General features: G+C 42.7%; 6 protein-coding genes across 20 annotated transcripts in view; 3 read left to right on the plus strand and 3 right to left on the minus strand.

Annotated features, from left to right (window-relative positions):
* Window positions 1-27,155: 27,155 nt before the first annotated feature.
* On the plus strand, window positions 27,156-84,147 carry LOC118370709 (prickle-like protein 2). 5 transcript variants are annotated; one of them, XM_052481930.1, is made up of 10 exons: window positions 59,847-62,756; window positions 63,256-63,326; window positions 75,945-76,128; window positions 78,451-78,564; window positions 78,677-78,814; window positions 79,603-79,806; window positions 80,159-80,345; window positions 81,827-81,981; window positions 82,073-82,847; window positions 82,979-84,147. In XM_052481930.1, the coding sequence occupies exons 3-10, from the start codon at window positions 75,997-75,999 to the stop codon at window positions 83,983-83,985; spliced, it is 2,712 nt and encodes a 903-aa protein (XP_052337890.1). In that variant the 5' UTR covers window positions 59,847-62,756; window positions 63,256-63,326; window positions 75,945-75,996; the 3' UTR covers window positions 83,986-84,147. The 5 variants fall into 5 exon arrangements, with proteins under 5 accessions (XP_035611689.1, XP_035611690.1, XP_052337890.1 ...); XM_052481931.1 differs by having other exon boundaries at window positions 75,949-76,128; XM_035755796.2 differs by lacking the exons at window positions 59,847-62,756; window positions 63,256-63,326 and adding an exon at window positions 27,156-27,644.
* Window positions 84,148-90,342: 6,195 nt separating this feature from the next.
* LOC118370708 (periphilin-1-like) lies at window positions 90,343-107,882 on the minus strand. 2 transcript variants are annotated; one of them, XM_035755792.2, is made up of 7 exons: window positions 107,434-107,882; window positions 106,918-107,001; window positions 106,574-106,671; window positions 106,203-106,426; window positions 103,881-103,939; window positions 100,627-100,758; window positions 90,343-91,001 (listed from the first exon to the last, which is right to left on the minus strand). In XM_035755792.2, exons 1-7 carry the CDS (start codon window positions 107,467-107,469, stop codon window positions 90,792-90,794), a joined length of 843 nt encoding a protein of 280 aa, XP_035611685.1. In that variant the 5' UTR covers window positions 107,470-107,882; the 3' UTR covers window positions 90,343-90,791. The 2 variants fall into 2 exon arrangements, with proteins under 2 accessions (XP_035611685.1, XP_035611687.1); XM_035755794.1 differs by lacking the exon at window positions 107,434-107,882 and having other exon boundaries at window positions 106,874-107,001.
* Window positions 107,883-121,358: 13,476 nt separating this feature from the next.
* On the plus strand, window positions 121,359-125,787 carry LOC118370707 (receptor-type tyrosine-protein phosphatase V-like). Of its 8 annotated transcripts, none has more exons than XM_052481934.1 (11): window positions 121,359-121,522; window positions 122,090-122,259; window positions 122,541-122,640; window positions 122,976-123,066; window positions 123,250-123,326; window positions 123,382-123,543; window positions 123,867-123,989; window positions 124,184-124,344; window positions 124,740-124,875; window positions 125,304-125,371; window positions 125,515-125,787. In XM_052481934.1, exons 2-11 carry the CDS (start codon window positions 122,255-122,257, stop codon window positions 125,765-125,767), a joined length of 1,176 nt encoding a protein of 391 aa, XP_052337894.1. In that variant the 5' UTR covers window positions 121,359-121,522; window positions 122,090-122,254; the 3' UTR covers window positions 125,768-125,787. The 8 variants fall into 8 exon arrangements, with proteins under 8 accessions (XP_052337894.1, XP_052337897.1, XP_035611677.1 ...); XM_052481937.1 differs by having other exon boundaries at window positions 125,518-125,787; XM_035755784.2 differs by having other exon boundaries at window positions 123,409-123,543.
* Window positions 125,788-127,170: 1,383 nt separating this feature from the next.
* Window positions 127,171-135,367, minus strand: LOC118370705 (transcriptional regulator QRICH1-like). 3 transcript variants are annotated; one of them, XM_052481933.1, is made up of 13 exons: window positions 135,091-135,367; window positions 134,657-134,738; window positions 133,634-133,934; window positions 133,426-133,527; window positions 133,154-133,297; window positions 132,360-133,082; window positions 132,022-132,187; window positions 131,766-131,920; window positions 131,549-131,664; window positions 131,308-131,421; window positions 131,076-131,227; window positions 130,877-130,967; window positions 127,171-129,943 (listed from the first exon to the last, which is right to left on the minus strand). In XM_052481933.1, exons 3-13 carry the CDS (start codon window positions 133,889-133,891, stop codon window positions 129,766-129,768), a joined length of 2,199 nt encoding a protein of 732 aa, XP_052337893.1. In that variant the 5' UTR covers window positions 133,892-133,934; window positions 134,657-134,738; window positions 135,091-135,367; the 3' UTR covers window positions 127,171-129,765. The 3 variants fall into 3 exon arrangements, with proteins under 3 accessions (XP_052337893.1, XP_035611676.1, XP_052337892.1); XM_035755783.2 differs by lacking the exon at window positions 134,657-134,738 and having other exon boundaries at window positions 131,308-131,416; window positions 131,550-131,664; XM_052481932.1 differs by lacking the exon at window positions 134,657-134,738 and having other exon boundaries at window positions 135,091-135,366.
* Window positions 135,368-136,029: 662 nt separating this feature from the next.
* Window positions 136,030-142,387, minus strand: qars1 (glutaminyl-tRNA synthetase 1). The gene is made up of 23 exons (XM_035755780.2): window positions 142,219-142,387; window positions 141,497-141,647; window positions 141,232-141,341; window positions 140,964-141,039; window positions 140,780-140,844; window positions 140,617-140,670; window positions 140,408-140,462; window positions 140,259-140,330; window positions 140,093-140,178; window positions 139,869-139,955; window positions 139,583-139,682; window positions 139,365-139,443; window positions 139,037-139,276; window positions 138,833-138,925; window positions 138,594-138,731; window positions 138,142-138,229; window positions 137,923-138,069; window positions 137,743-137,844; window positions 137,534-137,626; window positions 137,203-137,333; window positions 137,018-137,084; window positions 136,759-136,884; window positions 136,030-136,581 (listed from the first exon to the last, which is right to left on the minus strand). The coding sequence occupies exons 1-23, from the start codon at window positions 142,327-142,329 to the stop codon at window positions 136,531-136,533; spliced, it is 2,322 nt and encodes a 773-aa protein (XP_035611673.1). The 5' UTR covers window positions 142,330-142,387; the 3' UTR covers window positions 136,030-136,530.
* A 165-nt stretch (window positions 142,388-142,552) lies between these two features.
* The window catches only part of ogg1 (8-oxoguanine DNA glycosylase), an 8,226-nt gene continuing 6,599 nt past the window's right edge, over window positions 142,553-144,179 (plus strand). Inside the window, exon 1 of the mRNA XM_035755778.1 lies at window positions 142,553-142,848. The gene's annotated coding sequence lies outside the window, so the exon portion shown is untranslated. The remainder of the gene's footprint in view (window positions 142,849-144,179) is intronic.

Here is a 144,179-nt window from a genome sequence, read left to right on the forward strand (position 1 = left end):
CCCAGGACCTCCACATCCGGATTCTTCAGCTGCAGGATTTTCAGAGTCCAGCCAACCAGACAGCTGATAAAACTGTGGTCGTTGTCCTCACCAGGGTCTTGACCTGACAGCAGTTCGGCATCGTAACCGACTTCAGTGGGAAAATGCTTACCTTCGATGGCTTCTGGCATGCTGGAGAAGTGTGCTCTTCATGGATGAAACCAGGTTTCAACTGTACCAGGTGTTGTGTGGGTGAGCGGTTTGCTGATGTCAACGTTGCGAACAGCGTGCCCCATGGTGACAGTGGGATTATGGTATGGGCAGGCATAAGCTACAGACAACGAACACAATTGCATATTATCGATGGCAGTTTGAATGCACAAAGATACCGTGACGAGATCCTGAGGCTCATTGCCATGCCATTCATCCGCCTCCATCATCTCATGTTTCAGCATGATAATGTACAGCCCCATGTCACAAGGATTTGTACACAATTCCTGGAAAATGAAAATATCCCAGTTCCCATACTCATCAGATATGTCACTCATTGAGCATGTTTGAAATGCTCTGGATCGATGTGTACGATAGCGTGTTCCAGACCCCGCCAAAATCCAGCAACTTCACACAGCCATTGAAGAGGAATGGGACAACATTCCACAGGCCACAATCAACAACCAGATCAACTCTACGTGAAGGAAATGTGTCACGCTTGCATGAGGCAAATGTTGGTCACACCAGATACAGACTGGTGTTCTTTTAAGGTATCTGTGACCAACGGATGCATATCTGTATTCCCAGTCATGTGAAATAAATAGATTAGTGCCTAATTCATTCATTTCAATTGACTGATTTCCTTATATGAACTGTTACTCAGTAAAATCTTTTAAATTGTTGCATGTATATTTTTTTGTTCAGTGTACCATTTTAGAGCAGTGAGAAGCATAGTACTGTATTCAATAAGTGGTGGCATGTTGTAAACAGTCACTGTTAGGAGGAGTAAAACAGTGTTTCATGCGATGATGGTGTTTTCCATGGAGCATAGGAGTTAGTTATTAAAAGAGGGCCTCTTCTGCTGTAAAGGACCATTTTTCAGCTTGCAACTCAGTCTACACCACTGAAACCAAAACATGTTTTTCATGTTTCACGTTGTTGTTTTTTAAAATTATGTTGTTCTGTAAAGATTGTATTTTTAGACTTGAGTACAAAAGTGTGAATTGTTTCTTGTCTCCAAGGAACAGAAGCTGCTTCAGGGTCCCCTTTCTTTAATGGCTTAAGGATTTAGTCTTCAATTATGCCAATTTTGACACATTTGGACTTAATATTGTACAAAACAAGTAACCAAAATATTGCTACTAACAACCTTGGTTTTCTGTGCAGGACTGGGCAGAGTAGAATAGAATAGAAAAATATATATATTGTCCACATAAAGTGGAAATTTGCCTCTGTCTGTGAGAAGATCTATATCATGGGGGATTTACAGTTTCTATTGTTGTTAATCAATTACTTACTATTAGAGTAGCGTTGAAATGAAGGAGTTCTGTTGTTTTGTCTGTTATCGTGATTTGCAATAGGGAAGTGACTTGAGATATTCTACCTGCCACACAGACGTGTTTCCTGTGACAGTGAGGGATGGGAGGGCTGGTTATCTCTCTGTAAAGTTGTGTGATTAAAGCAATGGTCAGACAAGCTGTCACTGACTCGAATAAACTCAACACATCACCAGCAGAAACTTTATCGCCTCTCCAGCTGCCAGATTGGTTCAATAACAAAATGCTGTCTTGGCTTCCATTGGCCCATCAGTGTTTAACAGTGTTTATTTCCGGCTTGAGTGGTTGGCTCATAGTTAGGGAAATGGCTTCTGTAATTCACATGCTACTGTGAACCTAAAGAGTATTTTTCCCAAGGCTATGTGTGTAGTCTTAGAGTGCTATGGTCACATACACAAACACACAATCAATCAATCAAATGTATTCATTAAGCCCTTCTTACACCAGCTGATGTCACAAAGTGCTGTACAGAAACCCAGCCTAAAACATCAAACACCAAGCAATGCAGGTATAGATGCACGGTGGCTAGGCAAAACTCCCTAGAAAGGCCAGAAGTTAGGAAGAAACCTAGAGGAACCAGGCTATGAGGGGTGGCCAGTCCTCTTCTGGCTGTGCCGGGTGGAGATTATAACAGAACATGGCCAAGATGTTCAAATGTTCATAGATGACCAGCAGGGTCAGCAGGATCACTATAGCAAATAATAATCACAGTGGTTGTTGAGGATGCAAAAGGTCACACACACTATGTTACTTAAAAAATTAAGGAGCACCACATCGATGGAAAAAGTTGTGTGTGTTAACTGTAGTGGTTGGTACCCATGGTGCTGGAGATCAGAAGTGTCCTGGGAGAGAAAGGCAAGGTTGACGTTGCCAGGATCAGAGTAGTACAGAAGGTGTTGTATGCTGAAGCAGTGAAGAGATTAGTAGAGGAAGATTGGTCCAGTGCGAGGGATCCTAAGAGGCTCCCTGTGAGTAGGGAGGGGCCAAATGAGAGTGATAGGAATAACATATGCTTCAGTTAAGAACAGATGTCCCTTGTGAGCAGGGCTAAAAATAAATACAAATATTTTGTAGAACTGGTGCTCCCAACTTGAAAAAGTTAGGAGCAACCACATGAAATTTAGGAGCACCAGAATTGTTTTATTGATTGAGATACAACCTATATTGGGCCTATACCAATTTTAGCAACTATAGCTAGATATTTCATTAGCATTTTCATGATTGAGTATGCATAATGTCAGCCATATGAAAAATAAATAACAAAGTGTGTTTGGTGTTTTATTTCCATGGTACTATCAAATACAACACTGACACATTTAAAAATCTAATGTAAATGCTTAAATGACAAATAATTTCTCATGTTTGCCATTTAATTTCCTTGTGATTGCATGAATTGTGTCGAAAAGATAAATAATGATCAATTCGCAATTGACAATTAGCTTCCATACCCTGTGGTTTAAGACTGTCAAAATTCTAATGATCAATCAAATACGATAAATCAATCGCAATACTTAATTTTGCTATTTAGTTTCTTCATTTGTCATTTTCGATTGTCATTCAAACACTGTAGGTGGTGTTTCGGTAACGCGAGGCGGAAGAGGTTGCCTGTGCTTGCTGGCAACAGTCATTTTCGGTCATAACTGTATCAATGTGGCGTGGGTAGGCAGAAGTTTGAGTCCCAGGGGTTTTGAATATGGACGACGAAGACGGGAGGTTGATAGGCATCAAGTGCAAAAATTGAAAAAAGTATTTCAGTTGCTCAGAAGAGAACATGAGGAAGAAAGCAGAAAAGTTGAAGAAACAAAAGGAAAAAACCCTGGGACAAGAGAGGATGTTGAGAGAAGTACAAAAATGGGAAATCATGTACAGCAGTTCAGAAAGTGAAAATGACAAGAGGGAAGATGGTGGCAGGGTCGAGTGAACAAGGAAAAACCCTGGGGAAAGAGAAGATGTTGGGTGTCAAGTACAAAACTAGAAAACAGTACTTTAATAGCTCAGAACGTGAAACTGAGGAGAGTGACATGAGTTGAAGAAAGAGAGGAAGACGTTTAAAAAAATGGAGGAGCGGATTCGGAGCTGCAAAGTGTGGAGGTTGATGTGTCTGTGAAGAGTGGGAAGAAAGAAAAGGATGACAAAGATGATTCTGGCCCTGTGGGAGTGAGATTTTAGGGGAGAATGGATCCCTGCCTTCTGGCTGATCCATATGTGGTGTCAGGTTGAGTCGGTGAAAGTAACTGGAAGTGAACTCGTGATGATTTGTTGTGTTTTTTTGGTCCAGAGGGAGCAGACACTCAGCACCACGTGCTTAATGACAAAAACTGACTTGTTTTCCTCTCAGAGCTATAGCCAGAACTATTGCCAGAAAAATTAATAGTAATTTCTCTACCATAAGCCTCCTCCAACGTCATTTTTCAGAATTTGGCAGTACGTCCAACCGGCCTCACAACCGCAGACCACGTGTAACCACACCAGCCCAGGACCTCCACATCCGGATTCTTCAGCTGCAGGATTTTCAGACTCCAGCCAACCAGACAGCTGATAAAACTGTGGTCGTTGTCCTCACCAGGGTCTTGACCTGACTGCAGTTCGGCATCGTAACCGACTTCAGTGGGAAAATGCTTACCTTCGATGGCTTCTGGCATGCTGGAGAAGTGTGCTCTTCATGGATGAAACCAGGTTTCAACTGTACCAGGTGTTGTGTGGGTGAGCGGTTTGCTGATGTCAACGTTGCGAACAGCGTGCCCCATGGTGACAGTGGGATTATGGTATGGGCAGGCATAAGCTACAGACAACGAACACAATTGCATATAATCGATGGCAGTTTGAATGCACAAAGATACCGTGACGAGATCCTGTTCTATTATGTTGTTTTCCTCTCAGAGCAGTTGAAAGGAGTGAAAACTTTGGTGGCATTAACTGTTGAAGAGGATCAACTGAAATGGAAGATTCCCAGTGTCTGAGACGACTGCCATTTGTGGTGAAACAGAAAAGACACTGTCTATCCTGCTGAGTTTTGATGTAAAGTCTTTACCCAACAAAGTCGAGTTAGGATGTGTACTGACACATATCCTGTATCCATTTGTCCCGAACCAATTAAGGTGTTTTAGGTGCCAAGGTTATGGTCATGTTGCAACAGTGTGTAGAAGGGAGATTCCTAGATGTCAGAAGTGTGCAGGAGTGCATGAGACAAAGGAATGTGTGGTATTCATGGAAAAAGTTGTGTGTATTAACTGTAGCATTACCCATGGTACTGGAAATCAGAAGTGTCTTGGGAGAGAAAGGCAAGGTTGAGGTTGCCAGGATCAGAGTAGTATAGAAGTTGTTGTATGCTGAAGCAGTGAGGAGTTTAGTAGAGGAAGATGGGTCCAGTGTGAGGGATCCTAAGAGGCCCCTTCTTTGAGTAGAAAGAGGCCAATAGAGAACGATAGATAAAATGTGCTTTGGTAAGGTTGATTTCTTAGCGTTCATACGCATGGTTTTCAACTGTAACACAGAAATGGAACATAAATCACAGAAAATATACAGTACCAGTCAAAAGTTTGTACACACCTACTCACTCAAGGGCTTTTCTTTATTTTTACTATTTTATATATTGTAGAATAATAAGGAAGGCATCAAATCTATAAAATAGCACATATGGAATGATATAGTAACCAAAAAGTGTTAACCTCCTAGGGAATATGCGGAATTTAGTTCCTTTGCAGGAACCTAAATCCATGCAATTAAAGAGCGCCACCTGTAGTACTCGATAAAACTCAAACTTTCATTAAAACACACATGCAAGGTACTGAATTAAAGCTACACTCGTTGTGAATCTAGCCACCAAGTCAGATTTGTAAAATGCTTTTCGGCGAAAGCATGAGAAGCTATTATCTGATAGCATGCACCCCCCAAAATAGCTGAACGACACCTAAACAAAAGATTTTGCGGTAGCCGGCACTACACAAAACGCAGAAATAAAATATAAAACATTAATTACCTTTGACGAGCTTCTTTGTTGGCACTCCTATATGTCCCATAAACATCACAATTTGGTCTTTTTCCCGATTAAATCCGTCATTGTATACCCAAAATGTAATTTGCTGAAAGCCGGTCTGATCCAGGAAAATGCCCCTTTACAAGACGCAACGTCACTTTTTAAAATTACAAAAGTTGCCTATAAACTTTTACAAATCACTTCAAACTACTTTTCTAAACCAACTTTAGGTATTAATAAACGTTAATAATCTATAAAATTGATCGCCCCGTTGGGCGATCTGTATTTGATAGCAGCAAGTCTTGAAATCATCGTCCATGTTTTCAAATTCACAACATCCTGTGGTGAGCCTAAAACAGGAAGGGCCTATACGTCATCTAACCAAGGATAAAGCAGACTTGAAATGCCAGTACTGGCGACATCGTGTGGAAGCTGTAGGCATTTACAGGGGATCCTCATTTATTTTCTTTCGCCTTAGACAATACATTGAATGGCGGATGAATATTTTTTTTGTGTTTTTGGTAAACAGTTTTACCAGGGATTTTTACTCCTAAACACGTTCTGTTATAGCCACAGACACAATTTAACCAGTTGTAGAGACTTCAGAGTGTTTTCTATACACACATACTTATCATATGCATATACTATATTCCTGGCATGAGTAGCAGGACTTTGAAATGTTGCGCGATTTTTAACAAAAAGCTGCGAAAATTCGCATCATCCCTAATTTGAGATTCTCAAGTAGCCACCCTTTGCCTTGATGACAGCTTTGCACACTCTTGGCATTCTCTCAACCAGCTTCATGAGGTAGTCACCTGGAATGCATTTCAATTAACAGGTGTGCCTTGTTAAAAGTTTGTTTGTGGCATTTCTTTCCTTTTTAATGAGTTTGAGCCAGTCAGTTGTGTTGTGACAAGGTATTTATTTGTTTAACCTTTTTTTGGTTACTACATGATTCCATATGTGTTATTTCATAGTTTGATGTCTTCACTATTATTCTACAATGTAGAAAATAGTCCACATTTTTTACTGGTACTGTATGTGGTGGTAGCTACAGAGAAGTACTTGGGTGTACAATATTTTACTGCAGTAGAGTTACAAGGTGTGTTGAACTACAGTTTTCCATCCTCCCAGGCTGTTGGCCTGGTGTAGTATCAGACAGGGCCATGTAGTGGAATAGTGGTGAGGATTGAATGGGTGTAGGGCTAGTTGGTAGGATAATTTTTCTTCCCTTTTCCCCGTACTTTTTCCCTTCCCTTTTGTGTCACAAAGTGTTATGAATTCACTCTCCAGAACAGTAGGCGTAACACAGGGCTAGATAAGATACATTGATTAATAGAGAGGCCATTACCTGCCTCACACTCCAGTACAGTACGTGGTAGTATATGCACCTCTTGGTTGCGATCCGCCGAATACAAATTTAAAGAAGAAGAATCAAATGTGGCGTGTTTTACACTGTTCCGGCAACAAGAGGCAATGTGAAACCCCACAGTAGAGTTGTGCTTGGGTGTCTCTCAAAGATTTATCACCAATCGGAAACGTCTAACTCACAATTGTGATCTCTACAGAACTGTCGGGTGAACATCACTAGCAACATTCTTATTTATAAGGCCATTTCAGGAAACTGACGTTTTATCTATCCTCTCTTCTAGCTCGAAATGAAAACATATACAAGTTCAATCAATCTTGTTCCATGCCAAAAGTCCCAACAATTTGAACCGAGCTTGGGAAAACTACTCAGCCCCCTGGTCATGGAATTCTCTCCAAGCCAACCTAAAACTGTAGGATCTGATATCCCTGGGGAAGTTCAAAGGACACATAGATTAACAGGTTGTTGAAACGTAGTTGATTCTAGTTGTCACCCGATGTCCATAGTTCGCGTTGCCTTATGTAAGGAAGTATGTTGTTTTACTTCACACACACTGCACACGTGCCTTTCACACACACACATCCACTGTTTGTTTGCTGTTGTATTTGCCAGTGTCTTCTGTCTGTGTTTTCCATTTTTGTCTTACATTGTGTGTTTTTTATTTTTTTTATCCCCCGTCCTGACAGGTGCACTTTTGCCTCTTGCCAGGTTGTCAGTATAAGAATAAGAATTTGTTCATAATTGACCTGCCTGGTTAAATAAAGGTTAAATTAAGAAAGAAAAAGAAGAACAGCCAGTGTGTGCAAGGAGTTTGCGGAAGGGGACTATAACGCTCAGTTGAAGACACAAGGGGAGCTACTAGCTAATATGGCTAATTGCTATTATATGTAGTTAGCTACCAGTAGGTTAGATAGCTAGCTAGTAGGTATTTTTATTTTTCCTTTATTTAACTAGGCAAGTCAGTTAAGACCAAATTCTTATTTACAATGACAGCATACAGTAGCAACAGTGGGTTAACTGCCTTGGTGTCACGCCCTGACCTGAATGTGTTTTTGTACTGTCTAGGGTTTTTTGTAGGTTTATGGGGTTATTTACCATCTAGGTGTTTATGTATGTCTATGGTTGCCTAGATTGGTTTTCAATTAGAGGCAGCTGTTTATCGTTGTCTCTGATTGGGAACCATATTTAGGCAGCCATCTACTTTGGGTATTTTGTGGGTTATTGTCTATGTTATGTTGCACGATAGCACTCAGTTTTGATAGTGGTCACGGTCGTCTTTTTGTTTTATTTGTTTGTTTAGTGTACTTAGTGTTTTTCGTCTTTCATTAAAAAGAAGTATTCACATCACGCTGCGCTTTGGTCTCCTCACTACGACGATCGTGACACTTGGTCAGGGGCAGAACTACAGATTTTTACCTTGTCAGGTCAGGGATTCGATCTTGCAACGTTACTGGCCCGAAGCTCTAACCACTAGGCTACCTGCCACCCCAGGTAGCTGGCTATGAAGAGGAACTACTGTCTAACTTAGCTACCTTAGCTACCTAGCCCACTAGATAGCCTACAATTTGCTGGATTACTAGCATGGTTATTTATTTATTACCACAAATAGTTACTCTAGAGGGGATCACTAATGGTATGTGGCTCCTCAAAAACAAGGGAATTTTGTGAATGCATGCCACCAGACTAGATAGTGGAATGTCACATACACGAAACAACATTTAGCCCCCCCCCCAGATGTGGCTGCAGGAGAGTAGTGGTGGACAACACTGGAGGGCATCTACACTGGGCACATGTGTGAGATGTAGAAGTAAGTATCCCATATTAGCTACTAATACTTAGATAGATAGGAGGCAGATGTTGCAAGCATACAGTAGAGGAGCATACTGTGTACTGTATGTTTGCAAGTCATTGCGTGGCTGTGATTGTGCAACCCAAAGACACGTTGTGTCACACTGTGAACAGACTGTATGGACCACCCGTTCTCCTCATAGGCAGTACCCAAATTAGTTGGACTTGTTGCAGAGTTGCTGTAATGATTCTACTCCCTTCCCCCGAAAGTGTGCAATTGCATACTTCCATGATGAGGAGTTTGCAAGTGCACACCAGAAGAGAAATCAAATCAAAAATCAAATCAAATGTATTTATATAGCCCTTTGTACATCAGCTGATATCTCAAAGTGCTGTACATAAACCCAGCCTAAAACCCCAAACAGCAAGCAATGCAGGTGTAGAAGCACGGTGGCTAGGAAAAACTCCCTAGAAAGGCCAAAACCTAGGAAGAAACCTAGAGAGGAACCAGGCTATGTGGGGTGGCCAATCCTCTTCTGGCTGTGCCGGGTGGAGATTATAACAGAACATGGCCAAGATGTTCAAATGTTCATAAATGACCAGCATGGTCGAATAATAATAAGGCAGAACAGTTGAAACTGAAGCAGCAGCACAGTCAGGTGGACTGGGGACAGCAAGGAGTCATCATGTCAGGTCGTCCTGGGGCACGGTCCTTGGGCGCAGGTCCTCCGAGAGAGAGAAAGAAAGAGAGAATTAGAGAGAGCATATGTGGAGTGGCCAGTCCTCTTCTGGCTGTGCCGGGTGGAGATTATAACAGAGCATGGCCAAGATGTTCAAATGTTCATAAATGACCAGCATGGTCAAATAATAGTAAGGCAGAACAGTTGAAACTGGAGCAGCAGCATGGCCAGGTGGACTGGGGACAGCAAGGAGTCATCATGTCAGGTAGTCCTGGGGCATGGTCCTAGGGCTCAGGTCAGTTGAAACTGGAGCAGCAGCATGGCCAGGTGGACTGGGGACAGCAAGGAGTCATAATGTCAGGTAGTCCTGGGGCATGGTCCTAGGGCTCAGGTCCTCCGAGAGAGAGAATTAGAGAACGCACACTTAGATTCACACAGGACACCGAATAGGACAGGAGAAGTACTCCAGATATAACAAACTGACCCTAGCCCCCCGACACAAACTACTGCAGCATAAATACTGGAGGCTGAGACAGGAGGGGTCAGGAGACACTGTGGCCCCATCCGAGGACACCCCCGGACAGGGCCAAACAAAAAGGATATAACCCCACCCACTTTGCCAAAGCACAGCCCCCACACCACTAGAGGGATATCTTCAACCACCAACTTACCATCCTGAGACAAGGCTGAGTATAGCCCACAAAGATCTCCGCCACGGCATAACCCAAGGGGGGCGCCAACCCAGACAGGATGACCACAACAGTGAATCAACCCACTCAGGTGACGCACCCCCTGCAGGGACGGCATGAGAGAGTCCCAGTAAGCCAGTGACTCAGCCCCTGTAATAGGGTTAGAGGCAGAGAATCCCAGTGGAAAGAGGGGAACTGGCCAGGCAGAGAAGGGTGGAGAATTGGGATGTAGCCCTAATGTGCTCTCTCAAAGACCCATATGGCTATTCCTGTAACTGAGGGCTATAGCGATATTACAATGAGGGGATTCGATTAAACTCCTGCCTTGTTGATAGTGCTATTAAGAAGGGCAGAGCAGCGCTCTATTATGGACAGACTTCTCCCCATCTTAGCTACTGTTGTATCAATATGTTTTGACCGTGACAGTTTAAATCCGGGGTTACTTCAAGCAGTTTAGTCACCTCAACATGCTCAATTTCCACATTATTGATTAGAAGATTTAGTTCAAGTTTAGGGTTTAGTGTTTTTTAAATGATTTGTCAAATACACTGCTTTTCATTTTTGAAATATTTAGGACTAACATTTCTTTCCACCCATTCTGAAACTAACTTCAGCTCGTTATTAAGTGTTGTTGTTATTTTAGTCGCAGTAGTAGCTGATATGTATAGTGTTGAGTCATCTGCATACATAGACACACTGGCTTTAAACAATGCCAGTTGCATGTTGTTAGTAAAGATTGAAAAAAGTAAGGGGCCTAGTCAGCTGCCCTGGGGAATTCCTGATTCTACCTGGATTATATTAGATAGGCTTCTATTAAATAACACTCTCTGTGTTCTGTTAGACAGGTAACTCTTTTTCCACGATATAGCAGGGGGTGTAAAGCAATAACACATGTTTTTTCAGCAGCAGACTATGATTGATAATGTCAAAAGCTACACTAAAGTCTAACAAAACAGCCACCACAATATTTTTATCATCAATTTCTCTCAGCCAATCATCAATCATTTGTGTAAGTGCTCACTTGTTGAATGTCCTTTCATATAAGCATGCTGAAAGTTTGTTGTCAGTTTGTTTACTCTAAAAGAGCATTGTATCTTGTCAAACACAATTTTTTTCAAAAGTTTACTAAGGGTTGATTGGTCAGCTATTTGAGCCAGTAAAGGGGGCTTTACTATTCTTAGATAGTGGAATGACTTTTGCTTCCCTCCAAGCCTGGGGGCACACACTTTCTAGTAGGCTTAAATTGAAAATATGGCAAATAGGAGGAGCAATATGGTCTGCTATTATCCTCAGTTATTTTCTATCCAAGTTGTCAGACACTTGTGGCTTGTCATTGTTGATATACAACAATAATATTTTCACCTCTTCCAGACTCACTTTACAGAATGCTTTTCTTTCATAATTTGGTCAGATCTGCTTGGATGTATAGTGTCAGCGTTTATTGCTGGCATGTCATGACTAAGTTTGCTAATCTTGACAAAAAAATGTTTTAAAGTAGTTGGCAATATCAGTTGGTTTTGTGATGAATGAGGTATCTGATCCAATGAATGATAGAGCATTGTTAGCCCAAAATGTAATTTAAGGTGGTCCAAAGCTTTTTACTATCATTCTTTATGTAATTGTTCTTTGTTTCGTAGTGTAGTTTTTTCTTAATTTTATTCAGTTTAGTCACGATTTCTCAATTTGCAGTATGTTTTCCAATCGACTTATTTGCCATTTATTTAGCCTAATCCCTCTCAATTTTACAAGTTTTCAATTCCTCATCAATCCATGGGTATTTAACAGTTTTTACAGTCCTTTTCTTAATGGGTACATGCTTATTAGTAACTGGGATAAGCAATTTCATAAATGTGTCAAGTGCAGTATCTGGTTCCTCATTACAAACCACGGACCAACAAATATTATTTATATTAACAACATAGGAATCACTACAAACTTATTGTATGACCTCATATACACTATAGTAGGTCCAGCCTTTGTAACTTTGGTTTTCCTAGATATGGCTACTATATAGTGATCATTACATCCAATGGATTTGGATACTGCTTTCAAGCTCATTTCTGCAGCATTAGTAAAGATCTGATCAATACATGTTGATTATTTCATTATTGTACTGTTTGTAACTACCCTGGTAGGTTGACTGATAACCTGAACCAGGTTGCAGGCACTATTTACAGTTTGATGCTTTTTCTTGAGTGGGCTGCCTGATGAAAGCCAGTCAATATTAAAATCACCCAGAAAATACACCTCTCTGTTGATATCACATACATTGTACACATACACATGTTATCCAGATACTGACTGTTAGCGCTTGGTGGTCTATAACAGCTTCCCACCAGAATGGGCTTTAGGTGAGGCAGATGAACCTGTAACCATATTACTTAAACAGTATTTAACATGAGATCCTGTCTAAGCTTTACAGGAATGGGGTTCTGAATACAAACCTCCACTTTTGGCATTTCTTTATCTTCTGTAGTTCATATAACCATGTACTGCTATCACTGTATCATCAAAGGTATTATCTAAGTGAGTTTTAGAGATGGTCTGTAACGTGACAGTACCCCCCTTTGGCCGCAAAACCTAAACCTAGGGGGGTCTGGGTGGGCGTCTGTCCGCGGTGGCAGCTCTGGCACGGGACGTGGTCCCCACTTCACCCTAGTTTTTGTCCGCTTCCTCAACTGCCCCCGTGGCCTTTTACGAGCGGTGACCCTCGCCGCCAACCTCAGACAGGGGACCCTAGCAATGGGTCCTGAATGGACGGGAGATTCCGGCAACGCCGGACAGGCGGGAGACTCCGGAGTGAAGGGGGATTCTGGCATCGCCGGCGTGACAGGCAGCTCTGGCAGCTCCTGGCTGACGGCTCTGGCAGCTCCTGGCTGGCTGACGGCTCTGGCAGCTCCTGGCTGGCTGACGGCTCTGGCAGCTCCTGGCTGGCTGACGGCTCTGGCAGCCCCTGGCTGACTGATGGCTCTGGCAGCTCCTGGCTGACTAACGGCTCTGGTAGCTCCTGGCTGACTGATGGCTCTGGCAGCTCCTGGCTGACTGATGGCTCTGGCAGCTCCTGGCTGACTAACGGCTCTGGTAGCTCCTGGCTGACTGACGGCTCTGGTAGCTCCTGGCTGACTGACTGCTCAGGACAGACTGGCGGCTCTGGCGGTTCAGGACAGACTGGCGGCTCTGGCGGCTCAGGACAGACTGGCGGCTCTGGCGGCTCAGGACAGACGGGAGACCCTGGCAGCACTGGACAGGCGGGAGCACCTGTCGGGAGAAGACTGAGAGACAGCCTGGTGTGGGGGGCTGCCACCGGACGGCTGGTATGTGGAGGTGGCACCGGATAGACCGGACCGTGAAGGCGCACAGGAGATCTTTTCATGGCACCTGGCTCGATGTCCACTCAAGCCCAGACGATACGAGGAGCTGGGATGTACCGCACCGGGCTATACACACGCACCGGGGACACCGTGTGCCTCACGGCATAACACGGTGCCTGCCCTGTCCCTCTCTCTCTCTCCGTTAAGCACAGGAAGTTGGCGCAGGTCTCCTTCCTGCCTTTGCCACACTCCCCGTATGCCCCCCTAATACATTTTTGGGGCTGCCTCCCAGGCTTCCAGCCGCGCTTCCATGCTGCTTCCTCATACCACCGCTTCTCGGCTTTCGCTGCCTCCAGCTCAGCCTTGGGGCGGCGATATTCTCCAGCCTGTACCCAGGGTCCCTTGCCGTCAAGAATCTCCTCCCATGTCCAGGAGTCTTGTAATTCCGGCCGCTGCTGCTGCTGCCCGTTTCCACGCTGCTTGGTCCTTTTGTGGTGGGTGTTTCTGTAACGGATCTCGTCCTCTTCTGAGGAGGAGTAGCGAGAAGGATCGGAGGACCAAAACGCGGTGTGGTAAGTGTCCATAATTTTTTATAAAAACAACAGAACACTGGAACAAAACAAAATAACGTACATCAACGAAACAGTCCCGTGTGGCAGCAAACACTGACACGGAAGACAAACACCCACGAAACACAGGTGGAAAAAAGGCTACCTAAGTATGATTCTCAATCAGAGACAACTAACGACACCTGCCTGTGATTGAGAACCATACTAGGCCGAACACAGAAAACAACATAGACTGCCCACCCCCAACTCATGCCCTGACCATACTAAACAAAGACAAAACAAAGGAACTAAGGTCAGAACATGACATGGTCAGAATATGAATGTCATCTGTTACTAGCAAATTATTGATTTCATTAACCTTGTTTCTTTAAGCTGCATATGTTAACGTGGGCTATTTTTTTAACACTTTTCTGTGATGCTTGATTGTTTTTATTGCTTTTTTTGAGAAATTTAGCAGAGGTAGACATTCTCAGGTTATTTATGTTAGTGGACAGTGGACTTCCTGCTAGAGCACACAGCCTCAGTCCTAACAGTATAACTATGGTTCATAGGCACCGCAGAGGCATTCAGGTCAGAAAGAAGGACATACATCAGGTAAGTTACATTGCCTCTTCTAGCACCCTTGGGATAATGTCCATTTGTTGAAGCATTATGAAAACTCAGTGACAAAATGGTAGGGTTTAAAAAAACTGGGCTTGGGTCATAGATAGGTCATTGTCTCAAAACAGCCTTATAATGCTGTGAAAGGATCCTGGAACCCAAATGAGTTGGGTAGATCCCATCCTCCTTATAATATGAACTTTGTTTCCAGAAGGTATCAAAATTGTCAATAAATTTTACTCACAGAGTAATGTTACTCACAGTTACCCACAGAGCTGCAATAGTCTCGATGCCAGTTATGGGGGGCTAAAAATCATCTGAACCGCTCAATGCCACGATTTACAGAGGGCAGAGGGCCAGATGAAATGCTTGAATTGTTCAGTCAAATGTACAGTGCCACATTGTTACCATTGGCCACATGTTCAATAACATGTTCTGCAAAAATAGTAACAATACAGAAAGGTTTTTGCTCTTCAATGTGGTTATTCCAATCAATCATATGTTGGAAACCATTATCATGGAATCCTACAGTAGTTGAAAACATTGTGTTGATAGTAACCTGTTTGTTGAATACCCGTGATTCTAAGAACAAGAATAACTGATACCTGTAGGACAATGTCTCTACCACAGGTCACCAAGGGTACAGTAAGGTATGTCCTTAATAAAATGATTTGTGATGGTTAATTGTGCATGCCTCTCATTTTTCAGTCAATATGGAATAACTTAATCTGCAATATACACTGAATAAAAATATAAATGCGACATGTAAAGTGTGCTGAAATAAAAGATCCCAGACATGTTCCATACGTGCAAATGTTCCGTTCTCTCAAATTGTGTGCACAAATCTGTTTACATTGCTGTTAGTGAACATTTCTCATTTGCCAATATAATCCATCCACTTGACAGGTGTGGCATATCAAGAAGCCTCACAACCGCAGACCACTTGTGACCACACCAGCCCAGGACCTCCACATCCGGATCCTTCAGCTGCCGGATTTTCAGAGTGCAGTCAACCAGACTGCTGATGAAACTGTGGGTTTGCACAAACAAAGAATTTCTGCACAAACTGTCAGACACCGCCTCAGAGAAGCGAATCTGCGTGCTCGTTGTCCTCACCAGATTCTTGAGGTGACTGCAGTTTGGCAGTCACGTCAACAGGTGTGGCATATCAAGGAGCTGATTAAAAGCATGATTATTACACAAGTGCTTACACAAATAAAAAGCCACTCTAAAATGTGCAGTTTTGTAACACAACACAATGCCATAGATGTCTCACATTTTGAGGGAGTGTGCAATTGGCATGCTGACTGCAGGACTGTCCACCAGAGCTATTGCCAGTTAATTGAATTACTCTACCATTCCTCTACCATAAGCCGCCTCCAACGTTGTTTTAGAGAATTATACAGTACGTCCAACCGCCCTCACAACCGCAGACCACATGTATGGCGTTGTGTGGGTGAGCGGTTTGCTGATGTCAACATTGTGAACAGATACATTCCATTGCATTTTATTGATGGAAATTTGAATGCACAAAAATACCGTTACGAGATCCTGAGACCCACTGTGAGACCCACTGTGAGACCCATTGTGAAGCCCTGTTGGTCACAGATAACAGATGCATATCTGTATTCCCACTTATGTGAAATTCATATGATCTGTTAGTCAGTAAAATCAATGAAATTGTTGTATGTTGTGTTTATAATTTTGTTCAGTATAGTTACACGTATGGCTTGCACAACCAACTCAGTGTGTTTGTTAGTTTCTTCCCTGAGATTTGGAGGTTGGACAGTTCGATCCCTGGATGAGTCATACCAAAGACTGTGAAAATGGGACCAGATGCATCTCTGCTCAAGATAGACTGAGATAGAGAGAGATTGGGGGTAAGGCCCTGCGATTGACTAGCGTCCTGTCCAGGTGGTGTACTTGTACCTCAAATGGCCTCACACTACAGAAACAGTAGCTCCTATGAGCCGTTGTGGCTACCCTCTTACTTACTTTGGCTTGCAGCTTAATATTATTGAGTCTAGGAACAGCTTTACTGCACAAGAAAATAAGTGTCCCAGTACAGGGGCAGAGGAGGCAGGTGTGATACCTATCTCTTGTGGGGATACCCTGATGGTGTCATCATATATATGACAACTAGCAGTTCAAATGTTATTTGATGATGATTTTAGTAGATTATGTCCATCTACTCATTTCTTATAATGTGTTGACTTACGTCTAATCATAGCCAGCTAGTTAACTAACATATCTAACATAGCTATCTAACTACATATACTAGCCATCATTGCTAGTAGCTTGCAGCCTGCACCATGCCCGATCTGTGTCCCAGTGTCTCCTCCTGCTAACTCCTTACTCACTGGCTGACAGATCTCTTGCACTTTGTCATCACAAACCTGATGTTTTTAAAGAGACTGTGTTCAATTGTCAAAGTAATGCATCTCATTAGAAAAATAATGCTTTTACATAATGTAGATACCTCAAATTACACAAATTACTTTTAAAGAGTATATAATAAACTAAGGTCTTTACAGTGTTACATATGATTTTCTAGGGCACAGCTTTTTCTTTTTACAGTACCAATGAAACATTTAAATTTAGAACCCTGCTTGATTGAAGCTAGATGTTTTCACTCTAGTAATGGTGCAAACATGACGCTAACAAATCTGCACTCACTTTTTCTCTAAGGCACTCGGCAACAACGGTACAGCAAAGCCTTTTTATTACTACAATTATGGGAATTCTGGGAATTTTTTATCCTGGGCGCACATCCCTCCCAAAATAAAATTGGTTTCACTTTAGAGCCCTGCTCGTGGGTAGAAGGCCTATATTTGGAAAGTGTGTTGAGGAACTCAGATGATCAACATCTAGGTGTCAGTATTTAACACCAATAACCCCTTCTGAAACTCTTTTGTTCAGATTAGTATTCATACGGACATTATCGCTGCAATGTATTGTATGAATTGCTCACGAGTCACGGCCATTAATAATCAGTAATCTATTGAGCAAGGCACTCTAAATACATATACTACTCTTGTTCCCACGTACTGGTAGGTCCTTTAAAAACAGCCTTGTGTCGTTGTCGTGCCATACATCAAGGTCAGTTGTCTCTAGCTATTTTTATGAAGTCCAGCCTTGCATGGGGGATGAGCAGCATTCTCCTCTCTGCTTCTCCTCAGAGCGTGAGGGGTAACATTTTCCACCATATTGGTACAGAAACTCACATATGTCTTATTTCCATTTCTGAAATGAAGAGAAAAGCAGATCTGAAACAGCTGTCAAATACACAAAATATACAACAGATTCAGAAGACTGGCTATAGCTGTACTTACAGTATTGCTGTTTATATTTAAAGGCAAAAGAGGACACATTGGACGTGCTTGGCTAACGTAGTTTGGATGCACTCAAGACAACCATTCAACAGCTTTACATAGATCTCACCCTCCACCCTGTCTGTGTTCTCAGCAAGTTGGACCTCCCAGCTCTGGAGATGTTAACCAGGGCTAATAGCCTCACAGGAGATGTAGCAATCAGACCACCACACACTGAGGATGCAAAAGAATCCATGCTGGATCTATGTCTATCTATGTGCATTTCCATCTGGAACAAGGCTGGAGTGTTTATGGTCTGCTTTTGGAGTGCTCTAACATTGTGCCACCTTGAAATAGTTACACAGGTAAGACACCATTTATGAGTCTATAGGTTAAGGGTGGCAAGTCAGACATACATTATGTTTATATATATATATATATATATATATATATATATGCTTAGCTGCACATTGGGTAGAGCAGTTCACTTTTTAAAGGTAGTCCTTACAGAAGTTTGTACAAAAGGACAATCTTGTCTTGATCACCTATAATTGAAAACAGACATTTTATTGGACGTGCTAGTGTTTATTGTCTGGGTTTTTCAGATTGGGTTATGGAGTCAACACCAATCTGACAAACAGACACCCAGTCAGTTACACGGAAGGTCAAGGCTATTCTGCCCTGACACACACAGACCCAGAATCCGTTTTATTCCTACACTCATCTCTCGCTCAGGGAAGTGCTAATCTGGTCCTGTGATGAGGATGTTAACTCAATATCTCTGTTGGCCTTCTAGGCAAAGTCCATTCTGTCAGGCATTTCATTCTATGAATATCATCCTAGCAACTGATAAGATGATAGATATGTTTCTCTTCTTGTCACTTTCAGTTCCCCTCCTCCCCGTCCACCAGTGGAATGCTCCTCAGTGAATTTCTTCAAAAAGAAATAGTGAAATATTTAAAAAAGCTATCATTTTAGATAAAATTATACAAATGTATTCACATCATCAAATAATTGATTAAAACACATTGTTTTGCAACAAAGGTCTACAGCAGCTTCAACAGCACTCTGTAGGGTAGCACCTTGTTGTAGCCGGAGGACAGCTAGTTTCTGTCCTCCTCTGGGTACATTGATTTCAATACAAAACCTAGGAGGCTCATGGTTCTCACCCCCTTCCATCGACATACACAATAATTATGACAATTCCTGGAGAACGTCTTCTAACCTATCAGAGCTCTTGCAGCATGAAGTGAAATGTTTTCCACCCAATCAAAGGACCAGAGAATGAATCAAATACTGAAAGCATAAGCTACATCTAGCTATAACTATAGTGCATAAAATGGTGAGTAGATGACTCAAAGAGAGAGAAAGACCATATTTGAACAGTTTTGATCAAATACATTTCTTCAAAAATGAAGGTGAAGCAGGAGAAAGTGGGAGCGAGAGAGAGCTAGCTATATTTCATAGTATTTTTTTAATCTTTCAATTTCTTTGCCAACTAGCTAGTTTGGCCTACACAAAAACTGACTCAAACAGAGAGGGATGATATGTTAGCTAGCTGGCTATGGCTATCCAACACTGGAACTCTTCCAAGTTTTTGGTAAGCTTTTGGTTTTATTAATTTATTGCAACCGGGGCCTGCCGGTGCTAAAGTGCTTGCTAACTGTACACTGTACTGCATTATTGTAGCAGGTTTACCAGCAAATGCGTTAGTTTAATTAGCTATGCTGACTATAACGTTAGATAATATGTTGACAACAATGTAGCCGGATAGCGGTTATGATATGAAGGTTTGGCTTGGAAAGGTTGGTCACAGACAGCTGACGTGTTGTGCACTAAAGTCCACAAGCGAAGGGAAAAGGTGAGAGAAGAAGAGAACGCATAGACACGAGAAAGAATTACAAGAGCGAAGATATCATGCTGTTGATATGTAGCTGCTATGAAAATGAACTGCGTTTGCTTGGGATCATTCATTCGGCCAATTCTGTGTTAAAATGTTTCTTAAACGGAAGCAAACGGAGCGAAACGGGGATAAACATGCCCAAATTTGTCCAATAGGAACTCTCGTTTGCAACTGTTGGACTAATGATTACACCCAAGATCAGCTAGATACAGGCAAGAGTGTGCAAGGCGGTATTGAATGTGTCACTGTCTGTCACCTTGATTACAAAAAATGATCTTGACTGGTGCACCTACGTTGTAAACGTTCATTCATAGGCTAGGTTGTAGCAACCTCAGGGTATAGGGAAATTTGAGCATCATGTAGTAGACAAAATCTATCAACGTTACATTGAACTGGGTGAATGGAATATGAATGACAGTCATCCAATATGCTATTATAGAAATAAGGCCATGCTCATTAATTTTTTTTCTTTTCCATCCTCCCTCATTTTAAATGCCACTGACCACCACTGCTATACATCCTTCTTTCTGAATAAATGGCCAAGATGGTTCCAGGTTCCCTTCCGTCAGAGTAATTGCTTTTGAGTTAATGGAAATTTTTGAACAAAAAGGGAGACTGTTAAGAAAGATGGCTGTCTGGCTTTATAATCATCAGGTTATTCTATTATGTGCATCAGATGTCAATGCCTATTTTCAGGCTGAAACAGAAATGTGTAGAGGGGAAATGGCTTTAACAGCTACACTACAGCATTCATTTTCAGTCATGTGGATTGCTCTGTCGCCCTCCTATCCATCTCTCCTTTCTTTCTTGCGTACCCCTTTTTCCTTTCTCTTGCTTTCTTTTGAAGCCTTTTCATTCTCTCTATTTCTCTGTTCATATTTCTCATCACTTAATATCTGGACTTTTCCTCTGACTCTCTCTGATTCTATTGCAGAACTCTAAGACACAGGAGGAGGAAATTGATTAGGATCGGAGCACTTGGCAACAGACCACTTCAGTATTGACTCCATGGCTAAATCACAGTTCCCATCTTTAACAGTGGCGTCTGTTGTTGAGTTACTGTTACAGTATTGTGTGTCTGTTGTTGAGTTACTGTTACTGCATTGTGTAATGCACGTTCTACTGACGTTGTCAGATTTTCCATACATCTGGAATCAAATTAAACTCTGGTTCAGTCACCGATACTGTACACGCTTGATTTGTAATACCCCTTTGCAATAACACATTGGTTTTATTAGCATGTGTGTACTCAGATTGTTGTGTTAAGGATGAACTAAAATTCAGGGGAAAGGACCAGATTTGAATGTAACACTTGCCTTGAAAGCAGCTTCCTAGCAACTCAACAAGCACCAGCTGCTATCCATTGCCTATCAACCTCAACTACTGTTTGCAACACTTAACTAGATGGTTTGAATGTAACTCCTCAAACAAGCTCAAGCTGCCACTAACTGCTAATCAGCCTCAACACCTGTTGTCACTCTCCTTAATCACCATTACCACCCTACTTAAACCTGACCAAACAATCATTTATTATCTCTGTTTTGTGTTGCATCCATCCTCCTCCCCACTCCAGTGATAGCTGTCTGAGACTCCAAACCAAACCATAACGAGTCAACCCCTCTGGATCCTTCATCTGCAGCACTTGGCTTCATCCAGTTTATTCTCATTTCCCCACTTCCATTCCATTTCCTCATTAAATATTCTAATCCCATTTCATGTCTGGTTCTTTAACTTGTGAAAGTGAAAAATAAAATATGTTGTGGTGCTGTGGCCATACCACATTGAACTAAGATATGGAGTGCGGGTCTAACATTGTAGGTACATTTTGAAAGATAAAAATTGAGTGGGAAATACAGGTTTAGTATTTATATGACCAGAAAGAGAGGGAATGATGGAATGACTGAGTGGATGAAGATTGGGCCTCTCCTTTTCTCTCTGCAAGTGTCCATAAGATTTAGCAGAGAGATAGATAGATAGATAGATAGATAGATAGATTTGGCCAGGTCGATGAAGACGGCTGCACAGTACTGTCTTTTATCGATGGCGGTTATGATATCGTTTAGTACCTTGAGCATGGCTGAGGTGCACCCGTGACCGGCTCGGAAACCAGATTGCACAGCGGAGAAGGTACGGTGGGATTCGAGATGGTCAGTGATCTGTTTGTTGACTTGGCTTTCGAAGACCTTAGATAGGCAGGGCAGGATGGATTTAGGTCTGTAACAGTTTGGGTCCAGGGTGTCTCCCCCTTTGAAGAGGGGTATGACCGCGGCAGCTTTCCAATCCTTGGGGATCTCAGACGATACGAAAGAGGGGTTGAACAGGTTGGCAATAGGGGCCGCGACAATGGCGGCGGATAGTTTCAGAAATAGAGGGTCCAGATTGTCAAGCCCAGCTGGGAGGAGGTGCTCTTGTTCTCCATGGACTTTACAGTGTCCCAGAACTTTTTGGAGTTAGAGCTACAGGATGCAAATTTCTGCTTGAAAAAGCTGTCCTTTGCTTTCCTGACTGACTGAGTATATTGGTTCCTGACTTCCCTGAACAGTTGCATATCGCAGGGACTATTCAATGCTATTGCAATCCGCCACAGGATGTTTTTGTGCTGGTCTAGGGAAGTCAGGTCTGGAGTGAACCAAGGGCTATATCTGTTCTTAGTTCTGCATTTTTTGAACGGAGCATGCTTATCTAAGATGATTTTAAAGAATGACCAGGCATCCTCAACTGACGGGATGAGGTCAATATCCTTCCAGGATACCCGGGCCAGGTCAATTAGGAAGGCCTGCTAGCAGAAGTGTTTTAGGGAGCGTTTGACAGTGATGAGGGGTGGTCGTTTGACCGCGGACCCGTAGCGGATACAGGCAATGAGGCAGTGATCGCTGAGATCCTGATTGAGGACAGTGGAGGTGTCTTTGGAGGGCCAGTTGGTCAGGATAATGTCTATAATGTCCATGTTTACAGATTTAGGGTTTTACCTGGTGTGTTCCTTGATGATTTGTGTGAGATTGAGGGCATCTAGCTTAGATTGTAGGATGCCGGGGTGTTAAGCATATCCCGGTTTAGGTCACCTAACAGAACAAACTGTGAAGCTAGATGGGGGGCGATCAATTCACAAATGGTGACCAGGGCACAGCTGGGAGCTGAGGGGGGTCGGTAGCAGGCGGCAACAGTGAGAGACTTATTTCTGGAGAGAGTCATTTTTTTAAATTAGTAGTTCGAACTGTTTGGGTATGGACCTGGAAAGTATGAAATTACTTTGCAGGCTATCTCTGCAGTAGACTGCAACTCCCTGGCAGTTCTATCTTGACGGAATATGTTATAGTTGGGTATGGAAATCTCAGAATCTTTGGTGGCCTTCCTAAGCCAGGATTCAGACACGGCAAGGACATCAGGGTTGGCAGAGTGTGCTAAAGTAGTGAGTAAAACAAACTTAGGGGGGAGGCTTCTGATGTTGACATGCATGAAACCAAGGCTTTTTCAATCACAGAAGTCAACAAATGAGGGTGCCTGGGGACATGCAGGGCCTGGGTTTAACTCCACATCACCCGCGGAACAGAGGAGGAGTATGATGAGGGTGCGGCTAAAGGCTATCAAAACTGGTCGCCTAGAGCGTTGGGGACAAAGAATAAAAGGAGCAGATTTCTGGGCGTGGTAGAATATATTCAGGGCATAATGCGCAGACAGGGGTATGGTGGGGTGCGGGTACATCGGAGGTAAGCCCAGACACTGGCTGATGATAAGGGAGGTTGTATCTCTGGACATGCTGGTTGTAATGGGTGAGATCACCGCATGTGTGGGAGGTGGGACAAAGGAGGTATCAGAGGTATGAAGAGTGGAACTAGGGGCTCCATTGTAAACTAAAACAATGATAACTAACCTGAACAACAGTCTACAAGGCATATTGACATTTGAGAGAGACATACAGCGAGGCATAAAGTAATTGCAGGTGTTGATTGGGAGAGCTAGCTAAAACAACAGGTGAGACAACAACAGCTAATCAGTTAACACAACAACAGCAGGTAAAATGGCGATAACTAGGCAGAGAGGGTCGGATTAACTACACACAGAGCCTGAGTCCGCGGCTGGGGCCGACAGATAAAAAATAAAGAAACAGAATGGAGTACCGTGATTAATGGACAGTCCAGCAGGCCTCAGCTATGTAGCCAAGTGATCATAGTGTCCAGGGGGTAGCAGTAGATGGAACAGGGAAGCCGCAACTATGCTAGCACGCGGGCTACACGTCGTTTAAAGTTAGTAGCCCGGGGCTAGTAGGAGCGTCTGCTCCGCCGGAGGCCGGTTGAAGACACAGCGAATGGAGTATTCATCGGCAGACCAGTCGTGATTGTGCAGCGGGACGCCGTGTCGACAGAGAATCCAAGCCAGATGGCGAAAGAGGTATTGTAGAATTTAGTTTGCTAGCCGGGAGATGCGCCTGGCTCACGGCTAACTGGTGCTAGCTTCCTTGGCAATGGCGTTAGCCACTATAGCCAATCGGTCCAGAGTTTACAGCAAGGATCCGGTGGTGTATTGGGCTCTAGCCGTGTATGAGTGGGGTTCAGGTGAACAGCTGAGTAGGCCGGGAGATTGGCCTCAGGGATAGCTTCGGTACTGGGTGCCACGGTGAGTGCAAGCTGTGAGCTAGCTAGCTGCAAGCTGTGAGCTAGCAAGGTGCAAGTTAGCTGTGAAGATCAGAAGTAGTGGTCCAGGGATTACGGCAGGAATCTGGCGTTGTTGTGGAGAGACAGTCCGATACTGGTAGACTGGCGAGTATTATCCAGGCTAAAAACAGGGCTGATATCTGTGCAGAAGGTAAAAGCCACTAGCAGTGGCTAACAATGACTAAATAGCTTGTAGCTAATTAGCTGGTTAGCTTCTGGAGGTTCTTGAATGTGTTCTAAAATTGAAAATAATAGCGATTCCGTATCACATTGGGTGAGGCAGGTTACCGGAAGGTATAATCAAATAAAAAATCGAAAAGTGATTGAAAATAAAATTGAAATATATATACAAAAAATACATGAGAGGACAAACAAACACGTCTTCACTGCTACGCCATCTTGGTTAATGGGTTAATTGGTTTTGTTTATTGTCAGCAAACATCACTCCTGTGTTCCAATGTCACATTGTGTTAGCTAATCCAAGTTTAGCATTTTAAAAGGCTAATTGATCATTAAAAAATCCTTTTGCAATTATGTTAGCACAGCTAGCACAGGCCTTCTTTAGACTAGTTGAGTATCTGGAGCATCAGCACTGGTGGGTTCAAATACAGGCTCAAAATGGCCAGAAGCAAAGATCATCTGAAACTCGTCAGACTATTCTTGTTCTGATAAATGAAGGCTATTCCATGTGAGAAATTGCCAAGAAATTGAAGATCTTGTACAATGCTGTGTACTACTCCCTTCATAGAACAGGGCAAGCTGGCTCTAACCAGAATAGAAAGAGGAGTGGAAGGCCCTGGTGCACAACTGAGCAAGAGGACAAGTATATTAGTGTCTAGTTTGAGAAACAGACGCCTCACAAGTCCTCAACTGGAAGTTTCATTAAATAGTGCTTAAAAACACCAGTCTCAACGTCAATAATGAAGAGGCAACTCCGGGATGCTGGCATTGTAGGCAGAGTTGCAAGGAAAAAGCCATATCTCAGACGGGCCAATGAAAATAAAATCTTAGGATGGGCAAAAGAACACTGACACTGGACAGAACGCCAGCATCCCGGAGTTGCCTCTTCACTGTGGATGTTGAGGCTGTGGAAATGGGTCCTTTGGTCTGGAGTCCAAATTGGAGATTTTTGGCTCCAACCACCGTGTCTTTGTGAGACACTGTGTGGGTGATCTCCGGATGTGTATTTCCCACCATACAGCATGGAGGAGGAGGTGTTATGGTGTGGGGGTTCTTTGCTGGTGACAATGTCTGTTTAGAATTCAAGGCACACTTAACCAGCATTGCTACCACAGCATTCTGCAGCAATATGCCATCCCATCTGGTTTGGGCTTAGTTGGACTATTATTTGTTTTTCAACAGCACAATGACTCAACACACCTCCAGGCTGTGTAAGGGCTATTGTACCAAGAAGGAGAGTGATGGAGTGCTGCATCAGATGACCTGGCCCCCACAATCTCCCGACCTCAACCTAATTGAGATGGTTTAGAATGGGTCGGACCGCAGAGTGAAGGAAAGCAGCCAACAAGTGCTTAGCATATGTGGGAAGTCCTTCAAGACTATTGGAAAAGCATTCCAGGTGAAGCTGGTTGAGATAATGCTAAGAGTGTGCAAAAGCTGTCAAGGTGAAGGGTGGCTACTTTGAAGAATCTCAAATATATTTAGACTTGTTTGGTTTCTACATGATTCCATATGAATTATTTAATAGTTTTGATGTCTTCACTATTACTCTATAATGTAGAAAATAGTCAAATTAAGAAAAACCCTTGAATGAGTAGGTGTTCTAAAACTTTTGACCGGTAGAGTATATATGTTATAATTTTCGATAATGGACGTGAGACTATAATATCACCAGGAAATTAGCTCAAAGTGATTTTAATTTAGTGAATCTGTTCCAAAGTATTCAATAATAAATAGAGAGGCATATGTGATAATATCCAAATGTAATCAAGGTTTGAAATAATTCTGTTTTTGTCAAATACTATATGTGTTCGGGATTCTTGCAGTCAATTTTCAGTGTACAAATGATTTATAACTATGCTCATACCCCCCCCCCGACCATCCGCTCAAGGAAAATCGGCCCACGGCTGAATGTAATTGGGGACCCCTGGTGTCGATGGTGGCAGGTTGGTTGAATGAATGTCATTATAATCCAACAGCAGTGGTCAGTTGTAAAGGGTTTGCAATCAGCAGCACTTCAGAATAAGAAGGAGAATCAGCCCTAGAATTCCCTGATTCTGCCCAGCAGGTTTATTTATCCCCCCTATTCAATCAGGCGTAACCCAACAGGACAAAATAGCTTATTATCAAGAAGATGTCAAATCCACCAGGGGACTCTGCATTCCCCTTCACTTTCTGTGCCTGATCTAATTATGCATCAGAGGAGAAACCCTTTCCCTGACAGACTACTGTGACACAGTTTCAAAGAGGAATGCAGCTGTCATTCACTGACTACCTCTCATATGACCAGAGTCCACTGAATCCCCGCCCATAAAATCGTCAAGTATGTAAACGTTCTCTCAGACTTTCCCCTTCCTTGTCTCTGCTTGTTTTATCCTCGTCTCCTTCCCTCCTTGTTTCATCCCCTTCTCCTCATGATAGCAGTGGTGGAGCCTCGGCCCTGGTTAGTACGCTTGTGATTTTAATCATAGGCAGTTCGCCGCGTTGTGATTGGCTCAGAGACGATGACTCACTCTCTAACAGGCTGGAGAGATGATGAGAAGAGGAGGGGGGGGTAGAGGTGGGAGTAGCTTTCTATCAGTCTATCTCTCAGTGAGAGCCTGCTTGCCTAACTCTCATTAGCGCTCACAGAAAGTTCATAACACACATGCCATGCATGTGAAGGAAGCCAACACAACCTGAATGTGCTGATCTGTTGTAGTATTCTTCTCCCTTTACCTCTGAGCAGCCTTGAGGAGAGACACCACGCCTGGAGGAGAAATAAAGAGAGAAAGAGAGAGAATAACAGAGTGAGGGAGGGAGACTTGAGCTGGTGACAGAGCTTGCAGGCTCCAGTCGTGCCTCTCATCTGTCTGCTACTGCTGCTGCGTTGCAGTCAGAGTCAGAGCCAGGGGCTGAGCTGAGCTGGTGTTTTTCTCAGTGATCGACAGACAGACAGAGCAGTGAGCTGTAAGCTGTGAACAGTACTGTACCTCTGCCACACCACTGCCATGACAACACTGTGAGTGAAAAGAGAGAGTTCCTCCTGTCCACCACCTCTCTAAAGCTACAGCTGCGGAACCCTGCAGCCACAGACAGATAATTACAGAGGTGAGTCTGTCTGCTGCTTTTCTGTAGTCTGTAGTCAGAGAGAGAGGGCGAGAGAGATTTCAATTTGCAGTAGTGAACTGTTTTGGCAATAAAACATATGTATCCACTGAATTGAGGGAGAGAACGAAAGAAAGAGAGGGAAATAATTGTATGGTGTGTTTTGGTTCACAGCTTAATGTGCTCGTAAAACTTCATGAATTGATCTTTGGTATTGTTTTCATTCGTCTTGGGTGAGAGAATGTGACGTCTTAGTTTCTTGGTGTGTTAGATGACTCAGAAAGATGTAACACTGAAGTGTTTATAATAAGACTGAACAGGTTTAATGCTGATGATATTACCAAAGGAAAGTGTGGAAAGTTTTATGAGTTTGATACCATTTTTAGGGTGTATCCATTATGAACTGCCACAGACAATGGGTGTGTGTGTGGATGCTATGTTTATGTGTGTGTGTGTGTGTGTGTGTGTGTGTGTGTGTGTCTCTCTGTTTGTGTATCCTGTTTACTTTTTGAATGGCAAGTTATGTATCGAGCTATATCCCTCTTACAACCTGTGTGTGTGTGTGTGTGTGTGTGTGTGTGTGTGTGTGTGTGTGTGTGTGTGTGTGTGTGTGTGTGTGTGTGTGTGTGTGTGTGTGTGTGTGTGTGTGTGTGTGTGTGTGTGTGTGTGTGTGTGTGTGTGTGTGTGTGTGTGTGTGTGTGTGTGTGTGTGTGTGTGTGTGCATGCGCACATGCCCTTGTGTGTGCCTGTGCCTGTGTTGGTGCGTTCCAGTGAGAGAGAAAGAAAGAAGCAGTGAGAAAGAGCGAGAGGGAGAGAGAGAGTGGGTGGATGAACACAGCAGCAGCAACATTACTGTTATCTGACTCAGGAGTAATGAAACATGAAGACACAAGTGTCTTTTCAGCTGCTCTGATTTAAACCACCGACCAGCTGACAGAATGCAAATATCCACATAGCTAGGCTACTGTACCTTACAGCTGTCCAGCCAGCCTGTCAACTGTATAAATCAATATCTGTATAGCTGTCCCTCTAGTTCTCAGGGTGACTGTGGGTCTAGATCATCTCCTCTGTACTGTGTGAAGGCTGATCCATCCCTATGGACTGAGCTGTGTGGGCAGGGGTGGAGCATGGAGAGCTGTACTGCAGTAATCTTGCCCGTGACACAGTTGATAACTGCCTCCTATTTCCGCCTTCTAAGCCATATGAATGGCTTTCTAAGCCAGCATGGGGAAAGGGTTCAGTGGTGATGTCTAATGTGTTAGTACTAACCACTTGTAGATGCTTCTGGGGGGTTTCTGCTGCAGATTTTTCTGTTAGGTACTGTCTATTGCTATTAGCAGGCTCTGACTGTTTTGGAGTTTGTTTTTAATAGACGATCGATTCAGTGTGAAATTCCTCCATTTTAGTGTGTGAAGACATCAATTGAGGCCATTTCTGTTTCTTACGTCAGTTACTGTAGAAGCATAGAGGAATAGACTGAGAGGAAATGGTGGAGAATGTTGTTTGCTTCATTCATGTAGAACAAGGACAACTGCAGATTTCAGAGAAAAGCAGCGTCTGGATAATACGCTGGGAATGCCACAACCTCTGCCACAACCTCTGCCACAGCCTCTGCCAAGCCTCTGCCAAGCCTCTGCCACTCCTGTCTGTCTATCTGAGAGATGTTGAGAGATGCAGAGAGATGCGTAAGCTCCCTACTGACCCTTTCACATCCCTTTATTCCCCCTCCTTCCACCCCTCCATCTCTCTCCCACTGTAATTGAAGTGTCGTCTCTCCACTTCCACAGAATCGACCCCCCCTCTTCCGACCCCCTCCGCTTCTCCCCCCAGCTCTGTCGCCACAGAAACGGCTGATTCTGGAAGGGTGGTGGGTGGAAAAAGACACAGAGATCCTGAATGCTCTGCCTCCTGCAGCATTGTACTGTAGTTATCTGCATCTGTAGTGCCTATTGGCCGTGGCTCGAATGGGTTAGTGAATGGTGCTGGCAACACCACAGTTGTGGGTTCAATTCCTGCTTGGGTCACTGTTGGTTATTGAATCTGTGTTCTCACTGTTCTGTGCTTTGAATGAAAGGGGCTGCTCAATGACCATGTTGTGGCTAATGTAACGCTGGAGGGTTACACACCTGACAGAGGATACTTTGTGTGTGTGTTCTCAGACGTATCACTGAGCTGATTAATAATGTAATGTAGCATGACAAGACAGTTATTAATGGCTGTGGCTCGACCTTGCACTCTTGCAGTCGATAGGATGCCTAGTGAATGATGGAGAGATATGGATCGCGTTATAGGAGAGACCACAAACCAGATGTTGAGAAGCCATGCCATGCTAATGTGTTCATGATGTGATGTAATGGAACATGCTTGCCCCCTCAGATTGTAAAGGACCACACACATGCCAATGAACACTGTAAGAGGCAGGTCTCTGGTGGGACCTACAGCACAGGCATGTCAATCAAACAGAATCATTTCTGTTTGTCCCCTCCTACACACACACAAGTTTGTTTTCTTCTTGTCAAGTTTTCCATTCCTACAGTACAATATACAAAACTATTATTAATTCTGTGCAACCTTCACTGTGTGTTTTTGCCATATACAGTTGAAGTCGGAAGTTAACATACACTTAGGTTGGAGTGATTAAAACTCGTTTTTCAACCACTCCACAAACAAACTATAGTTTGGCAAGTCGGTTAGGACATCTACTTGTGCATGACACAAGTCATTTTTCCAACAATTGTTTACAGACAGATTATTTCACTTATAATTCAGAAGTTTACATACACTAAGTTGACTGTGCCGTTAAACAGCATGGAAAATTAAAGAAAATTATGTCATGGCTTTAGAAGCATCTGATAGGCTAATTTACATCATTTGAGTCTATTGGAGGTGTACCTGTGGATGTATTTCAAGGCCTACCTTCAAACTCTTTGCTTGACATCATGGGAAAATCAAAAGAAATCAGCCAAGACCTCAGAAAAAAATTGTGTACTTCCACAAGTCTGGTTCATCATTGGGAGCAATTTCCAAATGCGTTCATCTGTACAAACAACAGTACGCAAGTATAAACACCATGGGACCACGCAGCCATCATACTGCTCAAGAAGGAGGCGCATTCTGTCTCCTAGAGATGAACATACTTTGGTGCGAAAAGTGCAAATTAATCCCAGAACAACAGCAAAGGACCTTGTCAAGATGCTGGAGGAAACAGGTACAAAGTATCTATATCCACAGTAAAAACTAGTCCTATATCGACATAACCTGAAAGGCCGCTCAGCAAGGAAGAAGCCACTGCTCCAAAACCGCCATAAAAAAGCCAGACTACGGTTTGCAACTGCACATGGGAACAAAGATCGTACTTTCTGGAGAAATGTCCTCTGGTCTGATGAAACAAAAATAGAACTGTTTCGCCATAATGACCATCATTATGTTTGGAGAAAAAAGGGGTAAGCTTGCAAGCCGAAGAACACCATCCCAACCTTGAAGCACGGGGGTGGCAGCATCATGTTTTGGTGCAGGAGGGACTGGTGCACTTCACAGAATAGATGGCATCATGAGGAGGAAAATTATGTGGATATATTCAAGCAACATCTCAAGACATCAGTCAGAAAGTTCAAGCTTGGTCGCAAGTGGGTCTTCCAAATAGACATTGATCCCAAGCATACTTCCAAAGTTGTGGAAAAATGGCTTAAGGACAACAAAGTCAAGACATTGGAGTGGCCAACACAAAGCCCTGACCTCAATCCTATAGAACATTTGTGGGCAGAACTGAAAAAGCGCGTGCGAGCAAAGAGGCTTACAAACCTGACTAAGTTACACCAGCTCTGTCAGGAGGAATGGGACAAAATTCACCCAACTTATTGTGGGAAGCTTGTGGAAGGCTACCCAAAAATGTTGACTCAAGTTAAACAATTTAAAGGCATTTCTACCAAATACTAATTGAGTGTATGTAAACTTCTGACCCACTGGGATTGTGATGAAAGAAATAAAAGCTGAAATAAGTAATTCTCTCTACTATTATTCTGACATTTTACATTCTTAAAATAAAGTGGTGATCCTAACTGACCTAAGAAATTGACTTTTTACTAGGATTAAATGTCAAGAATTGTGAAAAACTGAGTTTAAATGTGTTTGGCTAAAGTATATGTAAACTTCTGACTTCAACTGTAGGGGACTGGGGCTGGGATACATAAAAAAAAAAACATTGAATAAAAATATAGGACTAAATATATCACGGCAAGAGAGACAACACGGCAGCGTAGCCTAGTGGTTAGAGCGTTGGACTAGTAACCGGAAGGTTGCGAGTTCAAACCCTCGAGCTGACAAGGTATAAATCTGTCATTCTGCCCCTGAACAGGCAGTTAACCCACTGTTCCTAGGCCGTCATTGAAAATAAGAATATGTTCTTAACTGACTTGCCTGGTTAAATAAAGGTTAAAAAAACAAAAAACACAAGGAGAGACCTAAGATAACAACTCATCATGGTCGCAACACAACATGACAAAAACATGGTCGTAGCACAAAACATTATTGGGCACAGACAACAACACAAAGAGCAAGAAGGTAGAGACAACAATACATCACGCAAAGCATCCAACTGTCCAGTTTGAGTACACTCAGAAAAAAGGTGCTATCTCGAACCTAAAATGTTAATTTGGCTGTCCCCATAGGAGAACCAATTGAAGAACCATTTTTGGTTCCAGGTACAACCTTATTGGGTTCCATGTAGAACCCTTTCCCCATAGGGTTCTACATGGAACCCAAAAGAGTTCTACCTGGTTCTCCTATTGGGAAGCTGAAGAACCCTTTTGGAACCATTTTTTCTAAGAACGTTTGAAATATATTGTGATATTGATGAATCACAATTTAAAAATGAACATCCATCAAACTGCAGGTGCAGGGTCCATGGAATAACAAGGATGCCAGCACACTGTCTCATACATAACTAATATCTATGTGAGAGTGGGTATTCATCTTTTTATGAAGATGAATCACAGGGCATTAAAATCCACTCAGTTAATCAGGCCTATGGTCCATGTCACACTGCTGCTAGTGCTGACAGTGACTCATCCCTATGGCTATAGGTCAGTATAAACCCTTTTTAAACTAACGTCATGAAAAAGGTCTCTGGAACAAGTTTGGGGCCCCATGGAAACCTCTGCTCACTGAAAGCTGTCACTGTCACAGAACCACAACACAGTTAGTCCCACACAGGACCCCATGAGACCGCCCTTAGTGAATGCCTGATTAAATTAGGACGGGAATTATGCTTAGGCAGGAAGTACTGTGGGAGATCCAGGTTCATCTAGGTTGTTTTTCTCCCTGGAAATGATCTTTTGGATCTCTGCCTGCTGTGTGATGTATTACGTCATTGATCCCCCAATGTGTAATTTCCTTTTATATCCATCCAGAAATATTATTAGAAGTATACACTATGGGGACTGGAGTCTTTCTATTCAATAAGACTAACTTCAGTATGAAAGGTTCAAAGCTTCGAGTCCTGCTTTACATTACTTGGGTAAGAACATGTCTAATGGCTAAAGAAAACTAGTGCAATGCATGTGTATGCACTTACATATAGGCTGACACTCTTGCATTGGCATTTCCAGTTGCTATGGTGTAATGCCTACCCAAAGTTTAGTTGGGGCTATTCAATTCTATTTCTGTGATTCCGATAACAATAGGAATCGAAGAATAGAGAGGATGTGGGCTGCAGTGGTGCAGTCATTACCGTCAGCTGTGTGACGCAGAACCCACCCCAGACTCCAGACTCACACAGCATACTGCAGACACATCAAAAGTTACAGTCACAGCACTGAGCAGAGTCATCTGAGAGAATCGCTCAACACAGGTGGAGGAGGAAAACACAGGTGCCACTGCTTCATAATCCCTTAAAGGTGTTACGATAAGAAGAATATCCCATGATGACGATGAGGATAGAATAAGAGGATATTGCTCCTGCGTAATGTTTTCCTCACATTCCAATTACCTTAGGTTTCTCACTTTCTAAATTCTCTCTCTATTCATGTCATTAGAACAGCAGTGGAAGCAGATATCTCTTACGACTATGCTGTTACCCCCATTGGAAGCCTTAGAGTGCAGAGCTATGTCCTGATCAGTCATCCAGTCATGGTTTGAGGACACTTGCCCCTCCAGTGTAGCTGAGGGGATATGTGTGGAATTGTGGGCCTCAGGTGGAAATCAGCTGCTCTTTCCTTAAAGTACAACCCTTTGGAGCTCATTTGTTCAGTTACAGAAAGTGGGTGTGTGCAAGCATGTGTGTGTATGTGCCCTTCAGCTCATTCAGTGTGTCATGTGACTTCTGGTACACGTTCCTGCCGAGTAGTCAGCTGACTGTAGTGGCAGCTCCCTGTTGTGCACTAGCACGTCCTGTACCCATGGATACACAACATCCCCCAAGAGAGGAGAAGAGAGAGAGAGAGAGAGAGAGAGAGATGGGAGAGAGTAGGAGGATGTCACAGTAGCACCTTCCTGAACAATCCCAACAGTCTTGATGGTCAGGTAAGACGTGATAGGACCTCATCTCTCTCTGTCTGCCCAGTTGGCTAGGGTTAGGGTTAGGGTTAGGGTTAGGGTGACACTGTCATTGTGGGGGGAAGCAAGTCTGACCAACCCAAACTGTAGCAGGCAAAATTGAAGATTTTCAGGGATGAGAACAAGTACAAAGAGAGTGTTTATGAAGAGGAAATGAGAGCAAGAGAGAAAGAGAGAGGGAGAGATTGATAAAGAGAGAACGAGTGGGAGGGAGTCAGTGTTTCCAAGGTACCCCACTGGTGATTAATGAGGGTGTGATAGAGGTTATTCTCGTTCCTCACCCCCCCATCCTTCCATCCCTCTGCCTTTACTTTCTCCCTTAGTTTTCTCCTCCCTCTCTCTGCCAAAACAGCCCAGGCCTGGCAGAGGCGTTCCTCAAACAGGGTAATGCAGTGTGGAAGACTGATCCATCCTGACTGGGTAATTGATTGAAGTGAAACGAAGAGGGGGAGGACATTAGCTGTGACACTCTACACTCATGTAGAGGGATGCATCCCTCACTTAGCTGATCAGATTAATGATTATGGAGTGGGCTTCGGTTATTGACTTTGCATTCTCAACTATCCCCAGCTGGCATATAGATTGATTTGCTCAATAAGTTTGGACCTTTCATTTTAATTGAATTGTTCTAATGATAAATTGGGCAGTTTTAAAATATTTGGTCTGAAGAATATTAATATGGCTGAGTCGTGGGGTTTAAACTGTGTGATCTCTGGAAAGAACAACTGCTGTGAATCGTAACTTTACCGAATGGACTGGGGTCACTTTACCTTTAGTGTTTCAGTTAAGGTTTGGACCTGGGTAGTTCTTTATAGATGGCCCTTGTACTCTAGATCAGTGGTTCCCAACCTTTTCCAGTCTGGGGACCACCGAATCACTGTCAAAAGCTTTTGAGAACCACCAGTAGAGTATATATTTTTAAATCAAATATCTTGCCGGTCAAATTTGTAACGTATTAAATGCCTATTATTATTTTTAAACATTTGCATTGTGAAAAGTAATGTAAAATTCCTTAAAATAAGTCATTCAAAAAAATTGATTGATAAATTGCAGTACGCAGACCGTAGTTTATAAACCCCTGCTGTATGATGCCCTATAAATTGCACCTTGAGGAGATAAAAAAAGTTGTATTATAGTATATATGGATTACTAGTGGAGACCTGATCCAGACAGAGACATCATCTGAGCTCATTTTAAACCCATCTGCAGCCATGTGAGCCCGACTCTAACAGTGTATTCGGAAAGTATTCAGACCCCTTGACTTTTTTCACTTTCTGTTACGTTACAGCTTTATTCTAAAATTAATTAAATAGTTTATTTTTCCCCTTATCAATCTAAACACAATACCCTATAATGACAAAGCAAAAACAGGTTTGATTTTGTTTAATAAAAATGTAAAAAATATACATTTACACAAGTTTTCAGACCGTTTACTCAGTACTTTGTTGAAGCAACTTTGGCAGCGATTACAGCCTCAAGTCTTCTTGGGTATGACACCACAAGCTAGGCACATCGGTATTTGCGGAGTTTCTCCCATTTTTCTCTGAAGATCCACTCAAACTATGTCAGGTTGGATGGGGAGTGTTGTTGCACAGCTATTTTCAGGTCTCTCCAGAGGTGTTCGATCAGGTTCAAGTCTGGGCTCTGGTTGGGCCACTCAAGGACATTCAGAGACTTGTCTCAAAGCCACTCCTGTGTTTTGTTGGCTGTGTGCTTAGGGTCGTTGTCTTGTTGGTATGTGAACCTTTGCCCCAGTCTGAGGTCCTGAGCGCTCTAGAGCAGGTTTTCTTCAAGGATCTCTCTGTACTTTGCTCTGTTAATCTTTCCCTCAATCCTGACTGGTCTCCCAGTCCCTGCCAGTGGAAAAACATCCCAACAGCATGACACTACCATCACCATGCTTGACCGTAGGGATGGTGCCAGGTTTCCTCCAGATGAGACGCTTGGCATTCAGGACAAAGAGTTCAATCTTGGTTTCATCAGACTAGAGCATCTTGTTTCTCATGGTCTGAGAGTCCTTTAGGTGCCTTTTAGCAAACTCCAAGCGGGCTTTCATGTGCCTTTTACTGAGGAGTGGTTTCCATCTGGCCACTCTACCATAAAGGCCTGATTGGTGCTCCCATCTCAACAGAGGAACTCTGTAGCTCTGTCAGAGTGACCATTGGGATCTTGGTCACCTCCCTGACCAAGGCCCTTCTCAGTTTGGCTTGGTGGCCAGCTCTAGGAAGAGTCTTGGTGGTTCCAAACTTCTTCCATTTAAGAATGCTGGAGGCCACTGTGTTCTTGGGGACCTTCAATGGTGCAGACAATTTTTGGTAACCTTCCTGTGCCTCGACACAATCCTGTCTCGGAGCTGTATGGACAATTCATTTGACCTCATGGCTTGGTTTTTGCTCTGACATGCACTGTCAACTGTGACCTTATATAGACAGGTGTGTGCCTTTCCAAATCATGTCCAATCAATTGAATTGACCACAGGTGGACTCCAATCAAGTTGTAGAAACATCTCAAGGATGATCAATGGAAACAGGATTTGCCTGAGCTAAATTTTGAATCTCATAGCAAAGGGTCTGAATTCTTATTTAAATGAGGTATTTCTGTTTTTTGTGGAAAAAGGGAAGGGGTCTGAATACTTTCCGAATGCACTGTAATTTTGAAGCAGAGTGATGTTTGGGGGGGAAGACACATTTATTTTCTCTGGGGTGAAATGTTGAATGCTGTGTCTTCAACGAGTTGTCATGAAAATCCTGCAGGCTTTGGTGGAGTGTCTGAGATTGCTGCCTCTGCCTTCAGCTCCCTGCTGTCTGCTGATGACTAATTCCCTCTCCACACACACTCGATATTAAAACGCTTAAATTGGCTTCAGCAAGCCCATTATTAACACACTCATTAGTACTGATTGAATGCTCAAGAGCCATCGTACCATCGTTTTACCTCGACTGCTCCTCCATCCTCCTCGTCTATCTGTCTAGCAGATTCGTAATCTTCACACAGAGGTTCTGAGTCATTTTGGTCCTTCTGAGGTGCCATTGAGCTTAGTTTCAGGGTGTCTCGGTGCTAACCTCATAGCTCTGGCCAATTAGTCCCATCTGGACCTGCTCTTCCTGCCATCTGGTCCTCTTTTCGCTCTAAATGGCCAATCACCTCGTGAGTTCTGGTTTCAAAATGGCTCCGGTGTAACATTCCTGGCAAGAGGGAGGTGTGATGAAGGATGAATGAAAGGGCAACATAGAGCTTTACAGGGTAGATATAGTTATGGCTTTTCAATTGATGAAGTCCCTTTCACTTTATGCTACTACACACAATATGATTTTCCAATCTGTCACAGTATAAAGTGCTGACCAATTTAGGAGGGAGATTACTTAGAGAACGATACAGACTTCATGTTATCACTTGACATTTACATTTTAGTCCTTTAGCAGACGCTCTTATCCAGAGCATGCATACAAACCACAACATTTCATTTAATTTTTTTGGAACATTTCACGTGTAGTTTCATGTTATCACATGTTGCTTTACATGTTGTCACATATTATCACATTAACTTCAATTAAGATCACATGTGATTACATGAAAACATGTGTTTTTGGAACACTTCACATGTGAAATTCATGTGGTTTTTCCATAAGCCTGATTCCTCAAATCAAAAGTTGCCTACCGCCAAACTCAGTTTGGAAAGGGAGACAGAAGAAGGGGTAAACCAAGATAAGGTGGATATCATGTCGGTGTATGCCAGAGAGGATGGTGATAAAGGTGATTGATGATGATGTGTGTGTGTAGGCCTACCTAACCAGGTGTACTGAGAGGAAATGCAGGTTGTGATTCTGCTACTGGTGCTGTACTGGTGGTGACGATGGTGATGGTTGTGATGTTGGTTAGGCCTCTCCTGTCAATCAATCAATCACATGTATTTTATAAAGCCCTTTTTACATCAGCAGTTGTCACAAAGTGCTTACACAGATACCCAGCCTGACTGCTCTATGCAGATGAGTGTGAGGAGAGCAGCCTGTATGAGAACTATCTGTGTGGCTGCCATGGCCGAGGCCTGGGGGTCTCTCCACTGAGGGACAGAACTGAGACTACTAATGGCATTACTATTGTCTCTCTGAAATACCATAACCCTATTCAACACCCATAGATTCAAACAGACAGAGGCACACACATGGGCAATAAAACAGACAAGCATGTATGCATGCCAGTGGAGGCTGCTGAGGGAAAACGGTTCATAATAATGGCTGGAACAGAGCGATTGGAATGGAATCAAACACTGTGTTTGATGTATTTAATACCATTCCACCTATTCTACTCTAGCCATTACCATGAGCAAGTCCTCCCCAATTAAGGTGCCACCAACCTCCTGTGATGCTCACACACACACACACACACACACACACACACACACACACACACACACACACACACACACACACACACACACACACACACACACACACACACACACACACACACACACACACACACACACACACACACACACACACACACACACACACACACACACACACATACCCACTAGCCGAACTCATAAGGCTGGCCTCGGTGTCATAGTCTAACATTAATATTTACAACTGTGAATACTGAATGGAGTCAAGTGGATGGTGTACTGATTGTCAAAATGGAAGGGGATTTTTCTGCTCTGCAATGAATGACTGTGACATCCATGTAAATCACCACGGCTGTATGAAACTGACTACACTGTTAAGAGGCTGATTTACATAGAAAATTCTTACACACTCCCCAAATCCCAAATCTAAATTCTTCTTCTCCAGATGGCAGATCTGCATTTTAAATCCTTCGTTTTCTTGAGTTCTCTGTTTGGAATTCCTTTAGAGGCTAGATCCAGTCGACCAGAAAGATGTGGGTTTCTGCTAATGATTTCTCTTATCACCTAAATGGGTTTGATGAGATGAGGGAGCGCAGTGCAGCGAAGCTGCTAGCTATTACAACTCCTCTGTAAAAACCGCAAGCATGCACACACACACACACACAAACAAAAGCACATGCACACACATATGCGAGCGCACGCACACACACACACACACACACACACACACACACACACACACACACACACACACACACACACACACACACACACACACACACACACACACACACACACACACACACACACACACACACACACACACACACACACACACACACACACACACACACACACACACACACACACACACACACACACACACACACACACTCACAGACACTCACACTCCAAATCAACAGAGCTGCTATGGTGCTGTACCACCTGCCTCTTATTAACCCCCTCATCAAGCAGAATAATATCACTGCTAATCCAATTGTCTCAGCCCACAACCTTCCTACAGCATTCCTACAGCCTTACACAGCATTCGTACAGTGTTACCACAGCTTTCCTTCAGCCTTCCTACAGCATTCCTACAGTGTTCCTACAGGCTTCTTACAGGCTTCCTGCAGCCTTCGCACTGCATTCATACAGCATTCATACAGTGTTCCCACAGCAGGAATGGGCTGGATTGGGTTTTGCCCTCTTTCCCCGCATTCGGGAAGTCAAATGAAAAGTAAAGCACTCCTGGCTTACACATACATTTATTTATCTCTTGCTATTTTGCCATGTTTCTTGATTTTTCTTTCTCCCTATTGCATCTCTCTCCCTCTCTATCTTCTGTGAGTGCAGAAGAATTGGAGGTCAGAACGTGGTGAGCAGAACCCGGCTGGGTGTCTGGATCTGATTAGAAAAAGCACTTTCTGTGTGACTGTGGCTCCTGCTTACCTCATGGGAGGCTCTCTAACCGTTAATCAAACAGGGGGAACTACTGAAAGAGGCATCAAATCGCTCTCTCTTCCCTACTAGTTCTTGATTCGTATTTATTTTATTTTTCTCTCCCTCCCCACTAGCATCCCAAACCTCCCTTTCCTAAGTCTTCCTGGTTGTTTTGATCCACTGGCATAGGGCTGCTGTTTTGATTAGTTGATGAGGTGCGGTCAAGCCGGTCATAGAGGGAATTGTAATGTGAGGAGTGCTGGGAGTTATTTTACCCCTGTAGCTAATGATTTCCCCCCCAGCCGTGTGTGTGTGTGTGTGTGTGTGTGTGTGTGTGTGTGTGTGTGTGTGTGTGTGTGTGTGTGTGTGTGTGTGTGTGTGTGTGTGTGTGTGTGTGTGTGTGTGTGTGTGTGTGTGTGTGTGTGTGTGTGTGTGTGTGTTCACACAGTGTTAACTCATGCATAGTCAGAAAGCACCCAGACTCTGAAGAAATCACTGTAGAAATACGAAGCACCTCGTAGACTTTTTACAACCTCTGCTATAATGAAACTCCTTAATATGACATATACTGAGCTCATATGGTATATAGGCTTCTCCTAGTTGTTGTAAAACTACATTCATTGTTAAAAGACCAGAGACTCCTTATTAAGAGGCCAATCAGAGGTTATTGATCCTTAACCCTGAAAGAGTGTGACTGGAGCACTATTGGACACTTTTAAACAATGTCCTCAAACAGTTGGTTGACTTTGCCATGCCTTTAATTGCTAAGGAAACAGAATTAAGCATGTACAATCACCAATGGTCTGTCCTTAGAATTACCAGATCCTGCTAGTACCACATTTGTCCTAGGTTGTCTTGCAAGGGAATAAAAGGTTCAAGTATTCATCCCCCTTGGCGTTTTTCCTATTTTGTTGCATTACAACCTGTAATTTAAATGGATTTTTATCGGATTTCATATAATGGACATACACAAAATAGTCCAAATTGGTAAATGAAATGAAATTGATTTAAAAATATAAAATACAATAAAAATGAAAGTGGTGCGTGCATATGTATTCACCCCCTTTGTTATGAACCCCCTAAATAAGATCTTGTGCAACCAATTACATTCAGAAGTCACATAATTAGTTGAAAAAGTCCACCTGTGTTCAAACTAAGTGTCACATGATCTCAGTATATATTCACCTGTTCTGAAAGGCCCCAGAGTCTGCAACCTCTAAGCAAGGGGCACCACCAAGCAAGCGGCACCATGAAGACCAAGAAGCTCTCCAAACAGGTCAGTGACAAAGTTGTGGAGAAGTACAGATCAGGGTTGGGTCATAAACTTTGAACATCCCACGGAGCACCGTTAAATCACTTTAAGCCGTACACTCCACAGAGCTGGGCTTTACGGAAGAGTGGCCAGAAAAAAAGCCATTGCTCAATGAAAAAAATGAGCATTCACATTTGGTGTTTGCCAAAAGGCATGTGGGAGACTCCCCAAACATATGGAAGAAGGTACTCTGGTCAGTTGAAACTAAAATTGGCCATCAAGGACAACGCTATGTCTGGCGCAAACCAAACACCGCTCATCATCCCGAGGACACCATCCCACAGTGAAGCATGGTGGTGGCAGCATCATGCTTTGGGTATGTTTTTTCATCGTCAGGGACTGGGAAACTGGTCAGAATTGAAGGAATGATGGATGACGCTAAATACAGGGAAATTTTGGAGGGAAACCTGTTTCAGTCTTCCAGAGATTTGAGACTTGGACAGAGATTCACCTTCCAGCAGGACAATGACCCTAAGCATACTGCTAAAGCAACACTTGAGAGGTTTAAGGGGAAACATTTAAATGTCTTGGAATGGCCTAGTCAAATCCCAGACCTCAATCCAATTGAGAATCTGTAGTATGACTTAAAGATTGCTGTACACCAGCGAAACTCATCCAACTTGGAAAAATGCCAAGGGGGGTGAATACTTTCGCAAGCCACTGTAAATACTTTAGTCTGAGACTGACATCATTGAAGTAATTTGTGGTGACAAGGGGCACGAGGAGCATTGTAAAAAACAAGGTCATCAAAGATTGGATTGTCTCTAACCAATCAGAGTATCAAAGCCTCTGTTTTACTCATGTGTGTTCTGGCTCTGGACCAACCCATTGGTTTCTGGACCGATCAGATGGCCTCTAATGTGATCGCATTTGGTGAAGGGTTGGGGAGGTATTCAGATCCAGACTCATTGCGGAGAAGACACTAACGTCCGTGGGAGTGGCGTAGCGTTTGGCCCTAAACAAGTAGTCTGGGTCGTTCCATCAATTCGGTTTTCTGAGAGGTAAACATATTTTTTTCTTATGGATTTCACCAAATGTTATTATTTTATTAATTCTGTCATAAAGAGTTTATGTTCAACTTCATGAGAAAAAAACTTGAGGTTAAATTAAAAAGAATGTCTACAGTAAGTGCCTATTTAAGTACCAAATAAAGTTAAGTTAAAAATAAAGTAACAGGATTGACCATAACAGGGTTGATGATTTCATCTTAAATCAGCCATTAATCCCCTTGTGTGTTGTGTGCAACAGGGAGTGGAAAATGAATGCACGCTTAATTTTGGGGCTCCCGAGTGGCGCAGGGGTCTAAGGTACTGCATCTCAGTGCTAGAGGCATCACTGTAGACCCTGGTTCAATTCCAGGCTGAATAACGTCCTGCCATGATTGATAGTCCCATAGGGCGGCGCACAATTGGCCCAGCATCGTTAGGGTTTGGCCGAGGTAGGCCATCATTGTAAGTAAATCCTTTTGTAAAATTCACAATAATTATTTTTCTTCTACATTTATAGCCTGTCTATCTATGCGTAATAGGGTTGACGTGTTACGCTCGACCTGCCCACAAAAACACCGGAAAATGGCCCAAAAGCTGCTTTTACACTATGATTTGACTACTAGATGTTCAATGTTTCTTTGAAAGAGTGTGCATGGAGGGACATGTCAAAATGCTGCATTTTTGCACTTTATCAAATCTTTATTAATATACAAATCTGATTTATTGAATTCTCCATGTGGTCTATATTAAAGGGCACTTAATTGACTTTAACAAGCTTTACAATTCAATATTGGGGCACAATTTCTACTTTAAATATCAAAGGGATGCAAAAGGCACTCTTTTCATGGAACGACACTACTATGTTAGAAACAGGAGGTCCATTTGGACTCATAAAGAACAAAATTAAGACTAGTTATTTATTCCATTAGTTTGTTGAAATGCTAATTGTAACAGTATTTACAGTAGCAAATAATTTGTCCTTAGAATGACCACATGCCTACAAGAGACAATTTGTCCGAAGGCCCATTTGGAGTAAAAGAGCAACACCCACATTGTGGAAGAAATGGTGTTACAGTAATTCAGTTGTAGCTCAGTGTAGCCATGTCTTGAACCTTAACCTGTCGTTGCATACTAATATACTAGTTAAAACTAAAATGTTCTCCTGGTTCTCCTTTATGTCCTTCTCTCTGCTGGTTGTTAATGTGATGGCCCCCCTACCATAGTGGTGATGTCATCCAGGCTGAGTTTACTCCCCACATGGCTGTATGCCTCCCAGGCCCCACAAAAACAGAAACACGTTGCTAATAGCTACCAGATCCACCTCATTAGTTAATTGTGTGTTGTGTAAAGGTCTTAATCTGTATACTGTAACTAACAGCCCACTGACATTTACACTAATGCTAACAGATAACCTCTGAAAATACTCACACTGTTATATTGTTGTGTTGGACATTCATAGTTACCCTATTGTCGTATTCAAAGAGCGTCACTATGGTCTTTGATATGAAAGTCCCACAGTAGTATGATTACTACAGGGGATCAGAGAATAAAAGCTATATTAGATGCTAACAATGTCTATATGTAATCCCCCTCTGCTTCTATTCTATGGTCCTGCCATGCATCCCTGGTAAAATAAATATGTATTCTCACAATGAAATCAAATGTATAACATCAAGCACCACATAGTAGGCTGTTCGGTGAACAAAAAACTATGGCAACACCAGGAATGGTATTTTGATACGGTATGTTACATAAACACCTTCTTGTTCTACTTCAAGGGGCTTTGTGAGTTAGACTTGATCTATGGAGACTTGATCTCTTGATCTTGTTTCATTGTCTGCCTTCTTTTTAAATGGTTGACTGTCACTGTCAAATTGGAATTCTTTGTGAGTACTATAAAGAAATGGGCGTGAGTCATTACACAGCCATTGTTCATGACATGGCTACACAATGGAGCTAGTTTTCAATAAAAGATGCAACAATGGGACAGGGTGTTAAATGAATCATGCCTTGAATGAGTGTTCCTTCTATTGTTGGGATTGGTAGCCAAGCTCAAACTGCTCCAATGGAGTCCCTATCCATAAGACTTTCCCTACAAAAGACTTTCCCAGACAGATGGCGTATTTTAACCTCCTGCCTTTTACATGGTCATGCTTATCTGAAATATATCTTTCTCAAAGCAATTATTCCCAGGTGAAAGGCATTTTATACTCTACATAGACTTTCATTATTGTGTCAAACATGAGCTAATGGAAATATATCATCTTGATAAAGATAGTTGTGACACTGTAAATGCAGTTACAGTATATACGTATGTGGTACAGAAATGATTCAAACGGAACACACACACACACACACACACACACACACACACACACACACACACACACACACACACATGCTTAGTCCACATAATACTCATCTCCAGATTGAACACAACCAAAGACTCAATTGAATAACACTGCACATGCGTAGAGTGAAGTAAATGCTTCCCATATGGTTGAGTTCACACATTGGCCGGCCCCTCTGTGCTGGTAAAAAAAATATATATATATATATTTGGATTTATGACGTTATTTATTTATGGAAGGAGAATGCTGAGAGAGCTTGCAACTGTTCAATCCAAAGTGTCATCAATCAAACTGCTGCTCCAGTTTCAACTGACCTGAACCCTAGGACCGTGCCCCAGGACTACCTGACATGATGACTCCTTGCTGTCCCCAGTCCACCTGACTGTGCTGCTGCTCCAGTTTCAACTGACCTGAACCCTAGGACCGTGCCCCAGGACTACCTGACATGATGACTCCTTGCTGTCCCCAGTCCACCTGACTGTGCTGCTGCTCCAGTTTCAACTGACCTGAACCCTAGGACCGTGCCCCAGGACTACCTGACATGATGACTCCTTGCTGTCCCCAGTCCACCTGACTGTGCTGCTGCTCCAGTTTCAACTGACCTGAACCCTAGGACCGTGCCCCAGGACTACCTGACATGATGACTCCTTGCTGTCCCCAGTCCACCTGACTGTGCTGCTGCTCCAGTTTCAACTGACCTGAACCCTAGGACCGTGCCCCAGGACTACCTGACATGATGACTCCTTGCTGTCCCCAGTCCACCTGACTGTGCTGCTGCTCCAGTTTCAACTGACCTGAACCCTAGGACCGTGCCCCAGGACTACCTGACATGATGACTCCTTGCTGTCCCCAGTCCACCTGACTGTGCTGCTGCTCCAGTTTCAACTGACCTGAACCCTAGGACCGTGCCCCAGGACTACCTGACATGATGACTCCTTGCTGTCCCCAGTCCACCTGACTGTGCTGCTGCTCCAGTTTCAACTGACCTGAACCCTAGGTCCGTGCCCCAGGACTACCTGACATGATGACTCCTTGCTGTCCCCAGTCCACCTGACTGTGCTGCTGCTCCAGTTTCAACTGACCTGAACCCTAGGACCGTGCCCCAGGACTACCTGACATGATGACTCCTTGCTGTCCCCAGTCCACCTGACTGTGCTGCTGCTCCAGTTTCAACTGACCTGAACCCTAGGACCGTGCCCCAGGACTACCTGACATGATGACTCCTTGCTGTCCCCAGTCCACCTGACTGTGCTGCTGCTCCAGTTTCAACTGACCTGAACCCTAGGACCGTGCCCCAGGACTACCTGACATGATGACTCCTTGCTGTCCCCAGTCCACCTGACTGTGCTGCTGCTCCAGTTTCAACTGACCTGAACCCTAGGACCGTGCCCCAGGACTACCTGACATGATGACTCCTTGCTGTCCCCAGTCCACCTGACTGTGCTGCTGCTCCAGTTTCAACTGACCTGAACCCTAGGACCGTGCCCCAGGACTACCTGACATGATGACTCCTTGCTGTCCCCAGTCCACCTGACTGTGCTGCTGCTCCAGTTTCAACTGACCTGAACCCTAGGACCGTGCCCCAGGACTACCTGACATGATGACTCCTTGCTGTCCCCAGTCCACCTGACTGTGCTGCTGCTCCAGTTTCAACTGACCTGAACCCTAGGACCGTGCCCCAGGACTACCTGACATGATGACTCCTTGCTGTCCCCAGTCCACCTGACTGTGCTGCTGCTCCAGTTTCAACTGACCTGAACCCTAGGACCGTGCCCCAGGACTACCTGACATGATGACTCCTTGCTGTCCCCAGTCCACCTGACTGTGCTGCTGCTCCAGTTTCAACTGACCTGAACCCTAGGACCGTGCCCCAGGACTACCTGACATGATGACTCCTTGCTGTCCCCAGTCCACCTGACTGTGCTGCTGCTCCAGTTTCAACTGACCTGAACCCTAGGACCGTGCCCCAGGACTACCTGACATGATGACTCCTTGCTGTCCCCAGTCCACCTGACTGTGCTGCTGCTCCAGTTTCAACTGACCTGAACCCTAGGACCGTGCCCCAGGACTACCTGACATGATGACTCCTTGCTGTCCCCAGTCCACCTGACTGTGCTGCTGCTCCAGTTTCTACTGTTCTGCCTTATTATTATTCGACCATGCTGGTCATTTATGAACATTTGAACATCTTGGCCATGTTCTGTTATAATCTCCACCCGGCACAGCCAGAAGAGGACTGGCCACCCCACATAGCCTGGTTCCTCTCTAGGTTTCTTCCTAGGTTTTGGCCTTTCTAGGGAGTTTTTCCTAGCCACCGTGCTTCTACACCGGCATTGCTTGCTGTTTGGGGTTTTAGGCTGGGTTTCTGTATAGCACTTTGAGATATCAGCTGATGTACGAAGGGCTATATAAATACATTTGATTTGATTTGATATATGAGTTATCGCTGCTTCTGAGAACAATCAAAGACATTAATCAATGAGAAAAAAATCTGATTGTTGAAAGTCGAAGGTAAAGATGGGATGTTATTTTTTACAACTTAGTGAGGAGGTTCCTTTGGGTGTGAAACTGACTGACCAGGCACTTTCTCAACAATGTACTAGCAGGTTTTCCATATTATTTAGAACACTGGCATTTGGAGCTTTTGGAAAATTGCAACACTACTGATATTCCAGCAGGGCCTAAAGACTAGATGTAACATATTCAAATCAAATCAAATATTATTTGTCACATGCGCCGAATACAACCGGTGTAGACCTTGCATTGAAATGCTTACAGTACATACAAGCCCAATGAAGTTTTAAGAAAAATAAGTGTTCATTAAAAATAAATAAGGAAAACATCAAATAAAAATAACATAACAAATAATTTAAGAGCAGCAGTAAATAACAATAGCGAGGCTATATACAGGGGGTGCCGTAACAGAGTCAATGTGCGGGGGCACAGGTTAGTCAAGGTAATTGAGGTAATATTTACATGTAAGTAGAGTTAAAGTGCCTATGCATTGATAATAAACAGAGAGTAGCAGAAGTGTAAAAGAGGGGGTGGGGGGCCAATGCAAATAGTCTGGGTAGCCATTTGATTAGCTATTCAGGAGTCTTATGGCTTGGGGTAGAAGCTGTTAAGAAGCCTATTGGACCTAGACTTAGTGCTCAGGAACCGCTTGCCGTGCGGAGGCAGAGAGAACACTCTATGACTAGGGTGGCCGGAGTCTTTGACAATTTTTAAGGCCTTCCTCTGTCACTGCCAGGTATAGAGGTCCTGGATGGCAGGAAGCTTGGCCCCAGTGATGTACCCGCTGTAGTGCCTTGCGGTCGGAGTCCGAGCAATTACCATACCAGGCAGGGATGCTCTCGATGGTGCAGTTGTAGAACTTTTTGAGGATCTGAGGACTCATGCCAAATTATTTTCAGTCTCCTGAGGTGGAATAGTACGAGGTGAATAATGGCTGTCCTGACATCCAGAAGCTCTTTCAGTCATAAGAAAAGGTGTCAGGAACATTACACGTTACACATAACGCGAAATAACACACACAATGGCACAATTGGTTAGGAATCCGCAAAACGGACGCCATCTCCTCCGGTGCCATTCTCACGCCCTTCTCATTTCCATATTAACAGTAAATGTGTGACACTCATAGTAAACGTAAATGTATTTTATGTTTGGTATGGTTACATAAGACAGAAGGTTATTTAATCCAAAAAAGAAAGGAGGTAGATTGGTCCTTGAGGATGGGTAGGTGTATAACGTGAATGTCTAGCAACCCAAAAGTTGTGTGTTCATATCACATCACGGACTTTTGCATTTTAGCTAATCAGCAACTTTGTAAATACTTACTACTTTTTAGCTACTTTGCAACTAGCTTACCTTAATCCTAACCTTAACCCTTAATCCTAACACCTTTAGCTAACGTTAGCCACCTAGCTAATATTAGCCACAACAAAGTGGAATTCATAACATTTCATACTCATTTGTAACATAATGTAAGAACTGTAATTTGTAACATATACGAAATGGATGATGGACTTCCACAAATTAATGTATACCATACAAAACGAACTTCATAATAAATAGAAGATAACATCATAAAAATAACATCATAATAAATGGAAGGATATAGATTTACAGTTACTATGTTAGGTTTATCTCTGAGTCCAGGTTCATCATTCTAAAGCGGGTTTAATAACCTCTAGTGACTCCCCATCCCGCATGAGGGAGCATAATCATCGACTGACAATAATTAGCATAACGCAACGGACATAAATATTCCTAGAAAATATTCCTATTCATGAAAATCACAAGTGAAATATATTGAGACACAGCTTAGCCTTTTGTTAATCACCCTGTCATCTCAGATTTTCAAAATATGCTTTACAGCCAAAGCTTGACAAGCATTTGTGTAAGTTTATCGATAGACTAACATAGCATTTTGTCCAGCTAGCAGCAGGTAACTTGGACACGGAAATCAGAAAAGCAATCAAATTAAATCGTTTACCTTTGATGAGCTTCGGATGTTTTCACTCACGAGACTCCCAGTTAGATAGCCAATGTTCTTTTGTTCCAAAAATATTATTTTTGTAGGCGAAATAGCTCCGTTTGTTCTTCAAGTTTGGCTGAGAAATCGCCCGGAAATTGCAGTTACGAAAACACCAAAAAATATTCCAAATTAGCTCCATAATGTCGACAGAAACATGGCAAATGTCGTTTATAATCATTCCTCAAGGTGTTTTTCAAATATCTATTCGATAATATATCCACCGGGACAATTGTTTTTTCAGTAGGACCGATTAGAATAATGGCTACCTCTGTATTTTACGCGAGAATCACTCTGGGAGCCATCAGGTGACCAGTTGCGCAATGTAGCCGCTTACGGGTATTCTTCAACATAAATGCGTAAAACTACGTCACAATGCTGTAGACACCTTGGGGAATACGGAGAAAAAGTAATCTGGTTGATAGCCCATTCACTGCTCAATAGGGACGCATTGGAACGCAGCGCTTTCAAAACATGAGGCACTTCCGGATTGGATTTTTCTCAGGCTTTCGCCTGCAACATCAGCTCTGTTATACTCACAGACAATATTTTTACAGTTTTGGAACCTTTAGAGTGTTTTCTATCCTAAGCTGTTAATTAATTATATGCATATTCTAGCATCTTGTCCTGACAAAATATCCTGTTTACTACGGGAACGTTATTTTTCCAAAAATGAAAATACTGCCCCCTAGTCACAAAAGGTTTTAAGCCCCTTTCTCTATACAATATAGAGAGATAGTTATTTGAGAATTTCCATGACCACTAGAGCTGTATATATGCAGTGGCTTCAGAAAGTATACACACCCTTGACTTTTTCCACATTTTGTTGTGTTACAGGCTAAATTTCAAATTGATACATTTAGATTTTGTGTCACTGGCAATACCCCATAATACATACAATACCCCATAATGTCAACGTGGAATTATGTTTTTAGACATTTTTACAAATTAATAAAAATTGAAAAGCTGAAAGTCTTGAGTCAATATATATTCAACTCCTTTGTTAAGGTAAAATTGCAATGAACGTGAAGTCCTGAATACAAAGTGTTATGTTTGGGGCAAATCCAACACAACACATCACTGACGACCACTTCATATTTTCAAGCATGGTGGTGGCTTCATCTTGTTATGGGTATGCTTGTCATTGGCAAGGACTAGGGAGTTTTTTAGGATAGAAAGAAACGGAATAGAGATCTGCTTTCCAACAGACAGTGGGAGACAAATTCACCTTTCAGCAGGACAACAACTTAAAACACAAGGCAAAATATACACTGGAGTTGCTTACCAAGACAACATTGAACTTTCCTGAGTGGCCTAGATAGTTTTGACTTAAATCAGTATGACAATCTATAGCAAGACTTGAAAATGGGATACTGTATGTAGATGGTTGAGAACAAAATCCATTTAATCCATTTTGATTTCAGGCTGTAACACAACGAAATGTGGAATAAGTCAAGGGGTGTGAATACTTTCTGAAGGCACTGTAGGCTTGGAACTCTCAGAGCCCTTAGTGGTGAAGCATCACAGTATGATCACTCAGCTCAGCTCACTGATGGTTGGTGTGAAGAGGCTGGTGGTAGGCAGGGATGTGGAAAAATGCATAGCAACAGACTCTCTCCTTCTCTCCCCCTCTCTCGTTCACACACACATACGCACACACACACACTCAAATAATAATGGGCCCAGATGAAAGATTCCACCCTCAAGCGAAATGGTGTAAGTATAATTTTGAAGCAGAGCTCAACGTCATGGGTAGTGAATCACCAGCAACATCCAAAGGAGAAGATTTGCCTCTCTGCTCTCCCTGTTGGATCCATTCTCCTGTTCTTAACAGTGGAACTAGTGATGGTCTGCTTTGCACTGGCATTATGCTCACCATCACTCTCCTGTTGTTCCATCCCACTCCCCATCCCACAGTGCCTCTCCCCTTTTGTCATATTACCTTATCATGTCTCTCTCCCTGTAATACATGTGAATTTGGCACAAAGCCTATAGGGGGGATGGGGAAGGAAAGATGTGCAGAGGGAGTAGGGTATACATTTCTCTTCATTTCTTGCCAAGTCCTATTCTTCCAACATTGACTCCTGACTGTGCTGTGGCGTAGTAGCTATGTTAGTGTGATTTGCCTGCCTGGTTGGTGGAACCTAGGGATTCTATTTCGGGTCATCACACACACTGGGGGAGAGGAACCCACATTTGTCACTGTTAATTACAGCTTTCTACTTCCTGAGAAATCATTTGCCTCTGTAGACTTTAGATTTCAGGAACCAACAGGCCTCTGGCAATTAGCACATCAAGGAGATGTACTGTGTGTGTGTTTTGTGTATTTGTGTTGTGTGTGTGGAGTCTGCATGCATGTGTGCGTGCATGCGTGTGCGCATGTATTTGTGAGAGGTTTGCGACTGCAATTTTCATAAGGATTCTCAGAATTTTCTTAATTGTGGTCAATTTGACCATATAAGATTTGGTTCGAAGTGAATAGCTGCTGCCGTCTGTGAGCGCTATATTTGTTCAACAGATTTATTGAAAAAGCAACATACTGTATCAATTTATTTTTCTGTTGTTTTCTCCTCCCACTCTATCCCTTTTTGCCATGCTGATATCAGTCTGTCTAACCATGGAGGTTTGGTTTACTCCTATAGGGTCATGTGCTTGCAATGCATTTCTTGTTAGGTTGTATCCAGATAAACTGTATAAAGGATTTATTGCTCATGTTTGGATTATGATTTGATAGTAAGCTGTGCATCATTCTGATGAACAGTTGCATAAACGTTAACATTTTGGTAAATTTGCTTTTTTCTTCTAAAAGAGATTGGTGTGTTTTTTAAGCATCTAATCATGAATTGGGGATGTTCAATGACAGGCGTGTATATTTTTTTTATCTATCACTTGATGGTTTCATTTCAGAGACACACATAATCATGTTTTGTTGTAAAACATTACATACAGTGCATTCGGAAAGTATTCAGACCCCTTCCCTTTTTCCACATTTTTTTACGTTACAGCCTTACTCTAAAATTGATAAAAACAAACATCAATCTACACACATTACCCCATAAAGACCAAGTGAAAACAGATTTTTAGAAATGTTTGCAAAATAAAAAACTGAAATACCTTAGTTACATAAGTATTTAGACCCTTTGCTGTGAGATTTGATGAGAACAACTTTAGCAACTACTTACTACTTTTTAGCTACTTTGTGACTAATTAGCATGTTAGCTAACCCATCCCCTAAACCTAACCTTAATCCTTTAAACTAACTCTTAACCCCTAACCCCTAGCTTATCTAAAGTTAGCCACCTAGCTAACGTTAGCGTTATCCACCTAGCCACCTAGCTAACATTAGCTACACAAATTGGAAATTGGAAAGTAACATATGTTTAGCCATTTTTATGTTGTATGAATTGTAATTCGTAACATATCATACTGTCACGTCTGCTCCCACTCCCCTTCTTCGGTGCTCGAGGTCACCAGATCATTCATCATTACACACACCTGCATCATCGTTGCGCGCACCTGCGCTTAAGTATGGGACTCACCAGGGCTCCATCATGTCATTTACCTTCCTCAGTTTCATTCTCGAGTCAGCATTGATGTTATGTTTCTCCTGTCCAGACGCTGTTCTTGTTTTGTTCATGTCTTTTATTAAATCCACACACTGTACCTGCTTCTTGTCTCCCAGCGTCTGTCATTACGGGACCGTTACACATACAGTTGAAGTCACAGTTGAAGTCGGAAGCTTAAGTACACCTTAGCCAAATACATTTAAACTCCGTTTTTCACAATTACCACCATTTAATCCTAGTAAAAATTCACTGTTTTAGGTCAGTTAGAATCACCACTTTATTTTAACATTGTGAAATGTCAGAATAATAGCAGAGAGAATGATTTATTTCAGCTTTTATTCTGTCATCACATTCCCAGTGAGTCAGAAGTTTACATACACTCAATTAGTATTTGGTAGCATTGCCTTTAAATTGGTTAACTTGGGTCAAACGTTTCGGGTAGACTTCCACAAGCTTCCCACAAGAAGTTGGGTGAATTTTGGCCCATCCCTCCTGACAGAGCTGGTGAAACTGAGTCAGGTTTGTAGGCCTCTTTGCTCGCACACGCTTTTTCAGTTCTGCCCACAACTTTTCTATAGGATTGAGGTCAGGGCTTTGTGATGGCCACTCCAATACCTTGAATTTGTTGTCCTTAAGACATTTTGCCACAACTTTGGAAGTATGCTTGTGGTCATTGTCCATATGGAAGACCCATTTGTGACCAAGCTTTAACTTCCTGTCTGATGTCTTGAGATGTTGCTTCAATATATCCACATAATTTCCCTCCCTCACGATGCCATCCATTTAGTGAAGTGCACCAGTCCCTCCTGCAGCAAAGCACCACCACAACATGATGCTGCCACCCCTGTGCTTCAAGGTTGGGATGGTGTTCTTCAGCTTGAAAACGTCCCCTTTTGTCCTCCAAACATAACGATGGTCATTATGGTCAAACGGTTCTATTTTTGTTTCATCAGATCAGAGGACATTTCTCCAAAAGGTACGATCTTTGTCCCCATGTGCAGTTGCAAACCGTAGTCTGGCTTTTTTTTATGGCAGTTTTGGAGCAGTGGCTTCTTCCTTGCTGAGCGGCCTTTCAGCGGCCTGAGCGGCCTTTTTTATGTCGATATAGGACTCGTTTTACTGTGGATATAGATACTTTTGTACCTGTTTCCTCCAGCATCTTCATAAGGTATTTTGCTGTTGTTCTGGGATTGATTTGCACTTTTCGCACCAAAGTACTTCATCTCTAGGAGACAGAATGCGTCTCCTTCCTGAATAGTATGACGGCTACGTGGTCCCATGATGTACTATTGTTTGTACAGACGAACGTGGTACCTTCAGGCATTTGGAAATTGCTCCCAAGGATGAACCAGACTTGTGGAGGTCTACAATTTGTTTTCTGAGGTCTTGTCTGATTTTTTTTCTTCCGATGATGTCAAGCAAAGAGCCACTGAGTTTGGAGGTAGGCCTTGAAATACATCCACAGGTACACCTCCCATTGACTCAAATTATGTCAATTAGCCTATCCGAAGCTTCTAAAGTCATGACATCATTTTCTGGAATTTTCCAAGCTGTTTAAAGGCACAGTCAACTTAGTGTATGTAAGCTTCTGACCCACTGGAATTGTGATACAGTGAGTTATAAGTGAAAAATTCTGTCTGTAAACAATTGTTGGAAAAATTACTTGTGTCATGCACAAAGTAGATGTCCTAACCGACTAAATGGAGGGAGACATATTTCAATTGATCAATACAGTAATATGAGATCTGCATGTAAAATATTTACATTTGACATTTTAGTCATTTAGCAGATGCTTTTATCCAGAGTGGCTTACGGTTAGTGCATTCATGTTAAAATAGTTAGTTAGGTGAGACATCATATCACAGTCAAATATACAGAACAATATCAATTAATTCAATTAATAAAAAAATTAATAAAAAAATCTGAGAACAGTAATATTTTACATACACATGAAGTTACCCATGAGCAATACATTTTTTTAATGAAAAAACACAAATTTGAAAAATTTGATGTAGCATTTTGGAATCAAATCAAATCAAATGTATTTATATAGCCCTTCGTACATCAGCTGATATCTCAAAGTGCTGTACAGAAACCCAGCCTAAAACCCCAAACAGCAAGCAATGCAGGTGTAGAAGCACGGTGGCTAGGAAAAACTCCCTAGAAAGGCCAAAACCTAGGAAGAAACCTACAGAGGAATCAGGCTATGAGGGCTGGCCAGTCCTCTTCTGGCTGTGCCGGGTGGAGATTATAACAGAACATGGCCAAGATGTTCAAATGTTCATAAATTACCAGCATGGGGGGGGAGGCAACCCAGAAAGGAAGATCACATCAGTGACTCAACCCACTCAAGTGACGCACCCCTCCTAGGGACGGGATGAAAGAGCACCAGTAAGTAAGCCAGTGACTCAGCCCCTGTAATAGGGTTAGAAGCAGAAAATCACAGTGGAAAGAGGGGAACCGACCAGGCAGAGACAGCGAGGGCAGTTCCTTGCTCCAGAGCCTTTCCGTTCACCTTCACACTCCTGGGCCAGACTACACTCAATCATATGACCCACTGAAGAGATGAGTCTTCAGTAAAGACTTAAAGGTTGAGACCGAGTTTGCATCTCTCTCACATGGGTAGACAGACCATTCCATAAAAATGGAGCTCTATAGGAGAAAGCCCTGCCTCCAGCTGTTTGCTTAGAAATTCTAGGGACAATTAGGAGGCCTGCGTCTTGTGACCGTAGCGTACGTGTAGGTATGTACGGCAGGACCAAATCAGAGTGATAGGTAGGAGCAAGCCCATGAAATCATGTAATGCTTTGTAGGTTAGCAGTAAAACCTTGAAATCAGCCCTTGCCTTGACAGGAAGCCAGTAGGGAGGCTAGCACTGGAGTAATATGATTATTTTTTTGGTTCTAGTCTGGATTCTAGCAGCCATATTTAGCACTCACTGAAGTTTATTTAGTTTTTTATCCGGGTAGTCGGAAAGTAAAGCATTGCAGTAGTCTAACCTAGAAGTAAGAAAAGCATGGATACATTTTTCTACATAATTTTTGGACCGAAAGTTTCTGATTTTTGCAATGTTACGTAGTTGGAAAAAAGCTGTCCTTGAAATAGTCTTGATATGTTCGTCAAAAGAGAGATCAGGGTCCAGAGTAACGCCGAGGTCCTTCACAGTTTTATTTGAGATGACTGTACAACCATTAAGATTAATTGTCAGATTCAACAGAAGATCTCATTGTTTCTCGGGACCTAGAACAAGTATCTCTGTTTTGTCCGGGTTTCAAAGTAGAAGGTTTGCAGCCATACACTTCCTTATGTCTGAAACACAGGCTTCTAGCGAGGGCAATTTGGGGGCTTCACCATGTTTCATTGAAATGTACAGCTGTGTGTCATCCGCATAGCAGAAACTCTTCATGTCTGGTCTACCTTTAACTTCTTATGGTTTAGAGAACGGTTGCATCCCACTTGGACAAAAACAGGGAAAATGGAGTGTGGCAAATTTTTACAAATTATATAAAAATCTCACTTTCATTAAATCACACATTAAAGATACTCAATTACAGTTTTTCTCAGTTGCTTTGGTGCAAAATAATAAGTGCATTTCTCAGAAAAAATTGTACAAACTGTAATATACAATAGATATGTTTCTAAAGCTAGTCAGTCACTAAAAATCCTTAGTACATCTCTCAAAAGTAAATATTCATGCCAATGATCATGTCAGTGTCATCAGAATGATAAGTCATTGAGTCATTGTTCACAAACAAGGTCGTCAAAATGTTTAGGCATGTTGTTAATGTAACTGTGTACTTTGACAGTATTACCTGATGTAAACTTAGGCTACAGTTTGGATGACAGTTACTGTATTGAAAATGCACAAGGCTGCACTTCTATGGCATATATCAATTTCAACAGTACAATTGACATATTACTGTATGTGGGGTATTGATTGAAAGAGACTGGACAACCCAAGGGCACAAAGGGAAAAAAAGAAAATTAGAAAGAAACACAGGAAACCACCCCTAAGGCACAACTTTGCACTGTTGTGCTGTCTCTACACATCCAGACATTCCTGTCTGTCGGCCCACATATTCTCATCCACATCACACCGGATATTTTCCCTTCCAATACAACATGGAAATAATCTTTTGGAATGCCTTATCCATCCTCTGCAGGTGTCTACTGTGATGTCCTCACATGCTGCATCCATTGCAGTCAGCAGGGTCATCTGTGTGTGTGTGGCTGACAATCGTACACCTTCCACCTCCATGCTGAAAATAACTCCTCAATTGGGTTAAGGAATGGTGAATAAGGTGGGAGGAATTCTATGAGCATCCTCGGGTGGGTCACAAACCATTGCCTTATGATGTTTGATCGATGGAAACTCACATTATCACAAATGACCACATACTTTGGCAAATCCTCTCTAAACAGACCCCTCTCATCATCAGGGAGGAGAGCCCTGTAGAGAGTCTCTAAAAAGTTGAGTAGATGCTGGGTGTTGTATGGCCCTATAAGGGGGATATGGGTTAGGACACCATGCTCCGAAATAGCAGCACACATGGTGATATTTCCAGCCTCATCCAAGTATACAAAGTTGTGAGAGGGTTCACTTGATTCCAACTCCATTATACACTATATCCCAGAACACACAGTTGAATTTGTTTTGGTAAGGAATAGTGATGTAAAATGTACATATATTGCATGTTCCTTCCACAGCAATGGAGATGTGTGCAGTTTATGCTTACTGTACTATGTATCACTATAAAATGTTGCTGTAAAGTAGTTACATAGATATATGTTTTACCTATACATACTGGTACCGTAGCTCCTTAACTCTGTCCTCATTCCTTTGGAATGGTACACGGTACAGCTGTTTCATACTCATCTGGTTTCTATGCAGCAACCTGTCGATGGTTGAGATGCTAACCGTATGGATGTTCTCAAAGACATCGTTGCCTTCTATAATGGTCCTTTGTATTTCCTTGAGTCTCATGGCATTGTTTGCTAGGACCATGGTGCAAATAGTCTCTTCCTGTTGAGGTGTGAAAAGGCGTCCTCTGCCACTGGTTTGAGGTAATCTTGCAGTGGGGAAAAATATATATATATTTCAAACTACTTTTATAATACAACTTTAGGTATTTTTAAACGTTAATATAATAATTGATCAAATTGTAGATGGGTTTATCTGTGTTCAATACAGGAAGACAACAAACCATGCTACTTTTCACATCTTGCGCAACTCTCAACAGTGTTACCCAGTTCCTAGATGGCCTACTTCTTCATTGCACAAATGAATAACCTCAAACAAATTCCAAAGACTGGTGACATCCAGTGGAAGCGGTAGGAACTGAAAACAGGTTCCTAAGAAATATCATTTGCCAATGAGAACTTAGTGAACAGACAGAGACAAAAAAAGAAATCTGAACGGTTAGTCCTCGGGGTTTTGCCTGCTACATAAGTTCTGTTATACTCACAGACATGATTCAAACAGTTTTAGAAACTTCAGAGTGTTTTCTAACCAAATCTACTAATAATATGTATATCTTATATTCCTGGCATGAGTAGCAAGATGTTGAAATTGGGCACGCTATTTATCCAAAAGTGAAAATGCTGCCCCCTATACCTTAAGAAGTTTTAAGGGTCCCAGACAGTTTCTTATGTAGTTGTTCAACTTAAATCCATTGTTTCTTGAGGTATTTTAAGAATTTTGTTGTTCTGGTGATTATTGATATAGTCTTTGATTCTAGGCATTGTGCAGTAGTTATTCTTTGGTCTAAATATATTTTACAAGTCATAAGGTGCAGATTTGAGAAATAAGGGACAGTTTTGTTAGGCTTAATGTGATATAACGGCACTTATAGGCTACTCAGTGTTGATAGATTGGGGCTGAAGTTAGCAAGGACAGTGCAGTGCGGATATCCTCTGTGTCCTTGACTGTGATCTCCTTGTGACAGACAGACAGACAGACAGACAGACAGACATTATCAAGGACCTGCTGCTATGTATCCTGCATGTTAACACATGGAAAATGGGAAAGGGGTGGGTGGTGGGCTGGAAAACAGAGAGAGTGGTTGCTGGGTTGATTGAAACTCATTCAAATTGGACTCGACATGACCACAACACAAATTATTGCACTTAGGATATTCAATGTTTCAACCTCCATCAGTGTGTGAACTTCTGTCACCGCATAAGCTATTGCATTTCATCATATCAGTATGTAAAGTTTATCCCTCTCATTACTTTATCTCCAGTTGTATCTCCTTGTACCCACACTCAGACAAACAGAATGACAGACATCCTTTGTGGTTCCTCCATCTTTGCCATCGTGTAATTGCATTTTCTCTCTCATCCCTCACTCAGTGTGCCAGGGAGAGCTGGACTGGGGTTACTGTGGTGATTCGCCTGACCTTACTCCATGGAAACCAGCCCCATTGGCATATAGAGAGGGGGAGGGAAGTGGGGTGAGATAACTGTCTTCTGGAACACTGGTTTCTTGCTAAGTGAAAAGTGTGTTAAGGTGGAAGGAGGGAAGAGGGGGAGACCACTGTGTTCTGGAACGCTCTTTTTTACCCAGAGTGAAATAATCAGTTCCTTAGGAGTGTTAGGAAGGGTGGATTTGTGTATGCTCTCCCTCCCTCCCTCCCTCCCTCCATCACTTCATTATTAATCGGGGATGGCTGTGAGTTCAGCTTCAGAGAGAAAGGGGCCAGCTGATGACATTTGGGCTGTTGCTGTAAGTCCACAGGGAGGGGGACTTACAGCAACACCATGCGTGAATCAGTGGGTTAACACTCTGATCCACACTGTCACCACTGCTTTGGTGTGTGTTTCTCCAGAGTCACTGTGACTCTGTGAACATGTTCTAAACGTTCTACTTCTTATTGTAGCACAGTGTCACAGGGATGAGGTGACATTCCAGCAAGGCCCAACAGGAATACAACAGTTTGTTATCTAATGATCAGTCATTGTGCACATTGTCTATGCTGCCTTTGTGAGAGTTGTAGGCACTGTGCCTGCTTTAATAAGGTCACATTTGCACCTGTTTGTCAAGCTTACATTTTTTATTGCCATTTCATATTATTCAGAACGTGGAAAGTGATTCATATTGAATAACAGGTGTCACAAGAGAATACACTAAGTTGACTGTGCCTTTAAATGGCATGGGACATTCCAGAAAATTATGTCATGGCTTTAGAAGCTTCTGAAAGTCTAATTGACATAATTTGAGTCAATTTGAGGTGTACCTGTGGATGCATTTTAAGGCCTACCTTCCAACTCAGTGCCTCTTTACTTGACATCATGGGAAAATCAAAAGAAATCAGCCATGTCCTCAGAACAAAATGGTAGACCTCCACAAGTCTGGTTCATCATTGGGATTCATTTACAAACGCCTGAAGGTACCACATTCATCTGTACAAACAATAGTACGTACTTTGGTGCAAAAAGTGCAAATCAATCCCAGAACAACAGCAAAGGACCTTGTCAAGATGCTGGAGGAAACAGGTACAAAGTATCAATATCCACAGTAAATCGAGTCCTATATTGACATAACCTGAAAGGCCACTCAGCAAGGAAGAAGCCACCGCTCCAAAACCACCATAAAAAGCCAGACTACGGTTTGCAAATGCACATGGGGACAAAGATGGAACTTTTTGGAGAAATGTCCTCTGGTCTGATGAAACAAAAATAGAACTGTTTGGCCATAATGACCATTGTTATGTTTGGAGGAAAAAGGGGGATGCTTGCAACCCGAAGAACACCATCCCAACCGTGAAGCACGGGGGTGGCAGCATCATGTTGTGGGGGTGCTTTGCTGCAAGAGGGACTGGTGCACATCACAAAATAGATGGCATCATGAGATGGAAATTTATGTGGATATATTGAAGCAACATCAGACATCAGTCAGGAAGTAAACATTTGGTCACAAATGGGTCTTCCAAATGGAAAATGACCCCAAGCATACTTCCAAAGTTTTGGCAAAATGGCTTAAGGACAACAAAGTCAAGGTATTCGAGTCGACATCACAAAGCCCTGACCTCAATCCTATAGACAATTTGCAGGCGCAACTGAAAAAGCGTGTGCGAGCAAGGAGGCCTACAAACCTGACTCAATTACACCAGCTCCGTCAGAAAGAAGGGGCCAAAATTCACCCAACTTATTGTGGGAAGTCTACCCGAAATGTTTGACTCAAGTTAACCAATTTAAAGGCAATGGTACCAAATACTAATTGAGTGTATGTAAACTTCTGACCCACTGGGAATGTGATAAAATAAATAAAAGCTGAAATAAGTAATTCTCTCTACTATTATTCTGACAGTAGGTACAGTTGAAGTCAGAAGTTCACATGCACCTTAGCCAAATACATTTTAACTCAGTTTTTCTCAATTCCTGACATTTAATCCTAGTTAAAATTCCCTGTCTTAGGTCAGTTAGGATCACCACTTTATTTTAAGAATGTGAAATGTCAGAATACTAGAAGAGAGAATGACTTATTTCATCTTTTATTTCCTTCAGTACATTCCCAGTAATGCAAAGAGGCACTGAGTTTGAAGGTAGGCCTTGAAATTCATGGAGGTACACCTCCAATTGACTCAAATTATGTCAATTAGACTATCAGAAGCTTCTAAAGCCGGGATATAATTTTCTGGAATTTTCCAAGCTGTTTAAAGGCACAGTCAACTTAGTGTATGTAAACTTCTGACCCACTGGAATTGTGATACAGTGAATTATAAGTGAAATAATCTGTCTGTAAACAATTGTTGGAAAAATTACTTGTGTCATGCACAAAGTAGATTTCCTAACCGACTTGCCAAAACTATAGATTGTTATCGAGAAATTTGTGGAGTGGTTGAAAAATCAGTTTTAGTGACTCCAACCTAAGTGTATGTAAACTTCCCACTTCAACTGTATATTTGAAACCAAATACTTTCCGACTTTTACTCAAGTAGTATTTTACTGGATGTCTTTCACTTTTACTTTAGTCATTTTCTACTCAGGTATCTTTACTTGTACTCAAGCATGGGAATTGGGTACTTTTTCCTTTTTCCACAAGCAGTGCTAGCTCCCTTAACATTGCAGTGCTAATTTCAATATGATAATAATCAGAAGTCAATCAAAAATAAGAAGTAATTAGAAGAAGGTGGTAAACTGATATGTACACTATAGTACAGTATAGATAATGAACAACAGAATATACAGTATAGATAATGAACAATGGGATATACAGAATATATAATGAATGTGCTATGTCAAGTTTGACAGTATTTAAAAACATAAAGTGGGTAGTGTCTTGGTCATGCAGTTAAATACATAGTATATAATAGAACAGCAGTGTTAGCTGTGTGTGTGTGTGCGTGTGTGTAAGGGTTGGATGTGTGAAGAATGCTGCTAACATGCTGAGCCCAACGCCCGCTTCGAGTGCAAAATAAATGTACACATACATGTTATTCATTGCACCCACACTGCTCACACGTGTCAACGGGCGTATCCAGGCTCTAAAATAGAACTAAATAGAACGCGGACGCAAGCGCACGAGCGGTATGGTCAGCATGTTAGGAGCATGTTTTTTTTGTTGATGTGCAAGTAGTCTCTAAGGTGCAGGTTTGAGCAGGTAGACAGCTTCGGTTAGTTGTTCAACAGTCTAATGGCCTGGTGGTAGAAGCTTTCTTGGAGCCTGTTGGTCCGAGACCCAATGCTCCGATACCATTTGCCAGATGATAACATAATGAGCAGTCCGTGGTTTGGGTGACCGGCATACTTGAAGATCTTCCTTGCCTTCCTCAGACACGGCTTGGTGTAAATGCAGCCAGGTCACCTGTGATAAAAGTCAGTATTCGACATCCATCCATGTCCGAGGATGTCGCGAGATGAAGTGGAAACCGTCCACTAGGGGCATCTGCCTCTGGTGTCAAACATTGCATATTCTAATCCAGCGATGGAAAGTTGTTTTTGAAATGTTTGTTTTAAGCCTATCCCAAACCTTAACCCTTACCATAACCTTTTCACGTGTGAGTTCCAAATAACGGTCGCCCCAGCGTGAGTTGTTTTATGCACATGATGTCAAAATACACTCACTGTTCCAAAATGTGATTGTTACGCAACAGGACAGTTAACGTGCGCTGCCTGAAAATTATCTATCGGCTATGTTTCATCTTGTCAATTTTCCCAAAAATTCTAACAAGTTGTTTTTTCTAACAACAGTTTGAATTGAGGTGTGTTCCACCTCCTCATTAATTCACAAATAAGTAGCCCATTTAAGTGTTGCAAAAAAAATGTATGTTTGAGGCTTTACTGAGCTGGACAACCTTCCCTCTTCGAGGAGAGCCCTTCCCGAAGTATGCAGACATATAAACAGTCTTGCTGGAACTGGCCCATTTTCTGGCCGGTGCTCGCATTTTTGCATTGATATTATTCTTACAAATAATAACTTTGGACATGTTTACTTAACGACGCAAGTCAGTTAAGAACAAATTCTTATTTACATTGACAGCCTGCCCAGGCAAAATCCTAACCTTGCCATTTGTGATCGAACCAGGGTCTGTAGTGACGCCTCGAGCACTGAGATGCAGTGCCTTAGACCGCTGCGCCACTCAGGATCCCAAAAAAGTGAGTGCTTTATTTTCTGTATGCCGTGTTGTCGTTTCTACTGTAGCATACGGTATGTAAGTATGTATGTATGGAGCATAATGTATTTACCGTTTTATTCACGTTTTCAAGTACTGGTCACAAATAATGCATTCCGATTATTGCATAGATTGTAATAGACACCTATGACTTGTGTACAATACTTTTTTGAAGGTTTTACTGATTATAATGAGCTTATGCTAAGATATTTGCCAGCTATATGTGGCGCCATGTTTGTTGACATTATACAATGCATTCTGGGTGTCACGTAAACGTCTCAGACCAAATATATTATAATGAGATAAAGGAATGAAAAAATCAAATAAGGTGAAGGAATGGTTCACTCATCTTCCAAGTAAACTTCCGGAGGTGAATGAAGGGAAGTGAATGATCATAGATGACACACCCCCTTCAACATGCATACTGCAAACAGACCTTACTCCTCTTGTCTCCTCTTATTATCTTTGGTTGACGCGAAAAGAAAAAAAATATGCCGACGCGCACAAACTACCCATCCTATGATTACTTTCGATTTCTAGAAAGTGTTTTATTGAATTATTTCGATCAATGTTGAGCTCACCTGTAATGTGATGAATTATAAATAGTCATTGCTATTAGCTTATTCATATTGTGGTTTCTGTTTTCTAAATATGACTTCTTGTGTTATGTCAGTCTTTCCTCAGTTAGCACTTGGACTAATGTATAGCACTAGGACTAATGTAGCCTACATTTTCCAGTTTGGATGATTGTGTAATGCTGTCGTTACTTCTGTAAATGTCTGAATATTGCATCTCAAGTAAACTGGCCACATTCAGGACATAACTTTGTAAGGACTGTGTTTGCGCAAAATGTTTCTGTGAAAAACCAATGAGGCTAGCTCAAATGCTGACTGTTGCATCAATCTAAACTGGACGTTCTAAATAAGCGTTCTAATCACACCAGTTTGACCGTATGCTGCAGGAACCACTGTAGAATGATCACACCAGTTTGTTGATAAGTGTGAAAAGGTTAACCATTCAGAGTACATGCCTAAACTTAACCCTAACTCTTAAGAATTTGGAGTTAATGCCTGAACTTAACCCTAACCTTCAAAATTCAGAGTTAATGCCTGAACTTAACCCTAACCTTCAAAATTCAGAGTTAATGCCTGAACTTAACCCTAACCTTCAAAATTCAGAGTTAATACCTAAACCTAACCATTAACCCTTCGAAATGTCCCATTTGGAACAACTTCGAAACTTGACATTTTGATACATGGATGAATGTCTAATTCTGACGTGATACTGAAAGCTGGTTGGTAAATGTTCTGGAAGGCAAAGAGCATTCCCCCAGTGACGTATTAGGCCCTCTGCACCACCCTCTGTAGACCCTTGTGTTTGAGGGCGGTGCAGTTGCCATACCAGGCGGTGATACAGGAAGTAAGTGAGTGGGATGGTGTTAGGTAGCATCTGTCTGTTGTCCCACAGCAGATTGACATATTATTTTGTTCATGTATTTTTGTTGAGTAGTTTAGACAAATAAAGTGTCTAAATGGGATAGAACCAATAAACCAATCCACTCTACACACAATAGAAAATGGCCTTCTCAGTTACCATTGAAAGTGGGCCTTATCAGCCAAATTAATATTTATGGAGGTTTAATCCATACACTGCTGAGTTATGTCATTAGAGAAGAACACTTTTCAACATAAATTATACATTTACAGTATTTCCCCCAACTCTGATTATTCCTCTATTATACACTAGCAGACTTACTCAATGAATCCGGATTTTCAATTTTTCAATAATTGACCTTTAAGCACTTTGGTAATTTATACATTTGTCTGCCACAACTTTCCCAATGGCCCGAGGGCATATTATAAATGTGTTTGATGTTTTACAGTATTGCAAAGGAAGGACACACCAGTCCTAGAGGGGATTTAAATCACTCGTACATGAGGAACCAATTCAAGCGCACACACACACACACACACACACACACACACACACACACACACACACACACACACACACACACGCGCGCACATTTTTTATTTTATTTTTTTATTTTATTTCACCTTTATTTAACCAGGTAGGCAAGTTGAGAACAAGTTCTCATTTACAATTGCGACCTGGCCAAGATAAAGCAAAGCAGTTCGACAGATACAACGACACAGAGTTACACATGTACCCTCTCATCTAGTAAAGCTTAGTGGCTTCACATATATTCTTTCTTCAATAGTTCATTGGATGAGCAGAACCATTGAAGTTCCTCTACAGCTGTGAGTGATGAAGTGCTGTCAGTAGAGCTGGGGAGAGAGAAGTGTCTTTATATCTGTCACCCAGACATACCTAGAGGCTGTGTATTTAATCCAGCCAGACAGTACTGTACAGGTCACACAGCTCCCTGAAGAGCCCAGTCCATCCTGGCCTCAACAGTTAGGCTGCTAGGTCCAGCATTCTCGGTCTGTTATAGTCAGTATTCATGTGACACTGGCTTTAGGATGCTATATCCCGCATCCAGCTCTGTCCCTGCACGCTCAACAAGCCTCTCTGCCATAAATGAAATGTGAACTGTGAAGGTGTCAGGGAAATGATATACAGTACATACAGTACCAGTCAAAAGTTTGGACACACCTACTCATTCAAGGGTTTTTCTTTATATTACTATTTCCTACATTGTAGAATAGTAGTGAATACATCAAAACTATTAAATAACAAATAACACATATGGAATCATGTAGTAACCAAACAAATGTTAAACAAATCAAAATATATTTTATATTTTAGATTCTTCAAAGTAGCCACCTTTTGCCTTGATGACAGCATACTCTTGGCATTCTCTCAACCAGCATCATGAAGTAGTCACCTGGAATGCATTTCAATTAAGAGGTGTGCCTTGTTAAAAGTTCATTTGTGGAATTTATTTCCTTCTTAATGTGTTTGAGCCAATCAGTTGTGTTGTGACATTGTAGGGGTGGTATACAGAAGATGGTGCCAGGTTTTCTCCAGAGGTGATTCTTGGCATTCAGGCAAAAGAGTTCAATCTTGGTTTCATCAGACCAGATCAGACCAAACTCCAAGCGGACTGTCATGTGCCTTTTATTGAGAAGTGGCTTCCGTCTGGCTACTCAACCATAAAGGCCTGATTGGTGGAGTGCTGAAGAGATGGTTATCCTTCTGGAAAGTTCTCTCATCTCCACAGTGGAACTCTGGAGATCTATCAGGTTATTGGTCACCTCCCTGACCAAGGCACTTCTCTCCCGATTGCTCAGTTTGGCTGGGCAGCGAACTCTAGGAAGAGTCTTGGTGGTTCCAAACTTCTTCCAATTAAGAATGATGGAGGCCACTGTGTTTCTCGGGGACCATCAATGCTGCAGAAATGTTTTGGCACCCTTCCCCATATCTGTGCTTCGATAAAATCATGTCTCAGAGCTCTACGGACATTTCCTTCGACATCATTGCTTGGTTTTTGCTCTGACATGTACTGTCAACTGTGGGACCTTACAGTGCATTGCGAAAGTATTCGGCCCCCTTGAACTTTGCAACCTTTTGCCACATTTCAGGCTTCAAACATAAAGATATAAAACTGTAATTTTTTGTGAAGAATCAACAAAAAGTGGGACACAATCATGAAGTGGAACGACATTTATTGGATATTTCAAACTTTTTTAACAAATCAAAAACTGAAAAATTGGGCGTGCAAAATTATTCAGCCCCTTTACTTTCAGTGCAGCAAACTCTCTCCAGAAGTTCAGTGAGGATCTCTGAATGATCCAATGTTGACCTAAATGACTAATGATGATAAATACAATCCACCTGTGTGTAATCAAGTCTCCGTATAAATGCACCTGCACTGTGATAGTCTCAGAGGTCCGTTAAAAGCGCAGAGAGCATCATGAAGAACAAGGAACACACCAGGCAGGTCCGAGATACTGTTGTTAAGAAGTTTAAAGCCGGATTTGGATACAAAAAGATTTCCCAAGCTTTAAACATCCCAAGGAGCACTGTGCAAGCGATAATATTGAAATGGAAGGAGTATCAGACCACTGCAAATCTACCAAGACCTGGCCGTCCCTCTAAACTTTCAGCTCATACAAGGAGAAGACTGGTCAGAGATGCAGCCAAGAGGCCCATGATCACTCTGGATGAACTGCAGAGATCTACAGCTGAGGTGGGACACTCTGTCCATAGGACAACAATCAGTCGTATATTGCACAAATCTGGCCTTTATGGAAGAGTGGCAAGAAGAAAGCCATTTCTTAAAGATATCCATAAAAAGTGTCGTTTAAAGTTTGCCACAAGCCACCTGGGAGACACACCAAACATGTGGAAGAAGGTCCTCTGGTCAGATGAAACCAAATTTGAACTTTTTGGCAACAATGCAAAACGTTATGTTTGGCGTAAAAGCAACACAGCCCATCACCCTGAACACACCATCCCCACTGTCAAACATGGTGGTGGCAGCATCATGGTTTGGGACTGCTTTTCTTCAGCAGGGACAGGGAAGATGGTTAAAATTGATGGGAAGATGGATGGAGCCAAATACAGGACCATTCTGGAAGAAAACCTGATGGAGTCTGTAAAAGACCTGAGACTGGGATGGAGATTTGTCATCCAACAAGACAATGATCCAAAACATAAAGCAAAATCTACAATGGAATGGTTCAAAAATAAACATATCCAGGTGTTAGAATGGCCAAGTCAAAGTCCAGACCTGAATCCAATCGAGAATCTGTGGAAAGAACTGAAAACTGCTGTTTACAAATGCTCTCCATCCAACCTCACTGAGCTCGAGCTGTTTTGCAAGGAGGAATGGGGGAAAAAAATCCATCTCTCGATGTGCAAAACTGATAGAGACATACCCCAAGCGACTTACAGCTGTAATCGCAGCAGAAGGTGGCGCTACAAAGTATTAACTTAAGGGGGCTGAATAATTTTGCCCAATTTTTCAGTTTTTGATTTGTTAAAAAAGTTTGAAATATCCAATAAATGTTGTTCCACTTCATGATTGTGTCCCACTTGTTGTTGATTCTTCACAAAAAAATACAGTTTTATATCTTTATGTTTGAAGCCTGAAATGTGGCAAAAGGTCGCAAAGTTCAAGGGGGCCGAATACTTTCGCAAGGCACTGTATATAGATAGACAGGTGTGTGCATTTCCAAATCATGCCCAATAAATGTAATTTACCAGGTGGACTCCAATCAAGAACAGGTGGACTCCAATCAAGTTGTGGAAACATCTCAAGGATGATCATTGGAAACAGGATGCACCTGAGCTCAATTTTGAGTCTGAAAGCAAAGGGTCTGAATACTTATGTAAATAAGGTATTTCTGTTTTTTATAAATTTGCCCAAATTTATAAAAACCTGTTTTCGCTTTATCATTTGGGGTATTGTGTGTAGATTAGTTTTCTTTTCATAAAACAAAATGTGGAAAAAATGGAGGGGTCTGAATAATAGACGGCAGGAAGCTTGGTGATGTGATGTACTGGGACGTACACACTACCCTCAGTAGCTCCTTACAATTGGATGCCAAGCAGTTGCCATACCAGGTGGTGATGCAACTGATCAGGATGCTCTCAATGGTAAAGCTGTAGAACGTTTTGAGGATCTGAGTACCCATGCCAAATCTTTTTAGTCTCCTGAGGGGGAAAAGGTGTTGTCGTGCCCTTTTCACGATTGTCATGGTGTGTTTGGACCATGATAGTTTGTTGGTGATGTGGACACCAAGGAACTTGAAACTCTCGACATGCTCCACTACAGCCCTGTAGATGTGATTGGGGGCATGTTTGGCCCTCCTTTTCCTGTAGTCCACGTTCAGCTTTGTCTTGCTCACGTTGAGGGAGAGCTTTTTGTCCTGGGACCCCATAGACTGACTCATCGTTGTCGGTGATCAAGCCTACAACTGTTGTGGCGTCAGCAAACTTAATGATGGTATTGGAGTCATGCTTGGCTGTGCAGTCGTGGGTGAACAGGGATTACAGGAGGGGACCAAGCACCAACCCCGGAGGGGCCCCCGTGTTGAGTATCAGCGTGACAGATGTGATGTTGCCTACCCTTACCACCTGGGGGAGGCCCAACAGGAAGTCCAGAATCCAGTTGCAGAGGGGGTGTTTAGTCCCAGTGTCCTTGCTTAGGTTTGAGCTATTTGAGCACTATGGTGTTGAACGCTGAGCTGTGTCAATGAACACCATTCGTACATAGGTTTGAGCTATTTGAGCACTATGGTGTTGAACGTTGAGCTGTGTCAATGAACACCATTCTTACATAGGTGTTCCTTTTGTCCATGTGGGAAAGGGCAGAGTGGAGAGTGTGACTGAGATTGCGTCATCTGTGGATCTGTTGGGGCGGTATGCGAATTGGAGTGGATCTAGGGTTTCCGGGATGATGGTGTTGATGTGAGCCATGACCAGCCTTTCAAATCACTTCATGGCTAATGACGTGAGTGCTACAGGGCGGTAGTCATTTAGGCAGGTTACCTTTGCTTTCTTGGGCACAGGGACTATGGTGGTCTGCTTGAAACTTGTAGGTATTTCTCTCAGGGAGAGGTTGAAAATGTCTGTAAAGACACTTGCCAGTTGCTTTGTGCATGATCTGAGTACACGTCCTAGTAATCCGTCTGGCTTGTGGATTTTGACCTGTTTAAAGGTCTTGCTCACATCTGCTACTGACAGCGTGATCACACAGTCGTCCAGAACAGCTGGTGCTCTCATGCATGCTTCTGTGTTGCTTGCCTCGAAGCAAGTATAAAAGATATTTAGCTCGTCTGGTAGTCTCGCATCACTTGGAAGCTCGCGGCTGGGTTTCCCTTTGTTTCCCGATGTTGGGACAGCGAATAGCTAATGTCCCCCAGACTGTTTGTAATGTTTGTATACTCTTTGATAGTTTTTGCTATTATATATTTTGAGTTGCTTTTATTTAAAAAAATAACAAGAAAAAACAACAACATAATTTCTCCCATTCTAGGACATAATGGACTATGTGGGCAAGTTATGCAACTGCTGATATTTTTGTGGCTGCAAATAGAATCAATCACCATTTTGTTTCTCATTGTTGAACATGAGATGAGAAAAGAGATACTGATCAGTGTTTAGAGATTATCATTACAGAGTTTTTGCTCATAACTTTCACAGATGAAGGATGTGTATAGTATAGATACAGTGCATTAGGAAAGTATTCAGACTTTTTCTTATGTTACAGCCTTATTATAAAGTGGATTAAATTCATTTATACCCTATAATGATGAAGCAAAAACAGACCCATTGCTGTGAGACTCGAAATTGAGCTCAGGTGCTGTCATGCCTTGACCTTAGAGAGCCGTTCTATTTCTCTATTTGGTTAGGTCAGGGTGTGATTTGGGTGGGCATTCTATGTTTTCTATTTCTTCGTTTTTGGCCGAGTGGGTTTCCCAATAAGAGGCAGCTGTCTATCGTTGTATCTGATTGGGATTCATGCTTAGGCAGCCTTTTTCCCACCTAATATTGTGGGTAATTATTTATTTTCTGTGAATGTTTGTGTGCGCCATGGTTGCGCCACGTTCGGTTTCTGTTTACCTGTTTTTTTGTGAAGGTTTCACTTTCATTAAAGATGTGGAATTACATGCACGCTGTGCCTTGGCTCATTTATGACAGGGAGTTTGAAGACAGTGCACCATGTTTTCATTGCACCATGTTTTCATTGATCATCCTTGAGATGTTTCTACAACTTGATTGGAGTCTACTCCTCAGTAAAAGGCACATGACAACCCGCTTGGAGTTTGCCAAAAGGCACGTAAAGACTCTCAGGCCATGAGAAACAAAATTCTCTGGTCTGATGAAACCAAGATTGAACTTTTTGGCCTAAATGCCAAACATCACGCCTGAAGGAAACGAGGCACCATCCCTATGGTGAAGCATGGTGGTGGCAGTATCATGCTCTGGGGAGTACTCAGGACCTCAGACTGGGGCAAAGGTTCACCTTCCAACAAGACAACGACCCTAAGCACACAGCAAATACAGCACAGGAGTGGCTTCGGGAACAAGTCTCTGAATGTTTTGAGTGGCCCAGCCAGAGCCTGGGCCACTCTGGAGAGACCTGAAAATAGCTGTACAGCAACGCTTCTCATCCAACATGACAGAGCTTGAGAGGATCTGCAGAGAAGAATGGGAGAAACTCCCCAAATACAGATGTGCCGAGCTTGTAGCGTCATACCCATGAAGACTCGATGCGATAATCGCTGCCAAAGGTGCTTCATCAAAGTACTAAGTAAAGGATCTGAATATGTATGTAAATGTGATATTTAAGAGAAACATGTCATGTGTTTTATTATAACGGCAGTGTGACATGGGGAACGCACAACAGCGGCATATGATTGGTGGAGAATTGTCAGTGAAGAAGTAATGGACCCTTGGTTAGGTGTTCAATGCTTCAGACGAGCACTTCTTCTCATGTTCGTTTTTACATAAAGAAGAGGCTCTTTCTCTCTTACTCTCTCCTTCCTTCCTTCCTTCCTTCCTTCCTTCCTTCCTTCCTTCCTTCCTTCCTTCCTTCCTTCCTTCCTTCACGCTCCCCTTCTTTCTCTCATGCACACTCACACAGAGACTGTCAGATCCACATGAGGATGGAAGGACGAGGACGGAGGCTGGTGAAGCATGACACATGAAAATTATTACATTTATTTCAGCAATGATTTGACAGATCACTATAACTCTTTCTCTCTCTATCAATCTCAAATCAATTCAATTTCAATTTAAGGGGCTTTATTGGCATGGGAAACATACTTTTACATTGCTAAAGCAAGTGAACTAGATAAACAATAACAAATTTACAGTAAATATTACACTCACAAAAGAAACATTTCTTATAGTCTTATTACGTATATACAGTATACAGTGTTGTAATAATGTGCAAATAGTTAAAGTACAAAAGGGAAAATAAATAAATAGAAATATAGGTTGTATTTACAATGATGTTTGTTCTTCACTGGTTGCCATTTTCTTGTGGCAACAGGTCACACATATTGCTGCTGTGATTGCACACTGTGGTATTTCACCCAATAGATATGGGATTTCATCATTTTTTTTAATGCTTTGTAGGTCTGTGTAATCTGAGGGAAATATGTGTCTCTAATATGGTCATACATTTGGCAGGAGGTTAGTAAGTGCGGCTCAGTTTCCACCTCATTTTGTGGACAGTGTGCATATAGCCTGTCCTCTTGAGAGCTAGGTCTGCCTTCGTCTGCCTTTCTCAGTAGCAAGGCTATGCTCACTGAGTCTATACATAGTCAAATATTTCCTTCATTCTGAGTCAGTCACAGTGGTCAGGTATTTTGCCCATGTGTACTGTCTGTTCAGGGTCAAATAGCGTTCTAGTTTCTTTGTAAATTATTTCCAATGTGTCAGGTATTATTTCCAATATGTCTGCATGCATTATTTGGTGTTTTATGTTGTACACAGAGGATATTTTTGCAGAATTCTGCATGCAGACTCAATTTGGTGTTCGTCCCGTTTTGTAAATTCTTGGTTGGTGAGCGGATCCAAGACCTCACAACCATAAAGGGTAATGGAGTCTATAACTTATTCAATTATTTTTTGCCAGATCCTAATTGGTATGTCAAATTTTATGTTCCTTTTGATGGCATAGAAGGCCCTTCTTGCCATATCTCTCAGATCGTTCACAGCTTCGTGGAAGTTACCTGTAGCGCTGATGTTTAGGCCGAGGTATGTATCATTTTTATGGGCTCTAGGGCAATGTTGTCTAGATGGAATTTGTATTTGTGGTCCTGGTAACTAGACCTTTTTTGGAATACAATTTTTGTCTTACTGAGATTTACTGTCAGGGCCCAAGTCTGACAGAATCTGTGCAGAAGATAGAGATGCTGCTGTAGGCCATCCTAGGTTGGTGACAGAAGCACCAGATCATCAGCAAACAGAAACATTTGACTTCAGATTCTAGTAGGGTGAGGCCGGGTGCTGCAGACTGTTCTAGTGCCCTCACCAATTCGTTGATATATATGTTGAAGAGGGTGGGGCTTAAGCTGCATCCCTGTCTCACCCCCCGGCCCAGTAGAAAGAAATGTGTGTGTTTTTTTGCCAATTTTAACCGCACACTTGTTGTTTGTGTACATGGATTTTATAATGTCGTATGTTTTTCCCCCAACACCACTTTCCATCAATTTGTATATCAGACCCTCATGCCTAACTGAGTCGAAAGCTTTTTTGAAATCAACATAGCATGATATGCTTTTGTTTTGTTTTGTTTGCTTGTCAATTAGAGTGTGCAGGGTGAATACCTGGTCTATTGTATGGTAATTTGGTAAAAAGCCAATTTGACATTTGCTAAGTACATTGTTTTCGCTTAGGGAATGTACGGGAATGGGAATGTACGATGTTAATGATAATGCAGAGGATTTTCCCAGGGTTACTGTTGAACATATCCCACTCACGGTAGTTATTGCTGTCAAATTTGTGGGTGATCAGTCCTTGGTTCCAAATATTGGGGAAGATGCCAGAGCTGAGGATGATGTTAAAGAGTTTAAGTATAGCCAATTGGAATTTGTGGTCTGTATATTTTATAATTTCATTTAGGTTACCGTCAACCCCACAGACCTTCTTGGGTTGGAAGGTCTGTAATTTTGTCATGTAGTTCATTCAATGTAATTTGAGAATCCAGTGGGTTCTGGTAGTCTTTAATAGTTGATTCTAAGATTTGTATTTGATCATGTATATGTTTTTGCTGCTTGTTCTTTGCTATAGATTAAAGAGCCAAAATCTATACCTATCAATCTCTCTCCATTTACAGCATATCTATTTCTAATTCTTTCTCTCTCTGAAGATGAAGTCGTTTGTAGTTTTGGACACTGTAGAAAGCATACTACCACCCTTTCATTAAAATTGAGTGATTACCTTCTTCTACAGACAATGAGATGTGGCAGCATTCATCCCCTCTTGATATTTGTCTGATAAACTTTTTCTTTAAGCCATGGCAAAACTAAATGTCATGGTGATTATTGACTGAACCTCCTTGAACTTTACAGTATGTAACAAGAGTGGTAATAATGATGTTCCTGGCCAAAGCTGTCATTCATGCGATGCAGATGATGTGTCACTCATATTGGCTATGTGCTCATATTCATTATCAGTGAACTAATGGCACATAATGCATGTTATCTCTGATTGGCTGTGACTGATAGACAAGCCTCTGTTTTTTCTCTCTCTAGAACGCAGAACTGAACACAAACCAGTGAGGAAAAAAAGTGAAAGATCAAATTTGCCTGCCTGCCTCCCTCCCTCCAAATTCCTCCACCCCCTTAATGTGTTGCCGGGGCAGATTAGAGGAGTGCGTGATGACAAACCACTCGGCGTAGTGAGAGTGTGTTACATCGAACTCACACACACACTCTCCAGGTCTCCCATGAGTCCTTCTCTCCCCCACTCTCTCTACTCCATACAGTTGTGATGTAACTGATGCACTGTCTGCCTGCTTGGGCCAGGCCAAGAGCTAGCAGCTACATCAGCACCAGCTTTACCTAGAACCCTAGAGGAATCAGCAGCGTCCATCTTAGAGCGAGATAAACAACACACCACACTACCTCATGCAGTCTGACTCACTGGCTCACTCCTCAAAGCACAGCGAGGGAGATTAGTTATGTCCTTGTGCTTTCATGGCTTTAGTTATCTCATGTGGCTTTGTGTGTTGTGTAAGAAGCTCTGAAAAGTTGATGTAGCTATCTGTTAGATTCCAAGTAATGGACGTTCCACAGGGTGTCTGTGTTGTGGTGAGGGAATGTTGTTTTGGATTAATGGTGGACAGATCCTGTTTGAGCCTGATCCGTGACGAGTCATGTGGTGGGACTGATTTTATTGGAAGTGGATTAGCTACAGTAAACCCATCTTGTTTGTCATATAGACCAACTTACTGTAGGGGCACCTTGCCCTGGCCTTTACCCCTATCACCCACCATCCATTCATGCTATAAAATGTCCCATTTTCTCCCTAAATGAATTGCTTTCAGTGCCATGTTTCTGGTGACGGCAGGTAGCGATCTGCAGCAGATACCGTCTCCTCCTAATCAGTCATGTATTAGTAATGTGTCCAGCTGTTCCACTATCCAGCCATCCATCCTCTCCCTCTCCCTCTCACTCTCTCCCTCTCTCTATCTCTATCTCTATTGCCTCTGCATTGATCTCTGCTCATTCTAATTCATATTCTGAATTATGATCAACACTGTCTTAGGAGCTCAGCCATATCTGATAAATGGTCACATAACTTAGGTTTGTTGTGTTAGATTTCTGTGTTTGGACTGTATATTAGTTTTGAAAACTATAATGGCACAAACATTTTGTACATTTGACAGTTTTATTAAAGTCTGAGCCAGTGTGTGTGTTTGTGTGTATGACTCTGTACAATATTTATGCATAATTGGTTATAACAAATTGGTGAAAATGCTTTCATATATCTGCCATAGCCCTGATGTATGGCCCTGAGAAATCTGAAACCGCAGCCTGTAGTGTAGAATACTAATTACTTCCTCTATCTTTCTCTCTCTCTCCTCTCTATATCTCTCTTTGTTTTCCCTCCCTCCCTCCCTCGCGCTCTGTCTTTCTCTCCCCCTTTCTCCCTTTCTCTCTCTGCTTTGCTAAAGTAAGACCTGTGTCTACTCTAAGTGTCCCAGTGAGGAGCATGTGGTGAGGGCCATGTCTCTGGCGATGGAGAAGAGTGTCACTAAGTTGATGTATGACTTCCAGGGGAACTCTACCTCTGACGACGACTCAGGCTGCGCACTGGAGGAATACGCCTGGGTGCCCCCTGGTCTCAGCCCTGAGCAGGTACACCATCCACTTTGTACCCCTCTTTTCCCCTTCTTCTTTTCCCCCTTCTTAATTTTCCTAGTTATCTGAGAGGGGTGGATTCATTGATTGATAAACAAGCAGCAGAACTGATGGTAGAGAGAGAGAGAGAGAGAGAGAGAGAGAGAGAGAGAGAGAGAGAGAGAGAGAGAGAGAGAGAGAGAGAGAGAGAGAGAGAGAGAGAGAGAGAGAGAGAGAGAGAGAGAGAGAGAGAGAGAGAGAGAGAGAGAGAGAGAGAGAGAGAGAGAGAGAGAGAGAGAGAGAGAGAGAGAGAGAGAGAGAGAGAGAGAGAGAGAGAGAGAGAGAGAGAGAGAGAGAGAGAGAGAGAGAGACCTACCAAGCATAACAAATTAGCTGTCAAACATTTCATGGAAGTGCAAATGTGAAGAAATTACTCAACTGTCACTGTTGAGATGACATGAGCAGAGAGGTCAGAGCCCAACCTAATGACAACCGTGACCAAACCATGAAGATGACCTGAAGGATAATCTGTGGACTGCATCGTCTGAATGACATGAAAGTAATGAAATGATGGTGCCTCTTTTGGTTTCAGTGGTGTAATGATGGTGTGTATTATATATTCTAGAATTGTTTTCTGTTTGTTGGATTGCTATGTTTTATTCAGGATTGTCATTCCTAACCCCTCAAATTGGAACAAACTGAAACATAAACTTTCACCACAGAGAGAAAACAGCACAGACATAAAAATGATTAGTTCTTTCCATTGACGGGAGCTGTCCAGATGAGGGAGAAGTTAGTCCTTTGTTTGTTCTCAGGCTGAAGTAATAATTCCTGCTTGTCTCCACTGTAAAGTGCTGCACAGTGGGACCTGTGATGCGATGCTGCCATGCTCCCTCCCTCCCACCACCCCTTCCTCCATCGCTCCCTCCCTCTCTCCCATCCTTCCATCCTTACTTCCTTTCCCCTTCCGCCGACCCGCCCTCCCTCCAGCCCACCTGCCCTCCCTTCCTTCTTTCCTTTCCCCACCCTCCCTTCCTCCCTCCCTTCAGGAGCTCTGTTAATAGATGACAGGCAGGGCTGATGATAGTTATTTTCTCCAGTTAGCCATCTTGACAGGATTCTGAGGGAGGCTGTGGCCTTTCTCTGAACCTACAGGAGATGAAGGCAATCAAGCCTGCTGGATGATTGTGACCTACAACTAAGTTTAGCGTCTGCTGTTGACTAGATGGCTGTTTTCTAGTGGATTGGAAGGCCCTAATTTATTTTGTGCAATGTTAGGTGTGAGCCACACAATGATTTTAGTTTAAATCTGCTCTGTATGTGTCGAGGATTATGTTGCAAATCATTGAGGTGTGACAAAACTTTAATTGTACCATAAGATTCTTGAAGAATAATTACCTGAAGCATTTTCCCTCCTTTCTATCATGTGACTTCAGCTCAACAAGTTTTCCTGAATGCCTATAATTACTTTGATTGTAGCCTACAGGCATTCAGAAATCATAGATACTTTTCTATTTTCCCATCACTATGGGGGCTGCGGTAGCATTGAGGGGGGGCCAGCAACTGGAAGGTCGGCGGTTCAAATCCTACTGTAGACCAGGGCAAAAATCTAGTGGGAGTGAGCTGGCAGCTGGAGGTTTGCTGGCATTGATGTCTCAGGTTGAAGTAATAATTCCTGCTTGTCTCCACGGTAAAGTGCTGCACAAGTGGGACATGTGATGCAATGCTGCCATGCTCCCTCCCTCCCTTCCATGTTCCCTAGAGCAAGGAACGCATTTGTTGGATAAAAAGCAGAAGACAAATTTCCATCATATATGGACTAATAAAGCTAAGTGGAATAAGAGCCTACAATCGGGACTCTACAAAACACTGTCTGCAATGAAAGAGAACATTGCTCTCCAAGGCTGTGTCTGCTGCAGAGACACAAGAGCCTTTGTTCCAGACACTTCTAGTTCCAGCCGTTGTTCTCAAGGCCAAGGATGATGGAGGACAGAACAATAACCAACACAGCAGAATATAAAGCCATCATCTATTCATTAAAAATTGCTGCTTTCAGGTTCATCTGGGAGGGTTTTTTAACTTTTGTTTTTAATCGACAGACATTTTACCATTCAATTTACAGAGATAGTAACGTTTATAATGATAGGTAGGCACATGGCATACTTCAGGAAGGATCAGACCAGCCACTCTATCAATCCTGTCATTACAACAAACAAACAAAAATTGTTGAGTGCAAAAACAAACATGTACCAAGGCTGTAGAAGATTGTCACTATGCTGAACTAAGACCCTTAGCGTTTTGTGAGACTAAAGCCAGTGTTGTGGTTTGTGTCCCTGTCAGGTGCATCAGTACTACGGTTCTCTACCTGAGGACAGGGTGCCGTATGTGAACAGCCCAGGAGAGAAGCACCGCATCAAACAGCTAATTCACCAGCTGCCCCCGCACGACAACGAGGTGACACTAGTTTACCTGATTACCTGTGTCTAGTGACCTTCGACACATTTATGAAGGGATGCCTAATGTTTTTGATATGGGTGACGAAAGAGTGTTTTGGTTTGGTCGTCAGGTCCGATACTGCAACACACTGGACGACGAGGAGAAGAGGGAGCTCAAGCTCTTCAGTAACCAGAGAAAGAGGGACAACCTGGGAAGAGGCAATGTCCGCCCCTTCCCCTTGTCCATCAGTGGGGCCATCTGTGAACAGGTACTCACTGCTGACACAAAACAAACATGACAGAAAACCTACAGCACAAAGAGCAGAAACATAGAGGGCACCACTAGGGGATGGTGCAAATGGGATAAAATATGTGCTACAGCAAATCGAATTTATATTTGAAAATAAATTCAGCTTTCTACTCAGATCTGTTCATGTCTAAATGAGATGCTTTCTTTGCCATTGTTTTTGGTTTGATGTCTAATCAGCAGGATTAGCCATAAAAGCCCTTCGGTGATAAGATCATGCACTTCACATTTAGAAACATTGGATTATTCATATCGTAACTGGCATCTTTCTCCCTTCTCTCCCTCCTCCTTCAATCTCCCCTCCTTCTCTCTCCCCCTCCTTCTTCCTTCCCCTTTTTCCTCCTTCCTTCCCCTCCTTCTCTCTACCCCTCCTTCTTCTTCCCCCCTGTACATGTATTTTCTCTCTCTCTCTCTCTCTCTCTCTCTCTCTCTCTCTCTCTCTCTCTCTCTCTCTCTCTCTCTCTCTCTCTCTCTCTCTCTCTCTCTCTCTCTCTCTCTCTCTCTCTCTCTCTCTCTCTCTCTCTCTCTCTCTCTCTCTCTCTCTCTCTCTCTCTCTCTCTCTCTCTCTCTCTCTCTCTCTCTCTCTCTCTCTCTCTCTCTCTCTCTCTCTCTCTCTCTCTCCTCCTCCTCTCTCTCTCTCCCCTCCTTCTTCCTTCCCCTCTGTCTCATCTCTCTCTCTCTCTCTCTCTCTCTCTCTCTCTCTCTCTCTCTCTCTCTCTCTCTCTCTCTCTCTCTCTCTCTCTCTCTCAGTGTGGGGGCCAGATAAATGGACGGGACATTGTGGTGTTTGCATCGCGGGCAGGCCACGGCCTGGTGTGGCACCCTCACTGCTTCGTTTGCTGCATGTGTGAGGAGCTCCTGGTGGACCTCATCTACTTCCACCAAGAAGGGAAGATCTACTGCGGCCGGCACCATGCAGAGAGGCTCAAACCCCGCTGCTGTGCCTGTGATGAGGTAAGCACGCCTGGACTCAGAGTGTTGAGGGGTGTCACCTTCCACATCTCAGTTATCTGAGGAAGTCTTGCTGGGTTTGACTAAGTCTTATTTCAGCTAATTCTAAGATATGTGTGATATTCACTTGGTAAGAATCTGTCTCCGCTTGGTGTGTATCTCTCACCCTCGCTAGTGGTCTATGGTTTGACAGTCTGTTCTCTGTCTTTCCTGCATATTATCTTTAATTATTTTAGCTGATGATTTTGGATCTATTTGCTTTAGATTCCGGTTTGCTGATGATTGTGATGAATGGTCTCTCTCTATCTCTCTCTCTCTCTCTCTCTCTCTCTCTCTCTGCTTTGCTTTGCTTTAGATTATCTTTGCTGATGAGTGTACGGAGGCGGAGGGCAGGCATTGGCACATGAAACACTTCTGCTGCTATGAGTGTGAGGCTCCGCTGGGCGGCCAGCGTTACATCATGAAGGATGGACACCCACACTGTTGCAACTGCTTTGAGTCCCTCTACGCAGAGTACTGTGACGCCTGCGGTGAACACATAGGTACACGGTTCTAGACGTTTCCTGAACATGATGTATACATACATTGAGTGTACAAAACATTAGGAACACCTGCTCTTTCAAAGACATATACTGACCAGATGAATCCAGGTGACAGCTATGATCACTTATTGCTGTCACTTCAATCAGTGTATTTACAACTCTCTTTCTTTGTTATTGTCAGCTCGTATGTTCAATTAATAAATCATGCAATGATTCTATATTCTTCAAAACGCGCCTGCATCCTCTACTTGTACGTCCATCTTCACCTCTATGTAACTGCTTCTCTCTTCATTGCTGTCCATCTTCCTCCATCTCTCTTGTTGACATTATATCCATACCTGCTTTTCTTTTTACCATTTCTTGTTCCCTTGACCTATTTTTATCCCTTTCTCGCTCTCTGTAGCGTGGTTTCCATCCAATTGGCGACAGATTTTCATGCGAATATTGTAAAATCCTCATCGAAAATATGCACATTTTTCCACCAGTGTTGTTTCCAGTGTGGATAAAAATAATAGTGTGTCGACATAGTGCACACAAAATTAACTTTTTCGTGTGCCGAAAAGAAATCTAAAGTTCAATGTGTTTCCATCACATTTTCAACTCTACCAACTCTTTGTCAGATAGCAGTCAAGCATCGATAATCATGTCGCCAGAAAAACACCATCGAAATGTATTGAAAGGAGCATTAAGATCACTGTGCACTTTCACCACTCTGTGAAGTTCATTATAACTTATTTCATCTGTAGCCTAATAAACTGCATGGCTTTAAAATTTGGGATGGAAACATGGTTAGTGTCTCTTTTTACATGTATCCTCCCCCCTGTTTCAAGTCTCTGTGACTGTTTTGTTCCCACACGCCATCAGTCTCCCTTTGTCTCTTTCTGTGTCTCTACCTCCATTTCTCCATGTCTCAACTCATCTCATTATCGACATGTTTTACCGGTGACGACAACCTAATGGAGCCATTCAAAGAACCTGTGGTCGTTAAGTGCCAATAGTCATCAAATCTGAAATAAATGTATATTTATTGAGTTATTTATTTAGTTATTATACAGACCGCATATTCCCAGTTTTGGATAAAATCATAATATCAAGCTTCTGGGAAATAAAAAGCAGTGTTTGTGCTGTATTTCATTTCTTCTTCCAGTAAATATCATACAAATATTTTGTAGGCTCATGTTTTACAGATTAGCTGAGGCTCTGAGCAGGCTCTTCAGAGACTGTGTGCTTGGCTCAGCTCATTACTGAGGAAAGTTACTGTCTCTCACTGTAGATGATGGGTTTCAGCTAGTCAGTTAGACTGACGGTCATGCTGCTGATATACCATATGCCTATGCCAGTGTTCTTTCATCCAAAGACAAGATCAAGACTCCAATTGTCTGTGATCATTAAGAATCAGTTTGTGATATCCCGAAACTGACACCTTATTAGTAGTAAGCATCATTTCTAATGCTAATGCCAGGATGTGATCCTCTCCCCAGGCATTGACCAGGGCCAAATGACATATGACGGGCAGCACTGGCATGCCACAGAGGAGTGTTTCTGCTGTGCCCGCTGTAAGCGCTCCCTCCTGGGGCGCCCCTTTCTGCCCAAACAGGGACAGATCTACTGCTCACGCTCCTGCAGCGCCGGACAGGTGAACAACCAGCATTTAACTGAATGTTCTGGTGACACCTGTATGTGTGTTTTCTATGTATTTCAATTATGTAATCAATTCCATCAATCAGGACCCAGATGAATCTGACTCCTCGGACTCGGCCTTCCAGAGTGCCCGCTCCCGTGAGTCCCGCCACAGCACCAAGATCATAAAACAGGATCACCGAAATACCGAGAAGGAGCGTCGCCAGCCAGCGCCCATGCCTGACCGTCTGTCTGTCGAGGTGGACCCCCTGTCTATCCATATGGACCGTCTGAGCCTTGGCTCCATCCAGACACCCAGCCGAACCCCCAGTCGCACCCCAAGCCGCACCCCTAGTCTCAACCAGGTGTGGATGAGCCGGGACGAACCTTACCCCCCAGCATACGAGGCAGCCTATGAGGGCTCCCCGCGGGACCCCTCTCCAACCCCCACGCCCCTGCTCCTGGGCCCGTGTAACCCCAGGCAGGGCTACAGCCCCAGCCCCAAACTCCACCCCCCAACCCAGAGCTCTGGCAACCCAGGGAAGAGGCCTGAGTCCTGGGTTAAAGAGCAGGGCAACACCAAGCGGACGCCCATGGCGGCATTGAGGGGCCAATCCTTCCAGGATAACTGGATCCACCACAGCCAGGACGAGTTCCGGCCACCCAAGCTGAGGACCCAGATGAGTTTTAACGAGGTGTCCAGCCAAGGCCAGGGCTTCTCAGACAAGAGGAGCATCAGCATGCATGGCTTCCAGAGGGACAGCAGGCCCCCCCTGACCAGGAACGCCATGAGCAACGGCATTAGCTTCACAGAGCCCCTCACCCCTCTGGAACAAACCCCCCGAGGATCCATGGAGTCTCTGGCCCTGTCCAACGCTACAGGTGCTGTGCCCTCTCACCTGAGTTTAGAAGTTAGACAGTAGATATGATTGAATAAATGATAATATGGCTAATGATTTATGCTCCCAATCAGGTAATAAAGTATCAATAACCTGTCTGTGAATCTTTCCCAGGTAACTCTCTGGATGGAGTCAATAAGCGTCAGGAGCACCTGTCCAGGTTCTCCATGCCAGACCTTAGTAAGGATTCTGGGATGAATGTGTCTGAGAAGAGCAACATGGGGACACTGGGTTCCCCTGTCCAGTTCCGCAGCTCTGAGTCCCTGACCTCCTCTCGGCCGTACAGGAACCTGAATGCGCCCATGCAGGTGGGGTACCCCCTGGGGTACTGGGACGCCCCCCAGCCTCTGGCCTTTGAGGGTAAAGGTCGTGTGGCCCTGATGGGGAGTAGTGGCAACCTCCGCATGCCCCCCATGATTGAGAGGACACCTCGTCGTCGGCCCAATGAGCCAGAGCCCATACGGCAACAACAACTACCAACGCAACCACGGCGACGGAAACACCGCGGCAACGGTAATGATGGAAACGGCAACCACCGCAACAGCGGTCGCCACCACCGCCGCTCTCGACGCTCACGCTCTGACAACGCCCTCCACCTGGCTGCCGACCGGGCAAATCACATGATGGAACCACCACACCGTCGCATTCAGGAGGACTACGACCGTTTCCCCGCCGGCCGCACCGCCCGGGACCTGTTTGGGGTTGGGGGCATGGGTGGTTACAGACAACAGCCTTATAGACCCTGCCCTCGCACCACCTCAGATCTCACCCTGCACAATGCAGCGGGGGGCGGGGGGATTCAGCCGCTGGGCCTGGGGGGGCCATACTGTGGTGGAGAGGGGTACGGGGAGGGGGCAGACCCCTGGTGCTCCAGCTGCTCCTCGTCCTCTGAGTCTGAAGAAGATGAGGGTTACTTCCTGGGTGAGCCCATCCCCAGACCTATCCAGCTACGCTACCTCAACAATGAGGAGCTGCGCCACAGATACAGCCCTACAGGAGTGGGAGGGATGGGGGGCCATGGACCCATACATGGACCCCTACATGGAGGAAACCACGGGCAGCTGCACGGACAGCTACAAATGCGCCAGAGGAGGAAGAGCAAGAACTGCACCATCTCATAGAGAGTGAAAGGGAAAAAGAGAGAGAAAGGGAGTGGGAGGGAGACAGAGAAAAATTAAGTGAGAGAGAGAGTATGTGAAAGAGTGTATGTGTATGTGTCAGAGAGAGAGAGAGACATATATATTTGATGTGTGTAAGTTATACAACTGGCTCTGTGCGCAGGGGGGTGTTGTTTGTGTACACCTACACAGTATGATCTAATCAGAACAGGAAGCCTGCAATGGACCGGCTTCTTACACAACTGCAATGTTTACAATGGTGACTAACGATTGGCACGAGCATCACATTTGTATTGTTAACTGTCTATTATATACAACAAGAAAGGTTACGGCAAATTATAAACTGTGTGTGTGCGTGTGCGTGCGCGTGCGCATGTGAGAGAGATACTTCTACAGATACATCCAAGAAATACTAGACTTATTCATAAAATGTACTGCCATAGTAAAACTACTAGCTGTTTTTTCAAACCAGTTAAAACATTTATAGAAATTGGATTCCTGCATGCATAATATTCAGTATGTCAACAAGGCATAAAATAATACTGCAAATAGCTGCAATTCATGATGGAATTTAGCAACTACATTTACATTACATTTAAGTCATTTAGCAGACGCTCTTATCCAGAGCGTTGTTTTCCATCTTGAAACAGACAGGGGATAAATTCTCCATGTCTGTAAAGTTGAATGAATGCTCCAAAATGACTCAGTTAAAAGAAGTAATGGTACACAGCAACAAGAGCTCTACGGGCCGAAGTGCTCACGTATTTTATGTACCTTACTGGACCTTGGAAAACCACCTGAGTGAACCTCTCATACCAGTGATCCACCAATGACTTATAATCAGTCCGTCAATTACTAAGGAGAACCAAAAACTGCCTGGCACACACGGCAGCCCTCCAAACCAAGTCAACTGGCTGCGTGATTGTGGGAAATGTGTGCTAGATTCTGTACAGTGTTGTCTTTTACCTCAGTGGAAACCAAGAGCTGCTGAATGTACAGTATCGTTGGCTAGCCGGCCATGTTATCACCCTGTATAAGTAGCCTGTTGAACCTAACCCTGTGCTGTGTGTTTTACATAGCCTCCTGCCCTCCCTCCATCCATGCTTACCAAGGACAGCTCTAGCCTCTGCTCCTTGACCATTCAGGCACAGCAGCGTCCCATATGGTCCCGTTTTCTCCTGCAACATGCTTTGTTTTTCAGAGTTAGAATACCACTACTAGATTAATAATAATGAAATATAATAATAATAACAATAATAACAATAATAATACCTGTTAAATGTATATAACAGTAAAATAAACGTTATTTAAGTTATGGATGTAGTAATGTAAATGTTCTGTAAATAATGGCCCTACATATTTATATATATTTTGTAACTACAGAACCATTATTTGTATAACATGATGTAGAGATAGAAAAGTCTTGCATGTTTATTTGTTGATGTTGTGTCATATTGGAATTAAAGTGGATTTTAATGAACAGTGAAAATGTCACGTCTTCTTTTGGTAACACTGTAATAAAAACCCTGTTTAATAGGTCATTATAATTGCTTATACATTTTTATAATAATATAAATGCTGTGAAGCAGCTTTCTCCAGATTGATGTGGTTGGTTCTAGCTGTGGCTCTAGCTCAGTTGGTAGAGCATGGCACATGGTGCATGACTAAGTCGCTTTGGGTAGAAGCGTCTGCTAAAGGGAATATATTATTACGTATATTATGGAATCCCATGTTGGTTTGGTTGACTGACAGTCCCTGACCCTCCTGACGTCGCTCCAACCTTTGGTGTAGAAATTCCATCTATTCATTACCAGTCTGCTGCTAATAAGCCCATAATAAGTCTATACCTGGTTCTAACTTGCATCCTTTGTCCTGACCTTGTCCACATTCTGATTGTGCCCGCATTTTCAAACAGGTATAGACGATTAAAATCTGCAATGTGATGGGGCGGCAGCGTAGCCTAGTGGACTAGTAACCGGAAGGTTGCGAGTTCAAACCCCCGAGCTGACAAGGTACAGACAAAGCTGTCGTTTTGCCCCTGAACAGGCAGTTAACCCACTGTTCCCAGGCCGTCATTGAAAATAAGAATATGTTCTTAACTGACTTGCCTGGTTAAATAAAGGTAAAATAAAAATTATCATCCTGCCTTTTAAAAGCATTGACAGGTATGTGTCTTAAAATAAAATATTATTTTGAAAGAATAGCTGTCAAATAATTGTCACAATGCGGACACAGTGGACCGATATGAGAAACATTTTAATACCATGGATACATGTTTCTGAAAATATGGGCACAATCAGAATGTAGGGAAGACAGGACAAAGGACGCATGTTATCGACAAGTATAAAATAGGCTTTGACTGACTAACTGGTTGGCTACTTAGTGATCAAACATCCATCAACATCAGGGTTCCCAAACTGGTGGCCGCTGGCCGAATTTAATTTATTTGGTCCACCAAGTGAAAACATGTTTTTAGAGATTTTAGCAAATTTATTTAAAATTAAATAAGGAAATATCTCATAAATATTCACACCCGAGTCAATAATTTGTAAAAGCACCTTTGGTGGTAATTAAAGGTGTGAGTATTTTTGGATCTCTAAGAGCTTTGCACACCTGGATTGTACAATATGTGCCCATTATTATAAAAAATAAATAATTCAAGCCCTGTCAAGTTGATTGTTGATCATTGCTAGACAGCCATTTTCAAGTCTTGCTATAGATTTTCAAACTTCTTTCTGTCAAAAGTGTAAGTAGGCCACTCAGGAACATTCAATGTTGTCTGGGGAAGCAACTCCAGTGTAGATTTGGCCTTGTGTTTTAGGTTATTGTCCTGCTGAAAAGTGAATTCGTCTCCCCATGTCTGTTGGAAAGCAGACTGAACCAGGTTAAACTCTAGGATTTTGCCTGTGCTTCTAGCTCTATTCTGTTTATTTTTATCCTAAGAAACTCCCTATTCTTTGCCAATAATAAGCATACCCATAACATGATGCAGCCACCAACATGCTTTAAATATGAAGAGTGGTACTCAGTGATGTGTTCTGTTGAATTTGCACTAAACACGACGCTTCGTATTGAGGACAAAAATATCATTTATTTGCCTCAGTTTTTTTTGCCTTGTTTCAGAGAAGATGCATGTTTTGGAATATTTGTATTCTGTACAGGCTTCCTTCTTTTCAGTCTGTCATTTAGATTAGAGATGTAACAACAATGTTGTTGATCCATCCTCAGTTTTATCATATCACAACCAAGCTGTAACTGTTTTAAAATCACAATTGGCTTCATGGTGAAATCCCCGAGTGGTTTCCTTCCTCTCCGGTAACTGTTAGGAAGGACGCCAGTATCTTTGTAGTAACTGGGTGTACTGATACACCATCTAAAGTCTAATAATTTCACCATGCTCAAAGGGATATTCAGCGACTGCTTTTATTATTCTTATTTTTTCCCCCACATCTACCAATCGGTGCCCTTCTTTGCAACCTCCCTGGTCTTTGCGGTTCAATCTGTGCTTGAAATTCATTACTTAGTAGAGAGACCTTACAGATACAGTGGCTTGCGAAAGCCATTTGATTTACACAACATGCCTACAACTTTGAAGATGCAAAATATTTTTTATAGTGAAACAAACAAGAAATTATTTTTTTTTAAATGAAAACTTGAGCGTGCATAACTGTTCATCCCACATTTTGCAGCAATTACAGCTGCAAGTCTCTTGGGGAATGTCTCTATAAGCTTGGCAAATCTAGCCACTGGGAATTTTGCTCATTCCTCAAGGCAAAACTGCTCCAGCTCCTTCAAGTTGGATGGGTTCTGCTGGTGTACAGCAACCTTTAAGTCATAGCACAGATTATCAATTGGATTGAGGTCTGGGCTTTGACTAGGCCATTCCAAGACATTTAAATGTTTCCCCTTAAACCACTTGAGTGTTTCTTTAGCAGTATGCTTAGGGTCATTGTCCTGCTGGAAGGTGAATCTCCGTCCCATTCTGAAATCTCTGGAAGAATTTAAACAAGTTGAGGATCCCTGATCTACATTTTCAACTCTATCAGCCTGAGCTATCTTTACTGGGTAGTAAAGGGAATATTTGTAGACCAGGGTGATTTGATGTTTAAACAGTGCCTTCAGAAAGTATTCAGACCCCTCGAATTTTTCCACATTTTGTTGCATTACAGACTTATTCTAAATTTGATTAAATATGGTTTATTTTGCAGTAATCTACACACAATAGCCCATAAAGAAGATCATTTGTCTAGTTTTTATTTTAGCAAATGTATGTCAAAAACAAAAAACAGAAATTCTTTATTACATAAGTATTCAGACCCTTTGCTGCGAGACTTGAAATTGAGGTCAGGTGCATCCTGTGTCCATGAATCATCCTAGAGATGTTTTTACATCTTGATCCACCTGTGGTAAAATGTAATTGATTGGACATGATTTGGAAAGGCACACATCTGTATATATAAGGTCCCGACAGTTGGCATTGCATGTCAGAACAAAAACCAAGCCATGAGGTTGAAGGAATTGTCCGTAGAGCTCCGAGACAGGATTGTGTCGAGGCACAGATATAGGGAAGGGTGCCAAAACATTTCTGGGACTGGGAGACTAGTCAGGATTGAGGGAAAGATTAACAGAGCAAAGTACAGAGAGATCCTTGATGAAAACCTGATCCAGAGCGCTCAGGACCTCAGACTGCGGCAAAGGTTCACATACCAACAAGACAACGACCCTAAGCACACAGCCAATAAAACACAGGAGTGGCTTCGGGACAAGTCTCTGAATGTCCTTGAGTGGCCCAGCCAGAGCCCGGACTTAAACCCGATCAAACATCTCTGGAGAGACCTGAAAATAGCTGTGCAGCAACGCTCCCAATCCAACCTGACAGAGCTTGAGAGTATCTGCAGAGAAGAATGGGAGAAACTCCCCCAATACAGGTGTGCCTAGCTTGTAGAGTCATACCCAAGAAGACTCAAGGCTGTAATCGCTGCCAAAGTTGCTTCAACAAAGTACTGTGAAAGGGTCTGAATACTTATGTAAATGTCATATTTCCATTTTTATTTTTAAATAAATTAGCAAATATAAAAAAATAAAAAAAACTTTTGTTTTGTCATTATGGGGTATTGTGTGTAGATTGAGGAGGAAAATAAACTATTTGATACATTTTAGAATAAGCCTGTAACGTAACAAAATGTGGAAAAACTCAAGGGTTCTGAATACTTTCTAAATGCCCTGTACACTGAACAGAAATATAAACGCAACATGAAACAATTTCAAAGATTTTACTGAGTTACAGTTCATGTAAGGAAATCTGTAAATTTTCAGGCCCTAATCTATGGATTTCACATGACTGGGAACCCAGATATGCATCTGTTGGTCACAGATGCCTTACAAAAAAAGTAGGGACGTGGATCAGAAAACCAGTCGGTATCTGGTGTGACCAACATTTGCCTCATGCAAGGCGATACATATCGAGGTGAACAGGCGGAGCCTCGGTTGGTTGTTGTCCTTGATGATCTTTTTGGTCTTCCTGTGACATCGGGTGCTGTAGGTGTCCTGGAGGGAAGGTAGTTTGCCACCGGTGATGCATTGTGCAGACCGCACCACCCTCTAGAGAGCCCTGCGGTTGAGGGCGGTGCAGTTGCCGTACCAGATGGTGATACAGCCCAACAGGATGATCTCAATTGTGCATCTGTAAAAGTTTGTGAGGGTTTTAGGTGACAAATTTCTTCAGCTTTCTTAGACCCACTTCACCGTCTAGTACGGCAAATGCACTGCCCGCAAGCTTAGGGCTCTCCAGAGGGTGGTGCGGTCTGCCCAATGCATAACCGAGTCACACTGCTTGCCCTCCAGGACATCTACAGCACCCGATGTCACAGGAAGGCCAAAAAGATCATCAAGGACATCAATCACCCCAGCCACGGCCTGTTCACCCCGATATGTATCAGGTTGTAAATATAAATGTAAATATAAATAAAAACCCTTGAATGAGTAGGTGTGTCCAAACTTTTGACCGGTACTGCATATATGCACACATATTTTTATACTCCGGACTCCGACATTGTTCGTCCTAATATTTCTATATTTCTTAATTCCATTTTTTCTTTCAGATTTGTGTATTGTTGTGAATTGTTAGATATCACTGCACTGCTGGAGCTAGGAACACACACAAAATAACATCTGCAAAATATGTGTATGTGACTAATATTTGATTTGATCAGGGTGATTTGTAGATCAGGGTGATTTGTAGATCAGGGTGTTTTGTAGGTCAGGGGGATTTGTGTATTAGGATGTTTTGTAGATCAGGGAGTGTAGGGAGCAGCAGCATGAGACATTACAAGACTGAATCAAACACAGAGAGACCTAATATTCAAGAACAGATTTTTATGCTCTGAGAATATCCAAAGGTTGTGTAAATAGAAACTGTATTGAAAGAAATCCCCCTTGTATATCAACATAGTATAGAAAAAATATTATAGCTCATGTATTAATCATGTCATAAATACATTTTCAATAAAAAGACAACATTTCAATATAATACAGGGCTTGGAATTCATGAACTACACTTTGGTAGGAAGCACAAGTGCAATAGCTATATCTTACATCATCACGAGTAATATTGAAAGTTGACAAACATAAATTATTGAGTTTCAGCAGCAGACACAGAGCTTCCAGAAGGCTGAGCACCAGGAGTGACTTTGGCCTGACTGATCAAGGACAGACCAGCTCACAAGTTTACATACCCAATATCACATAACCAATCAGCATGAAAACTCCACAATCGGTGTTTTGGTAGAGAAGCCAGCCACTTACACAGGTTAAGACAAAGATGCATGTGTGCGTATCACTGTGGATGGTTCCCTGGTGTCATACTCCTCAATGAACTCTTGCATGGCCTCTACACAGCGCAGGCCAATCTCCCTGAGGTTATCCTGTAGAGACAACTGGATGGGCCGCTCCAGGGAGGGGTCTTTTGCTATCAGCATCTTCACCACCACACCAAACGTGTCACAGTCCTGACGGTACACCTGTATAGCACACAGACAGTCAGCTTTTTCACCATCACATTTAAACTGTGCATCACAGTCCTAAAACACAAACCTGTACACACATCTTCAAAACCACATTAAGCTGTGTCACAATCCTAATTGTACACCAGCACGACAAACACACATTTTCATTGCACATGAGTTTTCTTTGCATTGTGGCTCCTGCTCCAGTGAGGAGCATAGCACAGATTGGTCTAAAGACACCTCAGCTCACTCTAATACCAGAGGAATGCTGCAGATATGAGCCTTCAGACACAGGAGGAGCAAGGCAAACAAAATATGGAGAGAGAGAGAGAGAGACAGAGAGACAGAGAGAGAAAGACAGAGAGAGAGACAGAGAAGCTGGGCTGAAGAGAAAGGAAAATCACAAGAGATAGAGGATGGAGAGAGAGCGGGTGTGAAGAGAGGATGGAAAGACAGGGATTGAGAGAGTTCTGGGAGAGATGCTTGGGGCGAGAGGTCTCGTCATGTGTATGCCATTACCACTGAGTGGATTAGCAGTCCAGGGCAGCAGCACACACATACAGACAGCTGTTCACACGACAGTACACACCATAAAAGGGCACTGTGTGGATCTTTGAAGGATGGGTGTATGAGCTACCTGTTTTGAGACTAATCTCTCACTCCAGTAACCATGGAGATGTGAAGAGCGAGAGATACCTTCTCATCAGTCGAGTGGATGGAGACAACACAACACACCTCCCACTGGCAACGCTTCATGTGATGTTCTGTCACATTGACTGTGACGTATCTATTAAAGCATGTGTATCAAAAGCTATTCAAAGAAAACAGCACCGTGCGCATGTGATGACTCATTATGATTTATGATTAAAAAACCTGGACAAACAACCTGACAATAACAGAAGTTCCATCTGCGAGTGATTGCAGGTAAACTACCCAGGGATGTACAAACAGATTATAACCTCACCATGTATTGGCTCTAATCATGAATGATAACCTATTCAACTGATTCAGCTGCTACAATGAAGAAAAAATTATAATAAATTAGAGGTGTCTCTGGCGCAATGTTACTCAAATAGTTTTGGCACTGCAGTTATCAAATCTCCCTTTCCACAACCCCCCGCTCTCTTTCTCTCTATCTCTCTCCTTTCCCTCCCTCTCCATTTCCCCTCACTCTCATAATCCTACCTCCTCGTCTCTGTTCTTTCTTTCTTTCTCTCTCTCAAATTCAAATTGCTTTATTGGCATGAAATACAAATTTGTAGCTATTGCCAAAGCGGTATAGTGGTACAGCATTTCAGTAAATACAGTACAATGCAATGAAGATAGTGAAATACAGTTAATTTCAGTAGTAATAATAGTACATATATAATCATGTATACATGTACAACACTACTGCTGTTGTATTGTGTAATCTTCAGTCATAAATGTAATTAAATAAAAATATGATTATAAAAATAAACAACGGCTAATAAATAAACAAACATGAATGATGGTTACACTGTATTACTTGTAAGTTATATACAATGTAAATACTTCAGGGAATGGATTGTTGTGGGATGTCCCTCAGGCCATGGCAATCATATAGGGCAGTAATATTTGTGGTTTCACCCTCACCCAGAACAATTCACATCTTTGTCATTAATAAATGCAGAGAAGTTAGGATTTGATTGAGAATTTTCTTGAAAAAAATATTCTTATTTTGGAGTATTTCTTACAGAAGAGGAAAACGTTTTTCTGTCTCTACCTCCCCTGTTGTGCAGTGACCACATAGACACCCCACTTTGGGTAGCCATGTTTTTTGTGTCTCCCCTTCTCTATAGCCAATTGGTGGTATTTGGTCAGGATCTGTCTCGGTTTTGTATTTCTGACAGAATAGAGACATTCTGCCAATTTCTATTCTCTTTTGAGGGCCAAATAGTGATTTTGTTTTTTCTGTTTAAAATTATTTGACAAATTGGAAATATTTAACAATTTCTGTAACAATTTGATAGATTTCCCTGCGTGTTTGGATAATAGGGTTGTTTAGTGTTCTTTAATAGCTGACACAGGGGTCTCTGTTCAGGGTTCCGCTCTTGGATTTTCAGTGCTTTGAATTATAAGGATGTTTTGGGGCTTAATTTCAAACGGTGCAAAAATGTGTCATTTTCTTTATATTTACAATTAAAAAAGGTAATCTTCTGAGTTCCACTCTGCATTATTTGTTATTTTTGATAATTCTGCAGAATTCTGTATTAAGATTTTTCTTTAATCGTAATTACAGGTTAGACCCCAAACCTCACATCCATATAGTGCAATTGGTAAAATTACCCTGTTCAATATTTATTTTAAAAATTATATATACAGTTCAAGTCAGAAGTTTACATACAACTTAGCCAAATACATTTAAACTTAGTTTTTCACAATTACCACCATTTAATCCTAGTAAAAATGATCTGTCTTAGGATCACTACTTTATTTTAAGAATGTAAAATGTCAGAATAATAGTAGAGAGAATGATTTATTTCAGCTTTTATTTCTTTCATCACATTCCCAGTGGGTCAGAAGTTTACATACACTCAATTAGTATTTGGTAGCATTGCCTTTAAATTGGTTAACTTGAGTCAAACATTTCGGGTAGCCTTCCACAAGCATCCCACAATAAGTTGTGTGAATTTTGGCCCATTCTTCCTGACAGAGCTGGTGTAACTGAGTCAGGTTTGTAGGACTCCTTGCTCGCACACTCTTTTTCAGTTCTGCCCACAAATGTTCTATGGGATTGAGGTCAGGGCAATGTGATGTTCACTCCAATACCTTGACTTTGTTGTGCTTAAGCCATTTTACCATAACTTTGGAAGTATGCTTGGGGTCAATGTCCATTTGGAAGACCCGTTTGAGACCAAGCTTTAACTTCCTGACTGATGTCTTGAGATGTTGCTTCAATATAACCACATAAATTTCCTATATCATGATGCCATCTATTTTGTGAAGTGCACCAGTCCCTCCTGCAGCGAAGCACCCACACAACATGATGCTGCCACCCACGGTTGGGATGGTGTTCTTCGGCTTGCAAGCATCCCCCTTTTTCCTCACAACATAATGGTCATTATGGCCAAACAGTCCTATTTCTTTTTTCTTCATCAGACCAGAAGAGATTTCTCCAAAAAGTACAATCTTTGTCCCCATGTGTAGTTGAAAAAGGCCTTTCAGTTTATGTCGATATAGGACTCGTTTTACTGTGGATATAGATACTTTTGTACCTGTTTCCTCCAGCATCTTCACAAGGTCCTTTGCTGTTGTTCTGGGATTGATTTGCACTTTCCGCACCAAAGTACGTTCATCTCTAGGAGACAGAACACGTCTCCTTCCTGAGCGGTATGACAGCTGCGTGGTCCCATGATGTTTATACTCACGCACTATTGTTTGTACAGATGAACGTGGTACCTTCAGGCGTTTGAAAATTGCTCCCAAGGATGAACCAGACTTGTGGAGGTCTACAAAAAAAGAAATCTGAGGACTTCGCTGATTTCTTTTGATTTTCCCATGATGTCAAGCAAAGAGGCACTGAGTTTGAAGGTAGGCCTTGAAATACATCCACAGGTACACATCAAATTGACTCAAATGATGTCAATTAGCCTATCAGAATCTTCTTAAGCCATGACATAATTTTCTAGAATTTTCTAAGCTGTTTCAAGGCACAGTCAACTTAGTGTATGTAAACTTCTGACCCACTGGAATTGTGAAACAGTGAATTATAAGTGAAATAATCTGACTGTAAACAATGTTGGAAAAATTACGTGTCATGCACAAAGTAGATGTTCTAACCGACGTGCCAAAACTGTAGTTTGTTAGCAAGAAATTTGTGGAGTGGTTGAAAAACAAGTTTTAATGACTCCAACCTAAGTGTATGTAAACCTCCGACTGCAACTGTATCTATTAATATCAACTCTTGGGGTTGTCTTGTTTCCAGACATTTTAAGATGTTTGTTTGTCAAGTATTTGGATGTTCTGTGAAAAAAAGAAGCTCCACATTGATATCTTTGTATTTTTGTTGCATATAGTCTGCTCTCAGGGTGCTCTATTAAAACCTTTGCTTTATATTCTTTTCCTCCCTGCTTCACTGGCAATACCTTCTGCATATTTGATGCAAGGTTGCTGAGCTGGGTAAATGTGACTGACCGACTCAATTAGGTCTTATGGGGCAACATTTGAAATTGTGTTTTTCACATGGTATATCATACACTGCAGTTGAGTAACAAATGCGAAGTAATTCTGCTTTGAAAGTTGACAAACTTGTAACCCCACTTTTGAGAAAATGGCCCTTGAATGTTTTGGGACACCTACTGGTGATCTCTTCTTTATCTACACCCATTCAGCATCGTTCACACCCTCTTAAGCCCCAGCCCCACCCATCCCTTTAAGGATTCACGTGAGGCCATGTGCTAAACAATGAGTACGGTAGTGTACAACCAAAGATTTCAAGACTAAAGGCTGGTTTATATTACTTGTATCGACATGTCTGAATACAGTTGTCGCAGCAACATCATGAGCATTCTTTGTCGTCCGACATCAAAATTGTCATTGTGAAAAAGTATAAACCCAAAAATGACAGGCTGCTAGATGTTAGATTACCTTACTTCAAAGGCAATTATAGTCAATGAACTAATCACTGATCATAATCTTGATGTGATTGGCCTGACTGAAACATGGCTTAAGCCTGATGAATTTACTGTTTTAAATGAGGCCTCACCTCCTGGCTACTCTAGAGACCATATCCCCCGTGCATCCCGCAAATGCGGAGGTGTTGCTAACATTTACGATAGTAAATTTCAATTTACAAAAAAAAAAATGACGTTTTCGTCTTTTGAGCTTCTAGTCATGAAACCTATGCAGCCTACTCAATCACTTTTTATAGCTACTGTTTACAGGCCTCCTGGGCCATATACAGTGTTTCTCACTGAGTTCCCTGAATTCCTATCGGACCTTGTAGTCATAGCAGATAATATTATAATCTTTGGTTACATTAATATTCACATGGAAAAGTCCACAGACCCACTCCAAAAGGCTTTCGGAGCCATCATCGACTCAGTGGGTTTTGTCCAACATGTCTCTGGACCCACTCACTGTCACAGTCATACGCTGGACCTAGTTTTGTCCCATGGAATAAATGTTGTGGATCTTAACGTTTTTCCTCATAATCCTGGACTATTGGACCACCATTTTATTACGTTTGCAATTGCAACAAATAATCTGCTCAGACCCCAACCAAGGACCATCAAAAGTTGTGCTATAAATTCACAGACAATAAAGATTCCTTGATGCCCTTCCAGACTCCCTCTGCCTACCCAAGGACGCCAGAGGACAAAAATCATTGAACCACCTAACTGAGGATCTCGATTTAACCTTGCGCAATACCCTAGATGCAGTTGCACCCCTAAAAACTAAAAACATTTCTCATAAGAAACTAGCTCCCTGGTACACAGAAAATACCCAAACTCTGAAGCAAGCTTCCAGAAAATTGGAACGGAAATGGCGCCACACCAAACTGGAAGTCTTTCTGACTAGCTTGGAAAGACGGTACCGTGCAGTACCGAAGAGCCCTTACTGCTGCTCGATAATCCTATTTTTCTAACTTAATTGAGGAAAATAAGAACAATCCAAAATTCCTTTTTGATACTGTCGCAAAGCTAACTAAAAAGCAGCATTCCCCAAGAGAGGATGACTTTCACTTTAGCAGTGATAAATTCATGAACTTCTTTGAGGAAAAGATTATGATTATTAGAAAGCAAATTACGGACTCCTCTTTAAACCTGCGTATTCCTCCAAACCTCAGTTGTCCTGAGTCTGCACAACTCTGCCAGGACCTAGGATCAAGAGAGACGCTCAAGTGTTTTAGTACTATATCTCTTGACACAATGATGAAAATAATCATGGCCTCTAAACCTTCAAGCTGCATACTGGACCCTATTCCAACTAAACTACTGAAAGAGCTGCTTCCTGTGCTTGGCCCTCCTATGTTGAACATAATAAACGGCTCTCTATCCACTGGATGTGTACCAAACTCACTAAAAGTGGCAGTAATAAAGCCTCTCTTGAAAAAGCCAAACCTTGACCCAGAAAATATAAAAAAACTATCGGCCTATATCGAATCTTCCATACCTCTCAAAATTTTTAGAGAAGGCTGTTACGCAGCAACTCACTGCCTTCCTAAAGACAAACAATGTATACGAAATGCTTCAGTCTGGTTTTAGACCCCATCATAGCACTGAGACGGCACTTGTGAAGGTGGTAAATTACATTTTAATGGCATCGGACCGAGGCTCTGCATCTGTCCTCGTGCTCCTAGACCTTAGTGCTGCTTTTGATACCATCGATCACCACATTCTTTTGGAGAGATTGGAAACCCAAATTGGTCTACACGGACATGTTCTGGCCTGGTTTAGATCTTATCTGTCGGAAAGATATCAGTTTGTCTCTGTGAATGGTTTGTCCTCTGACAAATCAACTGTAAATTTCGGTGTTCCTCAAGGTTCTGTTTTAGGACCACTATTGTTTTCACTATACATTTTACCTCTTGGGGATGTTATTCGAAAACATAAATGTTAACTTTCACTGCTATGCAGATGACACACAGCTGTACATTTCAATGAAACATGGTGAAGCCACAAAATTGCCCTCGCTAGAAGCATGTGTTTCAGACATAAGGAAGTGGATGGCTGCAAATTTTCTACTATTAAACTCGGACAAAACAGAGATGCTTGTTCTAGGTCCCAAGAAACAAAGAGATCTTCTGTTGAATCTGACAATTAATCTTAATGGTTGTACAGTCATCTCAAATAAAACTGTGAAGGACCTCGGCGTTACTCTGGACCCTGATCTCTCTTTTGAAGAACATATCAAGACCATTTCGAGGACAGCTTTTTTCCATCTACGTAATATTGCAAAAATCAGAAACTTTCTGTCCAAAAATGATGCAGAAAAATTAATCCATGCTTTTGTCACTTCTAGGTTAGACTACTGCAATGCTCTACTTTCCGGCTACCCGGATAAAGAACTAAATAAACTTCAGTTAGTGCTAAATAAGGCTGCTAGAATCCTGACTAGAACCAAAAAAATTGATCATATTACTCCAGTGCTTGCCTCTCTACACTGGCTTCCTGGCAAAGCAAGGGCTGATTTCAAGGTTTTACTGCTAACCTACAAAGCATTACATGGGCTTGCTCCTACCTATCTCTCTGATTTGGTCCTGCCATACATACCTACACGTACGCTACGGTCACAAGACGCAGGCCTCCTAATTGTCCCTAGAATTTCTAAGCAAACAGCTGGAGGCAGGGCTTTCTCCTATAGAGCTCCATTTTTATGGAACGGTCTGCCTACCCATGTCAGAGACGCAAACTCGGTCTCAACCTTTAAGTCTTTACTGAAGACTCATCTCTTCAGTGGGTCATATGATTGAGTGTAGTCTGGCCCAGGAGTGGGAAGGTGAACGGAAAGGCTCTGGAGCAACGAACCGCCCTTGCCGTCTCTGCCTGGCCGGTTCCCCTCTTTCCACTGGGATTCTCTGCCTCTAACCCTATGACAGGGGCTGAGTCACTGGCTTACTGGGGCTCTCTCATGCCGTCCCTGCAGGGGGTGCGTCACCTGAGTGGGATGATTCACTGTTGTGGTCATCCTGTCTGGGTTGGCGCCCCCCCCCCCCCTTGGGTTGTGCCGTGGCGGAGATCTTTGTGGGCTATACTCAGCCTTGTCTCAGGATGGTAAGTTGTTGGTTGAAGATATCCCTCTAGTGGTGTGGGGGCTGTGCTTTGGAAAAGTGGGTGGGGTTATATCCTTCCTGTTTGGCCCTGTCCGGGGGTGTCCTCGGATGGGGCCACAGTGTCTCCTGACCCCTCCTGTCTCAGCCTCCAGTATTTATGCTGCAGTAGTTTATGTGTCGGGGGGCTAGGGTCAGTTTGTTATATCTGGAGTACTTCTCCTGTCCTATTCGGTGTCCTGTGTGAATCTAAGTGTGCGTTCTCTAATTCTCTCCTTTCTTTCTCTCTCTCGGAGGACCATGCCCCAGGACTACCTGACATGATGACTCCTTGCTGTCCCCAGTCCACCTGGCCATGCTGCTGCTCCAGTTTCAACTGTTCTGCCTTATTATTATTCGACCATGCTGGTCATTTATGAACATTTGAACATCTTGGCCATGTTCTGTTATAATCTCCACCCCGCACAGCCAGAAGAGGACTGGCCACCCCACATAGCCTGGTTCCTCTCTAGGTTTCTTCCTAGGTTTTGGCCTTTCTAGGGAGTTTTTCCTGCTTCTAGTTTTTTTCCTTCTACACCTGCATTGCTTGCTGTTTGGGGTTTTAGGCTGGGTTTCTATACAGCACTCTGAGATATCAGCTGATGTACGAAGGGCTATATAAATACATTTGATTTGATTTTGATTTGCATGACATCAGTTACTACCCTGCATGAATCTACAGGTAGCTAAAGCTAATAGCTAGGTTCAATGTTAGCTACCTAGCTAATACTATGCTATAACTAGCAATGCAAATGGCTCTGAGACATGAATAACATTACTACAAAGATCAGACGCATAACATTAGCTAGCGAGCCAATTAGAAACGTATAATATCTGAAAATGTAGCTAGCTAGACTCTCTTACATGGATGTTTGCTTCTGTCACTGATGCCATGGTTGCCCTTAGTTTGAAGATGTAATCCAGACAGGTGTTTTATACAACAGCCTCCTGTGTTCTCTCTTTAGTCAGACAGGAAAGCCTAAGTAAAGCCGAAACAAAAGATCTACATACTCTGCTTCTCCCGGAGATTCCACTGATTTCATAACTCGGTCCTCCAGAAAGTGGAGAGACGTAGCAACATTTGCGTGGTTCTCTATGATATCTTAAAAAAAAAGCCGCTTTAGAAAGGATCACCTACACATACTAAGCTCATGTTATAGACAGAAGCGTGCTACATGGCAAGCGCAATCCGAACTCATCTCTTGGCATATCCAGCCCATCCATTATCCCAGCTAGTGGGAAGGTTCCTGTTTTTATCCATGGCTAAACCAATTAGGCTCGTAATTTACCAATTTTATTTGTATTTACAGATGGCATACACTTATGTATTTAAGGCACATGAAAGTTCACGTTCCAGAAGGCATTTGTGCCAAAAGATGCATTCAAATGCCTCGCCTGTGGAGTAGTGACACAACATACATCTAGTTTCCTGAAACGAGTCACAAATGTATCCATCTCAGTTAATTACAGCTGGATACAGTAATGTTTTCACTTTGCTAGTTGTAGCTAGGCATTTCTCAATGTAAACAAAGCCCACCTTTCTTGTTTTCTGTCTGAATTGTTTTCTCATGCTTGTGTAAGTTTAGGTACTTGTTTTGCTGTCTTTTGTCCTGTCCTTTGCTGTTTTTTATTGTAATTTTTGTTAGCTAACATCAGGTAGCTAGTAGCTAGAAACTCTCTTAGCGTGTTAGTATCCAGTTGAGTTATCAGGATGAAAGTTGTTTTCTGATGTACTTTATTGTATTCTTCTGATGTTATATTCTTAGTCCTTCATATTTCACTCATTTGTTTTTCTCAAATGTACTCTTCCTCCAAATCATTTGAAACATGACATACAATACTAGATATTAAGAGCTCACTGTACTATACCTTTTCTATTTCTTTCCTCTTCTGTTGGATGGTTCTGTTTCGTGCTGCGGCCCTGCTCACGGTGGAGGGGAGCTCTCTATCCCTCTCTCTTTCTCCCTCTCTGCTGTGGGATCTCTCCTTCTTTTGAGCCACCTACAGACACAGGGGAGAGAGAGTTACAAGCAGTTATAAGCAAAGCACTACTTATGAACAGTAAAATTGTTTCAAATCTAAAAATTCTGCAATTGAGGTAATATTTACATGTAGGTAGAGTTAAAGTGACTATGCATAGATAATATTTACAGTTTAAAAGGGGGGGGTAATGCAAATAGTTTGGGTAGCCATTTTATTAGCAGTTTGGGAGTCTTATGGCTTGGGGGTAGAAGCTGTTGAGAAGCCTTTTGGACCTAGACTTTGAGCTCTGGTACCACTTGCCATATGGTAGCAGAGAGCAAAGTCTATGACTAGGGTGGCGGGAGTCGTTGACAATTTTTAGGGCCTTCCTCTGACACCACCTGGTATAGAAGTCCTGGATGGTAGGAAGGTTGGTCCCAGTGATGTACTGGGTCATACGCAATATCATCTGTAGTGCCATGCGGTCAGAGGCCGAGCAGTTGCCATACCAAGCAGTCATGCAACCAGTCAGGATGCTCTCGATGGTGCAGCTGTAGAACTTTGAGGATCTGAGGACCCATGCCAAAAAAACAGCCATGTCTCTGACCTCCTCCCTATAGGCATTCTTATTGTTGTCAGTGATCAGGCCTACCTACCACTGTTGTGTCATCAGCAAACTTAATGATGGTGTTGGAGTCATGCCTGGCCATATAGTCATGGGTGTACAGGAGGGGACTGAGCACACACCCGAGGGGCACCCGTGTCGAGTATCAGCATGGCGGATGTGTTGTCACCTACCCTTACCACCTGGGGACGGCCCATCAGGAAGTCCATGTTCCCTTTGTATTCCTTAAGACCTTAGCCATTCAGAGCCCACCTGATTGTTGAGTTCATTACGAGCCTCTCTCCCCCTCTACTGTATCTTCTCAAGGTTAGCAGGCAGCAAGCCTCCGTTTGAATCATCAGCATGGTAAAACAGAAGGAGACAACCTTGTGCTTTGCTCTGCTCCTTTCTCTCTAAGTCAGACCATACAACTTTCAATTCCATTCTTTATGCTGCACCTGTGCTCTCTGTCCTTCCAATTCCCATCATAGCCAAGAACGCAGAGGACACACAAACATATAAATAATCTTACCGAGCAGACTAGCCAAGATTACTCAAATTTTTGAGGTTCTTTTTTTATATCTTTGATTTGAAGGACCTTGAGACGCGTGTGTGTGTGTGTGTGTGTGTGTGTGTGTGTAATAAACATTTTGACAGTGAGCATCATGGGCAAAGAGATGCACTCAGACTTAAATTTAATATAAGTACATTTGTTGCAGTGCATACCTCCCAGTGTGGTACATGTGACTTCTGAGAAATTGAAGCAGGAGTCAAGCAGGGGGGATCATATGTAATCAGTTACATATAAGGGACTACTCAGTTTGCGTACGTTTATTTTTCAACTCGAAGAAATGAGCCCAATCAGTCCTCCATGACAAAATAAATTAAGCTAATTAGTCCTTAGTTTTTGGGATATGTGGTCTGTGGAATGTTGTTCCACTCCTCTTCAATGGCTGTAAGAAGTTACTGGATATTGGAACACGCTGTTGTAAACGTCGATCTAGACCATCCCAAACATGCTCAATGGATGACATGTCTGTGAGAATGCAGGCCATGGAAGAACAAGGACATTTTCAGCTTCCAGGAATTGTGTATAGATCCTTGTGTCATGGGGCGGTGCATTATCATGCTGAAACGTAAGGTGACGACGGCGGGTAAATGGTACATCAATGGGCCTCAGGATCTCATCATGGTATCTCTGTGCATTCAAATTGCCATCAATAAAATACAATTGTGTTTGTTGTCCGTAGCTTATGTCTGACCATACCATAACCCAACCACCACAATAGGGCACTCTGTTCACAACATCAGCAAACCACTCACCTGCACGGTGCCATACACATGGTCTGCGGTTTTGAGGCTGGTTGGAGGTATTGCCAAATTCTCTAAAACTATGTTGAGGCAGTGTATGGTAGAGAAATGAACATTCAATTCTCTGGTAAGAGCTCTGGTGGGCATTCCTGCAGTCAGCATGCCAATTGCATGGAATTGTGTTGTGTAACAAAGCTGCACATTTTAGAGTGGCCTTTTATTGTCCCCAGCACAAGGTGCACCTGTGTAATGATCGTGCTGTTCAATCAGCTTCTTGATCTGCCACACCTGATTATCTTGGCAGAGAAGAAATGGGGATGTAAACACATCTCCGCACATAAGCTTTATGTGCACATGAAAGATCCCAGAAAAGTTATATTTCAGTGGATGAAACATGGGACCAACACTTTGCGTTTATATTTTTGATCAGTATACATTTCCAAGTCCTATTCTTGAGGATCAAGGAGTATTTAATTAATTGGAATGACTGGAAATGTACACTGTTTTTTTAATGTGAAGATATAGCCTAATCGTATTATTATCTGTAGTTAAAAGCAATGGGTTAGAAGAACCCTACATAACCAACTCATAAAGTAAAATGCAACATCCATTTATGGCGAACTATGTAAACTATAAGATTGAATTAACCTGCTATTGATGTCGTTCAAATGGTAATTTTGTCTTCAAGATTGTAACGCCCAGGTTAGTGGCTGGCACAGCCACAAAGTCATGAAATTAGTTTTTAAACATAGCAGTGTAGTTAAGGCTAACACGAATGCCTAACCATAACCTCAAAATTGACTATATTGTAAAAACGTATGAAAACAAAAAGTTAAGGTTAGGCATTAGGGTTAGCACTGTGCTTAAGGTTAGGTTTAAAATCAGATGTTATGACTTTGTGGCTGTGACAGCCACGAACCCACACCTCTTAAGGGGAAAGTAATCAGATAACATTACTGAGTTTTGGTAATCCCAAAGTTACATTGTTGATTACAATTTGACAGGTAACTGTAATGGATTACATTTAGAAAGGAACCTACTCAAACACTGCTGGCTAAACTTTTTTATGAAGGAGGCCTACCTACATGTAGTTTTGATAGAAAGAGGGGATGATTTACAAGTTCAGTCACCGCAATACACTTGCGGAGCATGACAACAAATACAGGATGTGTGCCCTCCCTACTTTAAACAGCACAGACTCCCCAGATCCCAAACGAGGCTGAGGAGTGGTGGAATGTGGACTTACTGTGAACGATACAGGCTGCTTCTCCTCTCTGCTGGCACCTGCAGAAGACCTGAGAGCACCTGCAACATCACACAGACAAATCACATCTTCAAACAACAATACAACACAAGCCCCCACTCAACATAACACACACCTACAACTCAAAACAGATGGGGGATAACTTAGAGCTAAACTACAGCAGCTGACATCTGTGATGAACTCTAATATCCTTGATTGGCCCAGTTGATATCTCAATTAACTATAATATCTGTGATTGATGCTGGGACTACTCAATCTACCCAGTGTCCTCAGGGCCAAACTAACATCCCATTTTCGCCTCCAGCTGAAGGTATAATTCAGGACTAAGCTTCCCCATCTCCATCTCTCTGGCTGCAATCTGCCATCAGCGGGAGAGTTATTGTTTATAGGCAGCACGCAGGGGCTAAAATTAATGTTTCGTTAAGCATTCTTTCAGCATTGGGTGTGATTTGCGAAGTCTGCCTCGCAACGTTTGACTGCAGTGTGGGTATGTGAGGCGATAGCTTTGTTATGGTTCATTACCTGTATACAGAGCTGGCTGTCTGCCTGGTACCTCACTCCCTCTTTCTCCTTGTTTTCTTTAGCTATATCTCTCTCCTTTTCCATCTCTAACACACACACTATAGAAATGAGTCACCATCATAGCAGATCTCTCAGGCACATAGAGCAACCTGTTCCTCACACACTCACTCACACCCACACACCTCCACAGTACTGCAGTCTGCGCAGAGACATAGCAGCTGATTAAAATAGGAGAAAAAGCAAGCACCACCACTACCACAGTTGAGAATAGCGATACAGCTCATTTAAACAAAAGCAAGGAGATGAAAGATGAAATTATGGTTTCTATTGCAGATATGACCTGGGTCGTCTTCAGGCAATGCAAAGTTATTCAAGAAAACACTTTCAAACATGATAGAGAATGAGGCTTAAGCATAAGAACTAATTGATTACTTATAGGCACACCGATTGCGGTCTTACTAAAGCACTTTTATTCTTCATGATACTAATGCTAACGTGATGAGGCGAACTTTGATGATCAGAAATATTTACAGTACGGGATACTTTGGGGTTTTGGCAATGAGGAAGTTAGATGTAGTTTCACGAGTCAATGCTAACTCACATTAGAGCAATGACTGGAAGTCTATGTGTATCTACTACCATACTTGCAGATACCCATAGACTTCCAGTCAATGTGCTAACGCTAGTTGGCATTAGCTCTCAAAACTACCTCTAACTTCCTTCATACTGGACAGAGAGATAAAAATGGTATCCACGAGTTTATCTGGCTCCTGGGAAGTAGATAAAGGGCCTCTTTTCCAAAACCCCAAAGTATTCCTTTAAATATATGCCCAATAGAGTACTGTATTTAATAAATGATATTATAATTTGATGCTCAGCAGCTGTTATCTTATGTATTCTACTTAAGAGGTGACATAAATACACTGGTGTTTAATGAATGTTGGAATGATTGGCACTTTTTCAGTAGGATACTATTCTTTGCCATTTCATTGTATACATAATACTGTCATTATAATATCTACCAATGCTGTGTGCAGACAGTATTATGCAACATTGTCAGGTTGTTGCTTGGTGACTATCAACCACCAGGAATACTGATGAGCAAAACACATTCCAAATGTAGCTAATATATTCACTGTCTGAGTTGCCATGAACACTGTTTGCTCATACTGCACTCTAGTGTTCACACGAGTAAAGTGATATAGGTATTTTAGGAATATTTTAATTTTTTTGCCTGTACCAGGGCTGCCCGATAAGGGTAAGATCTGATTTTTTAAAAACCAAATGTTAGATTTTTCGTGCGATATAGATCAAAACACTTGGGTGAACTGTTGGAATCCTAGAAATAGGATGACATATTGAGAAGCTAAGTAGAAAGCAGCATCGTTCTTGTTTTGAACAATCGGTTGACTGCATTTGATCTAAGAGAACAGCACACAAACTTTTAATGATCTAACAGCGAGGAAGACGAACTGCCCTGCTTGATTGACGGGGGCGGTCTTGGTGCGGGACACAGCCACGAGAACAAAAAAAATGGGAAAAAAAGGGGCCATTACGCAGCTGAGATGCGTTTCAAAATATTAATTGCGATATGAATATTTCACATGTCAATATTGACATTTCGATGTGAATCTGATTAATTGTGAAGCCCTAGCCCCTACTATGAACTCTGCCAAGAGATCTGGTTCATGTTGGCATAGACGGTAATACGCTTACCCTGTAGCCACAGGTTAATTAATTTGGTCAAAACTCCCCTCAAACACAACATGAGTGTAAACCTACTGGTGTGTCCTTTAGGTGAGGACTTGGCGGGGGAGTTCCTGTCCATGTTCCTCTGGTCACTGTACTGGCTGTTGGAGCCTGATGGGTCTTGTGGAGGGCCTAGGGGCCCAGGGGGGTCGGACTGGTCTCTCCAGTGAAAACGTGGGCGGGGGGTAAAGGAGTGGTATCTCTGGAACCCAAAACTGAAGCGGGGCTTCCGGAATGAATGATCATCCCTTATGAATCTGTACAGTAAGGAAAACAGCAGAAAATAAAAAGTGTGAATGAGTGAGTGAGAGTATTGTGAGTCGGTGAATGTGTGGAAATGTTGAAATGACCAAGAACAAACTTTAGGCTACACAAGGTTGCTCTGAAATGTCCTTAAGTCTTACCGTGGTCTGTTGAATCTCCCTCCAAACCTCTGCCTAAACGAACCAGTTATTCTGTGTCTAGGCGGACTTCTCATTCTTCCCAAAGGTCGTTTCTCCTCCTGAAAATGTTACAGAGTAAGTAAGCTAATTAGTGTTCATGATGAGAAATTGTATCCACTGTGAGCTCGCTGTAGACTGGTATCCAGATCTGTATGCAGCAAATGCCATAAAATGAATATGGCAGAAGAGTTGGCTAAAGCAAACAACTACAAATCTGGGACTGGGACCATGCTGAACCTGGCATTACACAAAATGACTCACATGTAACTTCAGTTAAATTGATTGAGTGATTATATATCTGATACCGCAGTGACATGTTTGATAGGTCCCTCGCGCGGTCTCTTGTCACGTGACTCTTCATTGCATTCTCTGTGTGGCATGGTGGAGCTCTGGAAAGTGAAAGTTGAATCATACTTCAGACTTTAGTGTTTTAGTGGAGATGTAACTCATGCATTTGTGTCTGGATTGGGACTGCTGGTACAAAGAGAATGTGCAATGTTTGATTGTGCTATGATGTCCAATTATTTAGTAATATGTCTTATAACAATAGTTTTAGCCGAGATACAACTATGCCTTTTTGTTTCAGTTGTAAACAACACAGTGCATTGGTTGGAAACTTCCTTCAAAATGAAACAATCAGGAAGTGGATTTGAGTAGGGGATTACATAATTACATGATCATGGTGCACTTCTTTGGTAAAACACTTAGTTGACAAAATAAGCTAGCTGCCAGCTTGACGGATGTTTTTCCTTCAATGAGACAAACCAGAGTAGGAATGATCACACAGGTCAGTCGGTCTTAAGAATAGCGGGTATATTTACCTTGCCCTGCGTTGTCTCGTATGGCCGTGTATCCATTTATTTTATTTAGAAGTTCCAGTGAAATTGTTGTTTTCATTCCGTCGTTACCAGCAACACACGTCTGACCAGGTGTGGGCTAGTTGTGTTGCTCTGTCAGGTTCGTTTCAGGTTCGAATACCTTATGTATTTCGTGACAGCGTCATTTAACTTTCGATTCCTATGCGAACAATGCGGAAAGCCGTCCGTCCGGGGCATTCAACTTCTTGTTGTAAAAGTCTATGGAGGAAAACTTTCAAGAGAGACAGCACACAAAGGCCTATGTACAAATGAGCCTGTCCTATCACCAGGTTCCCTTAAAAACTCATTTGAAAAAAACAATAAACAAATGAATGCCCATAAAGGTCTGTCCCAGCCATATTGTGCTATCTGGCGTTGTCACCTGTGATTTGCGTTGCCGTCAAACCTGCCTTCGACTTGTGAGGTTTCCGGTGTTGTGGCGAAAATCTCCCCCTTCCCTTCGCGTGAACGCGCACGCACTCAATACTTCATTGCTGAGACTTACTTGCTGGTTGAGATTTCTGATCACGTTAGACTGCATTTCATTTTTTTTTATGTCGGTTTGGTGCAGGGGAGGCACTAGTAATGTCTGCAGTTTTCGGTTTGGCTATTTGTGTATTAGTCTATAAATAAATATATTTGCCAAAATTCGTCATCTCTCCCATGTCTTATTCTGAAATGTTTATATTGCTTACCTAAATGTTACTCCCTTCTCTATGTTTAATGTAACGCACAGATTAATTGTTAATGTTGAAGTTTGTTCTATAGAAAGTATTTCACTCTGATGTGTGCCACAGAAAGTATTTGACTTTAGCCACAAAATCAAGGAAATTAGAAGGGGGGTGGGGGATTTCGGCAAGGCCCCCCCTTCTAATTTCTTTAATACCTTAATAATTTCTATAGAACAAACTTCACTTCAGGATAGGCAACCGAAATTAATCATTAATCTATGTGTGTTATATTAAACATAGAGGAGGGAGTAAAATGTAGGCAAGCAATAAACATTTCAGAACAACTACCAGATGAATAGGACATGGGAAAACTGCAGATATTAGTGTCTCCCCCACGATCAAACCGAAAAAAGAAAAAAAATTAAACGCAGCCTAACGTGATCAGAAATCTCAACTAGCAAGCAAATCGCAGCAATGAAGATTTGAGTGCGTGCGCGCTCAAGCGAAGGGGGAATTCTGTCGGGGGGAGATTTTTGGCACAACGCCTGTAAACGCGGTCATCACTAGTTACAACAGTCAAAGTCATAAACCCTGTCTATTTCAAATTATCTTATTAAAGTCTGATTTTAAACCTAACATTAACCACACTGCTATACTTATGCCTAACCCTAAAACTTAAATTAAGACCTCCAAAAAATAAATCATACACCTAGACGTTGTGGCTGTGGTAACTAGTGGAAACCAGCAAACACTGACACAAGATGGCGATATTTGATTTCACACTCGTCTTCTGGGCAAGACACGCCTCCGCTGAAGTGTTGCAATTGGTCGTTAGATTCGAGTCTTGTGAGCGGTTTTGACTAAGGTGCGGAGACATATTTTACCTCGAGTGCTTTGTTTTGACTAAGGTGAAGCGAAATAAAAGAGCAAAACTGCGACAGTTACGCCAGATTGTATCCCGGGCAGCTGTTGAAGATGGCGAACTCAGATAGGATCAAGAAAAGGTCATAATTGATGATGTATCCTCAGATATATAGTGCCAGTCAAACGTTTCCACACACCTACTCATTCAATAGTTTTAATTTATTTTTAATATTTCCTACATTGTAGAAAAATTGTGAATACATCAAAACAATGAAATAACACATATGGAATCGTGTAGTAGCCAAAAAAGTGTTATTTGAGATTCTTCAAAGTAGCCACCCTTTGCATTGATGACAGCTTTGCACACTTGGCATTCTCTCAACCAGCTTTGAGGTAGTCACCTGGAATGGATTTCAATTAACAGGTGTGCGTGCCTTGGTTAAAAGTTAATTTGTGGAATTTATTTCCTTCTTAATGTGTTTGAGCCAATCAGTTGTGTTGTGACAAGGTAGGAGTGGTATACAGAAGATAGCCCTATTTGGTAAAAGACCAAGTCCATATTATGGCAAGAACAGCTCAAATAAGCAAAGAGAAACGACAGTCCATCATTACTTTAAGGCATGAAGCACAGTCAATCTAGAACATTTCAAGAACTTTGAAAGTTTCTTCATGTGCAGTCGAAAAAACCATCAAGCGCTATGATGAAACTGGCTCTCATGAGGACTGCCACAGGAAAGGTTGTACTACTGTTTTTTACTCATTGGACCACACATGCACAGTACTTCAGTTTAGCATATGCCTTATGGGTTACAAAGGATGTTTGAATGCATGTACAATTCATTTAATTTTGATTCATTTCCTGACAGGGGTTTGGGCATTATCTTGGTGTGTGTATATAATAATAATAATAATTCATTATGTTTAATGTACATTAATTTTATACATCAAATTATCCTTTAATTTAATCTTGTGTTCAACTTTGCAGGTATCAGCACTTCAAGAACGACCTGGAAAAGCTCTATTGTGCCCTGTGCTACTGAAAAACCATACCAGTGAGAGGAAATGGCACTAACAACTTTGCAGAATCAGCCAAGAGGATCTTAAAGGATAAAATTCTGCCTGGAACAAATGCTTATAACGTCCCCCAGCTCTTTGATTTCTTGACCACTCGTCTGTCAGCTTACTATGAAGCCAAAGCGGCTTATTTATTTATTTTTTATTTCACCTTTATTTAACCAGGTAGGCTAGTTGAGAACAAGTTCTCATTTACAACTGCGACCTGGCCAAGATAAAGCATAGCAGTGTGAACAGACAACACAGAGTTACACATGGAGTAAACAATTAACGAGTCAATAACACAGTAGAAAAAAAGAGAGTCTATATACATTGTGTGCAAAAGGCATGAGGAGGTAGGCAAATAATTACAATTTTGTAGATTAACACTGGAGTGATAAATTATCAGATGGTCATGTACAGGTAGAGATATTGGTGTGCAAAAGAGCAGAAAAGTAAATAAATAAAAACAGTATGGGGATGAGGTAGGTAAAAATGGGTGGGCTATTTACCGGTAGACTATGTAGCGCTGCAGCAATCGGTTAGCTGCTCAGATAGCAATGTTTGAAGTTGGTGAGGGAGATAAAAGTCTCCAACTTCAGCGATTTTTGCAATTCGTTCCAGTCACAGGCAGCAGAGAACTGGAACGAAAGGCGGCCAAATGAGGTGTTGGCTTTAGGGATGATCAGTGAGATACACCTGCTGGAGCGCGTGCTATGGGTGGGTGTTGCCATCGTGACCAGTGAACTGGGATAAAGCGGAGCTTTACCTAGCACGGACTTGTAGATGACCTGGAGCCAGTGGGTCTCTTAGACATGCGTGCATAAATTTTATGTATGGGTGGTCTATTCACAGATCAATGATATGCACTTTGAAGTGAAGCGCTCGTGCTCTCCTGGCCAGATCTACATAGTGGACATGTATATGGATATGTGCAATTGTCCAGTGGGATAAAAAGGTGATCCATGCAAGCACCAGACTGCCATTATCATCCATCACAAGTGCCAGAGCAGCAGCTTCTTGCCACTAACATCTGAAATGAGAGCAAAAATGTTGCATATAGGCACAAATTAAAATGTTGTAAATCAAAAATTATTTTTTAAATCAGTTGAGATTTATTGTGTAAGACATCCCTTCAAAAATGTGATGCATGTTTGGCCGATGTGGCAGGGTGAACTGCGCTAAGAGATCCAGTGCCATCCAGTGAGCCTCCAGGCACACAGTGCCTCATATCTCAGCGCAACCAAACATTGGTCGCACACAGGAAGGACAGGTTGGGTGGACGACAAATCCGGCTGCAGGACGAACCACAAACACATCAGGGCCTGTTGAGATTACATACACTTTTTTAATGTAATCGTTGTTCAGGAGTTGTCTGTATCAAGGTGAAAGACAAACCCGACTCCACAGAAAAGACCCGTTGCAACTGACCAATGCTACACATCTACCAGAAGCTCACAGAATGGTTTATTTATGGACAGAACTGAGCCAGGGATTCCAGTTTTGGTGTAAATATTTCACTTCACAGCCTTGAGTATTTATTTAATTATTAATGTAACATTGTACAGTTGATTGATCCAAATAATGAATGTACAGTATGTATTTAATTATTAATTGTGTGATTACAGTAGATTGATCCAATTACTATTTTGAATGTCAATGTTTTGTCAGAGTTTGCCTAAAATGTGAGAAATGTAAGCAAGATGCTATAGTATGTGTGTGTGTGTGTATGGATGGAGTTCCAAGTAAAGACTTGAGAAGATGGCAAAGGAGACAGTAATGAGAATGAGAGCATACAGTATGAAAATAAAGACTCATTGGGATCTAAAATGAGTGTGTGGTGCCTCATGTCTCCTTTTTGACCGTTTGAGGATACTACAGGATACTACCCTGGTGGAGGTTCTTGGAGCACTGTGATTTAAGTGTGAGCAGAGGTTGACAAAAAACTTCACCTTCAAAGGTGGTGGTGCTATGTTGCATGTTATCTTGAATACCAGGCAGATGTTTGAGTACAGAATCAAATGGTGTGAACTTAACAGGCTAAACTTGTTGAGTATACTCTTTGAGAAAAGGATTCCAACAGGGTTCTTTGGCTGTCACCAAAGGAGAAAACTTTCTGGTTCAGGTCGAACCTTCTGTGGAATGGAGCCCAAAAGGGTTCTACTTAGAGACAGAAGGGGTTCTACCAGGAACCAAAAAGGGTTCTCCCATGGGGACAGTGGAAGAATCCTGTTAGTTCGTAGATAGCACCTATTTATCTGGATATCTGTGAAAAATAAAATTAATTGATGGTGGTGAGTTAAGATAATCAGAAATACTATGAAGCATCCCCACTTTTAGCACACATTTGCAAGCAGGCAAAGTAACCTATGTGTGCTGAGGCATGTGTGATCACTCAACATTGACAGGACCAACAAAAAATACATTTTACCCAACCTCTCTTAATTGAAATCCAATATTCAGCGCCTGGGGAATAGTTGGTTAACTGCATTGCTCGGGGCAAAATGAAAAAAAAAAAACTTGACCTTGTCAGCTTTGATCTTGCAACCTTTCAGTTACTGGCCTAACACTCGAACCACAGGCTACCAAGAAGCCCTTGGGGTTTGTATTGATGCAAGAAATAGGCATATCTACACAGTAATGGTGGCTGCCATATCAACTAGCCTAATCATTTTAGCTTTGCGGTGATAGGCCTATTTTAGCTAAATCGACAAATGAAATGTATGAACTAAACAGACACTTAAACTAACACGTAACACATGTAGACATAACATCATAATAAACTTACACGCAAACACAGATTAGCAATGTGAACACCACATGAACACTACGTTTACATGACGTGTACGTGTCACGTGACGTGAACGAGTCGGCAGTTTGACTCCTTTGAAACAAACTTGTCTCCTTTGACAATCCATGTTAATTCATGGCGTTTTTTTATGGAGCTAGGAAGACGTTAGGTGACTAGGTGAGGTATCAGTAGCTTCACGTGGCTTAATTCTGGCATGAATCACCCCCCATAGAGCCCTGAGATACTAGCCCATGCTGAAGCCATTGCCACCCTCAGATGTGTCAAGTTGGCTGGATGTCCTTTGTGTGGTGGACTATTCTTGATACACATGGGCATGGCTGCGGGGAAATGTTCTAGGTTGTGCGTGCTGACGAGTATTTTTGTTTGCTCATACAGCTCCAAGGAGGGAAAAGAGAATATAGTGAAAAGAATATTGATTACTTGGCTAAGTTCATTTTTTGTTATGAGTCGCTAATGCCGCAGAGGATCATCGGAGTAAAAGTGAATGAACGGTTGTCTTAGGGACAAAATTTCACCTACTCATTTGAGCAGCCACAAAGCAATTTCCTAAGCCTACTGTATGATTGCGGTAGAACTTCATTGCCCCTAGCAGTCATACCACGCAATATGATTTTCACATGGATTTTTATGATAAAAATGTTATACCGATAAATGGCAGTTTAAACACTAAAACATTTTTTTCAATTTGTCACATAATTACTAACCTCTCTCAGTCCACTGAGTGCTAAAGTTCGTAATGACGCCTTCTACCTGAACCCGTGGTGGCCCCCAACAGCTCCATTGTACTCCACCCAGCCAATCAACAGAGAGTAGATCCTCGCTCGCTGCCTCATAGTGAGAGAGAGATCCAGGAAGTTGTTGCCAACCGCCAACGTACACTAGTAGGACTGGAAGAGGTGGGGAAAGAGCATTAACTTAGACATCGTATCATTACGGCGTCGGTGAGAGCATGGGCAGGGCTATTGAGGCCATCTCTATATTGAGGTAGTACATTCTCTACTTCTATGAGTTGGTAAAAAACAGAAAGGGTTCACACTGGTGTTTGAACAGTATTACAGCCAAGGTTGGCGATGTACTGCCACCTGCTGTTATGGAATGTTTATTCATGAGTAGGCCTATAATTCATTGGCCCATCTCTCCTGACAGCTAAACATTTTTTGAAACTTGACAAATTATCCAATGGATTATGATAATTTGCTAGTAAAAACATTTGTTTGCTCCCCCTATTTTAATTTGCTCCATGGCCAGGTGTAGGGTTGTCACTAGTTAACACAGCCACAAAGTCAACCCTTTCTATTTCAACATGATCTTAAAATCTGTTGCACATAATTTCATAGAAAAGGCACGTAAAGCCTCACGGAAACATCCAAAGTCATACAGTGCATTCGGAAAGTATTGAGACCACTTAACTTTTTCCACATTTCGTTACAGCCTTATTCTAAAATTGAGAAATAAATACAAATCTCAGCAATCTACACACAATAACCCATAATGACAAAGCAAATACAGTTTTTTTTAAATGTTTGCAAATGTATTCAAAAATTATTTACATAATTATTCAGGTCCTTTGCTATGAGACTTGAAATTGAGCTCAGGTGCATCCTGTTTCCATTGATCATCCATGAGATGTTTCTACAACTTGAATCCACTTGTGGTAAATTCAATTGATTGGACATGATTTGGAAAGGCACACACCTTTGTATATAAGGTCTCGCAGCTGACAGTGCAAGTCAGAGCAAAAACCAAGCTATGAGGTTGAAGAAATTGTCCGTAGAGCTCTGAGACAGGATTGTGTCAAGGCACAGATCTGGGGAAGGGTACCAAAAAATGTCTGTAGCATTGAAGGTCCCCAAGAACACAGTGGCCTCCATCATTCTTAAATGGAAGAAGTTTGGAACCACCAAGACTCAACCTAGAGCTGGCTGCCCGTCCAAACTGAGCAATTGGGGAAGAAGGGCCTTGGTCAGGGAGGTGACCCGATGGTCACTCTGACAGAGCTCCAGAGTTCCTCAGTGGAGATGGGAGAACCTTCCAGAAGGACAACCATCTCTGCAGCTCTCCACCATTCAGGACTTTATGGTAGACTGGCCAGACGGAAGCCACTCCTCAGAAAAATGCACATGACAGTCCACTTGAAATTTGCCAAAAGGCACCTAAAGGACTCTCAGACCATCAGAAACAAGATTCTATGGTCTGATAAAACCAAGTTGAACTCTTTGGTCTGAATGCCAAGCGTCACGTCTCAAGGAAACGTGGCACCATCCCTACGGTGAAGCATGGTGGTGGCAGCATCATGCACAGTCAGGATCTGAGGAAAGATAAATGGAGCAAAGTACAGAGAGATCCTTGATGAAAACCTGCTCCAGAGCGCTCAGGACCTCAGACTGGGGTGAAGGTTCACCTTCCAAAAGGACAACCACCCTAAGCACACAGCCAAGACAACCCATGAGTGGCTTCCGGACAAGTCTCAATGTCCTTGAACGGCCCAGACAGATGTCGGACTTGAACCCGATTGAACATCTCTGGAAAGAACTGAAAACAGCTGTGAAGCGACGCTAACCATTCAACCTCACAGAGCTTTAGATGATCTGCAGGAAGAATGGGAGAAACTCCCAAAATACAGGTGTGCCAAGCTTGTAGCGTCATACCCAAGAATACTCAAGGCTGTAATCACTGCTATTTTTCAGATTCATCAGGGGGTCCTGCAGCACCCCTACGTCCCGTGGCTATGCACATGGGAAACTGTTGAGCATGAAAACCCCAGCAGCCTAGCAGATTAGCTGTTCAGGAGTCTTATGGATTGGGGGTAGAAGCTGTTAAGAAGCCGTTTGGACCTAGAGTTGGTGCTCCGGTATCGCTTGCTGTGCGGTAGCAGAGAATCTATGACTAGGGTGGCTGGAATCTTTGACCATTTTTAGGGCCTTCCTCTGACACCTCCTAGCATATAAGACCTGGATGGCAGGAAGCTTGGCCCCAGTGATGTACTGGGCTGTGTGCACTACCCTCTGTAGTGCCTTGTGGTCGGAGGCTGAGCAGTTGCCATACCAGGCGGTGATTCAGCTCGATGGTGCAGCTGTAGAACTTGAGGATCTGAGGAACAATGCCAAATCTCTTCAGTCTCCTGAGGGGGAATAGGTTTTGTCGTGCCATTTTCACAACTGTCTTGGTGTGTTTGGATCATGATAGTTCATTGGTGATGTGGACACCAAGGAACTTGAAGCTCTAAACCTGCTCCACTACAGCCCAGACGATGTGAATGAGGGCGTGCTCGGCCCTCCTTTTCCTGTAGTCCACAATCACCTCCTTTTTCTTGATCACGTTGAGGGTGAGGTTGTTATCCTGGCACCACAGCTACAGAAGGAGGTGAAGATGCAGATGTGCTTGATGATGGCTGATATTGAGCGAGATATGAAGAACGACTTTGAGCAGAACAGGAATAGGGAAGCCCAGTTGGTCTATCAGAGACATATTGAGGAGATACTGGACAAGATAGGGATTCTGTGGGACATCATGATCAACAACATTCTCCAGGACCTCCATGGAAGGAGAACAGTCCAGATGTCACTGTCTGCCCGGACCGGCCTTTCTCCGCTGGTTAGTACAGCGTCACAGCCAGAGTACCTCCATTTCCGCCACAGCTCCCGTCTGGCCCCCATCACCCACCTGACAGCAGCCGACAGGAAGCTCCTCCAGGGAGAGGCAGGAGAGGCCCAACAGGTGGGTGATGATGCGGACTTGATGATAAATAGAGTTGAGTTATGTAAAGGGAATATGTTTGTGAAACTATAACTGAAACGTAGTTAGGAAACAAGATTATGTTTATGAGGCGGAAGTATAATAGACCGTATGTACACCTTTAACAACCTGGACATCTAGATATCAGACACTACAATAATCAAGCGAAGGAGGAGAAAGACAGTCAGGTGCAGCAGAAGGAGGAAATGGTGGAAAGTAAGCCAGAAAACAATAAAAAGTCAGGGTAAGTGCGCAGTAATAAAAGAGTTTGTGTGTGTTCACAGATTGAGAGAACGATGACTATTTACAGTTGAAGTCGGAAGTTTACATACACCTTAGCCAAATACATTTAAACTCAGTTTTTCACAATTCCTGACATTTAATCCTAGTAAAAATTCCCTGTTTTAGGTCAGTTAGGATCACCGCTTTATTTTAAGAATGTGACATGTCAGAATAATAGTAGAGAGAATGATTGTTTTATTTCAGCTTTAATTTATTTCATCACATTCCCAGTGGGTCAGAAGTTTACATACACTCAATTAGTATTTGGTAGCATTGCCTTTAAATTGTTTAACTTGGGTCAAACATTTCGGGTAGCCTTCCACAAGCTTCCTACAATAAATTGTGTGAATTTTGGCACATTCCTCCTGACAGAGCTGGTGTAACTGAGTCAGGTTTGTAGGCCTCCTTGCTCGAACATGCTTTTTCAGTTCTGCCCACAAATTTTCTATGGGATTGAGGTCAGGGCGTTGTGATGGTCACTCCAATACCTTGACTTTGTTGTCCTTAAGCCATTTTGCCACAACTTTGGCAGTGTGCTTGGGGTCATTGTCCATATGGAAGAACCATTTGCGACCAAGCTTTAACTTCCTGACTGATGTCTTGAGATGTTGCTTCAATATATACACATAATATTCCTATCTCATGATGCCATCTATTTTGTGAAGTGCACCAGTCCCTCTTGCAGCGAAGCACCCCCACAACATGATGCTGCCACCCCCGTGCATCACGGTTGAGATGGTGTTCTTCGGCCTGCAAGCCTCCCTCTTTTTCCTCCAAACATAACGATGGTCATTATGGCCAAACAGTTCTATATTTGTTTCATCAGGCCAAAGAATATTTCTCCTAGAAGTACGATATTCGTCCTCATGTGCAGTTGCAAACCATAGTCTGGCTTTTTTATGGCGGTTTTGGAGTAGTGGCTTCTTGTTTGCTGAGCGGCCTATCAGGTTATGTCGATATAGGACTCGTTTTACTGTGGATATAGATACTTTGTACTTGTTTCCTCCAGCATCTTCACAAGGTCCTTTGTTGTTGTTCTGGGATTGATTTGCACTTTTCGCACCAAAGTACGTTCATCTCTAGTAGACAGAACGCGTCTCCTTCCTGAGCGGTATGATGGCTGCGTGGTCCCATGGTGTTTATACTTGCATACAATTGTTTGTACAGATGAATGTGATACCTTCAGGCGTTTGGAAATTGCTCCCAAGGATGACTTGTGGAGGTCTACACAATTTTTTCCGAAGTCTTGGCTGATTTCTTTTCATTTTCCCATGATGTCAAGCAAAGTGGCAGTTTGAAGGTAGGCCTTCAAATACATCCACAGGTACACCTCCAATTGACAGAAATTATGTCAATTAGCCTATCAGAAGCTTCTAAAGCAATGACATAATTTTCTGTTTAAATGCACAGTCAACTTTGTGTATGTACATTTCTGACCCACTGGAATTGTGAGACAGTGAAGTAATCTGTCTGTAAACAGTTGTTGGATTAATTACTAGTGTCATGCACAAAGTAGATGTCCTAACCGACTTGCCAAAACTATAGTTTGATATCTAGAAATGTGTGGAGTGGTTGAAAAACGTGTTGTAATGACTCCAACCTAAGTGTATGTAAACTTCCGACTTCAACTGTATATGCATGTATGACTGTAAATCGCTTTGGATAAAAATGTCTGCTAAATGACATATATTATTTTCTGGGCAGGTTGGGAGGATGGCCCCTTCCCCAGAGGACCTCTACTTTTCCTCACTGCCCTTAATGCTCTCTAGGCAGTGGAACACAAGTCTTGTTATGAGTCAACCTGTTGCAACATGTAACAACACACTGTGAGCTCTTACTGTAGATCATTTGTCTGATGATGCAATGTTGAGTGTAATAAATGGTTATTAATCTGATTATTAATCAGTGTGTTTCTTTGACATTGTTGGCACTGTTGAATCTACCTATTTGACTTAATTTGTAACTGAGGCTGGAAGAACATAGGCATTCACAGGTCACAGTTGTAAATGAGAACTTGTTCACAACTGGTCTACCTGGTTAAATAAAGGTGAAGAAAAAAAAACACCTCACACAGTCTAGATTTTTGTGCACAGCACTTACTATACTATGATGCAATAGGGGAGATACTTTTGTATATATAGTGTATGTGGACACCCCTTCAAATTAGTGGATTTGGCTATTTTAGCCACACCCAATGCTGATAAATCGAGCACACGGTCATGCAATCTCCATAGACAAACATTGGCAATGGAATGGCCTTACTGAAGAGCTCAGTGACTTTCAATGTGGCACCATCCTAGGATGCCACCTTTCCAACAAGTCAGTTTGTCACATTTATGCACTGCTAGAGCTGCCCCGGTCAACTGTAAGTGCTGTTATTGTGAAGTGGAAAGTCTAGGAGCAACAACAGCTCAGCTGCGAAGTGATAGGCCAAGCTCTCAGAACGGGACCGCCGAGTACTGAAGCATGTAACGCATAAAACTTGTCTGTCCTCGGTTGTAACACTCACTACCGAGTTCCAGACTGCCTCTGGAGGCAACATCAGCGCAATAACTGTTCGCCAGGAGCTTCATAAAATGTGTTTCCATGTCCGAGCAGCTGCACACAAGCCTAAGATCACAATGCACAATGCCAAGTGTCGACTGGAGTGGTGTAAAGCTCGCTGCTATTGGACCCTAGAGCAGTGGAAACACGTTCTCTGGTGTGATGAACCACTCTTCACCATCTGTCAATCTGACAGACAAATCTCGGTTTGGTGGATGCCAGGAGAACACTACCTGCCCCAATGCATAGTGCCAACTGTAAAGTTTGGTGGAGGAGGAATAATGGTATGGGGCTGTGTTTCATGGTTCGGGCTAGACCACTTAGTTCCAGTGTAAGGAAATCTTAACGGTACACCATACATTTTAGATGATTCTGTGTTTCCAACTTTGTGGCAATAGTTTGGGAAAGGCCCTTTCCTGTTTAAGCATGATAATGCCCATGTGAACAAAGCGAGGTCCAAACAGAAAAGGATTGTCAAAATCGGTGTGGAAGAACTTGACTGGCCTGCACAGAGCCCTGACCTCAACCCCATCGAACACCTTTGGGATCAATTGGAATGCCGACTGCGAGCCAGGCCTAATTGTCCAACATCAGTTCCCGACCTCACTAATGCTCTTGTGGTTGAATGGAAGCAAGTCCCCGCAGCAATGTTCCAACATCTAGTGGAAAGCCTTCCCAGAAGAGTGGAGACTGTTAAAGCAGCAAAGGGGGGACCAACTTCATATTAATGCCCATGATTTTGGAATGAGATGTTCGACAAGCAGTTGTTCCATATACTTTTGGTAATGCAGTGTACCTGCTGACATTCACCACTGACATTTTACCATCTTCAGTTTGTTCAATTTGGGACATTCAAGATTCCTGTTAACACTGGTAACTACTGACATATCAAACACAAATAAATAACATTTATCTTCAATGCTTTTGATTGTATTAGACATCCTTGTCAAACCATGAGGAAATAGGTCATTGCAATAATCCTAGGTACAGTGCCTTGCGAAAGTATTCGGCCCCCTTGAACTTTGCGACCTTTTGCCACATTTCAGGCTTCAAACATAAAGATATAAAACTGTATTTTTTTTGAAGAATCACAACAAGTGGGACACAATCATGAAGTGGAACAACATTTATTGGATATTTCAAACTTTTTTAACAAATCAAAAACTGAAAAATTGGGCGTGCAAAATTATTCAGCCCCCTGAAGTTAATACTTTGTAGCGCCACCTTTTGCTCGAATCGAAAGGTTGCACGATCGAATCCCCGAGCTGACAAGGTACAAATATGTCCTTCTACCCCCTGTTCCTAGGCCATCATTGTAAATAAGAATTTGTTCTTAACTGACTTGCCTAGTTAAATAAAGATACAATTATAAATGTCTTAATTGTATCTAGTCATGCCATGGTCACTTTCTCTGCTAGAATGAGATGCACAATTGAAAATCATTGGGATTCTGTAACCTTGACTACCTAGAATTTGGATTTCTAGAATGAATGCTAATTCTATGGACTAATGACCCTCTCCTTCTATTCATGGTCTCAATAAACAATGTTCCCCATATGAAACTAAAATTAACTGCATTTCACAGGAGCAATACATAATGTCTTTCTTGTAAGAATTCTTAGAAGTTGTTTTAGTATTTGTATAAGTGATATAAGTATTTAATTAATAAGAATATTGCTAAGACCAGTGGTATCTGTTTTTCAAGTCTACTGTGTAGGAGTGGTAAAGGCAGGTTACCTAGCAGGATTTGAAGTATTATTACATTTTATAGGTACCATTCATGAGCAACGAGTGGGATTAAACGTGGCAGTATTAGCAGTATTACAATACATTGTCTTAAAGAATATCAAATAAAACATTATCCACAGCCACATACCTTCCTTAAGTATTTGTTTCTTTCTCTCCGCCCCTTTAGTCTCTGTCTCAACCCACCCCTCTCCCTGCCACTTTCAGAGAGAGAGCGAGAGAGAAAGAAAATGTGGTGGTTTGGATAACTGGGGCAAGGTAACTTGACAAGATAGGACACATCGAAGGGAAGGGAGCCACCGGTTGCTCTCTAAACTCTTTCTCACTTAAAGGAACACTTACAAAGGTAATAGTAAAATAAGAAATAATACGTTGGTGTTGCTCACCCCTTCTGGGCTGTACACTTGTGTTGTACACCTGTTGGTGTAGGTTTTTCTAGTGTTCTCAGGTTGGTGATGAATGCGTCTTTTGTTTGTGTCAGACAGTGTTCAACAGAAAATGTTTTGGGTGCTAGCAGTTGATTCTGCAACCTTATTCTGTAGGCTATATTTGACTTTGTTCTATAGTGTTAATTATATATTTTTAAATGGTGTAATATGAGACATTCTTACTGCCTTTTGAGCTCCTTGAACAAATTCAAACCATCTTGTGTAAGAATGTTAGGCTTCCGGTGCCGCCCAACATTTAAAAAAAATATTAATGCACATCTGTATATTTGTATGTTTTTATGAAAGTATTTATTGTGTGTTTGTGTTTGGTGTGACATGGTCTTTTTGGTGAGCCAAATTCCTCTAACTAGCGAGGGAAGGGTCAGTAACTTCAGTTTAGTTCTACATTCAAGTTCCACTTTTTTGACCATTTTGACCAAGGCATAGTAATCACAGAGGCTTTGCTATTTCTTCCACATGATCAGTGATGCAGAAGCCTCTCATCCAGGATTGGGCACTGCAATCATCTGGTCTGTTGTTCTACAACTACCAAACGAAACCCCACAAGTCTGAACCCCTCTACGCTACATACTCCTGTTATTGGTTACCACAGGAAGCTTAAAGCCTAATCTCTGCACCTGTAACAAAACATGAGGTGAGGAACTTTGAATGTCATTGAGCGACTGGATTGAATAACTTGAGTCTTTGTTGAAATGGTGTTGAAGAGAAAAGTAACTATTGATTGGCTGATTGAATGCTGTTAGAACTGTTTTAGCCTATTGTTGCTTCCTCAAGTCTAATGGAATGATGGCATTAAGAACATTCTGGGTGTAGTCACTTGGAAAAATGCCACTGAGTAAAATTGGAGCTCAATTTAAAGAGTTGTTTAAAGAGTGTTGTTGATTGACTGAGTATTGTTGCCATATTTCCATATAGGGTACGGGTGTTCTCACGGGAACATATACTACAGGAATTCCATCTGCGCTGTCAATCACTCGCTGCCAAGGACAACAGTGGTTTCTGGCAGAAGTTTGAGGTAAACCAATCTCAACCAGTCTTCTATTGAGTAATACCCTGGCTCTGTAATCCAGAAGTGTTTCCAAACTCCAGTATCCCCAACACACATTTTTGTTGTAGCCCCAGACAAGCAAACCTGATTCAACTTGTTAACTAATCATCAAGCCCTCAATGAGTTGAATCAGGTGAGTTTTTCCAAGGTTACAACAAAAATGTGTACTGTTGGGGGTCCTGGAGGACTGGAGTTGAGAAACACCAGGCTGTTGAGCCTTGGAGACTTTGTGCAGTGTCTGCTGTGGCAGTAAAGTTCCACTTTCATAGTGTCCCTTTAGTTGCTGTTTTTTCATTGTTCAGGAGCTGAATGATGTTGGTAAAGAGTTCACTACCAGGGCTGGAAACCTGGAGGCCAACAGAGAGAAGAACAGATACCCCTACATACTGCCTTGTGAGTATTATGGTACATACCATATCAGGGCACCACCACATGCTACCTCTGAGTAATAGTTTATTACCATGATAATATGACCTGCTGTATCTAAGCACATAAACATTATCTTCACATCTATCCCATGTGTGGTAATGCTTCCCATTTTCTGATCACTTTGATTAATGGTCCCTGTGGTTTCAGATGACCACAGTCGAGTGAGGCTGTCCCTGCTAGACTCCAAGCTACACTCAGATTATATCAACGCTAGTTATGTCCCTGTGAGTACTCTGTCTGTCTGTCGCTGTATGTCTGTCTGTCTATTCATTCATCAAGTCTGCGGTCTGTCTATCTGCTCCTCAGGGTGGATGTACGGAGCGAGACTTCATTTGTACCCAGGGTCCTTTGCACAGCACTATCGCTGACTTCTGGAGGATGGTATGGGAGCAGAACGTTAGGATCATCATCATGGTGACCGCCCTGAAACAGAAGGACATGGTGAGTGAGGGATTTGATGGCGATGGGACACTGAACAATTCTCAAATGCATTAAACGTTCATGAGTAACATGTTGACTACATTCACAGCATCAAGTTTGACCCGTAAACTTGCATAGTTCTTCTGGTTTTATATTGCCCTCGTTGCCACCCATGAAGTTATGGAAAAGTCTCCGTAAGCATATTCTTGCCCCTGTTGATGTGGGTGCTGCACAGAGTTGGTGTATCTACCATGAATTTGTCATAGTGTCACATTTCCTGCTGTGCACACAGTAGTGTCTATACTTTTTATTAGTTAGACAACGTGTTGACCGTGTTTCTCCAGGTGCTGTGTGATGAGTACTGGCCAATGGAGCAAGGGACGGTGTCGTACGGAGCGGTCCAGGTTACCACAGTGTCTCGTAAACGGCGTCCAGATTATTTCATCACCACCATTCACTTACGACAGGTGAGGCCCAGGTCCTGTCATTTCCTAGTTGTCCTATTTTATTGTAACAAAGACTATTAGTTTCAGCCACTGGTCAACAGATGTAGGCTATTTCCAAGATGAATTGTGTGTCTGAGTGGTACAGATAGTGAGTTTGTCTGGTGTGTGTGGTTGTTCTGGTAGTGTGGTTGTGCTGATAGTGTGTGTCGTTTCAGCACGGTTTCCCCATAGAGAGGACAGTAACACACTACTACTACGCTGCCTGGCCAGACCAGGGTGTACCCAACAACCTCTCCTCTCTCTGTGCTTTCACTGAGTATGTGAGGCAGCATCTGGACACTCTACCCCTTCTGGGGCCTGCAGTGGTGCACTGCAGGTATGACCTCTGACCCAAACTCACCTAGCTTGCAAACTGTCTCACACTTTTTGTTTTCTGTGTCATTATTTATTAACCTATACTTTTTGGCCTTGATATTTCTGTGACAGAAACATTAATAAAATGTTACATTTGCAAGTATACAGTGTGCAGCACTGTCTTTTTTTGTTTATTAACTGAAAATAGCTGAATGCCAGTCACATTTCCATCACTGTAAAACATTTAAATCATAGTCATTGTGTTGGTTTCTTAATATTTGCAGATATCTATGTGTATGAATCTCAGTTGAGACAATATCTCTATATAAAGTATGTGTGCCGATTACACCTCTTTTAAATGCTGTTTGTATCTCTCTGTGCCAATTACATCTCTTAAATGCTGCTGGCATCTCTCAGTGCAGGTGTGGGGCGGTCTGGGACATTTGTCGCTCTGCTATGGCTGATGCAGCTGTGTGTGCGTGGCATCATGCCTGATGTTAGAGCCGCCGTGGAGGACCTGAGACGGCACAGAGTCATGATGGTCCAGAACCTGGTCAGTCCACAACTACTGAGAATATTGATGATTAGCTGAATAAGTTGTGTTGGGATATAAACACAAATGTGCACCCCCATAGATAGAAACCCTGCCCCAGGACAGTGATTCATTAGGATCCTTGTTACACATCATCAATAGATAACTGAAGGCTTGGAGACAAAACTTCTTTTGATGCTGCATTGAAAGTAGTTTGTCTCTAGCCTCCCCATTTATTAAGTTGTGATAATGGTTCCTGATGACCTACTAGTACAATGTGAGGCTATATAACCCTTCAGAAAAGGATAGGGCAGCTGAAGGCTCCTCTCTGCTGGCAAGTTAGTCTAAGACCCCCCCAGGTCAAGAGCTCAGCTTGTCACAATGTTCATGTCATCTTCATTAGCTGCAGAATGTTCTCAGTGTTGTGTTCCCTCACTGCATGTACCCAGGAGCAGTATATACTGGTTCATCAGTGTCTAATGCACTGGCTGAGTGGAGGGAGTGTGGGACCTCTAAGGTGAGAACAAAGCAAACACTCAGGTATTACCTTTTTTGAAAATGTTAATGTTTCAGATGGTAACAATGTCTATTGAAACAGACAGTATCATATTACACTGTGCTATTTGATTCAGCTGGCTATCAAAACTCTCAATATCTCAGCAGAGTACAGAGTCATGCTGGCCCTGCTCATGTTGATTGGGGGAAGGATCACCCCCTCACCACCTCAGGGCGATCAGGTCAGGGAAACTCATCGAGGAGGAGGCGCAGGCGGGAACAGGAACAGCACACACCCCATCCAGTCCAAACCCAACCACAAACCCAGAGCTCCGTGCAACAGCTGCTCAACCCTAGGAACTTGCTAAGAAGACTGCTGCCCCCCTCTATGCATATTAATCCACAAAAACACACTTGAGGACTAATCGCACAAATGCACACACCCAACACCTTAATCCGCATTTACACACCAATCTATAGCCACACCCTCATCTTCACTCAGTCACACACCTGGAGGGGCTAACTCCGTCTGAACAAACAATAGTACACACAACCATGTATCTACAAGTGAAACCACACATCCAAACTTTGCCAAGTGGGAATGGGCTGATGTATTCCTCTCCAACACACCTGGGGTTGAGGGAAGATGTCCCGACCTAGGGACTACTGTAAGTTGTGTGATTACATATAACAAGGCCTTTGACTGAGTGGGAAGGGGACTTGCCCCTATGAGATGACTGTGTGTGTGTGTGTGTGTGTGACAAGACATACAAAGGAGGCAGCCGCAACAACAGATCCATCTACTTCCTGGATCAGTCCGACAGACATACGGAGGAACATGCCTCTCCGGTTGAACCTGTTCCTCCAGACTGGATTACCAACCATGAAGAACTAAGGCCTGAGGTAATGGGGGAGATATGTACTTGATCACAAATGGTGCTGAGACGCATCTATTCTCATGAATGCCTGACTGCAAAACCAAGATTGTCCCTATGTATAAGGTTGCAGCAATGTTGAAATGCATTTAAAAAGCATAGTAGTGTACTGGAACAAGATTTGTACGTTGTATGACGTAGTACAACATTGTTACATGTGTCTCTCACTGCTTGTTTATCTTCTCGGTGAAAAACAGCCTCTACCACAATTTAGACCCTTGATTTACATTAGGAAAATTATATGAAAAACATTAAACTACTTTGCAGAAACTAAGCACTATTGTTCACGTTATCTCCAGAGAAAAACACAAACACGTGGTGAATCACTGCACAAAAGGTAATGTTTGAAAAATCGCAGAGGCACTGTCATAACAAAGTAGACCTTAAATATAGAAAATAAACAGAACAGTGGATGAAAACCCACATCTGTTTCATTCGTCATGAACAGTACACTGGGGCCAGGAGTTTTTCCTGCTCAGGCCACTGTAATTAGAGCCAGGAGTTAACAGACCCTATATCCTGGCCAGGGAAAACTCCTGGTTCTATGATGTATAATACACATGCTACCAAGTGTATTACTTTATCAAGTACTATTAATGCTGTTAGACTCCCTCATACGGTAGCTGCAGGCTGTAATGCACTGTATTGAGGTCAGAGAATAACAAAGACCTCTGGGGGCTAACAGGCTATATTAGCATAAGCAGAATCATTGACAGCTTCCACCATTTTAATGTAGTCAACTGGGTGGGACCTCCAACTTCATTAGCTGTTGACTCTGTTGGAGTCATGTCCTACCCAGTCATCAGGAGGGATCAGTAAAGAAGAAAATGGACTATTTCAAAATGGAGATTGTCATAATGGCACAGATGCAAAGAGGAGTCCTCCATCTTGCTCTATGGATGAGGTCCATATAAGAAAGTGGTTTAATAGTCAACAATGACTAAGCCAGGGTCGCATTCAAAGCTCACAACGTAGCAAAACATTTAACAGAAAGAAAAGGTCTGTTCTTATGACAAGTTTATGTGGAACACTTTCATTCACTGCCTGCCATAATCCATTAGGGGCCACAACAGCCCGAGCACCATTCAGTCAGTTCACTGTGCCTCCAGACAGTTCAGTAAGGTCATCACAGGTCTGTTCAGTCCAGTATCACACAGAGAAGGAGAGGAAAACAAAAGAGTAAAACCCATCCTGGTTGTGAAGTTGCAGGTGAGTCCATATATACACACACACCTGTTCACAGCTGGGCAACAATGAGATCAGGAAAACTATTAAGAAAGAGGAAATGCAACAAAGAGGGGTACTCATGACAATGACAAAGAAGCAGCAGTGTCTAGTTAACAGCAACATAAAAAAAACATGTATTTTACAGAATAAAACAGGAGAAATGCATATCCCTCAGTCTGTTGGTGAACAGAAAAGAATTACAACAGTAATGCTTAAACAAAGAAAAATAAAAAGGAACAAAAATAATAATAATATGTTAGTTTTTCATAATGAATCTTGTTCTGGGATGCAGCTCTGCAGTGGTTACTTGCTGGCACAACCACAAAGGCATAGCATCTGATTTTAAACCTAACCAACACTCATTAGACCCCAAAAAATAAAAAATTATGACAATATAGCCAATTTTGACTGCAGCTGGCATATCTAAGGGGAAAACAAAGTTAGCCTACAGGACAAGACTCATGACGCATTAACCTGCAACTACTTCCTTTGGCAAAAATATTTGATGGAAAGGTTGTATTTAAGGCTGAGTTTACAAAGGCAGCCCTATTCTGATGTTCTGCCCAATAATTGGCAAAAGAGACTCACAAGCGATATTCTCTGTATGGATGAAAGTTAAGTATGCATCTTGGGATGTGCAGTGGACAAAACTTTAGGAACACCCGCTCTTTCCAAGACAGACTGACCAGGTGACAGCTAGGATCCCTTATTGATGTCACCTGTTACGTCCACTTCAAATCAGTGTAGAACCAGACAGGTTAAAGAAGGATTTATAAGCCTTAAGACATGGATTGTGTGCCATTGAGGGTCATTGGGCAAAACAACAGATTTTAGTGCCTTTGAACAGTGTAGGGCAGTATGGTGCCAGGCACATGAGTTTGAATGTGTCAAGATCTGCAACGCTGCTGGGTTTTTCCATGCTCAACAGTTTCCCATGTGTATCGAGAAAATCTAGCCAACTTGACAAAATAATGGGAAGCATTGGAGTCAACATGGGCCAACATCCCTGTGGAATGCCACTCAATATTAGGAAGGTGTTGCTAATGTTTTGTACCCTGCATGCGCTATACACTAGTACTTCCAACCCTCTTCTCAGGGACCACCAGAAGTTTCAACTTTTGATTTTAGCCAGAAACTTGTACAACTGATTCAATTAGTCAATGAGTTGATGATTAGCAGACTAATTGAAACAGGTGTGCCAGTTTAAGGCTACAACAAAAATCTGAAACATTTGTTCGTCCCAGAGGAGAGGGTTGGGAAATCCTGCTATACACAGACAATTAACATGTACATACATTTAAAAACGCCCACACCAATAGAAAGCCACTTTTTTGGGGTGAAAGACAATTGCCAGAGCTTACCCATGACGTTGCACAACGATGTGAATCAATAAATCATTGTTTTAGTCAAAGTATGATATTTGGGCTTGAAGTGACAAATCCAAATGTGTAACTTCGGACGTTTCCATGAGGCTTACATGCCTTTTTCTATGAGGTGACGTGAAAATTATTTTCACCCTGTTTCACTTCGGGGCTGGGCTTTATTTAAATGTTATCACCCACCAACATGGCAATATTTATTAAATCAGAAACACCTGCTGCAAAGTTCTTCCTAATCAAGAGTCATCTGAGAAACAAACAGCTTTTCTCTGTAGCCTACACGAGTTTCCACTAGATAAAAACAGTCACAAAGTCAACATTGGCAATATCATACATACAAATTCATGAAAACAAAAAGTAGCTTATTTTTTTACCGTAAGGATAGGCTAAGGTTAGCAGTGTGGTTAAGGTGAGAGTTGAGTTTAAAATCAGATTTTAAGATCATGTTGAAATAGAAAGGGTTTATGACTTTGTGGCTGTGTTAACTAGTGACAACCCTACACTTGGGCACCTTGCCACGGAGCAAACTAATGTTTTTACCAGAAAATTATCACAATCCCTTGGATAATGTGTGAAGTTAGAATTCTTTTTGAGCCGGCAGGAGGGATGGACCAATGAATTATAGACCTACTCGTGAATAAACATTCCATAACTGCAGTTGGCAGTAAATCGCCAACCGTGGCTTTATACTGTTCAAACACCACACTCCGGGTGGCAGTAGGAACCCTTTCAGTTTGTTTGCCAACTCATAGAAGTAGAAGAAGAAAATGTACTACTTCAAAATAGAGATGGCCTCAATGGCCCTGCCTATGCTCTCACCGACGCCATAATGATGCGATGTCTAAGTCAATGGTCATTCCCCTCCTCCAGTCCTGCTAGTGTATGTTGGCAACAGCTTCCTGGATCTCTCTCACGATAAGGCAGCGAGCGAGGATGTGCTCCATCTGCTCTCTGTTGATTGGCTGGGTGGAGTACCACAGGGGGCTGTTGGGTGCCACGACTGGTTCAGGGTTCAGGTAGAAGGCATCGTTGCGGCCTTTAGCACTCTGTGGACTGAGAAAGAGAGGTTAGTATTATGTGACAAATGGGGGAAAAAAGTCCATGTTAACTGCTATTTATCAGTTTTCCATTCTAAAATATAATGGGAAATCCTACTGCGTGGTATGACTGCTAGGGGCAATGAAGTTCTACCGCAGTAGTCCGGGTAGCTATTTGGTTAACTATTTAGCAGTCTTATGGCTTGGGGATAGACGCTATTCACTGTCCTGTTGCACCAGAATTGGTGCATCGGCACTGTTTGCCGTGCGGTAGCAGAGAGAACAGTCTGACTTGCGTGGCTGGAATCTTGACAATTTTTAGGGCCTTCCATCTACTGATTAAAAGGAGAAGAATTTTAGCATTCTAATGCTGCTAAATGTATGCCCCAACTCCCATTATAAAGTAAATAACACCATGTTGAAACGGGAGTAAATGTCGAACAGTGATATGAGAAAGATTCACCTGTTTCAGCAGTGCGAGTCATGGCTCAAATGGTGCTTGCATTTAGCAAAGTACCTCAACTCAAATAGGTCATTGGCAATGGCTGCAATAATTTCTGTAATCAGCACTTTCTTTTCCAACTGTTAAGGACGATTACATGCGGAGCACTTTATATCCGTCACAAATCATTTGAAAGACGCATATCCCCTTTTAACGTCACAGCATTGTTGCGTTAGGTAGGCCAATTTGTAAAAAAGAAATCTAATAAATCCCATTACGACGATGATCAGGACCTGTTATTGGTAGTTTTGTGATAACTGAATTGTGATTTCAATTTCATTTGTTAGGGATTTTCTTAATGTTAATGATAAAATTTAGTTTTAAAAAATGTAACGTTCACACCCCTAGTTGTATATTAGTGTTCTACAAATATCAGGCTAGATTCAGAGGCATTATGTACCCTTCAACTGTTTCCTTCACACCCTTACTCCTTGTCCCTCAACTCACCATTTGAAGAGGTAGAAGTCGTAGAGTTTGATGGGGCAGCGCAGAGGGTTTTCTGGGTGCTCCAACTGCTCTGCATACATGTCATCTGTCACTACGGGAGAGGGGTTAGAGGTTACCACCAAGTTTTTGCATGTCACAAAGAGCCATGTACAGTATTTGACCCCTAGCTCTCCTGTCCTGGGTCTGGGTGACCGCTCACCTTTCTGTCCTATCTGGTGCTGGCCAACAGGCTTCAGGTAGCGGATGCTGGTGCACTTGTCTTTGGGGTTGTTGGGGCTCTTCCTGGTGTGTCTCAGGACCTTGGAGAAGGCCAGCTTCAGATGCTGCTCCACAGTCTTCAGCTGAAAGTACCTAGGGGGGACAAAGAGGTGTTAGATACATGCATTTTGTGTGTGTGTGTGTATATATATATATGTGTGTAACTTACTCACTTGGTGTTGAAGAACATCAGCGTAGTCAGTAGCGTTGCAGGGGAATGGGCACCCAGCTGTTTACACTCCCACAGCATCTCCTCTGTCACCTGACTGGCGATGAGGTAACCTGGGCCAGGAAGTCATAAAACAGCAAAAGACATGAAACACCTGACATGTTTTATTCATCACTAATTCATACAGGTGATATGTACAATGTGTATGGTTGGGCTCTAATGGACTATATTGATTTCTGTTCTTACCTAGTGGATGGACACTTGGCCTCCATGGCTCCAGTATCCGATGCAGACACTGGGAGAAGCGCCCGTAGTATGGGTCTGAAAAAACGTCATCCACACGACCATTATCAACCAGATACTACAGAGAAAGAAAGGAAAGACAAGAGAGTAAAAAGATAGTTAGAATATGCAGTAGCTTCCATTATAGTTACTATATTCATGTGTGTGTGTGTGGGGCACCTTCTGTATGCAGAGGAAGACGTAATAGAGAACGTCAGCCCCATAAGTCTCTCCCTCCAGCCCTCGGGCCTCCTGGCACATGTGAGACAGCCCCACACTGAGCTCAGCAACCGCACACGACACCAGGTCCTCCTGGAACCTCAGTGCCTGCCGGCCTACACACACACACACAAGTATAAACAGTCAATGGGGAGCTGGCTAGCGAGGGGGTAGACATGCTGTCCGACAAAAAAAAGGTGAGTGTGAGTGTACTTACGGCCAATGGGAGCTAGTTTGTTGATCTCGTCCTTGTCCAGCTCGGCGTTCTTCCTCTGGGCCCAGAGCTTCCACACGTCAAGCCCCTCCTCAGGCTTTAGAGAACAGGGAAGCATCATCTCTGTATGCCCCTGGCCCTCCAGCTCTGCTACTGCCATGGTCTGACCCTGCGCAGACACACCAGGGCTATCAGTATGCAAAACAAATTCAGCAAGAGACCAGGCCATTCGAGTTAAGATCTCTAAACAGAAATTAAATCAGGATTATAAATTATATCAATCTTGATATAGATGTTTGGGGCTTGTAGAATTATAATCTGTAGCTGCTGAATAAAGTGACCTGTAGTTGCTGTGTGTCCTGGACCTGCACCCCTCCCTGTGTGTGCAGCACCTGCTGCTGGGGGTCCCAGATGAGCGACTGCGTGGTGTTGCCGTACCCTTGCACCGCCACAGGGATGTGGATGTTCCCGTGCATGAACTGGGCCGGGAATAGAGAGTTGGCCGCCACTGTCTGGTATTGCACTTCTTCATGACCCACCGACGACCCTGTCATCGTGGAAACTGCATGACTCGAGCCAATCGTAACTTGCGTTGGCGTAGTGTGTGCCATTGTCGTTGTAGTCCCCCCACCAACCTGCACAGCGCTGTATGCTTCCTGGGGGATGGCGATGTGTGTGACACCGCCCTGATCACGTGACCCTGGCGGGGCAGAGTAGACTGGGATGGTCCAGGTCTCTCCAGTGGGGCTGGTGATGGTACCTGTAGCACTGTACAGGTGGCTGCTATCTACAGTCAACACGTCTGGCCTCAGAGATACGTAGCTCTGCTGCTGTCCCTGACCCTGGGGGATTGCTAGCACAGTGGCCAGCTGCTGACCAGGCAGGGCGTAGGACACTGTGATGGGCATGTCCACCTTACGCTTCTTGGCTGGCTGGAGGGGGGAGGTGGTCTGGATGGTGTTTCCCCGGGGAGAGCCCTGCTGCTGGGAGGGGGAGAGAGCTCCCACCGTCTGTATCTGGATCTGTTGACCACCCGCCACCGCTGCCATCAACTGGGCCTGCAGCTTTGAGGGAGAGATGTTAAAATACATTATCCGTAAAGTATATGTGTACACCAACTGGAATGTGTGTTTACCTGTTGGTGCTGTTCTTCTGTGAGGTCCCCAGACTGTATTAGCTGGGCTGTGGTGACCCCCTGTTGATTGGAAGAGGAGGGCAGCTGCAGCACCTGGCCCCCCACCCCAACCACCTGGCCCTGATTTTGCCCCCCAATCTGCACCTACAGGAGACATATACATTTCAGGTAACCAGGATAGTCCTAGAATCTCAGCAATAATTGGCACTCATTTTTAGGAGAGTGGCAGGGACAGAGCGAGAGAGAAAGACAGAAAGAGTAGATGATTATACCTGTATTATGTCTTGGCCTTGGTGCATGGCTGTGGTCATATTTGGTGAGAGCTGCTGCTGTGCTGCCATCACCTGTTGCTGGGACACCTGTACCTGCTGTTGCTGAAGGTAGAGCACAGGGTGGTTTTATTATAATATGGATCATGTCACCAAATCCATCTCATTTTTCACAAACTAGACATTCTCTTTTCCTCACTCTGTCTCTTACCGGACAGGCCAGTTCCAGCAGTGACCCAGCCACCTCGGTGTTGTCTGTGTATATGCAGTTTGCTCCCTGCTGGTACACCGTAGTGGTGGTAGTGGTTGTGGCGGTAGCACCGCTCTGATGATTGAACTCCTGCAGTGCCTCGGGGCCCTTGTTGGCCAGGGACTCCAGAAACTCCTTCATCCGATGCTGGGGGACACTGCGTGCCTTCAGCCTCACCAGATCCTCAAACGAGCCCCCCGAACCCTCCATGTTATTCATCACAGCCCAACGCTACTCTTCTACAGGGGATAGGATGGGGTGCCTGTGTTTGTCATAGACAAGACACATGTCAGTTATTTACCTGCAGTAATCTACTTACTGTCATGAAGGCTTAAAGGGCAACTCCAAAATATGCGAAAAGCACATTTCTACATATTATAGAAATAAATCAAGTTAAAAAGTTCTACCCGAAAACATCAAATGCCAAAACATTTAAAAAAACAACTGATTTTCAAACTGAGATAAGGTGGTGGGGATGTTTGAAAATCAGTTTCAGTGATGTCAGAGAAGCATTTTTTAGGACCTTATGTTTTTATCACAGATCATAGAAACGTGCCGTTTTCACATATTTAGACAAAGGTTACAATGAATATAAGTTACAATGAATATGTAAATAGGGTTGTGGTACACTACAGTTGTCTGTCACAAAAAAAAAATAGCTTGAATTTTTGACGGAATTTAACGTTTTAGGACAAGAATATTTGCTGACAGACAAGGGGGTAACTTTTGTGGCCATTCAATCACTACCAATCGGTATTAGGTGGCCTTAGACTCCGTTCTGTCCGGACAGGACTATTACAGAGGTAAACATTCCTGCCTTCAACATCTGACAGAAGCTAAATGTTAATTCTGCTAGCATGGGGTATCGGGATTCGGGGGGTGCTGCAAAAGCGTTGTATCAACTCAGAGGAATTAAATAATCCACTCGGAAGTTGGAACAATGAAAACTGTTCAGTGACAGTCGAGGTCAGGGCGAGCGCTCACCAGGTAGGTCTTGTCCTGGTTCTTCGCTCGAGCAGGTCGGTTGCGAGAACACCGAACGAAGATGAAACAATCTCACATTTGACTGGGTGTGAATTAAGTAATTGTTCATATTGTCATTGATACTGAACAAATGCCAAGTGTACATTAGCTACTGTTTCTAAAGGCGAAATACGGGTGCTGTAAATCTACTGTAGCTAGTTAACGTTACAAGCTAACTGACGTTAGCGGACTACGGTATTTTGCTCGTTCCCGTGGAGTCCCCTCCTCCCTACCGGCCTACTAAACAAACAGAATATGCAGGTCTTGAGCAAATCAAATACGCCATGTTAATGAAAGCACAAAATAGATAATGTGGCGAATAGAACGTCAGTATAAAACGTGTTAAATTCAGTAACAGTATAGCTCTCTCCTCTCCTCCCTGGCTTTACTGTTACCTCTCTTCTCCCAGGCCGACCAAATCCACTCTCTATCCGCCCAGAAATGCAGCTCCACAAGCCAGTAGCAGCGTTTTTCTTGTGCATAAGAAAGATACAAATTGTCTCAGTGATCTTTTAGACTTGGATTTTTCACGTTTTCTTGCTATTTTGTCTATTATTTTCCCTTTTATTTTGCAGTCAGATTTCACTGGGCGCCATCTTACAACTACACCCCTTTCGTCCAATCAGATGGCGTTCTACTGCGGCGTGTTGCTAACGCGAGATTACCCTTTTCAGATGCCGCGATAAATTGATGTGACGGTCATTTTAAAGGGGACGTGCAGTGCCTCGTGACAAAAACGCTTCCAGATGAAGCATAACTCAAGATTAAATAGCAATCTAATTGCTTTAAAGTGTGAATTAAATGTATTGTTCATAAGGCTGTGTGCTGCTCAATCATGAGGAACAACCTTACAATAAATATCTCACTTTCCATTTAAATATTTTCCACATCCAAAAGCTTGAAAATAACCTTTGCTCAGCACTGTACGTAGGTAACATTATTTTAGTGAAGAACCCTGGCAGCAGGGTAATAATGACTGTGGGTACTGTGTTTTAGAAACAGCATCTGTCCCAGTCCACCTTAAAGAGCTTCTAACTGGTATCTCTTAAGGGAGACCACAGGAAATGTGCCAATTATTATTGTGGAGCTGGGAAAGCTCTGGGCAGGCAAGAGTTCATTCACATGCACTCTACTTCCTCAAAAAGTGGTCTGTGTTCCTCCCACAATGCAAGTGTGCCTTTAAGTGGATTGTGTCGAAGTATGAGAGTGAGTGATGTCATCCCTTTCACTGCTTTTTAAAATTAATTTTTGTATTTAACTTTCACTGTTAAAGTTGATTAAGAAACACACCTACATTAACCCAAGGTAAACACTGACTCAGACACATTGTAATATCTATTTTACAATTGTTTTTCATGGTTTTATTCATGGTTTCCTCTCAAATGTGTCACCAAATGTTGCATTTGTAAGCATCTATGTTGTGAGAGATCAGCAGAGCTAAGCTTGATGATGATAAGTTTGACTATGGACTCAGAGCTTGACAGGATGGGTTCATATCATACAAACTTACAGTAAGACCCTTATTACCCCAATTATAAATTAGTTGTGGTCCTCAAAAGGAGGTACCTTGCGACAGTTTCCAAGTCTTTGCAAATGCTAAACTGAAAATCGACTCCTAAGCACATCTGTAGATCTGGATTGGATAAGTCTATTCAATATGGCAAAAAGTTCAAGCCTATCAGAGGTCTATCAAGATGGAGCATTGCTTACACCCATTGATACTTTCAGATCCAAATCATGTCAGGTGTAGGGGACAGGTGTAGGGGATTTGGGATTCAGACATGTTTGAGGGCTCATGGGAAGCAGGCAGTCCAGCTTGATCTCATTCCGCCCAATCACATCTTCCCGGGATCCTCTTTGAGGGTGACCGTTCTGTTGAAGACGAGCTGCAGGGAGAGGAAAGCTGCCGTTACCCTCTGGCTCATGCTCTATGGAAAGTTCTTTTAGGTCACCAACTTCATAAGATTACATTCTACATTTCAAAGTAAACAATTTAATAACACCCCAGTTCTCACTCCTTTATGCAACCTGTGTCAATCAACTATTCAGTTTCTGGACCGTACCTTGTCTGCTGTGCTGTCTGGGTCCAGTGCGAAGTAGCCCACTCTCTCAAATTGGAACTTATCAAACACTTTTGCCTTGCTCACGGAGATGTCCACCAAAGCACTGCCAATCACTTGCAGGGAGTTCTGTGGGACAGAGAGGACATAGGAAACATTTTGACATGAGTGCAACTCAAGAATCCTCTCCTTGTCTCCTTTCCTTAATCAGTATGTGCGGAGGTTGTGTGTGTCCATGACAGTAACACTTAGACACACTCACAGGGTTGATGTCACTTAGGAAGCCGCCGGGCACCTCAGACGGGTCCTCAGGATTTTTGTGAAGGAATCTGTAACAGACGGAAAAAAATTGACAGCGAGAGAGAAATCATTCCACACCTAGCAGACAGATATATTTAGACGTGTGTCTCTCTCAGACACACAAGCAAAGCTTTTTCAGTGACTCACAGTCTTTCGTATAGACGGATTTCACACTTCTGGGGCTCGCTGACCCAGTGGATGAAGGCCTTAGGTTTCTCTGCAGCCTCATTGGAACTACAGCAATGCACCTCCAACTCCACCACCCTGCCCTGGGCATCCTGAGAGAGATGGAGAGCGAGGGAGAAACAGAGTAAGAAAGCAGAAGATAATAGCAAAGTGAGAGAATCAGAGAGAGGACAGGTGTGGGGGACAGAAAAGACTAACATCCTGCCAGGACAAACAGGCATGTTTGTAGGTTCATAGTCTTAACATGGTTCTTTGTTTTTTGTAGTCTTTCAATCTGAGAGAAGCATTTCACCTTGATGACCTTCTGTACAGATATGACATAGCCAGCATGCCTCAGGCCTACTGGCTGATCTGGGGTCAGACGCTTGTAGCCCTTCTCCATCACCTGCAGAGGAAGATTGTGTGTGAGAGCAGCAGGGTTAACACACACACACACTTACAAAGTACACAGACCTTGTATTGAGAGCATGGGCACTAAGACCCACACAACTTGTCACCTACCTCTCTAAAGTCGCTCTGCTCGATGAAGATGGTGCGTGTAAATGGAACAACATGGCTGCCCATGAACTCATTGGCTGGGAAGTCAGGCACACGGACATCATTCTAGGAGAGGAGATAAATAAATGGTTCACATTCGCACTAATCCTTGAAGCAAAAGTGACTGTGTGAGTGTTTTCATACCCGTATGCCCTCAGGCAGGTTGGTGATGGTCACTTTGAGGGGCTCCAGGACGGCCATGGCTCGGGGGGCGTGGTCATTCAGCACATCCCTCACACACGACTCTAACATGTGGGGCTCCATCGTTGCCTGGGCAACAGTCACTCCAACCTGGCAAGATGGAATAAAACATTCAAACAATAGTATTGCTTACTCCACCATCTCCCTATCCCTCTCTCGTACCTTCGCACAGAAGTTGTTGATGGCCTCAGATGGGAAGCCCCTCCTCCTCAGAGCAGTCAGAGTGAAGAGACGAGGGTCGTCCCAGTCCCTGCGAAACACAAACCGTCAGTGGAAGTCTCTCACACACAGAGATAGTTACTTTGGCACAAATAATGTAGTTTGGCTCTGGAAACAAATAGTTTGGTTGGGAGAAATCCAGATTTTCATACCATCATACGCTATTACCGTATGTGCACGCAAGGTGCTATAACAACAAAAACAAAACAATTTAAGCAACAGGGATCTTGATCTTGACAACTAGCCACTTAGCTAGCAAGTTAGCAAACCAAATGCATAGATGAAGCCCTGAGCTGGATCATACCGTTTGAAAATACCCTGTAATACGGTGTATTGCCCAAGACTACAGTTTGGCCATAGAAACAAATAGTTGTGTACATGTGTGTAATGCTGACCTGACAGTTCCTTCCTCCACCAGTTTGATGATCTTCCTCTTGGAGACCACGGTGTAGGTGAGGTTCAGACGGCCATATTCCCACTGCACAGGGCAGTACACGTCCAGAGCATTACACAGCCAGAAATACGATGACCGCCTGAAGGACACACACAAGCATATTAAGAGAATCAAAGGTTCTAAAGAACCAACAACTTAAAAGGAAAGCTGACCCAGAAACAACTACAACACACAGCATACCTGGCCTGGAACTCCTTGGTGCAGAGTGAGTGGGTGATGTTTTCAATGGAGTCACACAGACAGTGGGTGTAGTCATAGGTAGGATAGATACACCTGTGAAGAAAAAAGTCAGGAGGGGGTAGAACTGTGATTAGTATATTGAACTGTTAGAAGAAACACTGTGGTGTGTGTGTGTGTGTGTGTGTGTGTGTGTGTGTGTGTTACCATGCGTCCCCAGTGCGATGGTGGGCTGTGTATTTGATCCTGTAGGCCACGGGGTCCATCTTGCCGTCCTCCATCACTATCTTCATCCTGACTGTGGCCTCTCCCTCAGCGAACAGGCCCCGCCTCATCCTGTCAAACAACACCAATGACTCCTCAGCAGGACGCTCTCGCCATGGCGACGGGGGCGGGTTGTGACCCTTCAGCTCCTCCCCCCGCTGGTGACACACGTAGGCATGGCCCCTAGAGAGATGAGCAAACACACAGACACACACATGCAAATTGTTCCACACATATGAGAATAAAGAGAAACACAGATAGCGTCACCCACCTACGGATGAGGTCCACTGCCAGGTCGTAAAGTCTCTGGAAGTTGTCGGAGGCGTGAGTGATTTCATAAGGCTTATAACCTGAGACACACACATACAGATGTTGCAGTGTGTTATGGTTGACTATGGCATGGCATTACCAGTCAGTGCTAAACCATTCTCTGGATGCTTTGCCAGTGTTGTTCTGATGTTAGGGTAAAATTGTACAACGGACACTCACCCAGCCACTCCACCATGTCTTTGATGGCAGTGAAGTACTTCTCCTCTTCCTTTTCTGGGTTAGTGTCATCATACCTCAAGTAGCAGATCCCATCATTAGCCTGAGGAGGGAGAGAGGACAAGGATATATGAAAAGAGGGCAACACACAATTGGGTTCTGTCAAGTACCCCATATGAAATCAACCCTTAGCCTTTACCAATAAGCTAAACGTAGCCTAAGCTATACTTAGCCTTCTGGTAGTGGTTAAGAGTGGTGCTGGTGTGTGGAGTGTGTGTCAGGGCCATACCTTAGCGTAGCCAAAATTAAAGTTGATGGCTTTGGCATGACCAATGTGAAGAATACCGTTGGGCTCTGGAGGGAAACGAGTTCGAATCTACAGTAATATAGACAGGCGAGAGAAAAACCAAGAGAGAGATCATTTAGTGAGTGATCAACAGTTCCACCTGCAGGCAGTATGAACCTTAAATGCATTCTGGTCATCCCACCTGTGACATTCCCTTATCTCCATACCTGTCCTCCAGTGAACTCCAGATGCTGCTTCAACAGGTCCATGGTTTTAGGAGTGACCACATAGCCCTCTGTTTTATAGTTCTCTCCTGGAGAAACAGGTCAGGGGCCAGGGGTTACAAGCTAGTATACTTAAATTGGTCATGGATGAAGTGTCTCTCCATCTCACCTGGTTTGTGGAAATTCAAGGCCACTCCTCTCAGCTCATCCATCAGCGATCTGCCCTCAATCTTTATCTCCCCTACACACACAAAAGTATGTCAACACCCCTGACCACTTAACCCAGAGCAGCTTTATGTGGAGTCCCCAGGTCATTACCATTCATTGTGAGCTCCTCCTTCACCTCACCATCTGGAGCCTTAGCCTTCTGAGCCTGCACATAGAATTTACTAAATTAATAACTCCTATGTGATTATGCAGTCACATAATGGATTGATCCATTAGTAAAATGATCTGCGCTTGTGTGTGTGAAATATGATTGCACATTTCTTTTATAGACAGCTATGTTGAGCTGTGTGAAATGTTACCTTGGGTTTCTTCTCCATGTCAGCCTCTGTCTTTGGGCCAAGGAGATGGAGGACCTGAGAGGGAACGGGGTCACAATATAAGCACACATCTGAGGTACAGTATATCTATGTTGATATATACAATGCCTTCAGAGGACAAACATAAATGTATTGTTACACACACCTGCATGTCCACCTCATTTTTGATCATCTTCCCATCAGCCCACATCAGGCCACCACGAGCCTCCCCTGTGAAGACAGAGGCATTCTCAATGAGACTGACATCCTCTCCTCCTTACCAACACAGATATTAATGTCCTCCAGTCCCAGAGGAGGTAATCAATATTCTATCAGGGCTGTATTCTTACCCATGAGCAGTCCCATGTTAAAACGGTACCTCTCCTGCAGTAGCTGGTCTTTGTGCTTCTTGATCACTTTTTCCACCTGTAACATACCATTGTTAGTCAAACCCCTCACACTACCTAGCAACTGTTAATAATCATCACTTGACAGAGACTATGTTTACAACATAACAACATTGCATGCAGAATTATGGATAAACAGGAAATCTCTGAGCCCTCTAGTTAGGGCTAAAGCCAGATATTCTTCCAGGTCAAAATAAGCTCATGTCCTCACCTTGTTTTCTATCTGTTCTGGTGTTATGACCACTCCCACTCCACACAAAGACTCAAACTCCTGCTGGTTGATAGGGTCCTGGGGATGGCTCTTCACAAACTCCAAAGCAGCTAGAGGCGAGAGGAGCCAAAATCAAAGTGTCGTGTGTGTGTTTCAGAGAGAGACAGAGGCAGGCAGACAGACAGAAATGGCCACGAGACAAAATGCTGATGACATACAGTCAACTACATTAATCTGTGATGTCAGGAAACGTGTGTTTGTCTACCTGCCAGTTGCAGCTCTGTACAGATCTTGCGTTGAGCGATGTGATCTGTGAGGAAGCCCAGGCGTTTGGGGTCTCGAAGACGAGAGGTCATTGTGTACAGGAGGGTCCCTGTCGCTTTGTCCACTCCTGCCGCCCCAAGCACCCGCTGGGCCTGTGGAAATCAACCAGTTGGAATAAATAGTGTTATTTATGTCGACACCACTTAACACTATTGAAACCAGTGTTGGGCCAATACCAAGTCCCAGAGTCGACTAGACCTGGAGATGAACTGACAGGAAAGCTGTCAATTGAATAGTCTGGATTGCTACTTTCAAGAACAAGTGCATTACAGTGGAGATCTGGGTTATTTTTAGCTGGTCAAGTCAGGGTAAGATGAGTTCTAATGACAGGGTACACTAGAAAGAAGACTCCAAATAAAATTCAAAGGGGCAGGCCTATAACATGTGTATGTGAAAATGTACAGTGAACTATCAGGTTTTTTGTTGTCACTATTATTCTTGATTTGTCAATAATACGTTTGAATGAATGTATTCACTCAGACTCATATCAAAGGATGAACTTGTCTGACTGAAATAAATGCCACAGCCAAAAAGAGTCAGTGAAATTACTAACGTTAGTAAACTAGCTAACGTTATAGGATTTATGATCCTGTCAATACAGTCATATACACCCACGCCCGAGCTGCCAAGATTTAATACTTTTCCCAATCTCTGAAGTCATACCTGTGTAATAGCATCCTTTAGGGCAGAACATAAGGCATCATTTTTCAAAGTCTCCTTCGCTTTCTGCTCACTTAGCCCGATAGAAGTGAATAGTGTCAACGGATCCGCCATCTTTTACAATTTACACCAGCCAAACACGTTGCAAAAAATCATTTGTCTGGAGGGGCGGGGGTACTTCATAATCACGGAAAGAATTAAAGGACAGTCATATGAACCAATCATGTCGCGTCTTTTGAACCAATCATGAATAGTGTTTGTTGCAGTCGTTATATTACGCTCTCTCAACGAGCCAATCGTTGGTTGTGTTGATATCAGGAGGCTCCTGAGGAGGGGAGGGGGGTTTCACAAATGTGTTGGTTGGTTGCGTCAGACAGTAGACGAATTAAATGATAAGTTTGAGTAATTCCTGAAAAATCATTAATACGCAGAATAATGTTAGAAATATTAACTAGGAGGTCAAATTGGCTGTTAAAGTAAGAACGTAGTGACAAATATAGTATGTTAGTCAAAGAGGAAAGGTCACTCCGCGTAATCTTTATTTTCCATTCTCAAGAGTCAAACACCGGGAAAGTCATTATAGGCCCACACACATCCAGGGAGTGAAAATACGTGTAAACATCTGCTCTCAAAGTAAGAAGCTATAACTTATTGTAATGACAAGCTGGTTTTAACAGATTTGCGTAATATGTTAGCTACTCTACTATGATTTTGAGGTGACTCGGCATGTGGAGCTAACCTAATTAGTAGCCTGTAGACTAGCTAGCTAACTTAACTAGTTATTACCAGAGCAAGAGCCGAAGTAATCAGTATACTGTAACGACCCTGGGTTTATAAGCGCAGATATCGACTCTGCCGCACGAGCATGCTTTTGGGGCACAGTCGATAGCGCGCTGGACTTCGGGCTAGAAGGTCGAGGGTTCAAGGCCTGCTCCCTGTCTGTTTCATTACAATACGTTATTCCACTAACGTTAGCTATCATTGTTATTACACAAGTTGCTAGACCGGTAACGTTAGGCAACGAAGCCTCCTCCCTAAGTTTGTTTTATTCACTGCTTTAGCACACTCTGCCAAACCGGATGTCCTAGCCATGTCTGAAACCTGGTTTAGGAAGGCCACCAAAAATCCTGAAATTTTCGTCCCTAGCTATAACATTTCCCGACAAGATAGAACTGCCAAAGGGGCAGAGTTGCAATCTACTGCAGAGCTCTGTCATACTATCCAGGTCTGTGCCCAAACAATTCAAGCTTCTACTTCTAGAAACAAGTCTCTCACTGTTGTGCTTGTTATAGACCACCTTCAGCCCCAAGCTGTGCCCTGGACACCATATGTGAATTGATTGCCACCCATCTATCTTCAGAGCTCGTTCTGTTAGGTGAACTAAACTGGGACATGCTTTTAACACCCTGGCCGTCCAACAATCTAAACAAGACACCCTCAGTCTCACACAAATGATCAATGAACCTACCAGGTACAACCTCAAATCTGTAAACACAGACACCCTCATAGACATCCTCCTGACCAACTTGCCCTCTAAATACACCTCTGCTGTCTTCAACCAGGATCTCAGCGATCACAACCTTATTGTCTGTGTCCGTAATGGGTCTGCGGTCAAACTACCATCCCTCATCACTGTCAAACGCTCCCTAAAACACTTCAGCGAGCAGGCCTTTCCAATCGACCTGGCCCAGGTATCCTGGAAGGATATTGACCTCATTCCGTCAGTAGAGGATGCCTGGTTATTCTTTAAAAGTGCTTTCCTCATCTTAAATAAGCATGCCACATTCAAAAAATTTAGAACTATGAATAGATATAACCCTTGGTTCACTCCAGACCTGACTGCCCTTGACCAGCACAAAAACATCCTGTGGCGTACCGCATAAGCATCGAATAGCCCTCAAGATACGCAACTTTTCATGGAAGTTAGGATCCAGTATACACAGGCAGTTAGGAAAGCAAAGGCT

Source organism: Oncorhynchus keta, chromosome 27 (genome assembly GCF_023373465.1).
Source record: "Oncorhynchus keta strain PuntledgeMale-10-30-2019 chromosome 27, Oket_V2, whole genome shotgun sequence".
In the NCBI taxonomy this organism is placed as follows: domain Eukaryota; kingdom Metazoa; phylum Chordata; class Actinopteri; order Salmoniformes; family Salmonidae; genus Oncorhynchus; species Oncorhynchus keta.

What these genes read in the sequence shown, in the direction of transcription:
- LOC118370707 (XM_052481934.1), top strand. An exon ending in CCCTGAAACAGAAGGACATG is followed by an intron (nt 123,544 to 123,866) that starts GTGAGTGAGGGA and finishes GTGTTTCTCCAG; the next exon opens with GTGCTGTGTGATGAGTACTG. An exon ending in TCATGATGGTCCAGAACCTG is followed by an intron (nt 124,876 to 125,303) that starts GTCAGTCCACAA and finishes GCATGTACCCAG; the next exon opens with GAGCAGTATATACTGGTTCA.
- LOC118370708 (XM_035755792.2), bottom strand. Translation starts at nt 107,469, where the DNA reads ATGGATACACGGCCATACGAGACAACGCAGGGCAAG. An exon ending in CTCACCTAAAGGACACACCA is followed by an intron (nt 103,940 to 106,202) that starts GTAGGTTTACAC and finishes GTGATGTTGCAG; the next exon opens with GTGCTCTCAGGTCTTCTGCA. An exon ending in AGAGGAAAGAAATAGAAAAG is followed by an intron (nt 91,002 to 100,626) that starts GTATAGTACAGT and finishes TGTGCTATACAG; the next exon opens with GTGTACCGTCAGGACTGTGA.
- LOC118370705 (XM_052481933.1), bottom strand. Translation starts at nt 133,891, where the DNA reads ATGAATAACATGGAGGGTTCGGGGGGCTCGTTTGAGGATCTGGTGAGG. An exon ending in CCAAGTGTCCATCCACTAGG is followed by an intron (nt 131,422 to 131,548) that starts TAAGAACAGAAA and finishes ATGACTTCCTGG; the next exon opens with CCCAGGTTACCTCATCGCCA. An exon ending in GACTTCTACCTCTTCAAATG is followed by an intron (nt 129,944 to 130,876) that starts GTGAGTTGAGGG and finishes TCTCTTTCTCAG; the next exon opens with TCCACAGAGTGCTAAAGGCC.
- LOC118370709 (XM_035755796.2), top strand. Translation starts at nt 75,997, where the DNA reads ATGTCTCTGGCGATGGAGAAGAGTGTCACTAAGTTGATGTATGACTTC. An exon ending in TGCCCCCGCACGACAACGAG is followed by an intron (nt 78,565 to 78,676) that starts GTGACACTAGTT and finishes TTTGGTCGTCAG; the next exon opens with GTCCGATACTGCAACACACT. An exon ending in GGCCCTGTCCAACGCTACAG is followed by an intron (nt 82,848 to 82,978) that starts GTGCTGTGCCCT and finishes AATCTTTCCCAG; the next exon opens with GTAACTCTCTGGATGGAGTC.
- qars1 (XM_035755780.2), bottom strand. Translation starts at nt 142,329, where the DNA reads ATGGCGGATCCGTTGACACTATTCACTTCTATCGGGCTAAGTGAGCAG. An exon ending in TAAAGGATGCTATTACACAG is followed by an intron (nt 141,648 to 142,218) that starts GTATGACTTCAG and finishes TGATTTCCACAG; the next exon opens with GCCCAGCGGGTGCTTGGGGC. An exon ending in TACAGAGCTGCAACTGGCAG is followed by an intron (nt 141,342 to 141,496) that starts GTAGACAAACAC and finishes TCTCGCCTCTAG; the next exon opens with CTGCTTTGGAGTTTGTGAAG.